This window comes from Hibiscus syriacus, unplaced genomic scaffold, assembly GCF_006381635.1.
Source record: "Hibiscus syriacus cultivar Baekdansim isolate YM2019G1 unplaced genomic scaffold, ASM638163v2 tig00110045_pilon, whole genome shotgun sequence".
Lineage (NCBI taxonomy): Eukaryota > Viridiplantae > Streptophyta > Magnoliopsida > Malvales > Malvaceae > Hibiscus > Hibiscus syriacus.
In genome coordinates, this window is record NW_024062575.1 from 271,578 (window position 1) to 413,794 (window position 142,217).

Below are 142,217 nucleotides of genomic sequence, written 5' to 3' on the forward strand. Positions count from 1 at the left end.
CTAACTTGATCGAAGTATGAACTATAGCTTAAGTAAGGAGAAAAAGATCAAAACTTTGAAGGAATGGGGGAATTCTTTTGCTTGTTTTTTGTTTAACAGATGGCGATGAACAAAGGGAAATCACAGTTTTTTTAATTTAAAGAATTTTCTGGGAATTTGGAATTTGGATCATATTTGGGAGGAGAAGTCCATGCAAAGAAGCAAAGATGAAAACGAGGTGATGGAGAAGATAGGCAGCACACGTGGACTTAACCGAGAATCCTACGCCATCTTCATAAAATATCAATGGCTGTGATTTGTCCAGTTCAGCATCTGTATTTTTTGAAAAAATAAATAAAAATAAACACCCAACTGCCCTTAACTATTCTTTCCTTTGTCCTACTAGTAAGGAATAGCCATTGGCCAGTCCCCACCCTTTTGAGTTAATTGTTTTGGAGTTCCTAAACTATAACTTCTTTTTAATTCAGTTCTTAAACTTTAATATATTTTATATCAATCCCTAAACTATCTTCTTCATTCTAAATTGGTCTCTGAACTTTGAAACATTCTATATTATTCTTCAAACTATCGGTATCATTTCATTTCAAGTATTTCATGAACATATTGTTAACTCTATTGGTTAAAAAAGTAATCTATGTTTGAAGGTCATAATTTTTTTAGAAGGTCACACGTCCAAATCCTAGTACATGCAGAAACAAATTAAAAAATTTTAATCAATAAAATTAATAAAATTTTAACAGAATGATCAAAATAAAATAATATTGATAGTTTGAAGATTGACATAAAACGCTTTAAGGCTTAAGAAACAATTTAGAAGAGATGTTATAGTCCGAAGATTGATATAAAATATGTTAAAGTTTATAAAACAACTAAAGTGAGAGTCATAATTTAAAGACATCTTATATAATTATTTTTCCTTAAAAAAATCATCTCTTATACACATTGAGTTACTTCAGTGATAAAAGAAAATGTTATTTTTCCTAAACGATTTAGGTTCGAACAGTTGCATCTGCAGGGTGTGTATGTTGTCAATTGACTAAGAAAAAATTCAAGTACTCGTCATATTCACACATTTAATATTTTATTAGTATCATGGTCGTGATTAGGGATGGACATTTGACTCTCACCCCACGAGCTTCAACTTAATCATGTAGGGTCTTTTTTTTTATTAAATATTCGGATTCAGATCATGTCCAGTTTTTCGAGTTATACAATAGGATTGGGTTAAGTTTAAGTGAAATATACACAACCCAAGAAAATAATATAATTATCTATTAAATATTTAAGGATAGTACTCTTCTCTCAATATTTTTTTGATTAAATCATTATTTTTCCTAATAAATATATTTGTATCGGATGATTGCATATTGAATGTAAGTTTTCTACTTTAAAAATCAAATCGAATTTTAAATAAAATAATATAATACTCGAATCAAATTTAAATAAATAAAAAACTCGACCACAACCCAATCATATCTCTCTCTTATCATGACTAATATTACTAGTTAGTGGATATAGGTAAGCTTGTAATGCAAGACTAGAAGTGGATAAACAAACAAGTGTTGGGGGCAGCTTATTCAGCAAGAAAATAATTTTGGATTGGGCTGGTAATTTCGTTGAAACATCTCAATCTTCCATCCTCCATTTACTAAACTCTTTCACTATGTTGTTGTCCTGACGTAAAATAATATTTTGGTATGTGTCCCAAATCCATATATTAAGTTTATTATTTTTATTAAACTAAAGTGATTAAAGAGTAGTATCTGTTCTAAATATTTTTCAATAATTTGACAATGAACGTTCAATCATCCTGTTGTAACTGTCGGTGTTCAAACTCGTGACCTCTAAAAGCAACAACGATTTCTTTGACCACTAGGTAAGTTAGTTCATGATTTTTTTATTAAGCTAAAGTGTTTAGAGAGTAGTATATATTCTAAATATTTTCAATAGTTTGACAATGAACGTTCAATCATCATATTGTAATTGTCGATACCCTTGACCTCTAAAAACAATAACGATTTCTTTGACCACTGAAATAAGTTAGTTCGTGCTTATATTATATTTATGTTATGTTTTTGCGTCATATTTTATAAAAGTTTAATCATATCTACAAATCATAATCATGAGTTCAGAGCTTTTGCTAAAGTAATAGATTCTTGAGAAGCCACCTTACGGGGAAAAACAAAGGATTTGGATGTTAGCTTATGTTTTTTTCTTTCACTATTAAAAAATGGTTGTCTTTGTTTTCATATGTAATGGGGTAAGGGGATGTAAGATAATAGGCTGCGTCCAACACTAAATTGAGAATAGTTTCGGAGACCTCCAAATTATGAAATGCCCTCCATAAGACTTGAACTCACGACCTCAAAGTTAAGAACCTTGTGCTCTACCAACCGAGCTGGATGGTCCTGCCGGCCTTGTCTTCAATTTTCCAACAAGACCAAACTGTTAGTGATGGTTCTGCTGGCCTTGTCTTCCCCTATATAACAGAGATTGAGCATTAAACTCAAATTTATTATATGAACTAATTGAGCAAAGTTTTGAGTTACAAAAACTGGTTGTTATTTGCACTAATTGCAATACGAACAGATATGTAGATATTGAAATTTCAACTTTAAATTTGTTGAATATCATATTCTGAATATTTGTAACACCCCAAATTGATACGGGTGATCCGATTCGATCCGAGGTGTCACATAATGACCATCGGAATGACCCAAAACAAAAATACTAGAAAAATTAAAACTTTTCTTAAACCCTTTAAAAATCGTAAAATAATTTATAAATAAAAAAACAATTTCGAAAAATCCATCATATATTAAAATAGAATGCCAATAATGTCATGCACCAAAACAAGTTACAGACTCAATATGGAAATAATTGCGACCTCCATGCCCCCAGTTACACTTGAGTCGTATTATGCACGCAACGTCGAAGGAATTCCCATTAGTGATGTCAACAACTGCACATAATAGTTTCTTTAACCTGAAATTGTAAGTAACAAAGTGAGTTTTGGTAAGTTTAATAATACAATGCTACCAAATGATGCTAAAAGACAAGAAGATAGATGGTGAAGCATGAAAACTTCCTTAGTTCTCTAGGCATATTCAAATTTTAGTGATAACTTGAGGTTTAGTAATTATTTCTTGAGGAAGCAGCCAGGAAACAACCAATTCAGAAGAATATTCAGAGATGCAGATTCAGAAAATAAAGTTGGGAAGGCTAATGTGTTCCATCAAAACCAGAAATAGTAGTTTATCCAGTGAAATAATTTTTTTTTATAAAAAAATAATGATACCCTCCACCCATACTCCATATGCAGTTCCCCATAACTGCATCCATAAGTACTTACCCTAAGCCCATTAGGCGTAGAAACCAACTTAAGGGAATACTTTGAGGCCTGTGGGCCTACCTAAGAATCACCTTAGGTCCTAAGGAATTACCAGTTTAATCAGAGATGAAGATTCGTACTTCAGAATCCTACTCTAATAAATATCAGATTGAGCAATGAATCATAATATCATAATTTTAGTCCAGTAGAATATCATAAAAGTGACGATGAAGTTAATTTAAATCACATGATGGAAATCAAAGGACATGTATCAAGTAAACAAAGTTTGGAAATCAGTAAATCACATATCAGAATTTCCATCATATAATTCTTTCATAAATCAGAACAAATAAAACAAACATGTTTTAGAGTGTATAAAATAGTCATATATCATGCAAGAAACACACTAGAAAATCCAATTATTATTCAAAGGGACTTGATAGTTGTCCAGAAAAGATAACATGGTACTTCGTTGATTTATCAGATTTCAGGTACATGATCCTTATTAGAATGGTTCAAATATTAACAGATCTAATCAAACATTTAGGAACTAATATTTCAGGACTACTCAAAATTTGGGTACATTTGGAAGTCGTTCATGAACCTTCACATCATATTCATTTCAGATTCAGATATAACAAGCATGATTCCATCATTCAGGCTATTAGGGGGATTTCAGATATTTGAATTCATGGAGAATTTTTTAGTAAATTAATTCAATAAGGGTGAAAATTGATTTACATTGTTCAAGATTCATGTTGATTTATCATGATATCGTTTCAACTTAAAATGAACAAATCTCAACTCTACGATACTCGTCAATCATTCGAATCAAGATACTTTACGAATATTTACTTCTTAATAATAACGACACTAATTGAATTGATCCCCTTCAAAGTCATCGTTGAATGAATCTTCATGAACTAAATTAGCATTTTGGTGATATTTATATTATTCTGCATTGCAATAATACCTGAGTGACCAATGCGCTTGGGTCACCTCTATATCTTTTAGGAGTTGTACAACATTTAGGTTTATCAGTTTTTTTATAATTTATTCCAACAACATCCACTTATTTTCATGTCATTAGGTATTTAAGTCAGTTCAATACTCGAGAGCATTTTAATCCTTTTATTTGATTCAATATTTTACTATAATTAAATCATTTCAAATAACTCAAATGAAGAGGGTGTTTTTGGTAATTTAGTCTCCAGGTGATGACTCAGGAACCAGAAATTCTAGGTTTTTTCCCATTTCAAAGATATATTAATTCATTTCATGAAATTCTATCATATGAATTACTTCTAATAAATTAGTCTTCATGAGTTTATGCAAGAATTATAATTTCTCAATCTTTTGCTATCTCAGAGGTTATAGTTGGTTATCTGGGTTTTCCAAGAAAAACAAGCATTTAATACGTGGAACACAGTTTTATCGAGTCAAGTATAACTTTGAGAGTTATTTATCACTTTCAAGAATAATCCTGGTCTTTTATAATACAAGGGTATTTTCATAATTTTATGGTATATGGGTATTTTTGTAATTTCTTATCCAAATATTTTCCGACATCATAATTATAACGATAATATTCAAAATTTAAAAATTATAAGGCTAATTCCTTTGTCGAATAATCACTAACCTTAATTACTTCCATTCAGTCTTTCAGTTTTCTTGTACGGTTCAATCGAGTCTTAACTAGTTTACTATTTTCTACCGCATTCAGTTCTAATCCATCCATAGTCAAATATGCATAATTAATCAATCATACTCATCCATGTATTATCTAATATGAACATGTTTCACTAAACATACAAAAAGATAATAAAATATTACCTCGATTTTCATATCACATCAATCAACTATTTAAACCTCATTCAATCGCTCTTGAACTTGTATTCAACGTCCTATAATATCTTTGATTTATGGCAAAACAATTTACGTCAGAAACTAAACTTAATCGAGAAAAATAAATCAAATCAGAGGATAAAACGTTAAAAAAAATTATTGGGTTCAAATTTAATAAAACATATCGCAAAATCAGATTCAGAATGTCGAAAAATGTCAATATACGTGGTCTAAAAAAGCCAATGCCCGGTCAACAGTCAGCAGAAAGTCAACGACTCATTGCTCGGCTTAGGCGTTGATCGGCTTGACGGATCAAATGGTTTGGCTCACCGGTCTAGCCGATTTAGACCAGTTTCTAGAAACCTCCAGACAAGAGACAACCCCCATGCTCAGGGAGAGGTGCGTGGGGAAATTGCGGCGGCTCTGGTTGCTAGATGGATATGAAGCTTTTCAGATCAATAGATCGACGGCTTAGGAATCTCGTGGTGGTGTTATTTCACGACAGAGCATGGTGGAAAACGATGATAGTCGAATTCTTCAGATGGCCGAGCATCACTACCACCACACCCCTCCACGAAAGCGATGACGACAACACTGTGGGTGCTAGATGAAGCGAAACAACGGGAGGAGAACGATGGTGTTGGCGGTGTCTCTCCTCAGTGATCGGACGACAACACTGTGAGTGCCAGATGAAGTGAAACAGCGGGAGGAGAACGATAGTGCTGGCGGTGTCGCTCCCCAGTGATCGGATGGCAAAGGATCGACGAAAAACCACAGAGAAACTATATTTTTGACAAACCTTTGAATGACGAGTCGCGAAGAACAACGGAGTTTCACGGTACGGGGTTAGAGGGATTTTGGTCGAGACGGAACGACGAGAACGATGGTGGGGGTGGTGCATTGCCACGACTGGCCGGAGAGTGGTGGTCTGTGGTCGACAGTGAATGATGCAAGGTTGGGCTATTTTGTAAGGATTGGAAATTATTGAGATAGGTTTTAGGTGTTTAAAAGTAACTTGGACCGATTAAATAAAATAAAGATTAAAATCTTATCATTAATAATGGCAAGTCTAGGTGGTAGGAGCATGGGACTCTATGCTTGGAAACTATGAAGTTGACCCAAAATTTTTTAAATTTGCAATTTGGCTCCTAAAATATAATTAAATAAGTTTAAATCCAATAAAATAGAACTAGGGGTGTTACAATATTTCCATGAATTAAATGAATCGAGTTTCATATATATATATAGGGTAAACTATGTAGATAGTCTCTTAAGGTCTGACCGATTTTGGTTACTTATTTAAAAATTAAGGTAAAATAATCCCTAACATTATCAATCAATTCGATTTTTAGTCCCTCATCTATGCTAGGGACTTAAACAAAAGGGGTTAACGAAAATTAATGACCAAGAGACTAAAATCGAACAGATCAATGATGTTAGGGATTAAAATCGAATATATCAAAAACATTAGAAACCATTCTCCTTGATTTTTAAATTTACAACCAAAGTCGAAAACTAAAAACATAGACTACCTGCATAGTTTAGTATATATATATATATATATGAATGAGGGAAAAGCCGGCTTTTATTTGCAGAAAAAGCCCTCTTTGCCGGCATTTTTAGTACGATGTTTAGTAAATTGTCTGAAAATTCCTCCGTTGTTTATATCATAGCGGTGGTGTCAGATACAAAGCGATTAGGGTAAAAGATGAAATATTAATAAATGATTTACTGATTTAACAGGAAGATGCAATAGATTCTTAATATAATGTTAAAGATTTATGTTCTGATGTTGTAAATGAAGAAGATTAAACAAACAAACAAAAAAGTGATCATGTAATAAACTTATACATTAATAATCATTAACTCTTAACAAATAAAGTCATAAAAATATTAAGGAATCCTAATTAGGCCAATAAGCTCTATGTCCATACATATCAGCTAGATTAATAATCATATGGCTTAATGCTGTAAGACTCGACCTTACCAGAAGTATGAATGCAGCAGAATTATAGATCAACGCCCTCGTCGAGGCCTTTCGATCTGATCATCACATTCGAGTCAATTTGCTTGTCAAACTTCTTCCTTCGAATTCTTGGAACCCTTCCATCTGAACATGTAGTTTGTTGGTTCGTATACCCCCCCCCCCCAAAAGAAAACTTGAACCATATGAGTAATGGAGAAACTGATCCACTGAAATAGGATTGTCATGCAGCGCGATATTCCAAAGAGCCTAATATTCAGACTCAGTAACATGAATCTACAATAGTTCCTACGTTCATATTGGTAAAAGCTGCATTCACATAAGGAGTTTCATGCTAATGAAGTGTTGGGTATTAGTATACTCAAGATTTTGTAGGTTTATCCAGGTATTTGGAGGATCTTTCGAAGGTCATATCCCTGTACTCATATTCGAAAATTTGTCGGACACGTACTTGCATTCGACATTCCACCAGAATTCGAGTAACCAGCACCAATTATGCAAGGGGCAAGAAAAGAATTACACACACACTACCGAGTGTTGTGCAGCAGGTGAAGTTAGAAATGGTGTGAACAGTGTATTAACTACCTGGGTGACTTTGTTATTGTTTAAGCAAAGTGACTTCAAGTGAACAAAATTGCAAACAGATGCAAATTTACGCAAAGTTATAAAACCCTTAAGTTACAGAAGTATTGTAGAAATACATGAAAGTGTACCACCACAACCATTATAGTCATTAATTACAATTTACAAATCTAAGTGAAAACTGTGAAATACAGAGTGCAGACTTGGCCACGAACCCTTTCATCTCCTATCAACTAAATGACAACCAGAAAACCTCGCACTAGCTATTTATTTTAGCCGGGCTATGCTGTGTGCATCCCAACTCCGGAGGACCAAGGCCGGATCTTATATAGCTCATAAAAATATCTCAACTAAAGTATGAAGCTTTTCCGGATAAACACACCAGATGATTTTCAGAACCAGCCATGATGCCTACTAAACCAAAGACAAAACACCGTCTAACAGGACACCGAACTGATATTCGAAAAACTTAATTAACAGGAGATCTTTTCAGAGCAGACGAGCAGTTTTAGTAGAAAAGTGAGAACCGTTAAATTTACATGCATAAACATACCATTTGCTTGCAGTTCTTCCAAAGAAAAGCAACTCCCAACTGATTTAGGAAGATACTTCAACTTGTTGTTAGACACATTAAGCAATGTCTAATCCCTCTTGGCATTCTTTTTCTTCATTAACATATGACAATATAATTACTCATAAAAATCAAAATATGATCACTTGGTTCATCTCGAGGTTATTAGTATTACTGGTGCTTAAGCCAGGCAAAGATGCAATTATGTGTGAAACCAATTATCAAGAACTGTTCCACAAGGTTAATCATTCAACAAGTAGAGTCACATAGCGCAAACTGCCAATAGTCTCGGGCAAGGACATTAACATATTTCCAGAGATCAATAACTTCTCAAGTCTAACCAGCTGGCCCACTGGACAGAAGAATAGAATTATAAGCCACTGAAACAGTGACATACCCCGTGAAATTTGCAGACACTGCCGTGAAGCAAATCTACAAACGATGGAGGCAAAGAAATGGGTATATATTAGATTTTTCTTACTTATCTAGAAAAGGGTATTACATTCATCTGGCAAGGTAGTAATTCGATTCCCATCAAGTATCATAACTTTCAGAGACTGAAGCTTCCCAAGATTAATTGGTAGCCGCTCAATAAGATTAGAGGCTAAAATCTGTGCGGGGAAGAAGGAAGAGATACTTTAAAAGGTAGCTAAGCTTTCAGCATCTTTATTTTAGGAAAAGAATTAACATCACTTCATCCATCACAAAAAGCCAATATGCTAACAAAGACATACAAATGCTCGATAAAAAATCTTAATCGAATGCATTTTCCAAATATAACAGCACATTTAGTGTCCCAGGAACTTATGAATGTGCAAACAGTGACCAAAATGTGAAAGTGACGCAAAAAGAACGAAGTAAGCCGTTACATCAACATCAAAACAACATTATTCAACGTTTATGAGTCAAAAGAAGCTATAAACATTGCAAACAAAACTTGCATAATTCTTACCAAACGCTGCATGTTGACTAATTTGCTGATATCCATAGGAATTTCAACTGCATGGAATGAAAAGATTGATTAATAACGGTAAAAACTAAGGATTCACTAAGCATTTTAAAAGTGTATTTTTTAACAATTAAAGTCCTTAAGTTGAGGCACGAACCAAGCGACCCCAGTGGAAAGGAATTGTTATTATTCCTTGAGGTCTCGGGTTCGAGCATAGAGAATGTCAGGGGTATGAGCGTTCAATATCAAATGGTTAACAGTTATCTTTGAACATAATACCATGTACTTCACCAGATTAAAAAAAAGGGTTCTTAAGTTCAGAAAGGTCATACCTGATTTATTGTTAACCTGTTGTTTTATCTTGGTTTTTTAAAATCTGAACCAACCCAAACCAAATTCAATCATTTCAGATCGATTTTAAATTATTTCCTAAAAAGTAACTTATATAGTATTCTTAAGGTTTTTCCCACTAATTTAAAGATAAAAATATTTTTTATATCATTCCAAGTTGAATAAAAGTAAAATTCAGTTCAGTTCTATCCGAGTAATTGCAGATTTTTTAACTAGTAACAGTAAATCAGACCAAATCAAATATAATGAACTATTACCACTGAGAAGAAACAGACCAAATTGAAATAAAAAGTAATTGTAATTGATGAAAAAAATGACAAACAGAATACATATTTCGAACTGCTTGACTGAATGCAAAATCGGGTATTCAATTCTCCAAAACTATCAAGCAAACAAGCTCGAACGAGAATCTGTAGATTCAAATACTGAAAATGGTATTTAAAACTAATTGTATAAAGGAAGTGATCTACCGTAAAACTATGAAACAACACTGAATCAAACAAAGTAAGATAAGCCCAGAAATCATCATCACCTAAAGAAACCGAACCCAAAAAAGATAGTTGGCTTGCCTTCAATTTGGCGTCACGTGAGGAAACAATGCCGGTTGATCGCCATCCAGCAATCAATCCTATTGGCTTTGGAATCAGCACCTTTACTTTGACAACATCCCATCTTTCAGTCTTTCCAAAATTTTCCTACTTTTACACTACAATTTAATCAGTACATATATGAAGAAGGGAAAAGGACGAGACTAAACAGATGAGTCAACAAGGTCGCGGGCTTTGAACACATTTGACGTTTTCGGTTTATATATACCAGGATATTTCACTTCCATGACAATTGGGTCCTTAAACTTGAAAATAATTTCAATTGGGTCACTGTACTTGGTTATTTAGATCTTAGTGTCACATACACTCTAACTTCCATGACAATGCTAGCGACTCGGCACAAAATTCAAACAATCAAACAACATCTAAAGACAAAAAAAAACCCAAATTTCACGAGGTAATATGGGAGTGGATTCTCGGATTCAATCCAAAATCACTATTGCAACAATTTTAAGAACTAATCGTAATGTTTGAACTTAATATAGATGATAACTGGATTCAGACTTCAATTTTAAGGATTAGAAAGAACGTATGTTATAATCTGTCGTGATTTAAGAAAAAAATATGATTTGCCAATTGAACTTAATTCATTTGGTACTGTTGTCGGTATAAATATGCAAAAAGACGATATCAAACATGCACGTTCGGCATCCCTCCGGTTCATGGATGAAGAAAAGTTTGAACAATCTAGAACTGTATCACAAAAGTACGGTTTATAGATAATATTAATTTCGGCATGCTCCATTGTCATCCTTACCAAAAGAATACTTCCTTTCATAATAGCCTTCCAGTCTAAGAGATGATGAGAAATGCAGAACCCCTTTACTTATGAATGAAACGCACCCAAAAGGCTTAATAAATACAAACAATATTCGGCTTACCCCTCAAAAATATTTCAGACTGACCTTTATCTTCTTCCCTATTTACCCAAAAATCATGGGCCTTACCCCCTCACTTCCTCTCAGACCAATATTCAATGATAAAACTTATATATATCTCCGCAAATCGACTTCAATGGCCTCTAATGGAAAGATCTAAGGGCCTCCATTGCTTTTGAACTTGGAGCAGAGATGCGTGAGGGAGGAGAAGATAATTGGCCAAAAAAAAGATGGAAAAATCTTCTCAAGTAATTATCAAAGGGAAAGGCATTGTACTCTGTCAGGGAGATTACGGGGCATAGGTAGAGCGATTACATATCTCTGGGTGAAGAATTTGTGATAATTATCGGAGGACGATGAGGTTTCAGTCCCGTCAGCTTGCCCCCGGGCATGGAACCTGGCGAAACGATTGATGACAGAAATCTTCTCTAGATCCTGACATTCCAATCTTAGGTCCAAGATTGAGGCCCTCTTGTCCAGACTGCATAACAAAGCGGAAACACTCAAAGATGAGATAATAGACACGGTCGTAAAAGAGCTTAGGGCAAAATAATTAATGAGGGGCAGCCATGGAAAACCAAAGCTATAATAATTATATGCTAATGGGCTAGAAGCCCTAATTTGGGTCAAAGTACCAAGCAAAATAACCGGAAACATATGCAGCAGCATACTTTCAACAGGCAGAATGCACCTAAATATCCAAAGGATTAATGAGCCTATCCTGGGAAATACTAACAGAAAAGAGAAACCAATACAATCAACAGAACTGACAAGGAAGCCCTTCCGCATAATTTTACTTGTTTAAGACCACACGTCACCAATAAATTAACAGACAGATGACACCTCGGCATTATCCATAACAACAAAATAATCAAATTTAATGGGTGGGCTGTGAGGGAAGTTCTTACCACAAAACACTGAACCTCGTAATTCATAAGCAAGGTGTTCAGCCATTAATAACAATGTTGCAAAAGACTACCAAAAGAAATGTCATGCATAAAAGAAATTGGCGAGAACTAGATGTGAGATACCTCTGTAAATCATTTTCAAGTTTCTTTGCTCTGATGATAAAATCTTCTGCTGCCTTTAAGGTGGACTGGTTTCTCTCCTTAAGCTTTTCCAAGAGGCTAAAAGCAAATTGAAAGGAAAAAAAATTAATCAGATAGTATCAGTTAATAGCAACAATGATCGGCAGATGAGATCCGGTAAAACAGCATCCAAGGATTTCAAACAATATTAAAATGTTCTTACGTGCTTTCACTGTCAGGACGAATAGCAGTATCACTTTCCAGTGTACATGCTATGCTGCATGCATCTCCTAAGACTGATCTGGCAACAAAATAGGTCACAGTCTCATAGTTTTTGCTAGCATCTGCAGAAAGAAATGCTCTTGGAGGAGCATGAAGTAGTTGCTGCATAAGCTGCCTTGTCAAGATGAGCCGTCTTTTTGATCTAACCACTGGTGGCCAATCTTCAATCGTTTCAGGTTCATCTTCAACCTGTGATTAGATCATCTTTAAGCTAAGAACTGTCACAGTTCTAAGAAAGAATAAGACAACATCAAAATAAAACAGTTAAAAACTGAACACACCTTCTCAATCAATCGATTTGCTGCATGTGCCCATTCCACCTCTCCCACACTGTGATAAACAGAAAACGACAATATAATTCCAAAATTAAGAAAAACATATAGTGAAAGAAGAGAGCAACTAATTTTTGTATGGTAACAGTAGTAGAAAATAATTTAGTGTTTTCGGTCATTGACATCTATACTGCTAAAAGTAATTGCAGAAAATGAGTTATTTATTCCAATCACCTGATGTTCTGAGATCTTTGAGAAACTTGTGTCACTTCTCTGTACCATGGTAGAAGCTCAAATCCCATACTTTTACGCTTTCTTGCTTTCACAACCACCAAATCCTGATTTGTGATATCAGGAGGCAACGACTGAGAGGAGGTATGCTCAGTCAATATTGGCTCTGAGTTTTTACAGGCACTATCAAGCTGACCAGGATCAGCAGCGGCAATAACCTGCTCACTTGAATGAAGAGGATGCGAACTGTCAGAAGGCATACCAACAATAAATGCTTTTTCTGCAGCCTTCACCATGGCAATTTTCCGAGCATCATATAGAGAGGACATTTGCTCATTTTTAAATGTGCCATACCGATCATACCAGGATGGAGCCATCTGGGGACTTATTTGAGAGTGTCCACCCTTGAGATGAGCAGCTGAATTATTAGCACAAGAGAAATGTTGGGAACCATTCTGAGCAAATGCCACAATATCATTAGGAGCTGACAGATGATTGGCAAGGGCATCTTTCATCATAGTATCAGATCCATAAGATAACTGCTCTGCCCCTTCAGAACTTACCTGCTGAGTATCCAAAGCGGAGTCCAGACTTGGGCCTTTAAATCTTTTGACGCTCCTATCACTTGGTTCAATCTCTATATCTTTCATGGACGGCACCTGATGCAACAAGGAATGGTCCTGATGTGCTGTATTATTTGGTCTCAAAGAGTTTCCAAGAGCATCAATGTCTCGGAGCATAGCTGCATGATTTGGGCTGGCACCATTATCTGCCAATAACTGCTGATCTTTTGCTGGTTGCTCCTCTCCAACAAAGCTCTGTGGTTTAGCAGAGCCAGCAGGCAACTCAGATTGACCACAACCTCCTGCCTCGGCAATTTGATTGTCCAGCTTCTTTGTTCCAGGAGGAGTTGTTTCAGAGTTAATATTTGATTGATGATGGAACTTAAACAAATTTTGGGAGTCCCAAGACGACTTTCCTCCTAGTAAATGTTGTGGGGCTGAAACACTGGTCCACACATCAGGCATTTTGGTAAAAGCACCTGGCTTTGGAGATTCAGATGTACCAGATGGTTGTGAAGCTGGCAGAGCCTCCAAAACTGGAAACTGCTGGCCTGGATCCCTTGCATGGATTTGGTTGCTAGTGGGCCGAGAAGTCTCTGAAGAAGCAAGATTGTTATCCGCAGCAGATTTAGGTATGCGGGGTGCTGGTTTCCTTCGCAATTGACTAGTTTGAGCTCTCTCAGAAGAGTCATCAGTCTGCTTGGCAAGAGATGCCAACCCACCAAAAGGTGCATCCATAGTTTCACTTGGTGTTGCCTGACTACCCACATTAGTAGCATGCTGGCTTTGAAGATGACTTTTTAAATGGTAATCAGAGGTAAAACCGGTAGAAAAGTTTCCCTGGATATTATGCGGTGAAGACTTATTACTGATTTGACCAGAAACACTTGAAACATTATTCCTAATGTCTCCAGAGGATGGTCCATGAGATGGGGACTGAACAGAAGTTTTTGGATCCAACCATGCATGGTCCTTCCTTCCTACCCCAGAAGAGTCGTGAACTGAATTTAGAGAATTAACTACATGGGGAGAACTCTGAGATGAGATTGCACGATAAGGAATGATAAACCTTTGAGATGGAAGACCTAATTGTAAGCCAAAACCTTGGGAACTAGAAGGCCTGTTATGCTGAGTCTGGCCTACAGATCCATCAGAAGTTTCTGTATCAGGCATTTCAGATGATAGATTGCATTTGGACGAGCTTAAGTGTGTTGCAGTATCATGTTCTCTTGGCTGATCAAACTTAGGAAGAAGCTCCAGCATGTTTTGACTGAAAATTTGAAATATAGGGAGCACATTAAAAAGTAAATAAGGAAATCAGTACAATAACAATAAAAATCAAATTGCAAATATAAGGTGATGAATACAATTTTACTATCATAGTTTTAACAGCCAAAGAGTATTATTTGTAGCTAAAAATTTTGAGAAAAGCAAGAAATTCAACTCAAGCCAAAAAACAAGTACAAATGTTCAACTACCTCATTGGAGCTGTCTTGTTTGGCACAGAACCAACAAACGATCTGTCAGAAGTAGATCCCTGGTTTGAGCTTTTTGAAGGTACCTCGTCTAGTTGAATGCTAGGAAAACACCCCTAAGCAGGAGAAAATTAATAAAATATTATTTAGTCCTCCAAAGGCTTATATTATTCTAAAAAAGCAAAGTAAAAATTCAGCAGTTATACAGAGGACAGAAAAATATTTGAAAATTTCAAACCGAAAATTACCTTCTCAGTTTCTAAAGACTCTCTAAAAGCATGACCAGTAAATTTTGACTGCCCAAAGTATCCTTGGTCATGCCCCTTCAATCCTTGTGAAACATGTTGGGATATTGCCTGTGAATGTGCAACACTTTTAGGTCCATATGAAGGTTCAGCCTCCATATCCAGATCCCCCATAGGATGATACTGAAATTTTCGGATTCCAAAAAGCTTATGACTAATGCGAACAGATGACTTCTGTTTTCCTCCACGTGAATCATTTACATCCATCCAGCCATTGTCTCTCATGCCACTGGTAGAAGAATGGTGGAATGTGTTTGGGTGAAAACTGTCATTGCATGTTTCTTTGACACTGTGATCCTCCAACATATTTGCTTCATTCGCTCCCTTGTCCAAGCAATCATTTTCAGATGAATCAAAATCTTGATGGTTTTTATCCTGATTTTGCCGATATTTTTCTTGAACCTTGCTTTGTACAGAGTTTAATTTAGAATCAGTACTTCTCTTGAGATTAAAATTACGATTGTTTGGAAGTTGCTGGCTGCTTTCAGTGACCCTCGTGGTTCTTGAATCTGTTGCTGCAGCAACATTGTCCAAGTCAGAACCTTCCTTATTCGCCTGTGGGCTTCTCAAGCCGGAACTGAAATTTCCCTGCTCAATATTTGCATTAGGAACGGAATGATCAAGAGCAGAACCATGACCTTTGTCCTCATGCAGGGCACCTATATGATCACTATTCTGAGAATGTTGCAATGCACAATCAATATCCCGACTCTTTGATATAGCATTACAACTATGTGGTGAAGAATCAATGAAGTTCCAACCATTTGGCTTATTGTGTGGCTGTACACGCATAGCGTGGACAGCTATGCCTTGTTGGTGACCTGAAATGCTCTTTGCACCCACTTGCAAATTAGGAGAGTGGGCAACATTTCCAAAGAATTGCACACTTTCAGCTACAGGCTTCTGTAGAGTACTGCAATCTAACCACTTGCTTCTTTCTCCTGTCAACTGTTGAATAGATTTCTGAGATGAATCATTATGCATTTTCTCATTCTGTTCATTTGCAATCTGGACTCCTGATTGCTGAATCCCAGGGATGCTGAAAAAGTCAAGATTGATATTGGCATCACTAGACATTGGAAAAGGTTTAGTGTTCGATGTCGAGCCAGTCTGCAATCTGTTATTAGCCCAAGATGATTGATGTTTGCCGTCATCATTGACACTTTGTGATGGCATATTCCCACTTGGAGGTTCACTATTCTGCACACCTAAACCACCCCACTGGTCCTGTACCCCTAAATCATTACTAGATGTTTCTGCCACAGCAGACTGCATAAGTGCACTCCAACTGCCACTTTGCAAAGAAGGCAATGCCCCAAAAGAGTCCGCACCATCCAACAATGAGCCCATGTTGGTGCTCCTTCCAAAGATATCCCACACACTATCATCTGAACCAAACAAAATCTTTTCTTCAGTTTCATCTAGCGTGGCCACACTCTGTGAGGGGGCAGCCTGAATTGTTGACTTGTCCAGGGATATTTCTGATGTACTAGGAAGTTCTTGCCTTCCACAAGACTCCTGCATCGCCATGTTTTTGGGCTGGATAGTCTTTTCCTGTAATTTTTCTGAATGAAATCCAGTATCTGCAGCCCCAAACACTTTTTTACCCTGATCACCCTGTCTAGAAACCAAAGTTCCATCTTGCAAGCCAACTTGATCTGTAAATACGGCATACTGATTACCTGGAAAAGAATTACTGCTGGCTGGTACCTGCTGCATTGAAGGTTTATCCATTTGGACAGAAGAATGGTGATATGGGTTTCCTCTTGCACCACTGGTTGAGATACCATAAAATGATTGATCAACCTGTTGAGGAACCAAACCCATCAAAGACACCTTCCCTTGCTCAGGGGAAAAAGTAAATCCTCCAGAGGATACATGCATGGCAGGAGATGCACCATGCTGCAGCCAATTTGCATTTGGTGTCATGTGCTCAGGCTGCCAAGAATAATTTGAAGCATCATGGAGAGGAAAGCCATTGATTGGAGCTGGTGAAAGGCTACCCAATCCCTGTTTTACAGTAGAGGAAACCTGACTTGTGGAACTCAACTGACTTGCATCTGGTAGCTGAAACTGTTGCTTCAGGAGTTGTTGCCTCTGTAATTCATGCATTTGCTTAAGCATAGCATGTTGTTGTTGCTGTAATAGCTGCATGTCATTCATCCCTGATTGCTGCCTGGAAAAAGGCTGGATCATGCCAGAATGCTGTGCACTAATTTGCTGTTGCCCTCCAAAAAATCATAATTTACAGGGGATTCAGTAGATTCCAATCTTGGGGAATTTTTCTTATGAAGATCAGGACCATTTCCCATCTGTGAATCAAGAGGTGATAAGCATCTAGATGTTGCATCCACTCCCAAAAAGTTTGTTTCATTCTGCCTTGCCTGAAGAGCCTGATGCCCTAGAAAATAGTCATTTCCATTTGGTGATTGGTTTTGTAATTGACTTCTAGCTATCTCAGGGCTCAAACCTGAGTGAGTGAAGTTCATGTCCTGCTGCTGACTAGAAGACTGACCACTATGTCCTCTGTCAGACTCAGCTAATGCCAAAAGAATAAAATGAAGACAATTAAGCAGTGTTAGGAAGCATGCTACAACCATGTGCTAAAATCAAAATTATAGTAACAGAAGAGAGCTGAAACTTGACAATCAAGATGTCTTCATATTACCCAATTGATGTCTACTAAAATTCTTCAAACTGGAAACAAGAGGTCCACCAACTTGTCTCTGGCCTCCAACCCATAGATTGTTACATAACCCAGGCCAGGCAGAGTCAAGGAACGGCGAATGATGCTGGCCTTGGGACAAACCCTCTTGTCCAAGGAAATTATGGATCCTGTCTCCAACTTCGTTGCCAGGCATAGAGATAATCCAAGCCAAAAATACTCAGCAGCTAAAGGTTTGAGAGAAAAATTAGAGCCTAAAGAAGAATTAAGTTAAGTCTTAACATGCTTTCAGTTCCATTATATGCCACACAACCATAAGAATCCTTCTTTAAATCCAAGTATAATTAGAAACAAACCTCTTCTGTACATTTAAACATTCACCCTGGTTGTACTGTTTCCTGCATGGATAAAATCCAATATATCATCTCTTCATGGAAACAGAAGTTAAAGCAAGTTAAGGCAACTATCTGTTCATGAAAATTGTTCCACCTTTCTTTTCTTCATTTGGTATAGCTAACTAATCTAATGCCAAAGTTCATCTTTGTTTTCTAGTCAACTTATGTACTACACTCTTTGTTTTCTAGTCAACTTATGTACTACACTCGATAATCACCATGAAACACAAGCCTCATATTGATGAAAATTAATGAAAGGTAGATTCATTAAATCAATAAATTCAGACGTACATATGAGAAGTTAGCAGTCTGGTACACCAAGTACATAAAGATACCCACAACAGAAAGGTAGTAATAAAACCAAGAACGTATCAGTCAAAGGAAAAAGATACCTCCCAATTAACAAAAAACCAATCATCAAAGGCTACCATATCAATGTCAATGAACTCTAAGTAACACACAAAAAAGGAGACACTCAAGAAGCAACAAAGCAGAATACTACAAGTTCAGTACGAACATAAATTCACTACAAACGAAAAAAACTTGAAACTAATTATTTATGAAAACCATAACATTAACCTTTCATCGAGCAGGAAGAAAAGAACTACTGCAACCTCAGCTCAATTTAAAATTCGCAATTCCCCTCGATGAAGATCCCTGACGCCCCTCCCTTTTCTCGGAAAACAAACCGACACTAAACTCAAAAATTCCGTAAAATCGCACATTTCTAACCTAGCCTATAAATGAATATGGAAACGGCAGCAAGCAATCCCCGCCACTAAAACGAAATAAAAACAAAGCAGCTGCCCAGCCATGTAAGATCAAATCCTCAGCATCGATTCAGCTTCTCATATGAAAAAAATACTTGAAGAGTGGAAAAATTAAATTAGGGTACCTAGAGAGAGAGAGAGACGGAGGAGAAATGAACTTACAATGGAGTGGCGAAGACATTAAAATGAAGCTCGATAAACGATCATTGAAAGAGTGTCAAATTGTTGGAAAAATTATTAGGGTTTGAAAGATTGGGCGATTTTGTTTTAGCTAGAAGATAGAGATGGAGAGAGAGCGATAAAGTGATCGAACTAGTGTGCGAAATTTTCAACGAACAGAGGAGCAAAATTGAGGTTCGGATCCGAAGGTAAGGTTTGGGAGGTAAAGTAAACGGGTTTGGAGTCGAAGCTGAAAGGAGAAGGTTGAAGGAAGGAAGAATGGGGTGGGGGACAATGTTTGGGTGCAAAAGGAAAAGAAATAATTTTGATGGTCCTGTGGCCATACCTTGACACGTGTACAAATCGTACGGCTGTTTACACGCTTTATAAAAGTTGAGGATCTCACCGTTTGATCTGTCTAAAATGTATTTTCAAAACTTAATCATAAATTTGACTTCTGTGATCACTACTAATTTAAAATATTATGGGATTTTTTAAAAGAGTTTAGGGGTCACGTTAATTTTTTTAATGAAATTTAATAAAAAAACTAAAAATTTAACGATTGTAACACAAATTTTGAAAGTTTGATGACCAAAGTGAAATATCATAAAATTATATTGACCATTAGTACAATTTACCCTAAAAATTAATTGATTATAGTTTTTATTAATCAGGTAAGTACAAAGTAATACATGTTCGAGGATAATTCTCAACCATTTGAGATTGAATGTTACACTCTTGGCATTCAACATCAGAGAATAACAATAATTCTTTAACCATTGTGGTTAGTATCTCAACCATTTGAGATATATAGAAAGTTCACACCCCTGATATATATGGTGCTCGAAATCGAATCCTCAAGAAATAACAACAATCCTTTTATTACAGAGGTTACTTGATTCCTGCAGCCTACGTTATAGAAATTATAGTTTTTTTATAGAAAGAGGCTACTTTTATTAAAAGTAGAAAATATCCAAAATTACGATGAATATTTACATGTATTAATGTAAACGTAAACTAAATTATAATTATGACATTTTCATATAATCATTAATACAAAAAATAGCCACCTAGATCATGCAATGACCAAATAAGGAAAATGTTAAAAAAATCTAACTTAAATACTCAAAAAAATAAAGATACGAGCAAACCTGACTGCATCGAAAAACAAAACACAAAAGGTGATGAAGTTATTAAAATACCACTGATAAATTCCAAATCAGAGTCAAAACGACTTGAGAAAACTATCAACGAACACAAAGCGTATCCAAATTAATTCGATGGTCCAAATGAGGGAAGATCAACATGATAACAAATAAGTGTCATCTTGATCAATCGTAACAATGTCAAATCTAAACCTGAAAAAAAATAAACGAAAACAACGCCAAAAAACCGAAAAGTGCCAAAAGATGAAGATAAACTGTCATAAAGGTAGAGATAAACATGTCATTAAAACGTAATTATTCTTAAAAAAAATAAAGAAAAAGACAACCGACGATTGACAATCAGTATCAAAACTGATAATGTCGTCGATTAAATAAGATTAAAGAATAAGAAAATTGATTTGATCTATAAAAAAAGACATAAATTTTAAAGAAAAAAAGAAAGGAGGGAGGGAAAAGAGAGAGCGACTAGAGTTTTTTTTTTTTTTTTGAAAATTACGTTATAAATTATAGTAAAACTATGGATATAATAGAATTTGTTTTACGTGGATTTTTGCACGTTTGTGTTTATATTATTCATTTGGATTGCATGAGATCTTTCACGATTTGTAAAAGTGATTTGCTATGTAATAACTTTTGTGTTCGTGTTGAGTCATATTGTACATAATTCTTCGTAGTGCAATTTTCAAGAGTCAGAATTAAATTGTTAATTTTTAAGTTAAACACGATTATTACATTAAAAAAATTACAAAAATACGATTAATCGATAGCAAATGCTGACTTGGCATAATGGAATTGAAAGTAGTTTTTAAACGACGTCGTTCGGGAGATGATAGGTGAAGACAAGCCTTGACTATTGACAAACAAGAGCTGCTAAAGGTCAAACCCACGACTTCAAAATTTTCCAGCCAACTGAGAGAGAGAGAGAATTCAACTCCTTCGAAAATGGAAAATAGCATTAAATAAAGTCCAATAATCATATTTTAAAAGTAGAAAATTAAGAAGGAATGAAAGAAAATCCGACTTCTGCATTTTCCCACTAAATTTTCCTCTTTATCTATCTGGGCTCTTTCAAAGCCCTCCATTTGATGTTCGCTTGCCTTTATTCTTTTTCTGGGTTGATGCTGCTGGATTTCAATGATTTCAAGGAAAACAAGTTCTAAGGTTCGATTGGTTTCTTTTCCTTTTCTTCTGAATTTTTTAAACTATTATTTGTGATGTGATCCTTAAGATTAAATTTCATTTTATAAATGGCTAAGTACAAGCTTCCCTTTGTCACTTCAGCTCAATCTTTGTTCAACTAATGTTCTAAGTGGATCATTATTTATCTGGGGTGGGGAGTTATCAAGTTGTAAACTGCTTGATTGATTTCTTTGAATTCGAAAAGCATCCATTTGTGTAGATCTGCTCCCGATTGCATGTGTGGTTCATTCAATTCAAATCAGCATCCTTTTGATTAATCAAGCTGTAAACCGTTTGATTGATTTCTTTGAATTCGAAAGCATCGGATCGTGGTGTTCTGCTCTTGATTGTTTATGGGGTTTGTTAAATCCGAATCATGACACTTTTGATTTGGCTGGAGCGTGAAGTTGTCAAGTTGTAAACTGTTTGATTGAATTCTTCGAATTCTAAAGCATCCGGTTGTGTTGATCTGCTCTTGATCATATCCGGGATTTATTGAATCCGAATCATGGTTTTGGCTAGTATATGGTTTAGGTTCTATATCATCGGTCAGTTGAAAGGCTTGGCTTGATTGCCTAGGAAGTTACTTGGTGTTGAGTCGATTACTCGATTGGTTTGTTTCGGTTTCTTTTGTGTATTCTTTGTTTTGATATGGACGGATATCAATCTACCATCCCGACATACAAAGGAGATCTTCATGTGTTTCTGCAGCTCATCATATTGTCAAGGCATTAGGAGCAACTAAGAATCTTAGCGATGATTTGCAGAAAATCCTTATCAATCTTGATGCTCATTTGTCAATGATAACTTCGAATAATAGCAAGGGAGGAAGGGGGTTTGTGGATGTTGAGGGGCGACTCAAACAAGCAGAGAGAAAGATTATGAGTTGGGAATCAGATCCAATGATGATATGGGATTCTGGACCTAGAGAAGCTTCCAAGTATATCAAAGCTGTTGATGAAATTCAGACACTGGTTGATGGTTTACGAGGGTTATCTGTGCATGAAAATAGGAAGCAGAAGGAACTTCTTAATCGTGCAACGAGTGCTTTGCAGATTGCAATGTATAGGCTTGAGGAAGAGCTTATTCATATACTTGTTCAGCATCGGCTACAGTTTGAGCCCAAACATGTCTTCTCGTTCTACTCGAAGGGACATTGTTTACGATGAGTCATTTGTTTCAGTTGAAGATGAACCAGCCGAGGAAACATATAGCCAAAACTGCTCTAGTGATGGAATTGGTGAGTACATTGTAGATTTGGTGCATGCAGATGTAATTCCTGATATCAAGTCCATTGCAAAGGTTATGTTTACTTCAAATTATGGTCCGGAATTTTTTGAAGCTTTCATTGGTGTACGGAAAGAAGAACTGGAGCAGTACTTTGCCATTCTTGAAAGAGAAACTCAGCGTCGAAGATGTCCTGACAATGGAATGGACTAGCATGAGTAGCAAGATGAATAAATGGACCTGGTCCACGAAGATAATTGTCCGAGTCTATCTTGCTAGTGAAAAATGGTTATGTGATCTGGTCTTAGGGACTTTGGATCTGTTAATTCGTTTTGTTTTCTTGAGATCTCAAAGGCAACAATTCTTTGCCTCTTGAACTTAGGAGAAGCCGTAGCAATGGGGCCTCATCAACCTGAAAAGCTGCTTCGTTTTCTTGACATGTACGAGACTTTGGAAGATCTTCTCTGAGACATAGATACATTGTTATCGGGTGAGGCTAGTTCTTTTGTTCGGCTCCAGTTCCATGAGCTTCTGGAAAGATTGGCCGACTCTTCAATAGCAGCATTTCAGGCATTTCAAGCTGCTATTTCTTCTAATGGATCCTTATACCCCTTCCCTGGTGGAGGTATTCACCATCTCAATAAATATGTAATGAACTATATCAGGATGTTCCCTGAATATTGCACCACCCTCAATTTACTTCTTAAGGATCAACATGCTGGTGTTTCGGATCAAGTTACTGAGCCAGATGATGGGCCAAACGTGTCACTTTCAACTTCTTGTCCCATGGCTTGTCGACTTCGATCAATCACAAGTTCTTTGGAATCCAATCTTTACAGGAAGCCACAACTATATAAGGATGAGGCTTTACAGTATATTTTCTTGATGAACAACATCCATTATTTGGTTCAAAAGGTTAAGGGCTCGGAACTCAGACTCTTCTTCGGAGATGAATGGATTCGTAAGCATAATGGAAAGTTTCAGCAGCATGCAATGAACCACGAGAGAGCCACTTAGAGTTCGGTCATTTGTTTCCTCAAGGATGATAACCCAGGCTCAAGTTCCTTGTCGAAATTGACCTTCAAATAACAATGCAAAGGCTTTAGCATTGCTTCTGAGGAGGTATACAAAACCCAGACAAGATGGTGTATCCCAGATCCTCAGCTTCGCGAAGATTTGTGAATTTCAACTTCACTCAAAGTAGTCCTTGCATATCGAACTTTCCTCGGGAGAAACCCAGTTCATATAGAAGACAAATGCGTTAAGCATACAGTAGAACATGTGGAAAAATTGCTATTGGATCTTTTCAAAGGATCGCCTAGATCATTGTGCAATTCACGCAGATGGTGAACACTTAATGTCATAAGTTTCGACCATTCTTTCTTTTTTTGTCTCTCATTTTCCGTTTTCGGAATTTTCTCTTTCCGATAAAACTCTTTCTTGTCACGAGATGTAAATGTGATTATAATTAACAAGTTATAGTACCCGCAGCTTGTTCTCTGATTGCGTACAAATGGCTGAGCCTGTGTTTCTTTTGGTTTGAAAACCAACATGCTTAGCTATCCTGCAAGTGTTAACCAACGCTTTTATGATAAATTCAGCCCTAGGCATATGATCCATCTCATTCTCTAGGCTCATTCTTGAGTTAGGATTGTTCAAGTGGGACGCCATTGATGCCACCACTTAGCTGCCCTAGGTTTAATGAAAGAGTAAAGGCTCCATATTATGCCGATGAGGCATTTTATATTATATTAAAGCATAGTCATGGACATATTTAATTTTCATCAATGAGAAAAGGACCTTCACATTGAAGGTGTTAACGTGCATGTGCAAAATGCAAGTTATTGGTCAGTTAGGTACATCTAAGGATTTAAATAACAGCTTGACCAACATATAGGCCTCAAATTTTGCCTAAGCTCATTCGTATTTGTAAATATTAGAGAACTCATCTCAGAGTAAGCTTGCTACTTAAGACATGCATGCATGTATGCATATGTATTTCTTTCTCCTTTAAAATTTATCCCAACACCAAACATGGATCCCACCCCCACGCATGTATGCATGCATATGTATTTACTCCTTTAAGAACTCCATTGGTGATCTACTTCCATTTCGAATTTAAAGGCATGCATGCATCAGAGATCTAAAAGAACTCAAAACAATTTCAGCAAACAGCTAAATGTGTGCATTTCAATCAATTCCAAACATTTTCATATTAAATGGTTTAAAACCAATTGAGTATATCAGAGAGGCGATTGTCAAGTTTCCTAAATTTCCAACCTCAAAAGCAACAAACAAATGCATTTCGAAACTGTTTTGGCAAGGAGAAAAACTACATCGCCTTAGTAACTGAATATGAGATTACCAGGAAGGTCTTAGTCCCTCCTCAATTCCTTATATAGCCATAAGGTCACCGTAATTGCGCATTAGAAGAATCGTTCCGGCGAATAACCCAGCAGCTCGCAAAAGTTTCTGCAGAAGAGATGAAAGAAACATCATTTCTCAGGATGAAACTGAAGAAAATTGAGACATGATCATACTGAGAAGCAAACCCGATGAGATGGTATCGGAACCTTTTAAACCAAGTTCAAACTTTATGACTGCTGGAAGTGCACTGTTTTCCCTAAAGAATATGGTGAACAAAAGGCTAAAGTGGAAGGAAATTACAAGAGGCAACACAAAATTCACATTTTGGACCTATTATAACCGATGTTGCTCATAGAACCCTAAACAATCAAATTCTTGGCTTTAGAGAACAATTAAAAAGGGAAGTGATCAATCGAAACAAGAATTGTATTTCTTATAATCACCTCCAAAAATAATAAAATGGAAAGAGATGAACTTAAACATGAATTCGACATTAGAAGTCTATTAATTCTTTGCCAATAACTGAATTCATTTGTTTGTAACCACTACATATTTGATTCATCTGTGATCTATTTTCTCCCCTATGATTTTATATGCTACGATCAAAATATGCCACATCAATTCGTACGTGTGTCTACACACATCCACACACAGATATATCCATAATAGTAAGTTTAATTCTTCAGAACCAAAATATTCATTTTCTTCTTCGCTGTACTTTTCCCCCCATTTCCTCAGAACAATGGAAAACAAATTCCCAGAAACCAAAAATCATGGAAACAAAATCACATTAAAACGCAACCAAATCGAAAGGCATACCAAAGAAAAGGAAAAAGGGAAAAAATGAGATACCATGTTTTGCGCCCAATTTTCCTCATCGTGGACTCGAGAGTACAAGAAGCCTTTCACCTTATCGAGAGAGATCATAGCGTCCGCCATTGCTTCGCTGAAAATTAATACTTCGTTGCCTTACTAGTCAGAGCGTTTATTATTTGGGACTTACGGTTAGAGATTAGGGTTTTATTGTTGACAGTTGAGATTCACAACAATACTCTTCCTTTTTGGTCAAATTTTGACATTAATCCTTGTACTATGTATAGATTATAGAATTAATTTTGTGAAATAATTTTAATCTTTTTATTTTTATATTTTAAATTTTCAATCATAATTGAATGTATCAAACGCTTTTTAGTGATTTAAGGAAGTATTATTCTCCTTAAAAGTTATATATTCGAGTAATTATGTATGCATAATGTGCAGTATCAATGACTAAAAAATTCGGTGTTTTTTCCGAAAAATCATCGGTGATCGGTATATTTATCGATCTAACACCGGTCATATTATATTTTCCGATCTAACACCCGTAGCAGTAAAGTGCCCCCTGTCCCGCGCTATATACTGATTTGACGCCACGTAGAGTATAGCGCGCCCTCTGTACCGCGCTATACACTGACATGGGTTACACGTGTGTATAGCGCGCCCCCTATCCGCGCTATACGCCACGTAGGGCTATAGCGCGACCGCGCTATACCGGAATTATATTTAACGCGGTCTCTGGTCCGCGCTATATCTTTTATGAATAATTACATATAGCGTGGTGCATGTATCGCGCTTTATATAGTTATAAATACACTCCTCCGCCGGTTAAGTTTCTCACATCTCCTCGCATCTCTCCTCTCAACTTATAAATTAATACAACAATTCCGTCAACGAGTAATAATTCAGGCAATCTTCTCATATTTGATTTAGAAGTTCGTGCGATTTTTCGTTATAAGGTAATTTTGTTATAATTTTTTAATTATACTTATTGTTTATTATCATTATTTGAAAAAATATTATACTAATTATTTTCAATTAATTTTTATGTTTGTAAAATTGAAAAGCGGGAGCATACGTCGAAATAGTTTTGCGGTGCAGGTAATAATATAACATTATATTATTTAAATTATTTACGTTGATGTGTAAAAAATTTATTGTGTTATATTTTCGTTCATATATAATTTATTTAATCAGGTCTGTTTCAGTTATTTTTTTTGCAGATATAATATTGCCGCACTTTTAAACTCAAAGAATGGCGCGACTTTCAGCTATTGTTTATTATGATGGTGAAATTCGAGAAGATGAAACCGGCGTTGTTTTCGTATCAAATAAGCGTGTTAAAATATCATTCAAGAAAAACATAACTCTTGAGGAGCTGATAACGAAGATTTCGAGGAAGATTCATGTTGGAAGTAGTAGAAGAATGTCGTCGTTGCATTACAGATTTCTAACATCATTGTTGCCATTAACTTATACAGCGTTCGAACATTCAAACAATGATGATGTTCAAATGATGGTTGAAGCTCAAAGTAATTATTCAGACGCCGCTATTGAGATGTATGCATATTTTGTTTAAGTGCGTGCTGTTCGGGGTCAATCATTAAGCTCCCACTATGAGCTGGTTGAACAAGTTGATCAAGTTGACAACCCGACTACAGTAATGTGTAATGATTTTAATGCCATAATAGGGAGACATTCATCCGTAACTCCTTACATTATGTACCGAGGTGGGTCCACGAACAATCTGTATGGCAACACCGCGTCCAGTTCAAGGGGAAGACATTCATCTGCAAATTTCTTTGACCTTAATATGGAGATGTCATCGACGCAACAACCTATGCAGTTTCCATTTGACACGATGGCTTCAAGCTCCAGGGGAAGGCATTCGACTGCGAGCTTTTTCGATCTCAATGTCGATATGCCTTCTAGTTCAAGGGGAAGACATACAAATAGTAGGTTCTTCGACCTAAATGTGGAGCGCATGGAGGAACCATCATCTCCACCAGAAGAACCGCTTCGTAAGCCTGGTGCGGATGGTGATGAGACTAGACTATTCATTCACCCAGAATCACCGTAATTCAACTCCGATGATGATGTATATGAAGTTCCAGGAAATGTGACACAAACTGACCCTCCTGCACACATGTATGAAGCTGATTATGGTGCAATGTGCGAGCCAGAATTTGCAGATATGCCTCATCTCGGTGACTATGGATATTACTCATCAATAAATAATGGTGAGTTATATTTAGGCATGGAGTTTTCAAGCAAAGAAGAAGCGATGATGGCTATCAAAAATTACAATATCCGTAATTCTGTTCAGTCCAGAGTCAACCGATCGACAACCAAAAATATGTATGCTATTGTGCCCGACACGAAAACATATGCAATTGGATGGTTAGCGTATCGAAAATGAAGAGGAAAAACAACATATGGGAGCTAACAGTATACAACGGTCCTCACACATGTTGTGCTGAAGGGGTCAACCAAGATCATCCCAACTTGGACTCTGAAATGATATGCCAAGCCATCATGCCCATGGTAAAAGCAAGCTCTCATATAGTTGTTGCAGTGTTGATTTCAGCTATACAATCGCAGTATGGGTACACTGTCTCCTATAAAAAAGCTTGGTTGGCAAAACAAAATGACATTGTCAAACTTCATGGCGAATGTGATGCATCTTACAACGAACTTCCAGGTTGGTTTAGGCTGGTACAGACGTTGAATCCTGGGGCAATTGTAGACTTCGAAACCTCCTATGCATACCATAATGATCGAGTTATTCGCGATCGAAGCCAATTCTATCGGGTTTTTTGGAGTTACCTACAGTGCGTTAATGCTGCCAAATACTGCAAGCATGTGGTCCAGATCAACGATAATTTCTTGTATGGAAAATACAAGCAAGTTTTATTATTGGTAGTTGTCCAAGATGGCAATTGCAACATTCTTCTAGTTTCTTTTGCTCTTGTCGAAGGAGAAGATACAGATTCTTGGCCTTTTTTACTCCGAAATTTACGTGCACATGTTATCACGAGGGAAAACATCTGTGTCATTTCATATCGCGGAGCTGGGATCAAAGCAACAATGGAGTCTTTGGGTCCAATGTGGCAACCACCCTTTGTCTAACATAGGTATTATCTCCGACACATTGCTGTGAACTATCATGGAAGGTACAAGAAGAATGACGAGCGTCAATTAATTATGCGCATGGGTAAGTGAAAGCAAGTTAGTAAGTTATACATTTTTTGATCATTTTAATTTTGCAAAGAAAGCAAGTTAGTAAGTTATACATTTTTTGATCAGGTTACGAACTACTTCCTCAAACGTTTGAATCAATGCTTCAAGATTTGCGGGCGAAGAACGAGGAAGGATACGATTACATCAACCTCATCGATAAAGAAATGTGGATGAACGCATATGATAGTGGATATCGATACGGACACATGACGACCAACTTGGCTGAGGTAATCAATTCAACCTTAAAGCGTGCACGTCACTTACCTGTAGCGGTTTTGGTAAAAAATACATATTTTCGTTTGGGGCGCTTTTTGCAAAGCTCGGGGGACAAGCTCAAACCTGGATGCAAGGCGGTCATGTCTATCACCCTAGATTAGTTGCAGATCTATAGAAAAAAATTGTTGTATCAAATGGAATGTCTGTACAAGCTTCTCTAGAAGGCTGAATGTTTCGTGTCACAGAGTTGTCGCGACCTCTTCAAGGGATTGAAGCTGTGTCGTTAAGAGTAAATCTAAGGGACAGAACGTGCGACTACGAGTTTTTTCAAGCTCTGAAGTATCCATGCTCTCATGTGATAGCAGCTTGCTCGCATACACGTCAATACTATAACCATTTTGTGGATCCCGTATACCTACTATCTGAAGTTTTTAAGGTATATGAATTTGAGTTTCCTCCTATAAGTAATGAAAAAACCCCTAATGAGGTTCAAGATTGGCTTCCGATTGTACCAAATCCGAGTTTATTGAGGGAGCGTGGTCATCCAAAATCCAATCGAATTCATTGTGATATGGATATTCGAGAAAGATCTAGACAAGACAGAAGATGTGGCCATTGTAGAAACCCAGGACACACGAGAAAAACATGTCCACTTCTGTTGTCATCAAGTAACAATTGATGAGTAAATGATGTATTTGTTTATCAAATAATAATTCTTATACTTTAATTTGCATTTACTTCAAGTTAATGATAACCAAATTGGAATTTTAATATAATTTTAAATACAACAAACTTACAATAAGTATTAAATGATAACCAAATTACAATAACTGATATTAAATGGTAATAAACAAAATTAATTGAAATACATTAAAAAAAGTCCAACAAATTTAACAAACTAAAGTAAATATTAAATGAGAAATAATAAAAAATTACAATTTAACAAAATAAAGTAAATACAAATATAATAAAAAAAATCTATCGATGTCTGCGACACGAATGTGTTCCGCAGGGCGGTGGCTGTTGGTCTCGAGGAGGATTTCTTCGTATAACTGGTTCTGACTCCTCGTTGTCATCATTATCACCGTCGTCGTCGTCGTCGTCCTGAGTAGATACATTAGGTTGATGAGGAGATGATGACGATGAAGCACCTCCATAGAATAAGGACCCTGAAGGTGTATGCCTGACTATCCAGCCGGCCTGCGAAAACTGTGAAAACCCAGACATCGCTGAGTGTGAAAACTGTACAGGAAGTGTCTGTGCTGCGGCCATGGGTGATGAGACTGAACCCGTCAAATATCTAGCATATGAACCCTAAGTCAGATTTGCAAATATAGACCCATAATAGCCTCCAAGAGGGGTCATCTGTAACGGTGGTGGCGGCGGGGTCATAAAACCTGATGAAGGCGGCGGCGACATCTAGTAATGAAAAGGTAATGACGGCATCATATATGGTTGCAGCATCATAAATGGCTGCGGTGGCTGTTGTGAAGGTCCTGCTGGTGCAGCTGAGGATGAACCAGAAGCATCTGCTCTCCATCCACGAGTCGGGGGACGATGGTGCTGTGTCGGTGGACGTCTCTGTCGACGTCGTGGAAAGGTCCGCCCTCGTGCATCCTCGGGAAGTTGAAATGGTTTCCCGTTACTGTTTAACCACTCATAATAACCCTCAACAACCATCAAGAAGTCAGTAAAAATGGGCTCTCTACGGGGAAGGCGCTGATGTCGATCCTCCCACAACACGACCCACTCATGATGCCTCACCAGTCAATCTGTATCTGTCTTGCCACGTCTATCTAAGCTATGCAACTCGTCCATATTGCGAGATGCTTCCGGAATTTGTTGAAAACAACCAAACTGCCGGAGCACACGATCAGTGGAGTGCCACTCGACGGTCGCATAACGGATCATAGGGATCATCGCCATCTAAACATCTTATGGACCCCTCAACTCAGGTGGGATCACCGCCCTCACATCATCAGTAGAATATGGCACCCATTCAAACTAAAACAAATAATATATAATTTTTATCAAAATAATAATCTAATTATATAACTATAATCTAAAATCGATTTTTAAACATTAAAATTCATACCTGTGTGCCAGCCTTCTGATCGATTAGCACCCTAATTTTTTCTAAATCATCAGGTAGCTCCTGATGATTTTTCCTATCAGTAGACCATCTATTCAAGGAAAAAAATTTATTATATGCTGTATAAAATTATTAATATACAAAATCAATTTTATAATTTCCTCAAAAGTAGTGGAAATACGAATGGGTTCTTCACAACGGGACATAAAAATGGCAATCGATACCATGCCCAAGACTGTAGCAGTAGGAGACATCCGCCGATAGCATTATGCATGTGGTCAATGGCTCCACACATCTCCCTGTACATCAAAGCCAAAACTGCCGAGCCCCAACTGAATGATCCGACGAGACGAAAGTCACAACCACATGCAGTGAACTAGGTTACGCGATTTGTTCGACATCAATAACCCTCCTATCAACTGATATATGTATGCTCGTGCATACATCTTAACCTCATCCTCAGAGGCGTCTGCGCTCACTCCCGAAAATTGGCATCTAACCAATTTAACGGTATCCTACCTCCGATAAAACTTTCTGGGACACATCCTAGATTATCCCGGCACAAAGTAGTCCAATAACCGGAAGCTATCCCTGATATCACATCTCCATCCACCGGAAGCCCCAGGTGCATAGAAGCATTCTCAAGCGTGATCGTGTACTCTCCGCACGGAAGATAGAATGTGTGGGTCTCCGGCCTCCACCGCTCTACTAAGGCAGAAATAAGGTCTAGTTCTATCTTACAGTGACCCTGATATCTACCTATGTAACCAAATCCAGCCTCTACTAAATACGACAAGACACAGCTAGGTATCACTAACTTAAGATTCCTAATAAAAGGATCTAATGCACGGTCATTCTCCTAAAAATAAATAATGACAAAAATTAATTCTTAATCTAATAATCATGCATTAAATAAATCAACTAATTATTACTAATAATTTAAATTAAATTAAAACGTTAAAATGTTACCGTATTAATAAAGTGTCGAGATATATGATTTTCATCCAATCGAAGTAGACTGTCTTCATTATATATCTGCAAAAAAATTATATTAGTAAAATATTAAATAAAGTAAAATACTTAAATAAATTAAATACATAATATTAAAAATATTATAAAATATACCTTAAACAAATAGAGTATTTGAGAGAAATTAATAAAATTTGAGAGAATTTGGTGTGATGAAAGTGATTGAGGATTGTGGTATTTATAGAGAGGATTGGGGTGTGAACGGGTGGGTAATTAAAGGTATAGCGCGCCCCCTGTACCGCGCTATACCCCACGTGTCAGATAACCAGGTATAACGTGGCCCCTGATCTGCGCTATACCCCTACGTGACGTATAGCGCGAATCAGGGAGCGCGCTATACACACGTGTAACCCATGTCAGCATATAGCGCGGTACAAGGGGTGCGCTATACCCCACGTGACACCAAATCAGCATATAGCGCGGGGCAGGGGGCGCGTTTTACTGCTACGGGTGTTAGATCGAGAAATATAATCTAACTGGTGTTAGATCGATAAATATACCGATCATCGGTGATTTTTCGGGAAAAACGCCAAAAAATTCATGAACAAATAATACCTTATAATTATCCTAAACTATTAAAAAATTAGACTTAATTGATTCTTACATATTTTTTAAATATATAAATGTTTTAGTAGTATATATTTTTAGTATTTTATTATTTTTTTAAAATATTATATTAAAAATAAATATTACCTTTTTATCAATTTTATGTAAATGTTTATATTAATATCGTAAATTATTTCTTAATATAGAACTATAATATATTCGTTTATTAGATAAAAATCATCATCAGCGTCTTATTACATTCATACAAGATAAATATATTCACGTCTATCATGAACAAAATATATCTGTAATCAACCATTGATAGCTTGATAAGTAAGAGCATGAAAAATTGAGCCAATGACATATAGAGATGAATCATTCCGACTTCCTAAAACATTAGATATAGTGAAGGAAAACCTAAAGAATATCAGAAGTAAACGAATGAAAAATGAATCATCCTTTAATCGCAGTCTCGTCCGACACATATGTCCGAGAACCATGAAATCCCGAAAAATCATAGACCAATGAAAGATACAATTATTGAGAGTTCAAAATCATCACTAGTTATGATACCCTTTATTAGAAAAAATTGTTGAGATAAAATATTATTTTAAATACATTAAAATATAACTGAAAATTAACGAAATTAAACAATAATAAAATAAAAATAACAGGAAATTCGCTAGAAGAGACCATCACCGCTATCCTTGATGAACTTGTGGTTGCAACAAAGGCTTTGTTAGATGAGCTCATAAATTATTAGACCAATATAATGAATTAGTACATCAGTATAATTAATAATTATGTTATTATACTAACAATTAACATCAAACATAAAATTAAATTAATATAATTTATGAGTTTGAGAGTTAATTAAATAATATTTTACGAAATGATTAAATTAATTAATTATTTAGTATGAGAGTTAATTATTTATTATTTTGGCAAGCCAATTAGGGTCACCACTTCGAGTCATCTTCACAAAAAAACTCCGTGGAGAGACAATCTATCAATGGCATCCAAAGTAAGCAGCTCCTCCATCTTCCAAAGCCTGAAACGGTACATCAAGAAGCCATGGGAGATAACCGGACCTTGCGCCGACCCAGAGTACAGGAGCGCTTTGCCCAAAGCCACGGAGTACCGTGTTCGCTGCCCGGCCACCACTTTGCTGAAGCCCATCGTCCCCACATCTGACCCCGAAACCGTCTTCGACATCAAATATTACACCCGCGATCAACGCCGCAACTAATTTTAAAACATAAATAAATAACTAACAATAAACTTAAATCTCATGATGAACACTTTTCCAATACCTACACGATTAATTATTTTTTTGATAAATTTAAAGTAAATACAAAATAATACAAATTTAAAAACTTTAAATCTTTTGATAATGAAAGTTTATATTCCGTAAAGGATCTGTAAGCTTAACCCGATGACGTACCACTTTTCTATTAATAGAAAAGTAATTTTTCATAACACTAAAAAACAATTTAAAATTACAGTTAAAGAAATTATTTTTAACTTAACTTTATAAATTCAAATATCTAACTTTTACAATAAAAAAATAATTTTAGATAAAATCATATTTTTATCCACGCATTTTTAATAGATATTATATTTTCAATTTACAATATAATATCTAAAATAGATATTTATCTTTTCAAAATCATTTTTAATAATAATCTTAAACAACTAAATTTTAAATACATTTTTGAAAATTACTATTTACAATATTCTTAAAATCATTTTTCAAAAGTAATACTAAATTGATTAGATTTCCATAATATACCAAATAATAACTTTATATACAATTTACTTATTTGTAATTATACGAACCAAGTGATTTTATAGTAAAAGAATTATTGTTGTTCCTAAGTATTAAGAGTGTAAGGATTTAATGTCAAATGATTGAGAATTATTTTTGACCAGTTATCAGGGTTTTAAATAGCGGTCGAATAGCAGTATCACGGTCGCGGCGGTGTCCAAAACCGCTATTACGGAAAATAACGGTGTGAAGCGGGATCACACCAATAACGGCGGATCGTGGCCTCAATTTAACGAACCACTATTCCGCTATTATTCTGTTATTTTAATTTTTTTTAAAAAAACTGGTCTTTTATTAAAAAAATCAGCTCATTCGAAAAAAAATTCACGATCGCGATATCCGCAATGACCGCAATAACATCCGTTATATCGATAACCGTGATAAATACGATGCGACCAAAAGTTAGGGTTTCTTACTTCAAACCTCAATGGATAGTAAGCTAGAGCCAGATATCTGCGGTTCCGTTCTTGAATTCCTTGTTGTCGCAACCGTCTTTCGGTTGGGCCCAAACTTGGGCTTCGACTTGGATTAAATGAATTGGAGTCGCCACCGACCACTTTAAAACAAATTTAGGTGGGTCGGACACCATCTTACCTGATCTGCGTTGTACCAGAAACGTGTCGGGTTCGGTAGTCGATTACGGTTAAGAAGGATTAGCACCCTTAAACCGCCCTTTCGGTACCAATTAATTTGTCGGTTGTCTTTATTAGCGAAAATTAAAAATTTAAATTGAAATTTAAAAATTCGGTTCACATTACTTACATTTGATTAGTTGTAAAGTATCCCTAAAGTCAAAAATATTGTTAGATTGTAAAGTAAAATAATATGAAAAAAGAAAAAAATATTAATATAATAAATAACAAAGAAAAACATAAGTTAGTAAAAAAGAAAAATAATAAATAAGTAATAAAATAAATAAATAAATAAAAAGACCAAAACGAATGTGTTTAAAGATGGGGACCAAAAGAAGGATTTAGCCACAAAATCTGAATAGCTATGGAGTAATTTACCCAATAACTGAAGGACCATGTCTAGAATTTACCCCAGTCCACTTCACGTGGGTTTATTCAAATAAACAAATCATGCCAATGAAACATGGGTCCCAATTTCCACCACTGCTCCCTCCACTAGGCACCACTGCTCCTCCACTAGGCAGATCTTCTCTACATGCATCATCGCACAATATTCCATGGCCAACACTTGGAGAACATGCGGTTTGGTTCTCAGGATATGAATTTCCTCCATTTTCATGGCTATGGCCGAGCCGAAAGTAGAATGAGAAACTGAGGCACCAAGGAGAGATGATGATAGACGAGGAGAGTTCATAGATGCTTTTGTGTTCATAAATATGTTCTTGATAGCGTCTCTGTTCGTTGTGATGGCCTCGTTCCTGCCATTATTATATTCGTTTCGACATGTCACGTACACAATCGAATGCCCATTTCTTGGTTTCTTCATGTCTCATCCGAGATACCAAACCGTAGAGAATTAATGGGAGAAAAATGGGATCCTTTTCTTTTTCCATCGAGAGAAAGAAATGAAGGGAAAACTATGACTTTTTTCCCCGGAATTTGGAGTGGAGAGCGTGGATAGAACCCGAATACGGGTTTTGTTTGGGAATAGAAATAGAGAGATTCTGAGCCCCCTCCCCCCTCCTTTGAAGTGGAACTTCCTTCTCCTTTTTATTGGCACGGTCTGGAGCAAGTGTATTACCTAGTTAGTGGAGTTGTGGTTATGGACGTTGTGGGAGTAGTGGATGGAAGGGGAAAGCAATAGAGGTTCCCTCATTTTTTGGTAGTGGGTAGTTTGTTGGAAATGAGGGTTGAACATGTGGCCTACAAAATTAAAAAATAAAAATATTATTAACAATAATAATAATAACAATAATAAATAAATATATGATAAAATGTTTTTGTAGACCCGGACAAAAACGGGTGTCTACAGCTGCCCCTCTTTGCACATTTTTGTGTTAACAAGAATTGGGCAAAGACAAAAAAAGACAATCAGTTTTTGTCTGGTGTTCTCAAATGTGATTGAGCTTCCTGGAATTGGGCCTTTGTTTTCTTCTCGGTTTAAAGATTTCGGCTTGAAAATTCTTCCAGAAAGTAGTTCATCATTGTCATCGAGCTGAATGAAATCGAACTCGTCAGGTCTTTAGTTGACAGATAACCCTTCTAGCCTTGAGTTATGTTGTAAATGATGTGCCTTGGAGCTGAGCGTAGTCGAACTCGAAGGTCTTTGTTGGCAGATAGCCCTTCTCGACTTAAGCTATGCTGCAAATGATGTGCCTTTGAGCTGAGCGTGGTCGAACTCGAAGGTTTTTGTTGGCAGATAACCCTTCTAGCCTTGAGTTATGCAATGAATGATGTGCCTTGGAGCTGAGCGTAGTCGAACTCGAAGGTCTTTGTGTTTCAAGAGAAATATTTTCAAAGGTTTTTTTCAAGAGAAACGATTTCAAAGGTTTTTTGTTTCAGAAACGACTTCAAAGGATTTTTGTGTTTCAAGAGAAACTGTCTCCAGAGAGGCAAAATTTTGTTTCAAGAGAAAAATATTTAAAGATTGGTGTTTCAAGAGAAACTGTCTCAAGGGAGACAATGGTGAGCACGATTCCCTTCGTCATGAAGTTGAAACCGTGGATGGCCCCTTCGTTGTGAAGTTGAGCCTTGGAATTGGATATCCTTCGTCGTGAAGTTGAAATCCAGTATGTTGTTTCGAGGCCAATATCCTTCGCTGTGAAGTTGAAATTACCTTCGAAACTGGAAAGTTTGTTGACATATGCTCATTCTTTGAGTTGGATATCCTTCGTCGTGAAGTTGAAATCCAATCTAAAGATGGATGTTGCTCGTGTGCACGATCCCCTTCGCCGTGAAGTTGAGACCGCAGGTGGCCCCTTCGTCGTGAAGTTGAGCCTGAGAATTGGATATCCTTCGTCGTGAAGTTGAAATCCAAGTATTGTTCCGAGTCCAATATCCTCCGTCGTGAAGTTGAAATTGGTTCTGAAATTGAGAAGTTGTTTGTTGACAACCAGCGGTCCCTTCGTCGTGAAGTTGAACTTGCATTGTCTGGAGTCCAATATCCTTCGCTTTGAAGTTGAAATTGACTATGAAATTGGGAATTTGTTTATTGACAACCAGCAGTCCCTTCGTCGTGAAGTTGAACTTGCGTTGTCTGGAGTCCAATATCCTTCGTTGTGAAGTTGAAATTGGCTTTGAAATTGAGAAGTTGTTTGTTGACAACCAGCGGTCCCTTGAACTTGCGTTGTCTGGAGTCCAATATCCTTTGTTGTGAAGTTGAAATTGGCTCTGAAATTGGAAAGTTATTTATTGACAACCAGCGGTCCCTTCGTCGTGAAATTGAACTTGCGTTGTCTGGAGTCCAATATCCTTCGTTGTGAAGTTGAAATTGACTCTGAAATTGGGAAATTGTTTGTTGACAACCAGCGGTCCCTTCGTCGTGAAGTTGAACTTGCATTGTCTGGAGTCCAATATCCTTCGCTTTGAAGTTGAAATTGGCTCTGAAATTGGGAAGTTGTTTATTGACAACCAGCGGTCCCTTCGTCGTGAAGTTGAACTTGCATTGTCTTGAGTCCAATATCCTTCGCTGTGAAGTTGAAATTGACTCTTAAATTGGGAAATTGTTTATTGACAACCAGCGGTCCCTTCGTCGTGAAGTTGAACTTGCGTTGTCTGGAGTCCAATATCCTTCGTTGTGAAGTTGAAATTGGCTCTGAAATTGAGAAATGTTTGTTGACAACCAGCGGTCCCTTCGTCGTGAAGTTGAACTTGCGTTGTCTGGAGTCCAATATCCTTCGCTGTGAAGTTGAAATTGACTCTTAAATTGGGAAATTGTTTATTGACAACCAGCGGTCCCTTCGTCGTGAAGTTGAACTTGCGTTGTCTGGAGTCCAATATCATTCGTTGTGAAGTTGAAATTGGCTCTGAATTGGAGAAATGTTTGGTGACAACCAGCGGTCCCTTCGTCGTGAAGTTGAACTTGCGTTGTCTGGAGTCCAATATCCTTCGTTGTGAAGTTGAAATTGGCTCTGAATTGAGAAATGTTTGTTGACAACCAGCGGTCCCTTCGTCGTGAAGTTGAACTTGCGTTGTCTGGAGTCCAATATCTTTCGTTTTGAAATTGGCTCTGAATTGGAGAAATGTTTGGTGACAACCAGCGGTCCCTTCGTCGTGAAGTTGAACTTGCGTTGTCTGGAGTCCAATATCCTTCGTTGTGAAGTTGAAATTGGCTCTCGAGCAAAATGTGTTGTTTCGAGATAAACTTTCAATCTGTCGAAGTTGGTCGAAGTGTAGCTTCTTACTGCAGAGTTAATCAATAACCATCCTTCTTTGAAGGCGCTTGAGAATCGAGTATCCTTCATCCTGAATTCAAAACTTGACTCTAAAAGCTGCAAAAACGTGTATGCTAAAATGATGAATGTGATGCACCTAAGTATGTTTAAGATGCATGCAATATGAATGAATTATGTGTTATCTTCTGGATGGAGTATCGTGCTTTGTCTGTCAATCAGGTCCTTGGAATGGATCGTGCCCCATTTGTTTCCCGAGCTTTGGCTTTACAGACCTTTCATATCTGAGACTGTTCTGCTTGAAAATGTTTTTCTCCTTTTTCTTGTTTTAGGAGAGAGACATGATAAAAATGTTGTAAAATATTGTTCGCAATTGAATCAAATTATAAATATGAGTTCAAAAAATATCAAAGGAATCAAGAGCTCTTTTAATGCTTTCAGAGTTACAAATCTTTGACAAATGTTCAAATCGATGAGTTGGCTTTAGGTTAGCATCCTTTCTAAGGTTTTGGTAACCCAAAATGTCATTTTTTTTTAAATATCGAAATATGCTTTGGCATTTCATTTGAGTGCGGACATAATGATGCAATTAGAATGACCAATTACTAGACATTTTATTTCGGTCCTCTGAAATCTTCCATTTGTTCAAGCTTTGTAGGCTCCTCCAACAAAGGCAGTGCGAAAAAAATATCGGTCTAAAAATAAAATTCTTGAGTGCCCGTGTGTAGTCGACTATAACAGGTGTTCCTTAACTCCCTTAGTTCAACATTACCGAAAATTTCTTGCTCAGATAAATTTGATTTAATTTGTCGCTATCTGGCAAGCTGGATCCATAAAGCCGGGGCGTTTAACCAATTGCTTTAGAGGGACCACTTATCATTATAATCACAGTTATCAATTTAATTGAAGGGTTCATCTCATCACAGAGTCTTCAGCCTGACAAGATCAGTGGAGCAAACACCGAATTGCCAAGTGTCCGAGCAATGTCATGGTTTGAACGTAATCTACTCATAAGGCCAGGGCTTTCAAGTTTCCACTATAACCAATTGCCTTAGCGGAATAGCTCAGTTTTTACGGATTTAATTTCCTAAGATTGTCAAGAAGAACCTGTTATAGCATAGGTGTTTTTTGAAAGTCAATGAATCTCATCTTTAGAGTTCAATTTTCAAGCAACTGACCTAAACTGGATTAACCTACTCGACTCTTTCATTTGTAAAGATCATCATCATCATTGAACGTCTTAAATAAAAAACATAGTAATTGTCATATGCAAATGATGCCCCATGTTGTCCGCACCTTATGAAAGGAAAGGGTTACATTGGTTAATTGCAAGAGCACGGTACGGTGTTTGAGTGTATATTCTGGGTAAGGTTAAAGTCCTTGTTTCAGATTATGTTACTTGTCAAAGATCTGTAACTTTGAACCATTTACAGAGTTTCTTAATTCAGATGATATTCAAAGAATTGCAAGTTTGCAAATGTGATCCATTGCTTAACATCTTTAAAGTAACATAAATTTATTTAAAAGTCCTTATAAAAACTTGAGAAAAAAAATGAAAAAACAAATTCAAACAAAATGTCTCAAATGATGAAATGGTCTTCCTCACTTGGATGCCCCCAAGTTGTTGAAGTCGATCCGATTCTTGTTACGTATTTTCTGTATGATTCTCTTGATTGTGGAGTAATTCTCGATAGTGCGCCCTGGGACTCCGCTGCAGTGAGCGTTCTCATCATACTACCTGGGGTATGGGGCTTCATGGATTTCTCTGGATATGGTGACACCACATGTGCATCGAACAACTGTTGGTAAAGCTCCTTATATGTCATAGGGTCGAAGTGTTCTCATTTTTTGATGAATCATGTGAAGATAGTTAATGTGAATGTAAAGAAATGAACAAAATGCAAAATGTTTAAATGCATGAAGCATGAAATGTCCGAGGCATTGATCCGAAAAATGTGTCTATCATTCTGAATAATCCTTATTAGGGACAAAAATGTTACATCTGAAGAGACAAAAAACTTTTTGATGGTATAGATCCCGCACAGCCTCTGGCAAGTTGATTCGTCTTCCGCTTCTTCACCGGTTGAATATCCTGTCGAACCGTTCCAGCTCCTTTGGCTAAACTTGTGCGGGTGACGAGTTGCTTGCCGAGCTCGTTCCAAACGAAAGTGCCATTGGAGCCCTCCATCCGGAGTTTGTCGACTTATTTTTGGAATTCAACAATAATGGTCTCCAGCTTAGCTAGGGTTTCACCATCTTGTTCTCGTAATTTTCGAAAGGACTCTCCGGGTCATTAACTATTTCCTCGTCTTGCCCCTGAAGCCTTTTCCTCTAAGTATTCTTTGATACCGGTTGGACTTCTGAGCTTTTTATCTCTTTGTATTATAACCCCTTTGTCCATTAATGTAGACTATTTACGTTTAACAAACACATTTTTGGTGGATCAACACCTCGTTTTAATGATGCGAATGATAAAAAAAATGCAGAAGAACAGAAAATGAAAGGAGAAAAAAAAGTTAGTGAGATAAGGATAATAAAAAAATGAAAATGAAAATGAAAAGTCCTACCCCACATGATATCTACCCCACATGCTTATTATTCCTACCCGGACATGATCTCTATCCCGCATGTTGATTTTGAACAAGTCCTAACCGCATAAATTTCTAGTTCACATGCTTTGAACAGAAAGTAAAGCAGGAAATAATTCCAGCATTCTAGGGTTTGAAATGAGATTTTGGGGTAGGCTCTAACTCCTTCAAAGTCTCCCAGTTTAGGTTCTAAAACACGGTACCCGAGTTCTCCTTGCTGGTGCCCCCTTGGGCTTACCAGACCCTTAGTCCTAAACCCATCACAGGCTTGTGTAGACTAAGTTAAACTCGAGAGGAAACATTCCCTTATGCCCGCACGGTGAATAAATTCACACGAAGACATAAGGTATATGAATCCCGAAGGCTACTTGCTAGGCATATGCGGTGAATAAATTCACACGAATGCGTCGCTTTCACCCCCACTTAAAAGGGTTTGGAGCTCGGGTATAGAGCCAAAGATGAAAATTTTAAAAAATCTGAAATCATTGAACAAACGTTAGTACAACTATTTACTTGAAGGATAATCAAAGATAAATAAATGGAATCGAATAAATAAGTTAAATTTACTATTTTCGCATAAAAAGACAACTGAAAATTAATTCTGGCCTGACTCACTTACCTGTCCCCAGCGGAGTCGCCAAGCTGTCGCAACCGTCTTTCGGTTGGACCCGGAAATTGGGCTTCGACTTGGATTAAATGAATTGGAGTCGCCACCAACCACTTTAAAACAAATTTAGGTGGGTCGGACACCATCTTACCTGATCTGCGTTGTACCAGAAACGTGTCGGGTTCGGTAGTCGATTACGGTTAAGGAAGGATTAGCACCCTTAAACCGCCCTTTCGGTACCAATTAATTTGTCGGTTGTCTTTATTAGCGAAAATTAAAAAATTTAAATTGAAATTTAAAAATTCGATTCACATTACTTACATTTGATTAGTTGTAAAGTATCCCTAAAGTCAAAAATATTGTTAGATTGTAAAGTAAAAATAAATATGAAAAAAGAAAAAAAATATTAATATATAATAAATAACAAAGAAAAACATAAGTTAGTAAAAAAGAAAAATAATAAATAAAGTAATAAAATAAATAAATAAATAAAAAAGACCAAAACGAATGTTGTTCAAAGATGGGGACCAAAAAGAAGGATTTAGCCACAAAATCTGAATAGCTATGGAGTAATTTACCCAAATAACTGAAGGACCATGTCTAGAATTTACCCCAGTCCACTTCACGTGGGTTTATTCAAAATAAACAAATCATGCCAATGAAACATGGGTCCCAATTTCCACCACTGCTCCCTCCACTAGGCACCACTGCTCCCTCCACTAGGCAGATCTTCTCTACATGCATCATCGCACAATATTCCATGGCCAACACTTGGAGAACATGCGGTTTGGTTCTCAGGATATGAATTTCCTCCATTTTCATGGCTATGGCCGAGCCGAAAGTAGAATGAGAAACTGAGGCACCAAGGAGAGATGATGATAGACGAGGAGAGTTCATAGATGCTTTTTGTGTTCATAAATATGTTCTTGATAGCGTCTCTGTTCGTTGTGATGGCCTCGTTCCTGCCATTATTATATTCGTTTCGACATGTCACGTACACAATCGAATGCTCATTTCTTGGTTTCTTCATGTCTCATCCGAGATACCAAACCGTAGAGAATTAATGGGAGAAAAATGGGATCCTTTTCTTTTTCCATCGAGAGAAAGAAATGAAGGGAAAACTATGACTTTTTTCCCCGGAATTTGGAGTGGAGAGCGTGGATAGAACCCGAATACGGGTTTTGTTTGGGAATAGAAATAGAGAGATTCTGAGCCCCCTCCCCCCTCCTTTGAAGTGGAACTTCCTTCTCCTTTTTTATTGGCACGGTCTGGAGCAAGTGTATTACCTAGTTAGTGGAGTTGTGGTTATGGACGTTGTGGGAGTAGTGGATGGAAGGGGAAAGCAATAGAGGTTCCCTCATTTTTGGGTAGTGGGTAGTTTGTTGGAAATGAGGGTTGAACATGTGGCCTACAAAATTAAAAAATAAAAATATTATTAACAATAATAATAATAACAATAATAAATGAATATATGATAAAATGTTTTTGTAGACCCGGACAAAAACGGGTGTCTACACTTGTCTTGAATCCCGCCAACGATTTGTTGGTGAAGAAACTTATCGACGCTTTCCCACCATTTACCCCCAACCCTCGCTTGGTGAAAGCCATCAATCTCCGTTCCATCCAAACTGAAATCCAAGCCGGCCAGATTACCGAGAAAATACTCGACTATTTGGAGACGGTTGCCCGCATCCACCGCAAACAAAGGCTCCAGATCCCCGACTCCATGAAGGAAGCTTACAGGGCCGTCGCAATGGATTGCACCGCCAAGTACTTGGCACTCAAAGAAGAAGTAACAGAGGTAAATTGCATAGAAAGAATGCACAAGTTGGCAAAAGAAACAAATATACTAATTCATATGCTAAATTTGGCACTATCTTGTTTATTTCCTAACAAGAATTCGAGCTATTTCACATACAAACAATTCCCTCCGCTTGACAATTGATAATATATTACAGAACCACGAGAAAATTGCCTATCATGTACATACAAATCCAAAACAACAACAATAATTATAACAGCAACTCAAATTACCACAAAAATTCAAGTGGGGGAAAAGTGTATTGATCAATTTGGTATGATGGGAATGGGGGTATTAGTTAGTAAGTTAAAGTACCTTAGAAATCAAGAAGTAATTGAGGGAGAGCTCTTTCTAAATTACGAAATGTGGGTCGAATCTTCTTTGACGTCCCCGCTCCAACCTATCGTTGAAATTAGGGGGAGGGATGAAAATCAGTGAATGAAATACAGAAATATGAAATAACCAAATCACAGATGAAGGTACCTCAGAGTCTATGGCATCGGTGTTTTGAAATCCGGCACCTTCACGCTCTGGAATTAAAACACCAGATCCCTTTGTTTTGTGAGCTATGGAATGAGGATAAAATGGTGAGATCGATTAAGTTTGAGAAACCTTGAGCTTTTCTGGTCCAAATCTGCTTGAAAATGTCTCTAGTCAAATCCTTGAGGGAAAAAACAAATATACATTAATGTCAAACAAATTGACTCAAATGAGAAAATATAAATCATTAAGGAAATACAAATAAGGAAGGTTACTTACGGGTTCAAGAAGTGGAGTTTCGTTGCCATCCATGGCGGGATTGATTTGATTTTGTTCCTCGATTTTGACTTTTCGTCGCCTCCTGTCCATTTGAATCGGCTAAGGTCATTATTCCCGATGATTTTCCAAGACACATGTGAAAGGAAGCTGGGAACGAGAATCCATCGTAGCTCACAGCTCAGCGGTAGAGCGCGACTCTTGTGAATTAAACCCCAAACAATAACAACTATACCGTAAATAAGATGATATAGATCGTGGCTATTCGAGATCGATTCGATCAAGATTCTATAAATATTCGAATCGAATGGACTTGACTCGAGCACGAGCTCGACTCGAATTCTTCGAAACGAACTACTTGATACTCAATTCGAAAAACTTGTGAGCAGCTCAAAAATATAATATATTAAGATTTTATTTTTTTTAAAAATAAATTATTAATAATATTAATATTTATGTGTTGATTGTTTTAAAAAAATACAGTAAGACTTTCATGTATTTTATGTTCATGTTCGAGTTTGATGCTTCAATCTAGTTAAGTTTAATAATTTTTTTTATTTCGAGCCTTTTCGAGCTGCTCACAAACTTCAATTCAGGATTTCGAGTTCGAGTCGAGCTTAAAAATTTTAAGCTTACGAGTTTTCGAGTCGAGCTGCATTTCATAGTTTTCGAGTCGAACTCAGCTATACTCGAGCTCAACTCGGCTCGTGTACACCCCTAATAATAACAATTCATTTATCATAAAAATCATTTACACCTTAAAAAAAATTATTATAGCTAAAGAATTTAGGTTCCAACATCAACAATTGTAATAAATAAATTATAGAGCCACGTGTAATAAAAACGGGACAACCTGGACCTCAACGGTGAAACCAATTTTCCAATTCTGAAAAGGTTGGTTTTGCACCTTACGTCCTTCTATTTTCCCATCATTGCACAAACGGACTTAATGAACTTCGTATAATTAGCTTTAACACCCTATCATTTTCAATATTTACGAAATTAGCCACTTAAGTCCCACAAAAATTAAGATTGGTTTTAGAATTTTAATTAAAGAGTAACTCGACATTTAATTCTATAAACAAAATCAGTATTCAAAATTTTCTATGCCTTTATCAATGTCACATTTTTAAAAGATATCTAACACCTCAAAATAAATAATTAAAAATAATATAAAATACTTGTTAAAAAATTCCTTAGCTAACAATTTTTAAGGGCTTAGTTTCAAGATTTAATGGTTTTAACTCACGTGTAGATTATATTTATCTTTGTTACGGTTTATTGGATTTATTTTAATTTAGATGTGGATATATTTTCTATTAAAATATATGTATATATTTTGTTATTATTTTGATTGTATTTTATGGTTGCTAATTGTTTTAATACTTTGTTATTTTGTAACTATAAGTATAATTACACTCACAATTTTTTTTAAAAAATATTAAAGTTGAAGTTTTATAGACAATATGTTCAAACAAATTGTTTAAATTAAAAAAAATAACATATATACAAATTATTTAAATTTTGTAAATCAACATGAAATATTAAATATATAAACATTCTCTTAAAAGGATTAAATATGAATTAACAAGCACGAACTAAGAGACCTCAGTGATAGAAGAATTGTTGTTATTCCTTGAGGTCTTGGGTTCAAGTACTAGGAATGTCAGGGCATGAGTGTTTAATATTAAATGATTAAGAGACATATTTGAACATATACTACTTTATACTTACCCAAGAGTGTTCATGTTGTCCCATCTTGTATGAGTTTGAATGAGTCATCCCCATAATAAATCTATTGAATAACCAATTCAAAATAATTACTCAATAAATTAAATATTCTTAATTAAATTTAGGTTTAACGGTCATTTTTTTCCTTGTAGTAAAACCAATTTATTAATTTCGCCCATATCGTTTTTTTCCATTGAAATTTGTTGATCATTTTGACTAACTTAATTGTGAGTCTTCTACGTTTGTGGATTAAGAGATTAAATTAAAATATTTATTAAGCACAATGATTATAACAATTCCCCAAAAATTTATTATTTATTTCAATGAGATTAAGGGATTTGGTTAATTTTTTAAAATATTTTAAATATTTTTTTAATACATGTCACGTCATCATCAGGCACATCGCAATATTAATTGATCTGAAAATTATTGGTGTAGATAAACGCAGTAATATTAATTGATCTGGAAATTACTTGTGTAGATAAACGCATAAGACTAATGGTTATGTTAGTCAAAACAAACTTCAAGGGTTATGATAAACGCCATAAACAACTTCGATGACTAAATTGATGTAAATAAATAATAAGAGGGAAATTGATAAATTAGGTTTATTATAGGGGCAAAAATGACCCTCAAGCCTATAAATTCATAACATCGAATTAAAATGAACTAAATAATGAATCAAATATAAGTGATTATGGTAAATTATATATTTAATATTTAAATTATTATTTTTGTTATGTTTTAGTATATAGATTTTATTTTTTTCAAAATTATACCTAACGTTTGGTTTATGTTTCAATTTGGTACATTATCATTAAATAATTAATAGAACTGCTAACTTAACATTATCTTATGGTGACACATCAATATCATCGTGAAGTTTTTAAAAGGTGGATACCAAAATTGAATATAAACTAAATATTAGGTATAGCTTAAAAAAATAAAAATTAGATATCAAAACGGAATAAAAGTAAAAGTTTAAGTACTATACGTGTACTTTACCCTATAATAAAATATGAAAATAAAACCAATAATAATATGAGAAAACCGATCTAAAAAAACCCCGCCACATAAATTTAAGGACAAACACAGTTCACACACGCTAAAGCGATTCGCAGGGGCCAGGTACATCTACATTTTCTAGGTGACAGTCGTGATGATTTTATCACTGCCCGTCTCTCTCTCTCTCTCTCTCTCTCTCTCTCTCCTTTAGTCTTTACTAAGGAGACGCCAAAAGAAACATCCTCTGAAAAGGAAAGAACAAAGAAAATAACAAAAAATAGAAAAATTTGTTGAAATATGTTCATCATCTTCTTCCTCTCAATCTTCTTTTGATTCCTAGCTTCAATCCAAACCCTCAAATTCTTTTTTTTTGCGAAGTTCGGGAGAAACCGAGGAAGAAAACATGGGTGGGGTGACATCATCAATGGCTGCCAAGTTTGCCTTCTTTCCACCCAATCCACCTTCGTACAAGCTAATTAAGGATGAAGCAACTGATATTTTGCTGCTGGACCCTTTCCCTCACCGCGAAAACGTCGACGTTTTGCGGCTCCCAACTCGCCGCGGCAATGAAATCGTTGCTGTTTATGTTAGGTACCCCATGGCGACGTCGACTCTGCTTTATTCTCATGGGAACGCTGCTGATATTGGCCAAATGTATGAGCTTTTCATCGAGCTCAGTATCCACTTAAGGGTCAATCTCATGGGGTATGGATTTACTTCGTTTTCTGCAAAGTTGAGCTATTTTTTCGTTATTATTTCATCAATTTGTTTGAGCTTGTGATATTGATGTAGAAATGAGTATTTCCTTTTTTATATGATAAACTTTTCTTGATGCGTAAGGCTAGGATGTTGATATTTGATGAGGGTTTTTTATGTAAGTTTCTAATTTTTGTGGTCTACTTTTTGTCTTATGATCTGATTGAGGGTCCTTGTTGGGAAAATTACTTGTTTATTGAGCTTTAAGAATGCCAGTTTAGGTTGTTCATAATCATGGTTCAACTGAATTCAGAGCTTGAAATCTTGTGGTGGGTTATTTCTTAATTCGGATCTGTTTTCTCAAGTATCCGTGGATTATTCACTTATTCTGTTATCGTGTGTGATTCTTGTGATCGACTCGAAACCACAAAATATCGTCATGAGATGGTGGTTTCTGATGAATTTTACTCACTGTCTACCTTGCTTCATCAATTAGATCAATGGTAGAAAGGCATAGATCGGAACTGTTCTTGTTAGGATACTCCCAATCTATGTTACTCAAATCCGGATACGAGTGTTGGACATGTAGATGTGTTCAATTATTTCAAGATTTCAATGTGATTGGAGCATCTTTAGAGGATCATATTCCTATATATCCATATCCGGATATGCATCGGACACAAATACTTCAAGAAAAAAAATGAAGAGTTGGGTAATATAGCTCTCAACTAAGGACAATACTCGATACCTTTTAGTCCTTCATGGTTTTCTGTATTGTCGGTCTTAGATCTAAGGTTTAATGGAAACTGGTGGTGATAATTTGGTTATGGAGCATTCGGTACTTGTAATTGTCATGTACGAGCACGCAATATTTTTCTCAGAGAAAGGAAAAGTTTCTATGAAAATGCAAATTGAGGCTTATAGCCTACTCATGTTCATGTATTTTTCTTGGAATACCCAAAATCGACATCCAAGCGAGACAACTTAGAAAAGAAATTTAGCATTTTCGTTTACAACACTTGCATCTGAGTTTGAGTAGCATAGATTTGCAAGTAGAAGTATAGAGATCTTTCTTTTTGTGTTACATTGCTGCTTCTGTTTGAGCCTTCATGGAATGCCTAACCGTGGGTGATATCTGCTATTGCGCACACAGTTCCTAAGATTAATGTGTGAAACTGGTTTTATCCCCTCATTAGCACGGCATCTTGAATATTTCAAATAACGTATAAAAATCTTTGCAGGTATGACTACTCTGGCTATGGACAATCGTCGGGAAAGGTAATTGTAGCATGAATCCTCTACTCACGCAATGTGTCTGAATTACTTGCATCCAGAAAGCTCTTTCTCATGTTCATATGTATGCTTTTGTTCAGCCGAGCGAGCAGAATACGTATGCGGATATTGAAGCTGCATATAAGTGTCTTGAAGAGAATTATTGTGCCAAGCAAGAAAATATCATCCTATATGGTCAGTCTGTTGGAAGTGGTCCTACTGTGGATCTTGCTGCTCGTTTACCTCGCCTAAGAGCTGTTGTTCTGCATAGTCCTATATTATCTGGGTTAAGAGTCATGTATCCTGTTAAGCGCTCTTACTGGTTTGACATCTACAAGGTTCTATTCCACTCTCTCATCGTTTCAGTTCTATAAATTCTGATGTTTGAAGCATCCATATGTTAGTTTCTTCGTGTATCTCAACTCGATTTACATGGATTTGCAGAATATCGACAAAATCTCATTGGTAAAGTGTCCTGTGCTGATAATTCACGTAAGTTTCCGAAACTCAATATTTTTCATTTGTTAATTGCATGAAACAATAATAGGAATGCTACTTATTTCTAATAAATTGTGGCATGCTATTTTGCCTATAGTTTTTTTATCAGCAAAGATATTAGCACAAGAATTCTGCAATTGTGGGATAAAAAGGTATTAATTATGTTATTCACTAAAAACTTGAACATATTCATGTCGGGTACATAACCCATACCCGGCACTCGCACCCAATTCCTAATAACATCGGGTACTGGTATAGGGAAGTTAAGATGAAACTTTTTTGAAAAAAAAGTAGGCTTTATATCATATGCGATTAAGAGAAATGTTTGATATTTGACAAGTTTAAGGAAGTACCTTAAAGAGGAGTTGGGTGATGGAGTTTATTCTTAACCCGACGATTCAGGTTTATATATCCGAACATGGACTAGATGGAATAAATGGTGAAATAAGGTTCCTAATTGACCTTAAACATTTGGGTAAGGATGTATTTGCGATAAGTTGCTGCTAACCGTGTGTTTGGATTGATAATTCAGCTTATGTTTGTGAATGTATGCTCGAATGTTTTTATTAAATTGCAAAGAATATCTGCAATGAGCGCTTGGCATTAACTTTGGTGATTTCGTGCTGGTAACGGAACTTAGGGAACTAATGATGATGTTGTTGATTGCTCTCATGGGAAGCAACTTTGGGAACTGTGCCAAGAGAAATATGAACCATTATGGGTGAAAGGAGGAAACCACTGTGATTTGGAACTCTACCCCGATTATATTCGGCATCTCAAGAAATTCATCTCAACTGTTGAGAAGTCACCTTTCCGAAGAAATGCTTACCGGAAAAGTACTGATGGTATTGAACAATCTAGGAAAAGTACCGAATATTTTGAGGCTCCAAGAAGAAGCATCGACCGCAGGGACAAACCTAGGAAAACCACTGACACCCGGGACAAGCCTCGGAAAAGTACTGATACCCGAGACAAGCCAAGGAAAAGCGTTGATAGGCCTGAAAAGTTTAAACTTCATGAGTATAACAAGCTTAATAACATGGAGAAGCTTGAAAAGCTTAAAACATCGTTAGACCAGATGGAAAGGATGGAGAGATCACGACGAAGTGTGGAATACTTCGATAAATCCCGGACAAGCATCGACGTCCAGCTAGAGAAAGGAAGGAAGAGCGTTGATTGGATAGACAGAATCCCAGCTGTTTAGAACTGGTTCGGCTGTTCTTTCATCGATCGGGGGAAGGAATTATATAGAAAACTGAAACAGATAAAAAAAATGGTTGAATTGGTTTGGGACTAATAACTTAATTGCTTTAGAACTCGTAATTTGAATCTTCGAAAGCGGCGGTGTTTACGGATTGTAGGTGTCGCAATGGCCGGACAAAATACGGTTACGAAAGGTAGGGTTTGGTATATGTTTTAGATTTGCTCTTCTTTGATTTTGAATGAAAAGAAGAAGAGAATCTAACCTGCATGTTCATGTTGTGGAAAACTGGAAAGCTTGTAATTAACAACTATTTTTTCACTATAGTTTTCAGAGTTTGGATGTTTATGCTATGTTGTGGATTTATCACATGTGATTTAGGGATGCTAATGGGCCGGATGATGACTTTCCTTTTCTTTTTTTATATTTAATTAAATAATTTGATTTTTTTTTAATTTTTCAATAACTATCATATCATATTATTTAAGTTTAAACGGAAGCTCGAATAAATATATTCAATATGCTTTATATTATATTAATATTTCATAAACCTACATCAAATCAAATATATGATATTGTAGTTTATTATACGGCAGTTTTAATATACGATTAAAAAATGTTTTTACCAGAAATGTTATTGTTTTTTTAATATTTTCGATAAAATGTTACTTAAAATATTAATTTTATCGAAAATGTTATTTTTGCTAATTAATTTTCGGTAGAATCCAATATTAACATTTTCAGTAAAAAAAATAATGTTTTAGATAGCGTTTTATCAGAAATGTTAAAAAAATAATAATATTTCTGGTAACGTATTTTCTTAACCGTATATTAAAACTGTCGTACCTAATATATTTCCATTCACTTCATAGATGGTTTCTTAAGAAATCATTTTATTTTATTCAAAATTTATTTATTTTTTTGAAACAAAATATATATTTTACTAAATCAATCGATTAGAATGAAGTTATGAAATGCATTATTATATAATAGATAATTTAAATCAAACATAAAATAATATTTTAAATAAACGAATAGATAATTTTATTGTTAAATTTTATCTAACAATATATAGGAAAAAAGTAATGATATTCCAGAATTGTCCTTGGGTTACTTCATAATTTCATTCCGATTAAAACTCATTGAAGAACTCTGCCTTCCTCATCGTTTTTCTCTCAATCCCTCGATTACTTATCCGAATGCAAATCCAAATCCAAATCAAAATACCTAATTCCATTTCCAATTCGGTTCTTCCGCTGTAAATTCTAATCTCCATCCAATCTTATCATGTTAGTGATCAGAATTCATTGTTTTTCTTATACTAGAAAATGTTGTAAATGGATTCTATCCTTTTTAATTTGAAGGAAATTCTACTAAGAAACAAACGATGTCCTATCTTTTCAGGTCGCCAGAGGAGTTAGCTAGGGAAGCTATAAAACATGCTTTGAAGGCGCTGAAGAAACGGCATTTACTCGAAGAAGGAGCTCATGCTCCTGCTCTTTCCAGGCCCATCATCTCCCAGGTTTTGTTTGTTTGCTCTCTGGGTTATTTTGATCATTACAATGTACTGCATTGCTATTTTTGAAGAATACAAGTTAATGTGTGAACAAGTGGGTTTGAATAAAAGAAATGATAAATCATTGGCTTTCCATTAGAATAGAAAGCCATTATGCAATGTTCTAATTTTTTTAAGTTTTCCATGGATTTTTGGATCATATATTCTTAACTATGTTCAAATGTACATTGAGATGGATACTTCAAGAAAAATGATCAGTTAGAATAACTTTGGTAATTGGTGAATTTATTTGTAGGGTTCGGAATGGAAAGAGAAAGCTGTAAACTTGGAAGTGGAACTCCAACAATGTTACAAAGCACAGTCTCGATTGTCTGAGCAACTAGTGGTTGAAGTAGCCGAGTGTCGAGCTTTAAAAGCTTGTCTACAAGAGAAAGAAACAACTATTGCTGAATTGGAGAAGGAATTGACCCAAACCAGGTTCGGTTGTGTTCTTTTTAGGGTTTGGCGTGCCAGAGTGTTAGTTTTTTGGATTTGAAGTCACTGTGAACTTAATAACAGATGCAATATTTAAGCTGGCAGGAATGAGTGCTCTCAATTAAAAACAGATTTAGAAGGAAAGATTGGAGCTTTGGAATTGGTGATGATTGAGCATCAGGAACTCAAAGCTCAATTAGAACAAATGACTATTAAAGCCAAAAATGCAGAGGCCGAAAATAAAATGTTAGTTGATCGTTGAATGCTTCAAAAAAAGCAGGATGCTGAACGGCTTAACGAGGTATGGTATATTTTGGTTTTACACAACAAGGTATATTTCGATTGGTTGACTTGGAGAATGATAATTGGCTAGGTCCAAATGTGCTTGAAATTTAAGCATGTTCGGTTTATGATCCATTATGAGGTTATTCATGCATACACTGTAGCTAATTCTGAACATTATCAAACTGTCTCTGTTGACATTATTTGTGACTTTCAAATTTCAAAATTTGATTGGAAGCAAAAAATCTTACTATGATAATCAACTCCCAGTTGCATGCACTGTGCATTGCACAAGGAGTAGAAAGAATTAAAAAATAAAAAGAAATGATGGTTCAGGGCATGTAATGATTAATCTTTAGGAGTTTCTTAAACAACTAATTTCAGTGGTAACTTTTTTTATTTTTATCAACTTCTAGGTTTGTTTTTCTTATATTCCTTTAACTTTGTCACAATCGAGAGGAGCTTAAATGAACAAAAGTGTCATTTAGAGTTATAGAACACTCCAGTGCGAGTTTTAAACCTAAATGACAAATATTAATGTAATGAAAAACTTTGAATCCTACTCCTTAATTGTGAAAGATTTATGATTTGCTTTTCAATATGCCCGTTTGATTTGAAATATTAGTGCTTAACTTTAATTTTCCTTTAATTAATTTAGGCAAATGCACTTTATGAAGATATGATCGAGCAGCTCAGGGCCTGTGGTTTAGAAAAACTTGCTCGAGAGCAAGTAGATGGTATTGTCCGTAGAAGTGAACAAGGCGCTGAGTTCGTCGCAGAATTAACTGTTCCTTCTGTTTGCAAGCACAGGATCAATGCCCACGAAGGTGGTTGTGCTTCAATACTGTTCGAGTACAATTCCGGAAAATTGATCAGTGGGGGACAGAATCGGTCGATCAAAATGTGGGATACTAGCACCGGATCTTTAATCCAAAATCTTTCTGGCTGCCTCGGTTCTGTCCTTGATCTTTCAATTACCCATGACAATAGATTCATAATAGCAGCAAGCAGTTCAAACAACTTGTTTGTATGGGATGTCAACTTGGGACGAGTCCAGCATACTCTCACAGGTCATAAAGATAAAGTTTGTGCTGTAGATGTAAGCAAAGTTTCGAGTCGTCATGTTGTTAGTGCAGCTTATGATCGGACGATAAAAGTGTGGGACTTGCAGAAAGGTTATTGCACCTACACTATAGTTTTTCACAGCAACTGCAATGCCCTTTGCTTCAGCACAGATGGACTGACCGTATGCTCGGACCATGTTGATGGAAATCTCCGTTTGTGGGATATACGGACCGCAAAATTACTAAGCGAAGTTGCAGCACATTCGCTTCCCATTACATCCATCTCTCTGTCCCGAAATGGAAATGTTGTATTGACAAGTGGGAGAGATAATTTGCATAATTTATTCGATATACGATCTTTGGAAGTTTGTGGTACATTCAGAGCAACCGGAAACAGGATGACATCTAATTGGAGTCGCTCGTGTATTAGCCCTGATGACAACTATACCGCTGCCGGTTCCACGGATGGATCCGTCTACATTTGGTCAATATCAAAAGCTGACATTGTAAGCACTCTGAAGGAACACACTGCTCCTGTTCTGTGTTGTACTTGGAGTGGACTTGGAAAACCGTTAGCCTCTGCAGATAATAATGGGATTGTGGTGCCTGGACATGATCCCGCCGGTTGGTTGTACATATGCACGTTTAAATCGATGATTTGTGTATTGAAATTAATGAGCTGCTATTTGGTTTTGGTGTTGTTTCTTGAATTCGGTTTGATTTCAATTGGACAATAATTAACATATTCGATTCAGTTTTCCGTTCAAAGGTTAAAAATCACAACAGTTTGAACCTAACCACTATCACGCTTATTCAAATCTTAACATTTGCCATCCTTTCCGATACATGAGATGTACAGCCACCTTTTTATAAGAAAGCTCCATATTCATCTGTTTCAAGCTTGAATCCTTTGCATTATATTGAAAACCAAGAAGTACGAGTTGAATCTATAATTTTCAGTTTTACAGTGATAATTTCTCTCCAAACATGACAGACTAGGAATAAATTGTATAGACAACAAAATTAAACCATAGAAACAAAATAATACTATGAGGCTTAACCAACGTACTGTTTCTCAAGAAGGCTTGCACAGAATGCTAGATCAAACCTCTCTTCCGGTGGATCTCCAATGCAATCGAACACTGCATCTGCATTTAAGAAGTCTTCATCGGCCGTATAACTGCAACCAAAGGACCACTCAATGTTAAATATGAATTGCTAATGCATGACTGTCATTATAGGGAAATCTTGTTATCGGGTTTTAAGAAGCTTTCCGGTTCTCGGTTTACGATGCCGGAAGGTTTGTTAGTTCCAGTTAAATGCATTTAGTTAAATGAACATGTTGCAATGAATCTTTTGTGCAATCAAAAAGTTGGAGACCAAAAAAACCAATGATCTTCTAATGCAGCCTACAATTTACGAGCAGAGATGTCTCGTTTAGTAAAGAGATTTACCCGCTCTTTGTCACTATGCAAGTCATTCCAGCAGCTTTGGCAGCAGCAAGTCCTATGGCACTGTCTTCTACAACAACACAGCTAAGGAACAAAACGGGAAGAAAAAAAAGTTAAATCAAGTGAAATTGTTGAGTGTTGATCAAGCGCATTTAACATGTTTATGTTGTTCGTTGTTCCCACTCTTTATTTTTCTTGGAGTACCAGAGTCTGACATCAGTATTAAACAAATATCTAGACATGATGGACTCTCACAACTGAATCCCAGTAATTTCAGATGCCATTAATAGTTAATCATTTCAGCTTTCCTTCAAAAAAAAAAAGAATCCGACTACCATCAGTGAAGGCTATGTTACGATGCAATACCTTGACGGTTCAACACCGAGTGTGTTTGCTGCTAATGTATAGATGGCCTGCCAGAAAAAAAAACACGTAATCTTTACGATAATCCATCTTCAAGTAGACAAACATATGAACTTGAACTAAGTCTTACTATAATGAGTCACTTGTGAACCACATCGATTGGAAAAAAAGTGTCCAGTTAAAGGGTTTCTTCGGTAGTTAAACGTCCCCATTTTTTTAATAATATGTCCCAACTTCCAACTAGATATAAATGTATGGCAGTTTAATATAGATTAAGAGGGATGAAATACTCACTGGATCAGGTTTCTTACGAGGAACCACATCTCCGGCAAATATCTGTATTTTTTCTGCACGTTCTGGTCCCAGTAGACAAGAAACTACTGCAGAGACCTATACAAATAGTAATGATTTGTTTATGAGGAATAGAATTGAGAATTCAAAAAGAGCAAATCCAGACACACTCAGTGTGAAGATATGATTTTCTAATGATCCTCTAAATACATGGAAAAACTACCAAAGTGTTGAACACATACTCATATCCGAAACACACTCGAGTCCGAGTAACATAACTGAAAATCGTCCTTAAACTTGGCAATATGTGCACATGCATAGTGATCTATATTTTCTGTATCAGCGGTGTAAACAATGAAATATAAACACAACTCCATGAAGTCCTAACAGCTAACCCTGTATAGAGTATCGTGTCGATCATATTACTTCCATGTCTAGTAAATGGTCTGTGTCCATATCAGGTCCACAATTACCGGATTTAGTCATACAGTTAATCATAGCTATATAAAACCTGATTAGCATACCGCCTTCTCATTGGATGTACTGCACACTGCAACTTTTACTCCTTTCTCCAAAGCTTGATCAATCAACCTGTTTAATATGATCAAAAGTAACCCAAAAGGCTAGAATATGGAATTCTAAAACATCTCAAAATAACACATTTAAGTAATTAAATGCAATTTTATCGGATTCGAGTGTGTCAGGTATGAGTATGAGTAGTACATATACTTTTTCTTTCTTTATAAACATGCCAAAGAATCAAATTATGATTAACTTGAATCCTCTTAATAATGAAGTGAATGTCATGCTAAGCACAAACGCTTGAGTAATAAAATCCAATGTTACCTGGATTCGAGTGAGTGTCAGATATGGATATATGTCCATATAATCAACTTTTCCACGTTATTCAAGGTGATGCTAAACAGAAAAAATTGAGTAATAAAGTACAACGTTACTCGGGAATCTAGCGAGTCGTCGGATATGGCATAAGGGTATATCTCCCACAATAGGCGAACTTTCGGAAGATCATACTCATATTGATGTCCAAATAAGAGTGTACACAAATGTTGAACATGAACTTTTATATGGAACATTATAAAGACTGCATAGATTAAAAGAAGAGGACTAACTTGGCTACACCGGGACGAAGAGGTAGCAGTCTATTCTCAATAAGGGCCATGAACAACTCAGTTTTTCGTTTGTGAAGTGAAGCAATGAATTGCTTTCTTTCTTCTTCGCTCTTTGGAGCTTTATCTGGCCACCCTGTCTTGTTAAAGTAAGCTGTCATTCTTAAAAAAACAAACATACAAATAAATTAGTTGTGTTTCGGAGCCCGGATTTCGAAGATAGAGTAGTGAATTGTATGATAAAATGAGCACATTCTTCAAATTCTTGAATTTGTTGGATGTCCAATTTCAAATTCATGCTTGTGTCTTTCAATAATCCAATTTCATGACTATTTTATACATCATATATTCATTGCATTCTCACCATTTACATGACAAATGATATCTAAACCCGGAATTGCATATTCTTGCTTCCAAACTTGTTTTAACAGCATTTGAAAACTTGAATTTCAAATTTTGATTTCGAAGATGATATTAATCGAGTGATGGCACACGTATAGATGTAGAATCCATGATCAGTTATTTAGTAGTGAATTTGTATGTATGAATCCCACAAGTTCATGTTTCTTATACTCTCCGAGTATATATTATGTTCATACATTTCACTCAAACGTAAAAAGAAAGCTTCAAACGAGATAAAGATGTAAAAGCGATTACCTTTCTTTCCCCCCACCAATTTTGAGCAACTCTCCATACAAATCCACATCCCACGTAACACCCAATTCTTTCTGCAAGTAGCGCCATAAAACATCCCTAGAAAATCACAAATAGGCAAAGAAGAAGAAGAAGAAATAAAAAGATGAAATTTACTTCATCGAAAGTATCATTGAACGAAACCCGGTGACCATCCTTCTCAGTATCAACGAGAACACCATCACAGTCAAAAAGAAGAGCAGAAGGAAGGGTATCCGAAGAAGAAGAAGCCGACGAGCATTTGATCGTGAAAGAAGTACAAACTCGCTCTGTTCTTCTTGTTGTCGATGCTGAAGTAAAGAGTGAAGAAGGAGAAAGCGAATGCTTTGCAATGAATAAATGGCGGTTGCTGAGAATGGAAGCTTTGGGTTTAACGGTTAAAGAAGAAGACGAAGGGAATGGTGATAATGAAAGAGAGATGGCAGTGGAAGCCATTTTCATGCTGTGATTTTAGCTTCAGCTTTGATAGATTCCGTTGGCTATAATTGGATGGTGTTCCTTTAAATGTCTCCTTTTCTCTCTCTCTCCACTTATCCGCCACAATTTCCCACACAAATACTATCGCCATCCTATTCCAGTGTGAAACCGGGTCGGTCTAAATTGTGATATAAATCGGGTCAAGAATTTTTCATTATTGGGTTAAACTCTGTAAGATCTTATTATTATTAATAGTAATTTACATTCCACCACCAATGGGTTTTGATTGAGCCAACCATGGCACATATAAACAACTCGATATGGTTGGGAAAGGAAAAAGAAAGAAGAAACCCAGGATCTTAACTCTCCATTACACTGGTAATCCAGGCTGCAGCCAAATTGTGATCATCCCAGTGTAGCCTTAAACTCCAACACAGCAAAACCATTTACTCTGAAAGGAATATATATATGATTAAAGGGTCGAAATAACAAGGATTCATCTCTCTCTGTGTATGTGTAAATAATACCTTTGGAGAAGGAGAAGGAGGAGATGGGGAAGGTCAGTTTTTTTGGAGGAAGCAGCATTAACCCCTTTGCCTCTGGTTTTCTTCTTATCTCTGGCGTTGTTGAATATTGCTGTGAACCCTTCACCTGTGGCTGGATTGTTTTCGTCCCACTCTCCAAATTTTGGCAATGGTTTCACCCTTTGCTGCTGCTTAATAAAACACCAATCAAATATTTTAATTCGACATTAGAAAAATGGAGATTTGGAGAGGGGGAGGGGGGGGGACAGAGAATTTGTGAGGATGAGATGAAACAAAAACATAATGAAAAGTGGGGTTAAATCAAAGAGATTAAAGAGGAATGTTTGTTAATTTTGTCTATTCATAAATCAACTTTAACAACAAATTTGTTAATAGTTGCCAAGGACCAGTAAAATGTTGGTTTAACGACCAAATCCCATTTTAATTTGATATTTTCATTTCAATCTACTTATTTAATTTATTTATGAACAAATATTACCTTTTTTTAAAAAGAAGTGTTAATTCATGGTTTATCGAGTTCATACACATCACAAGAGAAGCTAACGAAGCGGTAGACTACATGGATAAATATCCTATCTATGAGGAATGCTCACATCCATGACATCTATGGTGATAGATACTCGAGCAAAGTCCTCAAACAATAATAATAATATTTTTATCACGAAGATTACTTGGTTCGTGCTAATTTTAAACTTAAATACTATTTAATCCGAGTCAGAAAGAGTGAGACTGAAATAACCAATTGAATCAAACAAATTAAGTTTAGCTCGATTACTTTGCATATATTTAGACCAATCTACAAATTCAAATCTCGAACATGTTGGACGTTATTTAAAGATAGCCGCATGAACCAACCTAGCAAAATTTAGTTTGGGAACCCTTCTCCAAACGAACTTTTCTAACGTAAAAGCATCATTTTTCAGGCTCTTAGTTTGAGTCAATAAACACGTTTGAAATGTAGATTTTAACTGAAAAATGAAGTGTACCTAATTTACTGCATATTTCCGATATGATTCTTGGTTAAAATGTATAGGTTCCCCAGAACCATACACTCACATGCACACCAGTAAGGACTTACTCTGAGCACACAACAAAGGAGCCTGAAATCCAACAAATCTGAAACTTTGATCGCTTCACCTCCCTCACGCGCCGCCGCCGCCGAAAACAAGGAGGACACCGACGAACTTGAAACGACACAAGGAACACGATGGTGTGGGAGGTGTTGAAAACGAAGCAACGATCGGAGATGAATTGAAGATTTTCTAGTCGTTGGTGCTTAAAAAAGTCGAAACTTTGAATCGAAATTCACGGCGTTTGACAGTGTGTCACTTCAATTGATTTAAGGGGTTTGTTCATCGCTCTATGACGAACACGATGGTGATTTCAAATTGACGATTAGAGGTTGGACGGCGTCGGAATCGGATTTGGAAGTTAGACGCTGGAGGAGGAAATTTGAGTTTCATTTCTGATTTCATAAACGAAAGAAACACATATAATGAGTTTTTGTCGATACTATTTGTGTAAATTCAGGGCTTGGTCCCTAAATTTTCTTCACTTCTAAAATAGCCTACAAGTTTTGAAAAATTTTAATTTAATCCCTAATTTGCCAAATTGCTTAATTATAATTTTTTCCATTTTTCCGGGTTGTTGCAATTCTCCCACTCTACAAGAAATTTCGTCCTCGAAATTTACCTTATGAAAATAGATGAGGAAATTCAGCCTTCATTGACTCTAATGTCTCCCAAGTAGCTTCTGATGGGCCACGGTTACTCTATTGAACTTTAACCATTGGAATACGCCTATTTCGAAGAACTCACTCATCCCTTTCTAAAATCTGAACGGGGCTCCTCCTCGTATGACAAATCAGGTCTCAGCTCTACCTCATCAACCTAAATGATGTGATCTGGATCTGGACGGTATCGCCTCAACATAGACACATGAAAAACATCATGAATACGACTGAGCTGAGGAGGCAACTCAAGCTGATAAGCAACATGTCTGACTTTCTTCAGAATACGATACGTCCCAATAAATCTCTAACTCAACTTACCCTTACGTCCAAATCTCAATACTTTCTTCCATGGTGATACCTTGAGAAAAACCTGATCCCCAACCCCAAACTCGATATCCTTACATTGCTTATCTGCATATGATTTATGCCTATCAAATGTCTCTTTTAAGCGATCACGGATCAGTCTGACAATATCTTCAGTCTCTCGAACCAAGTCTGGACCCAAAGTTTTTCTATCATGCAACTCTTTCCAACATATAGGAGTACGACATTTACGTCCATACAGAGCCTCGTATGGTGCCATGTGAATACTTGCCCGGTAACTATTATTGTAAGCAAACTCAGCTAATAGCAAGAAATCTTCCCAACTACCACATAAATCAATCACACAACCCCATAACATATCCTCCAACACCTGAATAACTCTCAAACTGTCTATCAGTATGTGGATGAAAAGTTATACTAAAATTCAAACGAGTACCCAGAGCCTCGTGCAAAGCCTTTCAGAACCTGGAAGTGAACCTCAAATCTCGGTCAGATATGATAGACAACGGAACACCATGAAGTCTAACGATCTCAGAAATATGCAACCTAGCAAGTTTGTACAGAGAATAATTAATCCGAATAGGGATAAAGTGCGCTGACTTGGTGAGTCGATCAACAATCACCCAAATAGAATCATTTTTAGAAGTAGTCAGAGGAAGACCAGTAATGAAATCCATTGTAATGTGCTCCCATTTCCACTCATGAATCTTAATTGACTGTAACAATCCAGATGGATGTTGGTTCTCTGTCTTAACCTGTTGACAAGTCAAACACCTCGCCACAAAATCTGAAATATTCTTTTTCATATCAGTCCAAAAGTAGCCCTCTTTGAGATTATTGTACATTTTATACCCGCCAAGATGCATAGCATAAGGACTACTATAAGTCTCCTAAAGAATAACCGTCTCAACTCATCATCTTTAGGGACGCAATAACGACCATGAAAGCACAAAATATCATCCTGGTCCACAGTGTACTCTGAATTTGATCCTTGGTTAACTTGTTCAATAATGGGAAGCAATGAGCTATCAAGAATCTGTTTGGCCTTAATCTCATCGGCCAAAGTAGGTTTAACTTGCAACTCTGCTAACAGACTATTGTCATCAAATAAACTCAAGTTGGCGAATAAGGCTCTGAAATCTGATATCGCCTTACGGCTCAAGGCGTCAGTCACTACATTAGTCTTCCCTATATGATATTCTATCTCAAAATCATAGTCCTTTATAAGCTCCAACCAGCGACGCTGTCTCAAATTCAATTCTTTATGAGTAAGCAGATACTTTAGACTCTTATGATCAATATAGATATAACACTTTTCTCCGTAGAGGTAGTGTCTTCAGATCTTTAAAGAAAAAACCACGACAGCTAACTCCAGATCGTGAGTAGGATAGTTACGCTCATGCGGTTTTAATTGACGTGAAGCATGAGCGACAACCTTCTCATCTTGCATCAAAACACATCCTAATCCAGAGTGAGAAGCATCATTGTAGACAGAAAAATCTTTTCCAGATTCAGGCTGAATCAGCATTGGGGCTTGAGTTAGAACAATCTTTAGTTTCTTAAAGCTAGCTTGTTGATTCTTAGACCAGATAAATGGAACATCTTTCCTCAATAGTTTCGTCAGATGAGCTGCAATAAGGGAGAACCCCTCAACAAAACGACGGTAGTAACCAACTAAGCCCAAGAAACTACGAATCTCTGAGACATTTATGGGTTGCTTCCAGTTTATGATAGCCTCAACTTTGCTCGGATCCACCCGAATACCATGAGCAAAAACGATATGTCAAAGAAAAGTCACTTCGCTGAGCTAGAATTCACACTTGCTCAACTTAGCGAATAACTTATTTTCCCTTAGAGTCTATAGAACAATCCTTAAATGCTCATCATGTTCTACTTCAGTTCGAGAATACACCAGTATGTCATCGATGAATACAACTACAAACTGGTCCAAATAAGGTCAGAACACCCGATGCATCAGATCCACAAAAGCAGTAGGGGCATTAGTTAACCCGAATGACATTACTAGAAACTAGTAATGGCCATACCGAGTATGAAAAACAATCTTCAAAATATCAGAATCTTTCACTTTAAGTTGGTAATAACCAGATCTCAAGTCTATCTTTCAAAAGATAGAAGTCCCTCGAAATTGGTCAAATAGATCATCGATCCTGGGCAGAGGATATTTGTTTTTAACCGTGAGCTTGTTCAGTTTCCTATAATCAATACAGAGTCTCAGTGTCCCATCTTTCTTCTTGACAAAAAGAACTGGGGCTCCCCACGGTGATACACTGGGTCGAATAAATCCCCTATCCAACCACTCCTGAAGTTAGACTTTCAGTTCCTTAAGCTCCTTTGGGGCTATACGATAAGGAGCCATTGAAACCGGGTGAAACTAGAACAAACTTCAATCTCAAACTCAACTTCCCTATCCGGCGGTAATCCAGGCAACTCTTCAGGAAAAACATCGAAAAATTCCTTGACAATTCGGATGCCTTCAATATCAGATTGAGAACTTCTAGTGTCCAAAATATAAGCAAGAAACACCTCGGACTTCCTGGTCATCTTCTCAGCTACCAAAGCAGACACAATATTCGTCAGAATTCCACGACGTTCCCCGATCATTACAATATTTCGGTTATCTAGGGTCTTTAAAACAACTCTCCTGGTCTTACAATCGAGAATGAATTGATGTTTGTCCAACTAATCTATGTCGAGAATCAAATCAAACTCTTCTAAAGGTAACTCTATCAGGTCGGCCAAAAAAATCTCCCATTGATCTTTATAGGACACTATCTAAAAATACGATCCAACACTATGAACTTGCCTAAGGAACTTTGAACAATCACCAAATTCTCATTATTCTCAATAGGAATATTCAGACCCTCAGAAATGGAATGTGATACATACGAATTGGTAGAAATACTATCAAACAATACAAAGTAGGGAACTGAATGAATAGTAATAGTACCTGCAATCACATTAGGCCCATCGCGATCCTGTCGAAGTCTAGTAGTGTAAACCAATGCAGGCTGTATGACCTCAGATCTAACTAGACCTCTACTCTGAGATGCTCGACCTCTACTAGTCGATCCTAATGCTCTGCCCTGACTACGACTCTCTGTTGGAGTCTGAATAATACCATGAGTACTAGTGAAAGTACTAACTTGTGTCTGAACTGTAGTAGCTGGCCCTGGACAATCCCTCATGAAATGGTCACCAGAACCACATCTAAAATATGTACCCAATTTCTTCCAGCATTCCCCAGGATGACGTTTCCCACAATAATCACATGGTAACAAAGGTTGCGACCCAGAAGAACTACCATGTTTAGAAGGTATAACAGCTGAAGAACTCGATGCCACAAGCCTGACACTCGCACCGCCTCTCTGAAATGACTCACCCCTACCTCTCTTGCTGGGGTGTGCAGAAGAATCAACAGAACCAGAAGGCCTCTTGAATCAGTCTTGAGTCAATCTCTATCTTTCATGCGCTCCATACCCAATCGCTCTATCTCCTCAGCAGTCTTAGCTATCTCAACCAATGCATCAAAATTCCTCTCTCGATGGATAGCAACTCGACTCCTGATTTCATACCTGAGTCCATTCTTGAACCTCAAGCATCAATCTGTCTCAGTGTCAACAAGTCCATGAGCATAGAGGCTCAATCGGATGAACTCAACCTCATAGTCCATAACAGACATATTACCCTGCTCCAGATTCTGAAATTCCTGGCGTCGCTCCTGCAGATATCTTTCTCCGATGTAGCGACTCTAGAAACGTGTCTTAAAAAGATCCCATGTTAACTGATTCTTCAGAATACTACAAGAAATCGATTGCCACCATCTGAAGCTCTCTTTCTTCAATATAGTTAGGGTTCCCTTTAATTTCTACTCAGGTCTCAGATCAATCTTATCTATAACTCTCTCTGTATCCTCCAGCCAATACTCAACATCAGTCGGAGGTCCACCAATAATACCCTTGAATGAAACTACACCAGCAACGACCAAAGAATTTGAAATCTCAATTGCATTCATATTACTAAGGATTCTGGCAGCTATCTGAGACATACGAAAGACAACTCTATTAATGACATCTTCATTCATGTCAGTATCCTCATCTTCAGTGATGGGAGGGTCTCTCACAGGAGTAATCAGATCATCATGAGAAATGGTCGGATCTACTTGCGGAACAGGAGGATCACGTGGTGACATCGGATCGTCTATCGTAACAGAAGGTCGAACGACTCACCCTCGACCACGGCCACGTCCTGTCCTACGACTACTAACAACACTTATCGTTGGATCTATAAGGCTCTACAGAAAGAATTTAAAATATATGTCAGACTAGCATCAGGGATCTCGAATAAAAATAATTCATAAAATAAGGTGACACGTTTTTGAAAATATCAAAATTCTTAAAAATCCAGAGTTTAGGACTCATCCACAATCCGAGTGTTTAAAACCGAAAGCTCTGATACCACCAAATGTAACCCCCTAGACCCGACCTGAACGTTAGACCCAAACCTAAGCAGTCACATGTCTTATTCAGAGATTCTTTTTATATTTAAAACAACTTATAAAACATTAAAGGTAATACAGAACAAAATAATGATAATACGATTATATCCAAAACGATAGCAAAATACATGTCACCAAATACAATTGAAAAATATATAGGGATATACGTTCGTACAAGTAAAAGTAGTTGATCTCTTCTAATGCCAAATTTGCTAGTTTACGGTCTGCTGCTATCTGAAAAGGGTAAAATTTACAAAATGAGTTAAAAAGCCCAGTGTGCTCCATATAGTGTAAAAAATAAACATACATATAGAATATTTCAAAAAAATTGATTTATCAAACATGTTCTAAAAACATGAACACTATTCACATATAATCACTCCGATCAATAGAATGTGTAGGTTCTCCAGAACCATACACCCACCTGCACACCAATAAGGACTTACCCTGAGCATAAAGCCGAGGAGTCTGCGGTAATATCTGCCCCATCTTATCACTCTGATCAGCAAAATGTATAGGTTCCCCAGAACCATACACCCACCTGCACACCAGTAAGGTCTTACCCTGAGCACACATCAAAGGAGCCTAAAATAATTCCTTCAATAATACCCCCAATGACAGTAATAAACATGTATGTATTGGAGTGAAACGATAATTAACCCATATTCAGAAATCAGGTACAAAACATCTTAACCAAGAATTATATCGGAAATATACAGTAAATCAAATATCAAATAAACAGTATTCCGGACATCATATATTATCTCACAAAAATATTTAGTAACCTCAGAAATGTAAAACAATTCAGATGGATAATTTAAAACAGTAAGGTAACACCGTCAGGAAGCACACCTGTAGCAGTCTGAAAAATCAGATAGGAAAACCTACTACTGGGTCTGTCGCTCATGCTCTGTAGCAGCGCTAGATTATACGAATCGGAAAAATCCATATTGGAATCCTAATATAAATAATCTTAATCTTTATTTAAATAATTTACGGAAACCTACAGGTAATTCTCGTAATACGCGGCTCGGGCTGAGCTGACGAACGGACAACTCCGGACCTAATTGATCCTCGCTCAGGTGAAACACGAGTATCTTCATAAAATACCTTATTGAATTTATTCCATAACCATATCTCAAATAAATAATCAAAAATGCTAAAAAAAAACTAAGCAATATTGGGTTAACAAGCTCGATTCGGGGATTTCAAGTTAGAATTTGGCAAAATGGACTTCAGAATCAGATTCAGGATGTCGAAAAACATAAAATGTGACATTTCAAAAATTTGAATTTTTGGTCAAAGTCAACGGATTTGACTGACGATAACGGACCCCAAAAAAGGATTCAAAACGTTAAAAAATGTCAAGATAGATATACCCGAAAAAATTCAACGGTCGTTTAATGACCGGTCAACGTCGGTCAAAGTTCTGCTCAAAGATGGTCAACGATCAACGATTTTACACAAATATCACCCTAATAGAAATTAATTACATATTAAACACCATTTTAAAAATATTTACAAAACTAACACCCAAGGTTTTTATACATTTCACAAGTCGGGTCAACGGGTCGGGTCGGACCGGTCAAACCGATCAAAACTGCACTAAACAAATTTTCCAAGCTCCCCCACGCACAGTGGGGGCGCGTGCGCCGGTCTCTGGGGTCCTAAAAATCACGGAAACTTTTTTAAAAATTATTTTAAGTGATTTTAAGGAACTTACTAAGCTCGGTTCAAAATTTTGAACGGTGGAGAGCTCGATTCCAACAAATCCGAAACTTTGATCGCTTCACCTCCCTCACGCGCCGTTGCCGCTGAAAACAAGGAGGACACCGACGAATTCGAAATGACACAAGGAACACGATGGTGCGGGAGGTGTCAAAAACAGAGCAACGATCGAAGATGAATTGAAGATTTTCTCGTCGTTGGTGCTTAAAAAAATGTCAAAACTTTGAATCGAAATTCACGGCGTTTGACAATGTTTCACTTCAATTGATTTAAGGGGGTTTTTCATCGCTCGATGACGAATACGATATTGGTTTCAAATTGACGATCAGAGGCCGGACGGTGTCGGAATCGGATTTGGAAGTTGGACGTTGGAGGAGAAAATTTGAGTTTCATTTATGATTTCGGAAACGAAAGAAACGCATATAATGAGTTTCTGTCGACACTATTTGGGTAAATTCAGGGATTGGTCCCTAAATTTTTTTCACTTCTAAAATAGCCTACAAGTTTTGAAATTTTTTAATTTAATCCCCAATTTGCCAAATTGCTTAATTATAATTTTTTCCCATTTTTCCGGGTTGTTACAGTTTGGGATTATCTTTACGTTTCAAACGGATTTTTAGACTAAAAATACCTCCATAAACATTCTCAAACGGGGCTACGGTACTCTTCAGCAATTATTATAGTCTTCCTTGCCATGCTAATGTTGGAATGCTTAGCCGGATTTTGGGGTTGGCCGAGAATTATCAGAAAGCTTCATATTTGCAACCTATTTTTATGTTCTGGAGAGTAATACCATCAAATGCAACAAACATCGAATCATTCGATTATAGAATGCCGTCCGGTTCAAGAGCCGAATATAAGCTATTCCTCATCCGATATCATCTTCATATTGTGCTCATCTTCAGCTATACAACTCATCTGTACATCGAAAAGTCTTCAACGAGCCCCATTGCAATTGCATGAGAGAACGTCACAACATCTGAAGCCAAGTCTCTGGTGTCTGTATCAGTATTCCCGGTTTAATCAACCATGCCATTCTCCAAGCATTGTACAAAAGTGTGCTTACATTTGTTTTTCCATATGTAAAATTGTGTTTACACTCGGATCCGTCTTGGCAGTAACTGCTGATCTCGTAATGGTTACGACCGACATCCGAAAGCATTATTGTGTAAAAATCGGCATCTCGTTTTGCTGATCTCACTTGGTCGCTTCATTGATCAATTTTAATTGAAATTTAATTGCAAAAAAAAAATGGCGTGACCAAAGTACAGAACAATAATAGTTGAGTGAGTAATGTCGTAGTTTATCCAGTTTTCCATGATGCAGATAGTATTATAGCTCCCGAGTCCCGACGTCTCCCTTGTTCTGTTTTTCCTCCTCTCCCAAGCAAACTCGAATAAGAGAACCATAACTCGTTTCATTCCAACTCAGTAGCTCACTCGATCGACTCACCAATGGACGCGCAAGAAGGAAATCAGCAGTCACAGCAACTCATTCTCGGTCACAACGTCTTCCTCCTCAAGCACCCAGATGTAGCTGACATCGAGAAGGTCCGCCTCAAGGACGAAGTCCTCAACGTGGTCAAATCAAATGGTAACTCACCCGATTGATCTCATCTCCTATTTCCGAGTCAATTATTTAGGTTCAACTCTAACACCGATGTTTCGCGTGTTTTCTTCATGGTTGTGGCGGTTGTAGAAATGACTCCATATTATGAAACCCTAGTTGCTGATAAAGTGGTGGAGCTGGATCAGAGCGTTTTGGGCTCGATGCTTGCCAAAAATGAAGACGAGATTAAGAAGCTCGACGAGAAGTGAGATTTTATTTAGCTTTCTTCAAATTTTATTATTCTGTTTGCTTACTGATTACTTAAGATTGATCGGAAATTTATCATAGTTTTTAGGTTTTCTGGTTTAATTGTTAATCGGAAGTATTTCATTTGGGTTTTTGGCTCACACTGTTAATTAGGAATTTTCCATTTGTCTGATAACGAGAATATATTGTAGTGTTTTAGCCTAAAGAAATTTAGGAGAAAGGTACTAATTCTTAGTGCATTAATGTTTACGAGAATTGAGAGTTAATCATAGTGTTGTGGGGGGATTGGCTGTCATTTAATTTCCTTGCCTTTGATTGAACATTTTTGTTTAAGAACTGTTAGACAGCCAAAAATACATAATCAACTAAATCTAAGCAGTTTTTCAACACTTTGATCCCCTCTTTAAAAAGGAAAGAAACACTTTTCGATGACAGATGAATTGTTGTTGTAGGCTTTTAATCATGTTTAACCGAAGTCTGTCTTTTCGCATTGTAGGATTGCTGATGCTGAAGAAAACTTGGGTGAAAGTGAAGTTCGAGAAGCTCATTTAGCTAAATCCTTGTATTACATTCGGATAGGTGAAAAGGTAATAATTAATTGTAGTTTATTGCTCTTAAAGAAGGTGATGTCTGGTCGTATAATTACACCTGAATGCTATATTTTTCATCTTGACTTATACCTGTCTCAACTCTCGAGTCTAGGAGAAAGCGTTGGAGCAATTGAAGGTGACGGAAACCAAGACGGTTGCCGTTGGGCAAAAGATGGACTTGGTGTTCTATACATTGCAGATTGGTTTTTTCTACATGGATTTTGATCTTATTTCCAAAAGCATTGATAAAGCGAAAAAGTATGTAATCATATTGATTAATAATATCAATTAATTCTAACATTTTGCTGAGCTTGAGATGTATGCCTTTTAACTTGTTGCTCCTATTTTGATGCCAGTTTATTTGAAGAAGGCGGTGACTGGGAGAGGAAGAACCGTTTGAAGGTGTACGAAGGCTTATATTGCATGGCCACTCGGAATTTTAAGAAGGCAACGAATCTATTTTTGGATTCCATTTCAACCTTCACTACTTATGAGCTTTTCCCTTACGAGACATTCATATTTTACACTGTGCTTACAAGCATCATATCCTTGGATAGAGTTTCCCTTAAACAAAAGGTATTTTCTTCCAAGTTTTTCTTCAATATTGTTGTCCTATTACTTGTATTACTTGCTATTTGGGCCAAGGCAAAGTTACTGATGGCTAACTGTTATAGGTCGTTGATGCTCCTGAGATTTTGACTGTCATCGGAAAAATACCGTGCCTTTCCGAATTTTTAAATTCTCTTTATGATTGTCGGTACAAATCATTCTTCTTAGCATTCGGTATGTATTGCTATGGAACAATATCCATGCTAGTCCCACTGCTTTCTTAACATTCGATAAAGCTATAATTCCTTTCACTGATCAATTTGTTTCGAATTGAATTATAACAGCTGGCCTGACAGAGCAGATAAAATTGGACCGTTATTTGCATCCGCATTTTCGATTTTACATGAGGGAGGTCAGAACTGTTGTTTACTCTCAGTTTCTCGAATCCTACAAGAGTGTTACCATTGAAGCCATGGCAAAGGCTTTTGGAGTGTCGGTTGAATTCATTGATCTGTAAGTGATCACGTCCAATGATGGTTTTATACACTTTTTTCTCCATTTCATATAATTTGTGTTCAAATCTATATTAATTTGAATATTCAATTTTCTTTAAATTCTCGTATGCAACCCCAGTCCCATGCTCGAGTATTACATTGCCTGCCCTGGGATTGATTGTTTTAAATCGCTTCATGATTCCAGGGAGCTATCGCGTTTTATTGCAGCAGGAAAGCTTCACTGCAAGATCGACAAGGTTGCCGGTGTTCTTGAAACTAACCGCCCCGATGCGAAGAATGCACTCTACCAGGCAACCATTAAGCAAGGAGACTTCTTGTTGAATCGTATCCAGAAGTTGTCTCGTGTTATCGATCTATGATTCAGTTAAGCATTTCTTATGAATTAGGAATGGACAACCATCATTTTGAAGTTTCAAACAAATCCGGGAACATCCGATTCTTGCCTCTTTCTCTTGGTTCCTTTTAAGGCCAATGAATGCTATGATACTGAAGTTACCAAAGTTTCAAATTAGGCGTGTTTTCTGTTGTGTTCGTATGATCTGCATCTCTGATGATTCAGGCTGTGGACGAGTTTGATTCTAGATTAAAAATCGAGCCGAGTTCACTCAATCAGGTTATTAGTAAAAATATAAGCTTGATTTTGAATTCAATTATTTGAGCTGGACTTCGAGATTTTACAGTATTAATAAGAGAATTTTCAATTAGGCTCACATTTATTTGGCAGTAAAATTCAATTTTTCAGTTAAGCGAATAGGTAAAAATAAAATAATCAAGTAATTTGATAATTTTAGTTTTCTTATTCCTTTTGTTCTTCTTTTATTTTAATTTCATCTTTTTCGAAAATAGATTTTTATTTCTAATTTAACATCTAGTTTTCTAATTTCTTTTTTATTTTAAGTTTTTTTATTGATTTTAAATCGAATGTTCCTCTATTATTATAAAATATCTATGTAATTATAACTTTTATTTTAACATCTCTCAACTTTATATTTTATTTAATATAATATTTTAGTTATAATGTTTATAAATTATTTTTTTACAATCAATATTTTAGTTCTTTTATACTCCTATCAATATTTTTATTTTCAAAATACCTTGAAACAACATTTGAAATCAAGATCTTTAACATTGGATTAAACTAGTCCATAATTAGGGAAGCAAGATCGAATCGATTTGGTGGGTAAAATTACATCATTAGAGAAAATGGAGGATTGTTTACTGAAAAAAAGAGAGGAAAAATCCAAAGACAAGCCCCGAAGCCACTAGGCAGATGAAAGGTAGAAATCCACAAAGCTAAAGCTAGCGGTCGTTGTTTCTTCACCATTTGCATTACATATTCTTCACTTACACTCCGTTACTTTCGATACCCAAATCTTACTCTCCGACACAATATATCTTCATCATTCTTATCTTTATACAAATGGTTTCTCTTTTTCTCTGAAACTCTTTCACACTCTACTACTCTCTCCCTCTGTTCCACCCTTTCTAAATGGTCCAACGTTGAGAAACTAAACACGCTGCTGAATTCTTCTTCTTCTTTTACATTTATACAATTATTAAGGCCAAAAAGTGGGTAAGAAAATGAATGGCATGGCTTCTCGTTTTGACTTCAAAGAGATTCAGGACAAGGTTTCTCTTCATTTGAGGCCATGGCATCGCTCATTTCAATTCTGGGTTCGAGCTGCTGATATTTATACAGGCTACAAGGTCCCTCTTTTACTCTCATCCCTCTCGCTCTACACTTACTCATATGTCCTTTGTTGGGTTTTCTTTATTCCTTAATCTGGCTGAAATTTGGTTGATGGGTAATTATTTGAAAGGCGTTTCAAGTTCGAGTGAGTTTTGTGAAGGATGTTCAAAAACAACATGCAATGTGGGAAAGACAGCATGAGCTTGCTGCTGACAAGATTTATGCTATGTGTTCTGACCTCGGTGGGTTCTTCCTTAAGGTACTTAAATTCAGCCTTCAGTTTCCATTTCCTTTTAATATCAATTGGTGTTTCCCCCCCTTGTCACTTACCTTGAATCAGTGTTACTCAGAGTGGATTTTGGAAACGGGTAATTATGTTCGGATTTTGCTTAAGTTCTTTCATGTAATTAGATATTCCTTGGACAGTCACATCTCCATGCTCATGTCTGAAACTATGTTGGCAAATTGAAGAGTGATGACTTGAGTTTTGTTGTGAAAAATTGTTCAATTCAATGTTTTGTCTTTTTTACTTTTTAGTTTCTTTTCTGTTTGGTTATCTTATTGATTGCTTCTTTTGTTGATTTTGTCTATTCTTAGCTCTTGGAAAACTATAAAGTCTTTTCTTGTGTTCTTTCAGTTCATTCAAGGGATGTTCTGCACCTATTTGATTATGTTCCCTTTTGCGTCTTGAAACCCTGTTTTACTTTCACACTTTTGTTTTCACTTGTTCCCCAATCATAGAGTGATTTAGAGTATCTCCATATTTTATTGAAAATCCGTTAATTGCTTGTTGGATGCTTTGCTCCTAGGTTGCTCAAATTATTGGGAAACCAGACCTAGCCCCAGCTGCGTGGGTGAGAAAGCTTGTTACTCTGTGTGATCAAGCCCCTGCAACACCATTTGATGCTGTTCAACTTGTTTTAGAGAAGGAGTTGGGTCGAAGAATAGGCGAGGTTTTTGAAAAGTTTGACGTAAATCCTCTTGGTTCGGCTTCAATTGCGCAGGTACTACTTTCCATTTCTTTACATAGCTCGAAATTCTGAATGAGTTGGCTGGGAAGGGTATGTTTTCAACTTTGCAGCTTTTTGATGATTAGAACGGATAAAGAACAGATATTTTCATTAATTAAGCTTAACACTTGCCAAAATATGACAGGCTATTACACAATTTAGCTTTAATGACACCGTTTTGATAATTTTGTTTATTATTATTTTTAAGTATTTGACTTAATTCGTACTGGTAGGATATTGCTTATGAGAATCCTATGGAATATACCTAATATGTTTTCATCTCTGAATTAGGTTCATCGAGCAAGACTCAAAGGTGATGTGGAAGATGTTGTTGTGAAGGTAAGTCCTGTTTACGATGATATTATAGCCTGAAGTCGAAGGTAAGTCCGTGAGATTATAACTTTAAAGTTTATGGCAGGTGCAACATCCTGGAGTCCAAGATCTGATGATGACTGACATCCGTAACTTGCAAGCATTTGCATTGTACATGCAAAAGACAGATATCAAATTTGATCTGTATTCTGTTACCAAGGAAATGGAAAAACAGGTGTCAGTATTTACATTAATATTCCTTTCAAAGCACATCTATCCTTGTTTTCCAATTTCTTCTGTTGCTGGGTCTTCTTCACTTTTTTTACTTTCTTTCCAGTGTTAAGTAATTAATAACAATGGCTAGGAGAAAGTTTGATGAATGATGGGTCTGGTTTTCAGTAATAAATAAGGGACCATCATACTAGAGGGGAAAAAATAACAGTTATCACCCTGAAGGGCTTTTAGAGTTGATTCATCTCATTATTCAATTTGTAATTAATCATTTTTAATCACCAGAATGTAATTCTATTCGCATTGCTTAGCTTATTGACTTAAGTCATTTCAAAATTTGGTGTGATGTCAAGTTAGTACATCTGGTCTACTTGTATATTCCAAATAATACTTGATTTAGTGAATATCATTGGTTTTATTCATTCTTGCATGATTGTTTTGTTCAGAATCTACTATCTGATGAAAAATGCAACTTATTCATGGTAAAACTTTTAATGAAATTTATAATCATTTTAGACAGTTGTTCTCGAGCCTTTAAGTTGGTATAATCTATTTGTTGGTTTGACTTGTGCTTTATTTACTTCTTAGATTACGTAAATTAAGAGTACATGATTTGCGTTTCATTGTTCTTTTTGGATGTTGTTATTTATTGATCCTTTGTGCTATTCAAGATTGGGTATGAATTTGACTTTCTAAGAGAAGCCAATGCTATGGATAGAATTCACCGTTTCTTATACGAGAACAACAGAAAATCTCCAGTTCAGGTTCCGAGAGTGCTCAAGGATTTGGTTACAAGGCAAGTTCTTGTTGTTATCTTCTTATAATGACAGATTTGAATGATAGATCAGTAACTCTGCATCTTGCTTGTAGAGGTTTGTCCTAGCTGTGTTTTGAGTATGCATATGCCATTGCATTTGGGTCTACATTGCTTTGTGTTAGGACTTTGCGTTGAGGTTTACATATATAGCATTTGGGTCCGATCCACGTGATGCCTCTTATTTGTAATGATATCACCTCAGCATTTAGCATTTACTGTTAGCAGTTGCTCCTATTTCTTATGCATATGTTTATCATTTCACCATGATTGTACCATATCTTACCGATGGTAAGACAGAGATTCAACCATCATATCTCTTTAACCATATATTCGTCCTCTTTGCTAAAAATGGCTGTCCCTTTTTCCCATATGTATGGGGTAAGGGGGAGGTAAGATAGTAGGCTACCCCCAACACCAGGTTTAACATATTGTCTTTTTCTAGATGGCGGATGCTTTTTATGCTGTTTATCATCATGAACATATTTTACTGCTTTATTACTGATCCTGGCATTTTCGTAATGTGAAATTTATCTGTTTAAATAGGAGGGTCATAGTGATGGAATATATTGATGGAATACCGATCTTGAATCTCGGGGATGAAATGGCTAAAAGAGGGATAAATCCTGGTGGTAAGATGGCAGCAGCAGCAAAGAAGTAAGCATCTAGACTTCCCAAAAGACTGTAGCGTTGTCCTATTCCTTACCTCAAGGGATATTACTTTCCTGCTATTTATTCTTCTTTTCCGTTTAAGGTTGAAATGAAGTAATAAGTTTCCACTTAACCAATATTGTATTTCCTCCAAAATCTTATATCAGACCAATCCCTTTTTCTTTCCTTTATCATCCCTATGGTTATTGCTTAATACTTTTCTTCTCCTTAGTGTTCTGTTATGTTCTCTATTAATACTTTGACTCTTTATCACTTTGGGTTTCCTATGCTATGTTTACTCGAACTTAGGTATGAGTTTTGGACATGGATATTGTGTCCAACATGGGTATTTTCCCTTTTTTCCCAAGATTTTCATATATTGGGATGCTACTTAGAGAATCATAGTGTTGTACCTTTCTCCATATATGTGCCAACACAAACTTGTTTCTCCGTTTCACTTCAGCTTTGGTTTTTTTCTCTCCGGAATTTTTAATAAAGGGATTAAAAGAACGATTGTCATGAATGCAGGAACATACTTAAGAGTTTAACTCTAGCATATGGACAGATGATACTAAAGAGTGGTTTCTTCCACGCAGATCCCCATCCCGGGAATATATTGATATGTAAAGGTTCAGAGGCAAGTAGACTGTCACAGTTTTTCTTTTTTAATTCTATTATAGCCATTTTTGCCATTATGTATTCGTATATATTCTGCCATATAGCTTACTTGTTTAACCTGTTTACCTTTTGTCCACATGCTAGGTTGCCTTACTGGACTACGGGCAAGTGAAGGATCTGCCGAACCAGTTGCGGCTTGGATATGCTAATTTGGTTCTTGCCGTCGCTGATAATGATCCTGTAAAAGCAAAGGAAAGCTATAGGTAAACTTGTGAGTTTCTATTTGTGCTTCTAGTAACCTTTCAATTCAAAATTCAGTTGGTTGGCATGTCGCTTCGACTTTTTATTTTTCTTGAAGTAACCATATTCAGCACATGAAAAAATTTAGAAAAAACTGAACATATCCATTTTAGACACATCCCTAGACTAACATCTGAATTCATGTAACATAGGTACTCTTGTTTTGAATAGAATAAGAATAATAGGCAATTTTTAGAAGCTATGTTGCTCGGACTTTTTGTTGTTCTGGAATTACTAGTGTTTGGCACTGGTTTCTGACACATGGATATGGGGATGTGACCTTCAAGGATCCCCAAATACATGGTAAAATTTCAAGTCCGAATAACATAGTTTAGAAGTACTTCCGACATTTGTGTCTAATGCATATCCAGATATGAGTGGCAATATGATCATCCATGAAAAACTTAGAACCTAATCATGAAGGACACTTCACTCAAGTCCTAGTAACATGGTTAATACTTAATAATTGCATTGGTTTGAAATAACTATTCTAACAATTCGCAATTACCAAGCGGGATCTATAATGACATCTTGTCTTTTCTTAGGGAACTCGGCATAGGTACTGTAAGCAATTGTGAGGACGAGCAACAGGAACTGTTTCGCCTGGCTCAAACAATGTTTGATACAAAACTACCTCCAGGAGTGAAAATGCTCCAACCATTCTCCGAAGATTCTTCAATAAAAAAAATCGGTGTACAGGTAAGGGGTTACAGAGAACAGTTTAATCACACCAATTTCCCAACTGTCCCCAAAAGCACGATTTTCAGTTTGATCTTATTGTCGAAACTCCGAATAAACCTACATTCAAGTTGTTTTTCTGGGCTATGGCAGTCTTTCCCCGAGGAACTTTTTTCAGTTCTTCGTACCATACATCTTCTGAGAGGACTCAGTGTTGGTCTTGGAATAAACTACTCGTGTGCAGAACAGTGGAGGCCTATTGCAGAAGAGGCATTGTATAATGCTGGAAAGTTGGAAGGTATCTTTTCGAACCCTAAGCTAAAGATTAATGCAGCATTTTGCACAAAGGAACGCCTCTCGGGGTCTAAATCTTTTCATTAAACCCGTCATTTGCAGTATTGAACTGTGTTCCAATATAATGTTAGTTTTATCTGTTCGTGCTTTAGGGGTGCGAAAGCCTGGTTATTGGAGAAGATTTTTTCGGAGAAATTGATTGGCACTTGAAAGAAAGGTAGGCTTAAATCAGTCTATTGTACATCAAGCTTGTTTGTGAAGTGATCATCTGTAAGAAATCCGGCTTCTTTCAGAGTCAAAGAAGGTAGGCCTAAACCCGTCTGGTTTGCTGTGTATTATGTATATGCATAGAGAGATTCCAAGCTAGTTTATGGACTGTTTCTTCTTCGAAATTCCATTCACTTGTAGAACATGCATTCATTCTTGTTTATGGTCACAGAATATACATTCATTTGTGATTTTTATGCAGCTTTTGTACTCCCTGGCTGTGAGTTTTAGGCTGCTGGTATGGATATGTTGTACGCTTCCTTCTTCGTATATTTAGATTATAAAATATTCTCAATGCATGAGGGTACCAAGATTTAGATTAATAAGATATTTTTAATACGATTATAATGTCATGAAGTTCATAAACATAATACAAATTATTAACGAATTGATATGTCTATGACATCATGTGAGTCTAACATTAATGATTAAAATATTATTTTTTAAAATTTGATGATCCAAATAAGAATAAATTATCTAAAATAAAATTAGGTGAATTATGCAATTAGTACCTAAACTATTAATTTTGATCTGTTTTAGTGTCTAAATTTTTAAGTTTTTTCAAAACTGTATATAACGTTTAGTTTTTGTTTCATGTTAGTATCCGTCATTAAAAGCTTAACGCGTTTAGTATCTAAATTGTCAATTTTGGTCTAGTTTAGTACTTAACTTTTGAATTTTTTTTATAAAGTTAAATGTTAAATTTTGAACGAGTATTAAAATGAAACAAAAATTAAAATTTAGGTATATTTTGAAAAAAAGAGTGAAAGTTTAGATATTAAAATAGATTAAAAATAATAATTTAGGTACTAAACATGTAATTTACCCAGTAAAATATAAGAAAAGAAAAGGCTAACTTAACGGGAGTGGGTGGGTCAGCCATGGAGAAAAGCTTGAACCGGAAGCCCAAAAGAAGTGGAAAGAGTACGAGATACGCTTCCCGCTTTTTCAATTTATGGCGCCAGACAATCCAAAGCTCCCTTTCTTCGTCCGTTTCCGCCATCCTCAAATACCTTAAGATCCTTGTTTCGAAACAAAGCTATTTTTGGGCGAAAATAGTATCTCTAACACAGAGATGTTTGGAAGAGTAAGAGCATCGCCGTCACTTGACAGCTCCGCGAGTCCCCCTTCCAAGATCATCAAACACGATTCTCTTTCCATCTACGGTATTTCTCAATTTTCTTCTTCAAAATTTCACGAATCCATTCAGATCAAACATTAACTTTGCTTTCCTTTTATTTTTCATTTGTAACCTACAGAGACTACACTCATGAAGCTTAAACTGGGTTGTCAGTTCCACCCAATTTCGCCGGTGGATTTAACCGATTGCCATTCCGGAACTATTCCCGTGGCTTGTGAAGAAATGCATTCCGGTGATGAATCTATGGTAATCGATACAGATTGTTCAAGCGATTGCCAATCCACAGGCGATTCTAAATTGATTTCTCTGCAGCGGAGCAATTGTACGTCAAATATTCACTTGTTTTCCAGATTTAACTCCCGTCAACGCACTCCAACAATCAGTGATGAAACTCTAATGATGGACATCAATGCTTCAGCGAGTTCGTTTCAATCTTTGAGCAGAGCAAAAGAAGGGAACCATGAATCTACCACACACAATGGGAGTACTATCACATGATTCAATGGGTTCTTGCATTGGTATTTAAGCATGCAAATTTGTTACTCCAAATGCTTCCAATTAGATTTACTATTTTCTTACTCATGCCATTACATATATAATTTTAAAATTTAATATTGATAAAAATATTTTCTTATAAAATTTTATATTAACTAGGATGACAAATGGGTGAGTCAGGGTGGATACCCCCTCCCATATCCCTATACTCACACAATATTTTCAAATTTACCACTCGTCCACCACCTATAATGGACAAAATTTTTTAAATCTACATATGCCTACACAAATACATTCTCAAATTTATCCTCACACCCACGTTTATTAAAGAAAACATAATAATATTTGGTTAAATTATAACTTATATCTTATACAATATTAAGATTTATAAATTAGTTTTTAAAATTATACTTAAATTCATAATTATCTAAAATTTAATAGGTATTTAGTGGGTGGGCAGATACCGGGCGTGCGGGGTGGGTAAGATCTCAAACTCATCACCCGTCCACTACCAGCGACGGGTATCACTTTTTAAATCCACACCCGTCCACTATTTATTAAAATTATACCTATTTTTGTCTCAATTGAAACGGATACGGTGCGAAATCTACGAAATTGTACCCGTTTGCCATTCCTAACATTAACTATATACTAAATACCAAATTATATTAAATTTACATTCAATTTGTGTCGAAACATAAAAAGCACAGAATTATCAAACTAATTGACCCAATCGGTTGAATTGAAAATGGAAAATTCATTTGAAACAACCTTTGCTTCAATCTTTTAACAACGAAATTCACATCTTTTGAGTCCGACATGAAATTGTTTTGTTATTCGTACACAAATTGCAGCTCTAGTATTGCAATTACATCTTAAATGGATACTTTGGCATTGAAAATATGATATCAGACGGTAACTTACTGAGTGCTTTGCCTCCGTCAACAGTATGCTTAAAGATCACTCCATTAACCATGGTGCTTGAGCAGGTGTCCACTCACATAACTCGCCTTCTTTGAACCAAAGAGCTATACATGGAAACAGATAAAAAGTAACGTCTAAATAAACGGATACAAAATTGAACTACTTGGACCTTCCATTCTTGATACAAATGGTTGGTTTAATACTGTTATAGTGTTAAGAGGAACCCACCGGTTTCACGCTTGCCATTCTCAGGGCTGTCACTACCATGGATGACATTCCTGCACACATGTTAGTTATCAGAATATTTACAGCAAATTGAAGTCGAGGAATTAGTTAGAGAAACAGAAAACAGGGCAGATAGAGGCTAACCTTCCTGTTTGAACTGCAAGATCTCCTCTTATGGTGCCAGGCTCAGCCTGGAGAGGATTGGTAGATCCAATCAACTTGCGTGCGGAAGCGACAACACCGACACCCTCCCATACCTTGAAAACATCAAATAGTTATCAGATTTCTCAATCAAACTGGGAACTTACGATATGGGAAGAAATTCGATGAAATCATACCATACACACAACTGGTCCTGAAGTAATGTAGTCAATCAGTGTAGGGTAGAATGACTTGGCCTTGAGATCCTTGTAATGTTCCTATGACCATCATAACACCAATAATGTATATTATTAATAAGCTCCAAAGCATAGAACAAAGCACTTCTAGTGGCTAAATCATTGTCGAGCCAAGCTCAATTAATCGATAGATGACGACATTAGATTTCTTAGTGTAAACCAAAACAGCAAACATGAAATATCAACCCAACAGCAAACATGAAATATCAACCCAACAGCAAACTTACAAACCTCAGCCAATTCTTTGGGGCATTGAAAGAGCTTCAAGCCGGTCAATTTAAACCCTTTCCTTTCAAACCTCGAAATAACTTCTCCAACCTAAATAAGAAAAATAAAACTCAGCACCAAAATTACCAAAATTCCAATATAAACAATTCCCTTTTTTGGGTACTAAAATTAAATTCGACAAGAATCACAAGATTAGACACGACACGATCACCTAGCACACATTTTTATTAACTAAATCATGATACAAAATATAATCGTACAAGCAAAACAGCACGATTATAAGGATGGCTCAAAATTTATATAATACAAATTAGCATATCAAAACTTAATTGAAATATGGTAAACTACCCAGGGACAACACCAATGCATAATTTATCAAGTCTACTGCAAATACTTCCACATGAACTAATATATATAGCAAATAAGTGTAACATGGTACAATACACACAACAGGAAGACACGTTTACTGAAAATGCCTGCACATACAGTCATAAACCAGTATAAAACAAACGGTTTAAGACTAAAAATGGGTAACTTAAGCAACTCAAAAACCAGAAATACTTATGGAGTACAAGATTTAAACAAAAATAAAATTGGAAGCAAATCTTACAAGGCCACGTTGCACGCCATCAGGTTTAACCATGATGTAACTTTGTTCAACTTGTTCCTGAAGCCAAAACCAAAGAATTAAACAAAAAAACAACAATATAAACTTCAAAATTTCAAAAAATTAAAAGAAATAGGCAGTCCAGTTAAAGCAAGATAAATTAGAATCGAACCAATGAAGCGACCAAGTGAGGAAGGAAGATTCTATGAGTGGATTTACTAGCACGGAATTTGGTGTAAGCGAAAGGGGATTTTGTGAAAATATTGATTTGGTTGTGGAATGCTGCTAAGTGGCTCGCCCTAAGGTTGTTGCGAGAGGCGTAGGATAAGCAGGTGGCGCTGCTTTGCTTCGCCGCCGCTGATGTGGTAAGGGAAGGGGATAATGTTACTGCTTCCATCTTTTTCTTTCCTTTCCCTCGGTTTCCCCACACGAGCCTAAATTATAGTACCTTTTACAAAGCCCAAGTTACCGAATTTGGATATTTAATTATTGTTAAAAAATACCAATAAAGTCCTTAATTTTAATATACTGCCCTTTAAAATAAACAGAACAATATAACTTTAAAATTAAATAACTGAAAATAATAGATGCTGTCGTTTATTTTCTTTTTACCTATTTATTCTTATTATTTTTTAAATCAAAATCAAATAAAAGAAGGGTAAACTATGGGTGGTTTTTTTTATGTTTTTGGTTTATTTGATTTTAGTTAGAGGTGAATAAAACTAGACTCGAAAAAGCAATTTTTTACTTAACTCGATTTGAAAAAACTCGACTCGAGTTGAGTTCAGATTGTAATTTTATAAACTCGACTCGACTCGAAAAAATTTCAAATTCAAATCGAGTTGTAAAATACAACTCGAATAACTCAAAATATTTAGTAATTAGGAGATTAGTTATCAAGTTTAAGTCGAAGTTTGAATTGAGTCCCTCGACTTTATATAATATATGTAAATCACATAAATATGAAAAAATAAAAAAAATGTATATATATATATATATATGTTATATATGATTATAAAATATCATTTAAATTAGAATTAAATAATTTTATAATTTTATAAATATTTATAATTAAATTTAATTAGAAACTAAAAATTTCAACTTAACTCGACTCGAAAAAATTTCAAATCAAATCCGAGTTATAAAGTCAACTCGAATAACTTAAAATTTTTTGACTGAACTCGATCGAACGCTCACCCCTAATTTTGGTCATCTGTTTAAAGAGAAAAAGTGATTTTAGTCTCTTATGTTATGAATCTATTTAATTTTAGTCCCTCAGTCTTTTACTCATTAATGAAATTCTAAATTAGAAATTGAAAAATAAAACAAAAACAACCTAAGTGACCTAGGTATAGCACACGTGGGTGAGAGTTGTCTACGAACACCATCTCCAAACTTTTCCATTATTGTGGACCAAGTATTTGTTTGTATAAGGACAATGGTTTGTTTCCCTTTTGTTGCTTTTGTTTTACATGCATGGACAAAGCCATATATATATATATATATATATATATATTTCTGAAAAAAGACTGCTTTATATTACTAGCCATGAATGACATCAGTTATAAGAACATTTGAAAGACAAGGAGGATAATCATAAACATAATAACTAGGACTGCAAAGAGTTAAAGCAAACTGTGGTAAGGAGTGGGCAGCATTATTAGCGGATCGCCGAATCGGATGAAGAGTAACATGTCGATGAATCGGTAACAATTGCCTAGCTTCAGCAAGATGGAGTGCAGTAACAGATGGATCACCTTGGGAGGAGAGTAGCTGTTGAACCACCGTCGATGCATCACTTTCAATTCGGGTGGCTGAATGTGAAAATTCTAATGCAAGATGGATACCTTGTGTGATAGCCTGGCATTCCACTGTAGCCGCATCGCAAGGGCAGTTAAGAGGAATAGCATGAGCAGCAAGCACCATCCCATGATGATCTCGGGCAATAAGACCAACAGCTGGAGTTCCAAAGTTAATCGGGAAAAAACGGTCTACATTAATAGTGATCTCTTGTACACGTGGCTTATGCCACCGCTCAGAATGAGTTAACTGCGGCATGAACGACGCATCTGTAATCCCCTTTGATGCCAAAAAAGCAGAACACAATGACCGACTGGACATGACCACTCTCCAAGCTGAAATCATTCGCCCTTCGTGGAGGAAAGTGTTTCGACGATACCAGACTGACCATAGCAGAACCAACAAAAGTGAGAAGCGATGGAGAGGCATCTGCTGATAACAAGAGAATAACAAGTTTCCATTGGACGGTGCATGAAACTGAACTGATGAGAACCCACCCCATGGCAAGGATACCAGCCACAGTATCACAGTGACACAAAGCATGTAGGGCAGATTCAAGCTCGTCGTGACAAAAGCAGCACCCACCTTCATCTAGTCCCGCCTGAGCTAGGCGAGAGCCCGTGGGAGGCGCATCTCGAACCACACGCCATCCAAAAAATTTGACTTTTGGAGGAACTGGTAATCTGGCCAAGATGAGCCATATTTGAATAAGCAGTTGTTATGTATTAATGTAGAATAGCATATAAGTGTCTTTAGATGAAGTTGAAGCTAAAACCAAATAGAGTAAAAGAAACAATCAGATTGAAGATTTAACTAAGCCTGCAAACGAGAGGGGTTCAAAATCGAGTAGCTAAGACTTTTGGTTGAAAGAAGCTCATTATTCTTCTAGCATGATCAACTTGCATGCATGAGAGTTCCATGTCCACGAGGAGACAGAGACAGATGATGACAATCGATTTAAAAAATAAGTACAACTGAGCATAACTTGAGACCAAAATCGCATATGCAGTGGTGAAGCTTGTGCTGGAAGAGTAAGAGCAGTTTTCAAAATATGCACGTGTTGACGCTCAACTACACCATTTTATCGAGGATGTTGAATATCGAGAAGAGCAAGCGTACTATCTAAAGCATGAAATTCAACCCAACATCTCTTTGTACAGCTTGAAACAGTAACTTCAAATTTAAACATCCATCTTAACTACCTGAAGCAAAAAATCATATATCGTGAGTCAATGGAGTTGTTCGTCAAGGAGATCTCTGCCATGAAATCATTTAAAGGACACCCAAATGGGGTCACACTTTACGTGCATACAATCTTGGATATGGGAAGAAGCCCTTCTTGTCATGGATTATTGCTAGAAATCTCTCGTTAGTGTCTTATAGGCCAAAGGACCCGCCTATTTTGAGGAGAAACTATTTTCTTACCGTTTTCTTGGATATATGCAATGTTGTCTTAGCAATGCTTTGCCAGTCTCCATTGGTTGCTCACAGGTAATTTGGTCCCACAGCTCTTTTAAGTTTTAATTGAGGATGACCCATCCTATAAAAAGTACAAACCCTTAGGCGGTGTTTGGATCAGGTTATGAGAGGTTATCGGAGGAATGAAATATAATTTTCTCGTTTGGATGATAAAGATTTCTAACCCCGGTAATAAGTTGTTTCCAACAGTGGTATTTTGGGGGTTTATTACTGGGAATATGATTCTTCTTTCCCTTAGGTATTGTTACATTTCCGGTGTTTTAGACTAAAATGCCCTTAAAAAAATTTCTTTAAAAAATATACTTATTCTGTCGTTAAATAAAAAAAATTCTCCGAAGGTTAAATTGCAAATTTATCCTTAAACTATTTTAGATTTACAAAAAAAATCCATAATTAGAATTTTATATGAAGTTCATGGATTAAAAATAAAATTTTACCCTTTCATTACCTATTTATCTTTTTAATTTTGTAAAAAAAATTATATAAATTTTATGAATTTAAATTTTTTAAAGAAAATATATAAATTAATAATAGTAAAATTATAGTATAATTCAACTTGTTAAAAATATATATATATATAATAAGGACAATTTGGTAAAATATATATTCCAATAATCTTTTATTCCTTTAACCAAACATTGTAATCTTACATTTATGCTAAATGAACCAAACACAACAATGCAACATTCCTAGTAATGTGTTAGGTAATGTTACATTCCGATAATCCTATTCTCTCTTGTAATCTTACATTTCGTGAATCAAACGAACCCTTAATTAGAGGTGTTCATTCGGTTAAAACGGTGGCCGACCGAACCGAAATACCCTTAACCGAATTAACCAAACTTTTTTTTCTTTAACCGTTAACCGAACCGAACTTTTTTTTGAAAGTATTAACCGAACCGAATAAATTTCGATTAATTTTCGAATTAACAGAAATTCTTTAGAATTTTAGAATTTAATATTTTTAATTAAAAAAACAATTTACAATTAATTTAAATAATATCTAATTATAAATAATATCTAATTAATTTGATTCAAACAATTTGCATTTAATTTTGAGATTATTTTAATTAATTAATATTGATTTGGGTTTTAAATGGGTTTTAAATGGATTGGGTCGGCTCAGGATCTTAATGTAATTATATTTAAATGTTAATTCGGTTAATTAACAAATTTCGAACCGAATTAACCGTTAACCGAATTTCAAAAAAAACTCTTAACCGTTCCCCGACAGAACTAATTCGGTGGCCGACCGAATTAACCAAATTAATTCGATTCGATCGATTAATTCGGTTAAAACCGAATTTTGAACACTCCTACCCTTAATATAATCTTAACAAATTAAAGCTTTTATCATATCTTTTGAGTCATTTTTTCACGAATTCATTTAATTGAAGCAAAATTTTTTTAACTAGCTTAAAAATAAACTAAATCTTAAAATATTTTAAACAAAATGACTATTGAATTATGCTCGATAAAAACAACAATCAATTGGGTTAGTGGAATGATGAATTAAATCTCCTAAGAAATGTCAAAAGTTTAAATTTTAAAGTCGTAAATGAAGTAAATTGAATTGAGAGAATTATTCTCAAAATAGATTTATACAACAGGTTTTCGAACTAACCGATCAACGGAAAACATTAGATTAAACGTTGTTTAATGAAAAAGTTTAAATTAAATTTTAATTTAAAAGAAAAAACTTAGATTATAATAAATGATTTCTACTAAAACGTCCATTAATGAACAGAAAGAAATGGACAAAATACCTTGAAAACTAAAAATTCCTCCCATTCCCTTGTCCTTGGACCTCGTTGTTGACATAGAAAAATCATTGTTTACATCGAAAATTCAAACTCAACTATTTTTATTTATTGAACTTAAGTAATCAAACTTTGTGATTTGCCGGCTTTTTTTATAACCAATAATCCATTCGCAATCGCTAGGGTTCGAACATCCAACCTTTTCTTAAAGGATCTAGTGTCTCATCCCACTAGACCAGTTAATTTTTTGTTTTTATAATAGACACGAATAAAAATGGCATTGCACATAACTAATAAAATCATCGAATAATAATGAAAAGTGATATTTTACAGATAAAATTTAGCAGCGTTTGATCTACAAACGCTGCTACAAACCCATTTTGTTGTAGTGAGACCCAAAATTTGAATAAACTAAAGCCAGTTTAATCACTGAAAAGAAAGGGTTGAATGTTGATTTAGATACAGGTGAGTCCAATCTGATTGCACATACGAAGATCACACAATTTCTTTTATTTTAATTTTTGTTCACACATCATCAGAACTTGTTCAATGGCGGAAAGCTGTGTTATTGATGTTGATCACAAGTTTCTTAAAACATAAAATCACAAAGTGGTTTACAAGAACCATTCCAATCCCGCTAACGGAAACATTGTCTTATTGAAATTTAAACAAACAAGTTGCATGTTGTCGTTTCTCAGCATTTCCAGCAAGAGACCGCGATAATGGGCTTAGAGTTCCAGCCAAGAACCAAACACCCTTTATCTTCAACAACGGTGTAACCATGGATAATCTTATTGTTCCCGAGCCATTGTTTGGCTTGACTCAACAACCTCAACGGTGCAGCCTGGAACCCTGCTCGGCTCATCCGTCGCCGCCATTGGTCCACCCTCTCGTGCCGTTCGACCCTATCGGGTCCCTCGCAGCTCACGATGTTCTTAATCTCTTCAGCGAAGTAAAACTGCTCCATCTTGGCTCGCTTGGTGTCGTATTTGGGTAGCATGGCGTCCAGCGAATCGAAGATTGCTGAATAATAGTGGAGTGCTTCCATGAATCTACCCAGAAAAAAGGGCCCATTGTGGCTTGAATCTTGCTCCACCAGCACCAAAAGTTTCGGGGACAGCTCGTGGATCATTTGAAGAACTGAGTTTAAAGCTCCCCTGCTTTCTTTAACAACGCAATGAAGTTGAAGAACGCTGTTCACGACAAGAACCTCGTTATCGTATACTCTGATGTCTTCGGGTTTTAGGTTCTCTAAGTTGCTTTCGACTATGACGAATTCCAAGTTGATTCCCATGGATTTTGCATATGCTTTAAGTTCTATTCCGATGGTATCGAACCGGTCAACGCAGAGGCCGACTGCGGTTATTCGGAGGCGTGTGCACCGTTTTTTGCCGTTGCCGCCACCGAGGGTGGTAACGGCGAGGCTTTGGATAAGGTGACGCCATTGATGACCTTCGGGTAAACCAAGGGTCATCCCTAAGTCCACAACGTGGACAAAACTCTCTCCCTCAAAGGCTTCCAATATAGCTAGATTAGCTACGAAGTGACCAAATTTAATATGCGGGCAATTCTCATAAACGAGGCGGAACGCTTCTTGTTTCTTGTCCGAATCCGACACGTTGATGTCCATTATGTTCATGACCGGCGGCAGCTGGACACGGCCTACCGCCGTCCCTAAGGGTTGAACTGAATTGAGACGGTCCGCCAATCCTTGCACGAAACATGAAGCCACCCGCTGAAACGACGTGCCAAAGACTAACGCATTAGCATAAAGCTCCGATAACAACGCCGATGCATGCGCCTTGTCGCGACAAGCCACCGCCTCGGCGCAAGCGATGAGAAGCTGAACCAGTCTCATACCGTAAGCCGTTTTGTCTTCCTCGACTCCGTTTTCTTCATAACCAGTAGCCATTCTCACTGCTTCCGCCGCCGCCTCTTCTACTGCCTCGGCAGCAAGGTATCTTTTGCTATAAGTCAATATATGATCTCTGAAGCCAAGTTTCGATAAGCAACCCAAACTACCATTGCTGCCGCTCCGACTCATCCCTCCGCTACCGTCACTGTTTCCACCATTAGAAACACTTCCGGAGCTTCCGATCGATTCGGGTATACTGATATTTCGTTTCAGCCTCTTATTATCTCTGAAGGTATCTTCTAAATAACGGCGGGTATAATCAACGCCAATATTGTTGTTCGTCAGTAGAGGCAGGAAAGGGTTTGAACAAAAAGCTATGGTCGAACGTTTGAGATCCATTCCAGTCACCTGTTCAACCCTACCTGAGCTTTGAAGCTCGTTTGACAAAACACCTGGGGCCATTTCTTTTTCTTTTTCTTTCTAGAATATATCATCAACAAAGCCCTGAAAGAGCCTAAAGCGGACCTAGGGTTGTTTATATAAGGAACTGAAAACTTGAAAACCATGAGTTTTTTTCTTGTAAAATCGTCATCATCAAGAAATTTTGGAGGAAATTGATTGGCGTTGCGCCCTTGACCTCAGACAGGCAAAACAGGACAAGAAGTATACCTAGGGCAACCACTACCTTATCAATACAAAACCCTTGTACCATTCCCATTCCGCACTAGGTGGTAACTAGCATGTTTTCTTTTTCCTTTACATGGTAAAAGGTCATTTTCTGCAGTCCCACATACTCTGTTTGACTTTTACAGTTTTCAATTTAAAGAAAATACACGAGAATGATTTATAAATTCAGAACAAAGAACCCCTCCAACTGCAGCTGAACCATCAGCGTTGTGTTGTGTTTGATCCAATCCACCAATAACCTGATCTCCATTTACCATTATTGTGAACAAGTTGCACCTGCAGCCATGATTATCGTCACAAGCTTTGAATCTCTGCAACCAATCGGTTTCTACTCTCAATAATTCTTTACATTTCTATAGAGTTTCATTTACGACTATTATTATGCTCAAGTACCAGAGGCGACATGGACATGGACATATTGCAATTAGCAATCAGAAAGGTGTGTCACATGAGAGGCTTCGCCGGCTGAAAATGAGAACATAAAGATGAAAAGGACAAATATAATTATTATTACTGTAATACAATTTAGTCTTAACTTTTCCCATTGCATCGCTGCTCTTTACCTTGTTCGATACAACCGGGGCACCCTATTTTAGTTCCTATCTCCAAACATCGTCTATGAATCAAGTTGCCCTATTATTCCCACTCTTCGTTTTCTTCTAATTATTTGCATTTAATATTTTTATGCGTAGAGTACGTGACAGCTCTCTAAATACATGTATTTAAAAAAACAAGTAATATTCGACACATATTCAAATATAATAATAAATATAAAAATATATAAAACAATAAATTTATTTATATTTAACACATTTTTTTTATGTTACCCTTGCCTGAATTAGATCAATGAAGTCATTAGTTCATCTCATAATTGACAATTAGGCCTGTAAACGAACCGAACGCACACGAACGGATGTATGTTCATGTTCGTTCATTTAATAAATAAACGAACATAAACGAACACGAACATAAACGAACACGAACATAAATGAACACGAACATAAACGTTGGAGACCCTACCTTCCATTGTTCTTTCATGAAAAATAGTCGACAATGCAAATCAACCAAATCTACAGTGATAAATAGCGTAAGAGCTTATTAGCAGTGATGAAATGTTTGAAGATATCAGATATTTCGATCGATCTTTTAAATATATTAAATGATTCACACGACTTTAATTTAACACTATAACATTTATCTTAGTGGTCCATGATTAAATATGAACAATCATTTTCCACTACGTTATTCTAATAAATTCACCGGCTAAAAGTTTTGTGACATCAATGTCAGACTTTAGTGAGATTTGTTAATAATGGTCATTTCCATTGGCAGAGTAGAAAATTTAACAACATGAAGATTTCGAACGGTACAAATTGGACTACAAGGCAATAACATAGATCCGGAATCCATTCAATGCTACATATCTAAATGATATTATTGCTAAACCACCATTCAAAATTTTAACGTACCTAAAGTCTACTCCACAACTAAAGGTCACACAAGAACTATGAAAACAAAAGTTCATTGTCAAAGTGTATTTTCTACGTATTAATGAGTTTTGAGTTCTTCTTGGAAAACCCATTACTTCCACTATTACACTCTTTTTTTTAGAAATTGCATAGAAACATTTGTTTTGTTTTCTGGCAAATTCTTTATATTTTTCTCTTTACTGATGTTCATATACTTCCGATTGTTACCTTTATCTTCCCATCTATTTCTAGAAAGAAGTATGATGTTTTCTTGAGTTTTAGATGTGAAGATACCCACAATAACTTTACATATCAACTATTAAGCCAAATAAAACAGAGAAAGAGATGAAAACAGGCCTGTAAAACTTCATATTGCACTATAATATAACGTGTTTTGAAGCTTTCACCGATCATCTCCACTCTTCAGTGAACACTAGGGTTTGGGAAAAAAGGGGAAAATGAATATAGGTGCGAGGTGCCTCACGTGTTAACATATTGTATTTAATCTCCAAATAAAATTGGGTTAATTATGGAGTTTGTCATCAGAATATCAGATTAATTAATATTTTTAAGATACTTACAAATTGGTCACCAAAATTGATTTAAGAAGATTGTGTTAAACATAAATGAACGAACATAAACGAACTTTCCGCCGCACGGTTCATGAACGGTTCGCTGATCGTTCAGTTCATTTACAGGCCTATTGACAATAAGCTATTGAGTTTTATTTCACTTCTAATTAAATACTCTTTCGCTTAAATAATAATTAATATTTTATAATGATGTTATCGTTCTTCTAATATTTTATATGATTTTAAATAAAATAATTTAAAATTATACATATAAGGATCAAGCTCATATTTAATAATATTTACGTATAGATTATTTTCATTGTGTGGTCGTTTTCAAATAAGTTTTTAAAAGAAATATTTTTATATAAAATTAATATTTTCTTTAACTCGTTTAATTGATATAAATGATTAATAAATATAATAGTAAATAATTATAAATGTAGATAAATGAATATCATGTGAAAATGTGGATGGTGTCCCATGCCTTTGATAAATGGATATCAACTTATTTGAATGAGGCATGTGATAAAAATAATGCATGGAAGAGTAGGTGAGATAAGCCCAAATCTTGAAGCCCTCTGGTCCCGTAAACATAAAGCATTGTTTTACGGGTAGACCTATAAACTCAGCCCCCGTTAACTCTTGAACAGTAGATTTTTCAATTTGAAATAATTCAAATTAAGATAATAAATAATCAATATAAATTTAAAAATTTATAAATATGAGTCGAATTAAAATCGAAAATCGGCATAAATTTAATTAAAAATGGACTTATGAAATACTTTATTAAATAATTTATTTATTCAAATTAAATATATTTTAAAATGTAAAAAATAAAGGTAATAGCCTTTTTAATCTCCAGATTTCAAATCTGGTCAAGATTTCGACCACTCCGCCAATCTTCTTCATTATTTTCAAAATCTTTCTTCGTTGTCTTCCTCGTTGAGCTGTATTTTCCTTACGTTTTAGATTCGGTGGATTCAAAGATTAAATGCCCTCAAATCGTAAGATTTCCTCTCTAAGTCCCTAATAAAACCCCCCTCCCCCCGACCAGTCACTCCGCTCTCTCTCTGGTTTTGTTCTCAATGGCAACTTCATCTTTCAAGTCAACAACTAAGAGAGCCTCCGTCGCCAACACTCCCGGTGACTCTTCTTCCTCCGACCGCTCATCCTCCTCCTCCGTCCACCGCCGCGCCAGGAGTCTCAGCAGATTCTCCCGCCGGCTTCCCGGTGTCGGTGACGATGACGATGAGCCTACTCCGGCTCCGAGGAACAAGTTTAAGTTCGTTACTACCGTAAGGGGGACGGACTTCCCGGAGATTAGTCTCGATGATCTTGCTATCGAGCTCTTTGACTCCTCACTCCGAGGACGTTCGAATTCCCGGATTAATGACGTCACACCACACAATGGTAAAGGAGGAGGAGAGAATGTGACTCAGAGGAGAGGACGGTCGGTGTCTAGGCAAGTATCCAGAGGTAGTGCTGTAAATAGTGGTGCTGGAGGAAGGCTAACTTCGGACACCGCTAGCTCCAGGAGGAGAAGATCGGTTTCGGTTGTTCGGTATCAGATTAGCGATTCTGAGGTAATATTGCAGTCATCATCATTTTCTACATTACTTTTGTTTTTATTCCTATGCATGAGCTCATTGTTTAGACGAATTCTGTAGTCATATCAGATTGATTGGTTGTGTAAATGCTTAGTGGCCTAGTTTAGGCGTATAAATTTGGTTAAACTAACTGGACTTAACTATCTGCTTGCTTGTTTGTGCTTGACGTCTGCTTAATTTGGACTCAAAGATCAAATTTAGGTGGACCAGCCAACTAGAACTTTTATCATTTGTGGCATGCACTTGTTAGGTCTCCTTAATGGCATTGCTTTGATGAAAGTTTAAATAAATTGGCCAAAATGAGAAAAATATGGGAGTATTTGACAGGGACTTCTGATTTCTCTTTTAAAGTATTCAATAACTATCAAGCTCTTTATGGTATTGCAAGTATCATTGCTAAGTTTATGTTCCGAATTTAGAATCGTAAGCTCTTTCAGTGACATTTGTTTTATGGATGCCATGTTGCCTTGACTCTTCATTTTTCTTGTAGTACCAGTGTTTGACTCCCATATCGAACACATTTTCGTACCCATAATGACATATATCCTTATTAGACACACATCCGAGTCTGAATAACATAGTATAATTGTTCTTGATTCAGATGACAAATCTTTTTTCTATAATTGAATGGTACATTTTCTATACTTGAATAGTAGGTAATCTTTTATCAGTTTTGGTACATTTGTGTTGCATTTGATGAAAGTGAATGAGGAACTTTAGAAATTTTGCATGTCAAATATGCTTATTTTCTTGTAGTAATATTAAAGGTGAAGTATCATTGGTGATAGATAGTAATGTGCAGCTGCACTTGGTCAACTTGAATGATGAGGCTGACTTTAATGAATATTATTAGTTTTTCATTCTACTATGAATAATAATAAGAATACTAATTTGTTGATGTGTATGCAATTGTTGTTCCTTAAATTGGTAGAGTGATCTAGATCATTCACATAACTCAAGCAACCGTGCTAGTATGAAGAGTTCTATTGTTGGAAAAAATCAGACATCATCCGCTCATAAGCCAACTGCTTCAAATAATAGACAAGGCCTAAGACGATCTCTCAGCCAAAAAGACTTAAAGTATCACGATGGCTATTCTGTAAGTATTATCTATCTCTTTGAAAAATAGCATTCTAACTTTTACTTTCCCCATTTAGGTTTGTGGAATTTTTATATAAGTATGCTATTTAGTGGTTGTGTTAATCCTCACTGTACCTAGATATCTTTTAGAATATTTCAAAGTTCAAACTCATTTATACCAAATTTATTTTGCTCGCTTAATGAATTTTTTACGTATATTAAATCAGAGCCACTCTTCTGCTATAACTGATGATGAGGGGAGGGATGCTGCTCTTTCCAATAATAATGGGATGGAGAGGACAATAAAAGCGGTTTATGCACAGAAAAAGGTTGCTCCAATGTTTTAAAAAATCACAATTATGCAATAACCACTAGGAGATGTTTTGCTAAATCTTTCACTTTTATGTTTCCTGCCTGCTAGGGGGAGCACCCCATCGGGGATGATGTGAATGGTGGGTTATATGCTGCAATGCGAGAAGAGCTTAGACATGCTGCGGAAGAGATCAAGACACAACTTGTACAAGTTTGTATTTTTTTTTTGGGTGATCATGATTGATGATTTATTTGCTCCTACATGAGCATAATTTGTTTCACAAATTTTGTTTGCTGACCTGGATGGCATCTTGGTTTATGCAGTCAATGGTTAAAACAAAGAAGCCTGGCATAGCAATCAGTGATAGCTTGCGACCTGACAATTCTGATGTAAATCAGGCTGTTTCTGCAACTAGAAGGAAGTGTACAACAAAATTGGAAAAGGTACAAATCAACATTCTGTGGTGCAATACTTTCCCTTTATGTGACGATTATGGTTTATTGGTACTGCATACTTACAGAAGTGTTTGAATGAGCTAATAAATACTAGTGTGTGCATTTGGTTTAAATAATCTATGCAACAAACTTCGTAGTTTTTCCATCGCAGATGTATTGGTTCTGACCTTTGTCACCAGAAATCACTATTTCCCCAACAATTTTTTATAGGTACACACGTTCCTTATTGGGAATTCCACTAACATATAGTTTATGATAACATTATTGAGTAAAGAATTTCACAAACTTTAGAAAATATGTTTATATAAACAAAAAAAATTATATAAGTTCCAAAAATGTTATTGTGTTTCAATAAATCGTATTTAGTTCCTACTAAACAAACCAAAGAAGACTATTCCTATTGAGATAAATGTTATATAGAAGTAAAAAATTGTTCCAGTTTTAGTTCCCTGTGCCTGGACCAATTTATGTTCCAGGTATAATTGGTTCTGACTTAATACTATTGGTTTACGGTAAGCCTGAACCAACACTTGTTTTGGATTTTTGCTTTATACTGGAAACCAAAAGTAAGGTTGCATTTTAGTTCCTTTTGATGAGAAAAGTAACTTTTCTTAGTACTTTTCATTCATATCAGCATGGTTTTTTTGTTTATGGTTTACGCTAGACTAGAAGAAAATTATTAATGTAATATTAAATGTTATATTTTTTAAATCTTTGATGTTATTAATTTCCTTAATTAATCTCTGCACTTCAACTTGAAAACATTAGTGATTGGTTTTTACTTTTTGATTGTGCAGTCTGAGGAGCGTAAACAAGATTTATTAGCTAAGATTCTGTTGGAGGAGCAGCATGGTAGAGAGCTCTCTAAAATTGTCAAAGAATTGCTTCCTGAACCAAAGAACGTGGTTGTTGAGAAACCATTACAAGCGCGAAAAGTACAACTTCTACACTCGATGCGATACTGCATGATTTTGTACTCTATATGGTTATTTTTGAGTCCATGCCATTTTCTTTGTTTAGATCCATTAGATTCTGATGTTCTTTGTAAGAAAGGTGATTGAACATTTCTTTTTATTGTTTTATCAACATCTGAATTGTGTTGCAGAGGAGCAATGACAGATATAGAATGTCCCGGCAATTAACCGAGGAGGCTGAAAAGTATATTGAAGATTTCATTTCGAATGTTGAAGATACAGATATTTCTTCATTGGATGGAGACAGGAGTGATACTACTAGTTCAAGTATGGGGGGAATAACAAAGACACCAATTTTCCAGAATCCGACGGTGTTTAAATCTGTCCCTGTTGAAATGGATGGTGTAATGCTGCCTTGGTTACAGTGGGAGACTTCTAACGATGTTTCTCCTTTTTCTTGCGAGAATAAACACAATCTTTCTCAGGTAATCTTATTCCCTATTTAGCTATGGTAGTTGATAGTAAAAAATTGAATATCCGACACTATTCGATTTGTTTTTGCAGATTCTGATAATTTTGTAATTTGGATATTAGATTTGTTATCCTGAGCGGACCTTTGCTTTCATTCAAATAGTGTCGGATATTTTATTCCAATACGAGTAATGGATTCTTGAATTTGATATCCGAGTTTGGGTGGTATTGCCATGCTTGCTTCCTAACTGAGAAATGCAGAGCTGAGCTGATTTTGTGTGCATATACATATACTGCATTGGCATGATATAGGAAGTGGTGAGTGCACAAGAAATAAGCGATCAATTGACGAGCAGCAGCCGAGGGAGCTGGAGCCCAGAATTTAGCGATTGCCGTCCTTCAAAAACTGCCGCGGGATCTGGAGGTGGAAATAACCAAAGGCAAATCTCTTGTTCGAATAAGAAGACGATGAAGTTGGATTTGGATGGTTATCTAAAACCTAAAACTGAGGAAGCTTTTCTCCTCGAAATGTGGAGCCAACGACATGGAATTAAATCAGGTAGGCTTCTGCTTTGTAACCACATCTTCTTTTAGTTAAAACCCCATATCTTTTCTATAAATAATTTGTAATTTAGACTACAGTAATAGCTTTGTAATTTATTATTTAATAAGGGTTACTGTTGAAGTTATGTTAGTTTTGATGGAAATATTTATTAGATGTAGTGATTTTAAAGAATGTTTGGAAGCGAATTCCAGTTGGGTAATCAGAAATCATTTTTTAGTATTAAAATTTTTGTTAGATGGCATTTTTAATGGGTTAACGGTCAAAATTAACGGTTCGTCACTCTTTGACTCATTTTAAACAACGGAATGAAACGTTTGGTGTCAAACTAGAACGAAATAAATGTTAGTACTAAACTGAAAAAATAGATATAACTTGATACATTTTGTATACTTCCTATTATTAAATAAATTGATTTAATTTCAATAATATATATACATTATTTTTGTTAAATCATAATATGGCTTAATAGTTGGGTGACCGAGGTCTGAGGTGCATTTCATATTTTTTCTTAATTTTTCTTCAATAACATTATGTTATTTTAGGCATAAAAAATAATCAAACCAATCTATTTTTTTTTCAAAATCCACATCGACAATCATCATCTACGTTATCCAGTTAATAATCTGGTGATCTAATTGAAGCTAAAATCAAAATTTAGTACAATAACTGAAGTAATTGAAAATTCAATGATAAAACAATATTAGTCGAATTTGACGTAGTTTACCTTTTTTTTTTTTTAGTCAAGCTGCTTTAAAATAAAGGATGGAAAATTCAAATTTTAATCTTTTACAATTTATCCTTTGCTTTGTTTTTCACAAACCAAATTACCTCAATAATTAAGGGAATTTTGTTATCCCTTGAGATTTCAAGTTTGAGCATCATTAATGCAAGATATACGAGTGTTCACTGTTAAATGATTGAGAGTTTGAATATATAATATATTGTATTAACTCAAAATTATCAAAAAAAAAAGTTTTTATATTTTTTTATTATAATATCTTTTATCAAGTATAACACTTATTATTTAACTAACTGTTTTCATGTCAAAAAACAATGGTAATAATTTGTTTAATATGACAATTTTATTTACATGATAATTGTATAAAGAAAATTGTTTTAATTATACTTACATGATTATAATTTATAAAAGGATAAAAAAATTTAATTTTATTTGATAAAAATATTTAAAGGAATTTTGAATACCTTTTCATTATAAATTGGATGTGCGACAAAATCTACATTAGCTCGATAGCTTTTTTTTGAATTAATTATTAATATCCGATCTATTGATCGACTAATTCAGATCGGATATTGTAGAGGTGAGAACGACCCTCCCAACCCAATTTGCTCTATTCGTAAATGTCAGGATTCGAACCCCTGACCTTACTTAAAGAATCTTGCTCAATAGCTTTTTCATCCGCCACAAATCTCTAATTTTCTTCTTTATCGTTTTGTAACATCTTAATTCCATCCGTTACCATCCGTTACCATCCGTTACCATGGCCGCATAAGGAGGCTTGCTCCCCATGAGAAATAGGCGGGGCGTCTTCCACTTGAACCACATCCATCAGACAATCACCCACAACTTCAAGTACACACATGTGGGGCCAAACCAGTACTTTCATCCGTTTCTCGACAGCATGGCTTTCTACCACCATAAGGGAAACCGGAGGGTCCACAACAGCCGGATGGTGATCGTCGACAACCGGCTGAGTAAAACTAACTGTGCAAAACCAAAATTCTAAGGGAGTGTTTGGTTCAAGGATTGTGAGGTTCTCATGGGATGAAAATCCCACATTCCCATGTTTGGTTGGTAGAGAATCTCATTTTTGGTAATGTTTTATTAACAATAGTAAATTTTTTGAATATATTACCGGAAATGTCATTACCTCCCTTCCCTTAAGTATTGTAACATTACCGGAAATGAAGTTCAAGGGTTAAAAAAAATTTACCCTTTCATTAAACTTTTTTTATATTTTTAATTTTGTAAAAAAATATATAAATATTATGAATTTAATTTTTTAAAGAAAATATATAAATATTTTACAATTTGTAATATTATACAAATATATAATAAGGACAATTTGGTCAAATATACATTCCAATAATCTTTTATTCCTTTAACCAAACACGTTAATCTTACATTCCTACTAAACCAACCAAATATAAAATACAACATTCCCAGTAATCCTATTCCCTGGTAATCTTTTATTCCTACTGGTAATCTTACATTCCGTGAACCAAACGCACCCTAAGACACGTAGGAGATCCTAGAAAAACGGAGCTAAAAATTATATGGTCGGTTGATATTAATGACGAATTTTAGTAAAATTATTTGGGAATCAAAGTATATTTATTAGTTGTAATCCTACAATATAGACACTGCTATTAGTTGGTATATTACACAATGGCACGCTTTTGTTCCAAGGGATATATAAATTTAGCCAGCCTTAGGCGATTAAAGAAATTTGTTTGTTTTGTTAGAGCTAGCAAAATCATACATGCATATCAGGGATCATGCTGACTGTATGGAGATGCCAGACAGATTCTTCATGACAAAAGAAAAGACAGAACAATATAACAAATTAATGCACAAAATACTGCTCTCATTACTGATTTCCTTGGCCAGATGTATTCTCAGCCATTGTGTTAAATAGTCAGAATCAGTGATGGCGCATCAAAGGTAGAACAATCAAGCAAAGAAGTACAACTCAAAACAATTGCGGAATAAAGATTATAGCATAATATTCCTAAACGATAATATTTGCACATAAAATGCATGAATTAGAATCACTATGGTCTAATCACATGCAAAATCTATACCTCATGCTGAAAACGAAGTTATCAGTACAAGCATGGAGTAGTTGTATCTAGGTTCGGTTCAGATCCCTTCATTTCTTCCGCGAGAATACAGGGGCAAGCTTCTTCTCCAATTCTAATAAGCTGAAATGTAAATGCAACAATTACTGAACAAATTGGGATAAATCATTTATTAATTGTAGCATAAATGGTCAATCAAATAAATAACTCACATCTCATATTTGCGTAAAGCTTCGTTCCGTTTTGCTATGTAGAGGTCACTATCTTTAGGTAAATTGTTCAAAGGATTGCCTAAATAACATGAGAAAAAGAGAATTGGACTGAAGTAACAGATAAAAGCAAAGCATGAAAGAACATTAGAACAACTCTTCAATAACATGCTGAATATTATGTTGGCTCATTGTTCATATTCAATTACATGTTACATAAAGCAAACATATTCTAGCTGTTCTCATTTATATGAAATATGATTAGATTGTTTTTACTTTAATATGAAAAACTGAGAAAGCACAGAGAAGGAAGCGAGTGTAAAACAAACAAACAAACAGGTGAAAGAAGCGTTCAAAATAATGCATTTTTCATGAAAACAGACAACGCAAACAAGGCAAATCGAGACCAAGGAAAAGCTTGTAAGTTGGTATCTAGGCATCAACATAGCCATTAAGCCTCATCATCACAAAGAACACAGAATCTGGTAAGAGTCAGAAACAAGAAAAGATAATAACCGAACAACTTGCAGCTGCAAGTTGCTGCCCAAAATAAAGCCACTGAGGAACATCCCATTAAAATTTAGTTAATAGCAATAATGGTATGATCATAAACCATTGACTTAAGCAAAATTGCCATTTACATCTTCATACATGCAGCGGAGGATTTGCAAGTGTGGAGGTGTACAATGATTATGTCTCTCCTCTCAGAAAAGACACTCAGTTGGTATTGAACAACCAAACCTACACTAATCATCATTAAAACAAACAGAAATCGGACATACTTGGTACTGGTGTTGGTTTTTTTGCCACTACATCCTTCCGCACTTTCAAAACGCTTTCTTTATTCAAGGGCTGCGGTACAACCTGTTCAAGTAAAAGTAGTGACACTAATCTGAATTAGTACAAAGCAGTGAAGTATCAGCTGAAATTTGCAAGCTTAAGCTGATTCTTCATGAGTTCACAGAAAGATTATTCTTCATGAGTTCAACGCTACGAAATGAGTATTTAAGGCCATAAATATGATAAATAACACACAAAGCAAAGATTTTTATAAGGGCACATCACACATGTACTAATAAACTAAACATTCACATACACTACAAGACTGAATATCAAAAGTAGAACACATAAAAACATGAAATGTCAATTGCAGCACCAACATTACAAGTGAGAAGAATCATTACCTTCTTTTCCCTCCTTTTTAATATCTTTAAATGGCATTTTTTTATATAGTGCATCAAATGGTACCGAGAATGCCTGGAACACAATTGGTCCTTGACTTGTTGGTTATCATTTAACCAATCCGAAATCTCTTTAGATTTGACCACTTCATCGGTATCCAAAGATTCTAACCATGAATAGACTGGTATCCACTGATCAGTGCGCTGAAACCGAGCAGGCGGAAGTTCATGCTGACTTGGTTCTCTTTCCTACCAAAAGAGAAATACAAAAGGAAGAGATATGCACAAAGAACATAAAACTTCAGCCTCAACGTCAACAGTCCATCAGAAACAAAAGCCCATAAAATTTACTAACAGATTTGGATAAAGCATGTAGAGATTTCTCATTTCAGTGCATACTTATCTAAATCATACTCAGTCTATCTGTAGAGAGATTCCTAAATTAAGAATTAAAGAAAACACGCCTTTTGTCGTAACTTACAATCACCGAACCTTTCCCCATGACTTGACAAAATCACATCGCAAGCATTCGAAACAGTAAGCAAAAAAAAAAACCCGGAATTATTTATTTATTGAATAATTTCTGGAACCGTTTCTTTCCGTTTTTTTTATCAGTGGCTAGGAATATCCAAGAAACTAATACAGTGATCAGGCTATTAAAAACTGAGATTGAGATACCATCTATTATACAAAAAAGAACTCACAGTAATAAATGCTGGGGGGGAAAAAGAGAAAGTGAAATTAAAACCTGGGTCTGGGAGGGAAAAAGAGAAAGTGAAATTAAAACCTGGGTCTGGGAGGGAAATCTGAGGTAACTTTGGATTGAGAGGAGTCTTTCGATGAGCTCGGATCGTGGCATGGATTGGAGATCGGCTGGTAGCGAGCCGAAGTTTGAGTCGATCCAGACTTCGACTTGGCTCACGGTCACAGCTTTTGCTTCTGGAAACGCACTTACCCAGGCTCGAGCTAGGGTCTCCCATTCTTGAGCCTGCTGTTGGTCTTCACGTAGCTGATTTTTAGGGCTCCGGTCGTACGGTCTAAGTTCGTCGTCTAGGGTTTGCTCCGTTGAGTTCGACATCTCGTCTGGTGCCGCCAATTTTTTCCCGAGTGAAGAAACTTTTGTTTTTTACGGGTTTCCTTCGCGGTTTTGGAGCACAAAGAAAACGACAGCGTTTTGTTTATTTACTTTTTTTCCTCCTTTAAACTCTCAATTTTTTTTTAAAACTTCTAATGCAATGTGAACGATTTATTATTAAAAAAATATGTAAAATTAAATTATTTATATATTTAAAATTAAATGATTTGTGAATATATAAAATAAAAAAACAAATTTGAATTTAATTGACATCAAATATCAAATTGTTTATTAAATTTGCTTGGTCTCACTTAGTTAAGTCTAAGTACGGTAAATTTTAATTCAGCCCATATTGAAGATGAAACTACCGTTGGAGTTTGATAACTTGATAAGCCCTTTAAATAAGGTAATTAGGATAGATAATAAAAAAGGGATAATTTTGTTTCAGTCAACTATCTTCCTCACTTTAGTTGCTTAAACTATGGTTGTTCATGGACAGTTAATCATATCATTTAGCCTAAAAGGTCAGTTAACCGTTATAACGATTACGAGATTTTTCTAACCGTAACCTAACTATTAAAAAATGGTTAACTATTCTTAACGATTCAGTTACAGGTTAACAGTAGGTTAACTTATAACAATTTTTTGTCAAATTTTTTCATAGTTCATACTATAAAAAATGTAGCACTTAACACATACTACACCGGTGTAAGTGAATAAAATAAAAAAAGTCTTAACATATACTTACACCGGTGTAAATAAATAAAATAAAAAAGTGTATCACTTAACACATACTTACAACAGTGTAAGTATATACATCTCCCAATATCTTAGTACCTTATATTGGTGTAAGTATGTTTCTATATCTTCAAAAAAAAATAATAAAAAATATTATTAAGTTATTTGTATACAAATTTTATTATATATATATATATATAAAAATTATAAATAACAGAAACTTATATCAAGTTACTTGTGTAAAAATATAATAAATTAGAAATATAATTATAAATTTAATTTATTAACGGTTAACCATTGGTTAAACGTTTATCAAATTTGTAATTGTAACTTTAATCGTTAACCATCATTTTTAACGGTTCGGTTAACCTAAATTGTTAAGTATTAACAGTTCAATTAATTAACCTATTAAATATATCAGTTATACCGGTTAACAGTTACTGGTGACGGTTTCCGTTTTTTTAACACCCCTAGCTTAAACCTCCTTATCTATGGATGAGGAAGATAAAAAAGAAATACAATGGCTCCCCATTTATCTCGCTAGCTCCGATTCTTCATCCCTAAGATATGGATGGGAGTGATGAATATGAAGAACCTTCATCACTTGACTTGCAACAATCAATCAGTCTTAGGCCAATCCAGCAACGTCCATCAAACAGTGTTGAATCCCATTCTTGACTTCGCAAGAGCTAAGCATGTGTGGCAAATAGCAAAGCAACAAGTTGAAAGAGCTGAACAAATAAAGGAAAGAGCGACGTCGCAGATAGATTCTACTCTATGCGCATGCAGATTTCTTGCAGACAAAGGTTCAGACCTTAACTAGGGTTTTGTGCGGCTCTCCTGGTATAGTTATGCGTTTGGCACGGATATAGGCTATCGTATTCATAGCTGAGTTTTATTCCGTAGCATTTTTTACAGTTCATTTGAATGGATAAATGTTTTTGATGAATAAGTAACTTAAATGAGGATGGTGAAAGATCGAATTCCAAACATTTTTTCTTAGGTTGAAAAAGAATATGAGATCATACATGAAGCTTAAGAGCAAGAAATGGCCAAATGAATTTAGATTTAGCTTGCTGTCACGCAAGGCTTGAGAATATCAGTCCATTTTAGCTTCTGGGAGTGCAAAAGTAGAGCAGATAATTATTCGTGTTTGAGATAGTTACACTCTGATCCGAGTTTAAAACTTAGAGACTACCTTTACGACTAACGAACCAAAGCAGTAGAGAAACTTGATATTGATAGAAAGGCAGCGAATGAATGAGAACAAAAAGGTAAGTAATTTCATGAACAAGAAGACAGAAAGCCAGTTGGATTCAACTTGTTTAACTTTTTTTTTGTACATCAGAAACCAAAATCCAACACAAAAGCAGACATTTTTGGATAGGATTGATGAGCTTGCTCTACCATCTGTCAGAGGTGTTAATACTTGTTTTTTCAATTGCAAGGAGGGTCGTGAGAAGTGAAATGAATGTTGGTTTTTTTTTTTTTTGTAAAATCCCACATTGGTTGTTTATAAGGAGGAGGGGAAATTCTTTTGTTATAAATAGAGCACTTATCCTCCTTAGTTTAACATCCCACAAATATAAGTCTTCTTCACTATTAAAGACTATTTATACTCTTTTTCTCTTTTAATATTTCCTCTATTATTGAAATATTATTTTAGTAGTGTTCGAGAAGGTAGGCATAATTTTGGCCTAACCTCGTTAAATTTTGGTGTTCTCTTTATGTCTATTAAATAGCTATTGACGGGTATAGTTGTTGTTAATTATTGTTCTATTAAAATTACTTGTCTTGGTAGTTCTATTTAAGGAAAGTGGATTTTAAGAGGGACCATTGTGACCCCTCCTCTTTCCTGGGAATCTACATTGGGGTGATTTTTAGTACAATCGTAGTCACCTAGATAATACTTTTCAAGGTGAATTTGTTATTATTGGTGGAAATTAACTCGAATTCTACAACAATTGGTATCAGCGCTCTTGGTTTATTTTAGTATGCTCTGTGGTTACGGCTTAGGCTGATCTTCCACATCAGAAAAAATTTTCTTGGGATAATTGACATTCCGCATTAACAGCTATTAAATAGAATTTGTAGCAAAAATGGCAGACGACACAAAAACATCTGCAAGAAATGCTGTGACAAATGTTAGATTTGCAGTGAAGATTTTTGATGGCACCAGTCATTTCGACATGTGGCAAAGTGAGGTTTTAGATGCCCTATTTCAACAGGGTCTAGACATTACTATTGAAGGAGAGAAACCAGATGATGTTGAGGAGAAAGAATGGAAGATGATCAATAGATTGACATGTGGTACTATTCGATCGTGTCTTTCTAGAGAGAAGAAGTATGCATTTTCTAAGGAAACTTCTGCAAGTAAATTGTGGAAGGCACTGAAGGAGAAATTTTTGAAGGAAAGCGGTCAGAACAAGCTCTACATGAAAAAGAGATTGTTCCGCTTCAACTATGTACCAAGTACCACTATGAATGATCACATTACTAGCTTTAATCAGCTAGTGACTGATCTGATGAATATGGACGTGACTTTTGAAGACGAAGATATGGCTCTGATGTTGATGGGATCACTTCATGATGAGTTTGAGTATCTTGAAACTACTCTACTTCATGGGAAGGTTGATGTGTCTCTCAGTGAAGTAACTGCTGCCTTATATAGTTATGAATTGAGAAAGAAAGACAAACAAGAAAATACAAGTGTCGAAGCAGAAGCTCTTGCTGTTAGAGGCCGTTCGAAGAGTCAGAATAAAGGAAGGAGAGGGAGATCGAAGTCAAAGTACAGATTGAGTAAAGATGAATGTGCCTTTTGTCGAGAAAAAGGGCACTGGAAGAAAGAATGTCTCAGGTTAAAGAATAAAGGCAAACCTGAAAGGGGAAAGGCTGTCTCAGAATCAAATGTGGTCAAGTATGATTATATAAATTCAGATTTCGCATTCGCTGCTACACCATCAACCAGCTGTTCCAGTTCATGGTTGTTAGATTCAGCTTGTAGCCACCATATGACCCCCAATAGAGAATGGTTCTTTGATTTTAAAGAACTAAAAGGTGGAATTGTCTACACAACAAATAATTCCCCTCTTGACACACTTGGGATTGGTTCAATTCGCTTGAGGAATCATGATGGATCAATCAGAACCTTAACAGGTGTCCATTATGTACCAGATTTAATGAGAAATCTCATCTATGTGGGAACCTTAGAGTCAAAAGGTTTAAAAGTGAGGGCAAAAGATGGGATTATGAGGATTATCTCTGGTGCACTGGTGATAATGAAGGGAATCCGGAAAAGAAACAATGTGTATTACTTTCTGGGTAGTACAATTGTTGGGATAGCAGCAGTGGCAGCTTCTACTGATGAACAGGAGTCAGAAGCAACCAGGTTATGGCATATGCGCTTGGGGAATGTTGGTGAAAAATCCTTGAAATTGCTGATAGATCAAGGATTATTGAAGGGTGCTCGGGCTTGCAAATTAGCTTTTTGTGAGCATTGCATCAAAGGGAAGAAGACGAGGGTGAAATTTGGAACAACAATCCATGATACTAAAGGTATTTTGGATTATGTTCATTCAGATGTATGGGGGCCTTCCAAGACAACTTCATTGGGAGGAACACACTATTATGTCACCTTTGTTGAAGATTTTTCCCGGAGAGTTTGGGTGTATACAATGAAGACAAAGGATGAGATGCTAGGATTTTTCCTTAAATGGAAAAAGATGGTGGACTCAAACAGGCATAAAAATCAAACGTCTCTATACAGACAATGGTGAAGAGTACAAAAATGATCCATTTCTGAAAGTCTGTAAAGAAGAAGGTATTTTCAGGCATTTCATTGTCAGATCTACACCACAACAGAATGGGGTGGCATAGAGTATGAACCGACATTAGTGGAGAAGGTTCAGTGTATGTTGTATAATGTTGGGTTAGGCAAAGAATTTTGGGCTGAGGCTTTAGTCTATGCTTGTCACCTTGTCAACCACTTACCATCGACTGCTATTGGTGGTAAAATACCATTAGAGAAATGGTTTGGAGAACCTGCTACAAATTATGATTCCTTGCATGTGTTTGGTTTCACTGTATACTACCATGTTAAGGAATCAAAGCTGGATCCAAAAGCAAATAAGGTGATCTTTATGGGGATCACCTCTGGTGTGAAAGGCTATCATCTTTGGTGTTCAGAAACAAAGAAAATAATCTTCAGCAGGGATGTTATCTTTGATGAATCTACCATGTTGAGAAAGGTGACTTCAGAAAAATTGGAGAAGACAGATGGAACTCCCAAACAGGTGGAGTTTGAAGGAAGCAGAATTGACCCAGCCAGTAAAGAAACTGATGTTGACTCTCCTATGGTAGAAGAAGAGTCATATGAAGAAGAGGTTCAAACCCAAGAACCTCCACATCAACATGAATAAATTGCACTCAGAAAGGGAAAGAGGACCATTAGACAACCTGCTCGTTATACTGATATGGTCTCTTTTGCATCATCAATTGCAATTGATGACGTTCCGGCCACTTTTAATGAAGCAGTCCAAAGTTCAGAACATAAAAAGTGGAGGATCGCCATGAATGAAGAAATGCAATCCCTTCAAAAGAATCAGACGTGGAAACTAGCTAGTATTCCGAAGGGAAAGAAGGAAATTGGGTGCAAGTGGATATATGCAAAGAAAGATGGATTTCCTGACAAGAATAACATCTGCTACAAAGCAAGATTGGTGGCTAAAGGCTACGCTCAAACGGAGGGAGTTGATTAAAATGAAGTATTTTCTCCAGTTGTAAAACATTCTTCCATCAGAATTTTGTTGGCTTTGGTAGCACAGTTGGATTTGGAACTAGTTCAGATGGATATAAAAACTGTATTTTTACATGGAGACTTGGATAAGGAAATCTACATGACTCAGCCAGATGGATTCAAAGTTGCTGAAAAAGAAGAGATGGTGTGTAAATTAGAAAAAACGTTGTACGAATTGAAGCAATCTCCAAGGCAGTGGTACAAGCGATTTAACAAGTTTATGATAGGGCAGAAGTACACAAGAAGCAAATATGATCATTGTGTGTATTTACGCAAGCTACAAGATGGATCCTATATATATCTTTTTCTTTATGTTGATGATATGCTGATATCTTCCAGGAGTTAGACAGAAATTGCGAAACTAAAGACTCAATTGAACTGTGAGTTTGAGATGAATGATCTTGGTGAAGCGAAGAAGATTCTAGGCATAGAGATATCAAGGGATAAGAAATTGGGGAGGCTTTGTTTGTCTCAGAAAGAATATCTGAGGAAGGTACTAAAACGTTTTGGCATGAATGAGAAGTCAAAACCAGTTAGTACACCTATTGCTCCTCATTTCAAGCTCGGTGCATCCATGTCACCTAAGGATGATGCAGAACGAGAATATATGTCAAAGGTTCCGTATGCAAGTGTTGTTGGTAGCTTGATGTATGCAATGGTGTGTACAAGACCTGATATTTCACAGGTAATTGGGGTTGTGAGCAGGTATATGCATGATCAGGAAAGGAGTATTGGCAAGCTGTGAAATGGATTCTGCGGTATATTCTGAACACCGTAGATGTTGGTTTGGTCTTTCAGCAGGACAAACAAGATGGTCAGTGTGTAGTTGGGTATTGTGATTCAGACTATGCAGGTGATTTAAACAAGCGAAGATCAACTATTGGTCATGTGTTTACATTTGCAAAGGCACCAGTCAGTTGGAAGTCCACCTTACAGTCAACAATGACTTTGTCTATTATAGAGGCAGAGTATATGGCAGTTACAGAGGCTGTGAAGGAGGCAATTTGGCTTCATGGGTTGCTTGGTGAATTGGGAATGGAATAGAAGCACATCAAAGTGCATTGTGACAGTCAGAGTGCTATTCATTTATCAAAGAACCAGGTTTACCATACAAGGACGAAGCACATCGATGTTCGATATCACTTTGTACGAGAGATTCTAGAAGAAGGTGTAGTCATAATCCAGAAGATTCAGACCACTGAGAATTTTGTTGATATGTTGACAAAAGTGGTAACTGCGATCAAGTTTAAACATTGTTTAGACTTAGTCAATATTGTTACAAATTGAAAGATGAATTTGCAGACACTACTGAAGATTGGATTTTTGAGAGATGTGTGTGGAATTTGCCAATGTGGAGATTTGTTGGTTTTTTGGCAAAATCCAACATTGGTTGTGTATAAGGAGGAGGGGAAATTCTTTTGATATAAATAGAGCCCTCCTCCTCCTTAGTTTAACATCCCACAAATATAAGCCTTCTTCACTATTAAAGGATATTTGTACTCTTTCTCTCTTTGTAATATTTACTCTATTAGTGAAATATTATTTTAGTAGTGTTCGAGGAGGTAGGCATAATTTTGGCATAACCTCGTTAAATTTTGGTGTTCTCTTTATGTCTATTTAATAGCTATTGTCGGGTATAGTTGTTGTTAATTATTGTCCTATTAAAATTACTTGTCTTAGTAGTTCTGTCTAAGGAAAGTGGATTTTAAGAGGGACCATTGTGACCCCTCCTCTTTCCTGGGAATCTACCTTGGGGTGATTTTTAGTATAATCGTTTTCATACTAATTACCTAGATAATAGTTTTCAAGGTGAATTTATTATTATTGACGAAAATTAACCCGAATTTTACAACAATGAACTCCTAACCACTAAACCACAAAGGCGTTAATAGTTAAAATCTTTCGAGATGTAGATGTCGCGTCAATGAAAATTACCTTTGTTAATCATTTACACATCATCTTCAATAATTAACACCACTTTTGATGAGCTCATGATGTTTAAATATCTCTCTCAGTTCATAAAAAAAACATAACTTTGAAAAATTAAATATATTTATATCAGACTACAAATATTGAACATTTACCGGTATTTAATACTCACGTCCAATTATAATGTAAAAATAAAAAAATATATATATGAGACCAGATCATACCGACGGTTGAACAGTTGAAGCATAGATTCCTTGTCTTGTCTTGTCTATTTGGTTACAATCATAGAAATGCAACAGGTATGAATTCTTGCATAAAGTTGAAGATGCAGTGTGCATGTGGCAGATGTAGGGCATGGGTAGCCAAAACAATCCCAAAACCTTAACGTCCGTACACATGTTTTGTTTATGATGTACTGATACTGCTTTGTTTTTGTTAAAAGTCTGGCATTAGATGAATGATGGATCAAGAAAATAAGATAGTAATGTTTCGTATTATGTTTATAATACAACTGCGTTTGAATTTCATGGATTTGTGTGTAAGAAGGGGTTTATCCTACAATAGAATAGAACAAGTGGTTGATACCATTACTCTTAGCCTGACGATAATTTTGTGTTGTGTGATATGAGAGTTTAATTAGTTGAATTATTTTGTAGATTAAATCTAATTAGATTAACTTTATTATAGACATATTCTATAGGAGAGAAAATTACACATCTAATATTATTCAATCTATAAGTGGGGAGAGATGGATTCCAATACAAATATTTATATTAGTATATACATGATAATACAAGTTTCTTTTTTTCAGGTACAAAAAAGTTTAGGTCAGGAGTGACTCTTCCAGTCTAGAGTCAGGGCATACCTAAGACCTAATTAAGATTTATATAAGAATTTACAGATTATTCACTAAGAATGACGGTGATAAGATTCTAACTTGACCTTACAGGCTCAAATTCTTGAATTCCAACAACTTGTGCCGACACTCGTTGGCGATAATACAAGTTTCTAATAAACATCAAATACCAATCAATTCAATATCCATTTTATTAAAACAAATTGTAGTCACCCATAAGCATCTTTATAATTGACCCAATAATAGTGTGCATCTTTATAGCATGAACAGCTTCAGCTTTGAGACGCAAGCTTTGATGCAAAACCAGCTCATCGGCTCGAAAGCTTTGATAAAAATCATATGGTTTCTTCGCACCCATAAGCACCAAATAGTTGACCCAAAAAGCAGATCCTAGTCCGTGAAAATAACTGAAAAGTAATCAGGCCTCGTCAAGTTTAACTCAATCTATGCAAGGAAATCCATATTAAGAAACTCACTAAATGTTTCCTATTTCACAACCGCCTTCCATGTATCACGAGTAACAATGCATTCCCACAATATTTGAGAACAAGTTTCAACCTTCGCCCTGCAAATGGAGGACAAATGAATAAGGAAACAAGTTAATTCAAGGTAAATTAACTAAACAACGATCAAGACATCGACGAAGATTGATTTCTTCAAACCCAAGTATACGATAACCTAAATCCACCAAAGTATTATCAAAGGCAAAATTGATAAAACCCTTGCTAATGCTCGATCTCCCAGGAGCGCTACCCTTTCTCTCGTCCGACTTAAGAAGGGAATTAAAATCCCGCCAAGGATCCAAAAATGATTATGACCGGGATTCAACTCCTCAAGGAATGACCATAAGTGTTTGTTAACAGTAATATTCGAGCATAAACTGTAGTTAGGAAGCATGGCTAAGGGAGATCCATAGAAAGAACCCGAGTATGGATAAACTAATTGAAAATCTTAAAGACTTCAATTTGTATGTCATCCTGCCCGAGTAACCAAATACCACCGCTAAACCCCTAAGCTTCAATCCGAAAGAATTTAGAAACCCAAGTTTTTCGGAAACCATGTAAGTGTGATAACCACTAATTAGAGTCGGATAAAATCACAATCTGAGGACGGTATTTGGAAATGAACTTCAAGAAAAATCTACGAAATAAGGGACTACTAGCCCCTTGACAGTTCCAAAAGAGGCAATTAAACACTGAGAATAAGATAGGAAATTAGGACTGCATTAGTCCTTCAAGTTCTCTATGTTCCTCACCAGCGATCACGCGCTTATTTCCTAGGGATGTATGTAACTGCTCCCGACTCTCCTACTGAAAATCATGAGCACCAGACCCCTTCTCTGTGTCGTCAATCTTTCAAACTGTAGTTTAAGCCCACTCAGTAAGGAGTGGGTGCTCTAGCGATTTAAATCCAAACTATTTTTTATCTTTAATCCCTTTATACTTTGATCTTTCTCCTTACCCGAGTTAGCTTTGGCAATACTGGTACAAGTCAAAATACTCGATCTTTTAGTATGATAATCATCATTAATTTGAACTGCTACATGGTTTCCATTCAGTATTTGCGATATTTGAATAAGAGCTTGAGCCTCCTTGCTATTAGAAAGAGGAACCACGCTGAAAGTGTTTCCTTGAGCACTAAACCTAGGGAGATTAGTTATGTCTGAAAGTGGATTCTCGTTCTTATGAGTCTGGTAGTCTTCTTCGTGTTCCTTATAGGACTTGTCGAAGTACCATTAACTTTCAAGCCCGAATTAGTGAGTATCTTTTCTTTGCCTTTACCCTCAACTTGTGTAACTGAACCAATGGAAATGTTATTTGCAACGGGGGAGGCATTCTCCTTATCAGCATCACCACCCTCCGAGGCCAAAACATTAAACTTGGATTTAGAGATCTGACCTGTCGAACCTTCATCCCCTCACTAGTCTTCTTAGGTCGATGCTTACGAGAAGTTGCCACCATCCATGGACCAATCAAATCATCACCCGAGGGAGCACGTGGAACTTCAATTGGAGAAGAAGAACTCGTGGAAGCACTGACAGTATTATCACCACTTTCACTACCCCACACGAATCTTGAATATGACCATAGGCCCCGCACTTGAAGCAAATATTCGGGAGGCCTTCATATTCAATACGTTGAACAAAGCCATCTATTCCTATGCACGATAAAAATGACTTACTAAGATCAACCACCACCGTTAAATGAGCAAATTTACCTATTTCCCCTATTATCGTATTATAATCAACCTTCACTACTTTCTTAATTTTCGAGGTCAATTATCGAGATAGAGCCTTAGAATAATATTTGTAAGGGAGGCCAGGGAGACGAATCCAGATGATAACCTGAAACGGATAGCCCTTTGCAGTATTGAAAGATCGACTCCATAGCTGAATTGTTAGATAGCTGTCAAAAATCATCCATGAGACGTCAGTAACGATCTTTATAAAATCTTCCTCCTGTTCCAACCTCACAAGATAATAATCGTTATCCAAATAAATCAACTGAAAATGTCACTGGCCGGTTGCCATATGGATTTAATCTTGTTCCATAGGACCTAAGGATGACAACTTACCCGAATCCGACGGGTTTCATCCTAACCCGATAGGGTTGAATTTTAAAAAAAATTGAGTTTAGATCGAATAATAATATAATTTTCTTAAAAATATTATTTTTTATTAAATTCTTATTTTATATATTCTCAATATAAAATATAAAATTTGGGTCAGATTTATATTCTAAAAATTTAGGTCGAAGTCAGAGTCAGTGGGATATATATATTTTTCGGGTCGGGTGGAAGATATAAAACTTTTAAATCAAGTGGAGGATACATATTTTTCGGATCGGATTAAGTTGAAAAAAAACTAGAGCCTAATCCGATCCGTTGCCATCGCTACCTGTAACTGATGACTTTCCTTAGCAGTCGAGCTATCACCGACCTCCTCATGTTATGGTCGATCGAGTCATGAACTCTATCTGAGAATTGAGAGCCACTTGGATCCACTTCCTCATCGCCTTCATGCAAAACGACATCATCCGTGCCAAACTCAAAGTTACTCGCATTCGACAGATTGGAATTCCCAGCCACCATAGCCGCATACGATTTGCCGTTCTTCTTAGTCATGACGGGATCAGCAGGGCCAGATTCCTGCAAAGTCTCAGAAGCAATCATTGGTTGATCCTCCATATTAGAATAGCTAAACAGTTAAGGTTAGTTAAGGGAGTTAGAACTGTTAGTAGTTAGTTAAGTTAGTTGTAAAGCTGCTAGACTTGTGCTAAGCTTCTACGAGCTGCTATAAAAACAATGTAACAGATGCACTGAATACAATGAGAAGTATTCAATGTTTCTTGAGTATCATGCTTCACCCAGTTTCCTAACACTTCTTGACTTTATTTTGGTTAGTCGAAACCCTAATAGAAGCTTCAGCCATAATAGCATGATCAACAAGATGCCCATCCTCGTCCCTCGAAGAAGCCAACTATTCCAAGACAGCCGGGATGGAAGGCCGATATAACATGTTAGTCATTTTTTTATAAGGTAAAATCCCATTGCACTGGTACACTATGCTCCTACAAAATTAACAACATTAAAAATAATATTTAAGAGTTCATTATTAAATGATTAAAATTATTTAGAACATATATTATTTTATAATCACCTTAACTTAATCAAATTTTATCGGAAGGTTCTTTGAATCAGATCAATATTGACAACCACGCAACCCTTATGGATATCGTTTATAAGGTAAAGTTTAAGGCATGTTTGCGCTGGTCACCACTTTGTTAAATTTGTCTGCCCTGCCGACATAACATGTTAGTCATTTTTTAAAAGGTAAAATCCCACTTGTGACAAGGTGACTCAAAATATAAATATAAATATATTAAAATTCAAATTTAAAATATGATGAAATTTCTTATAATATAATTGTAAGAACTAAAAAAGCCTTTGAGTTGAGCACTAACTTTCGAAGGAATAAGTAATTGCTAAATTATTCGTCTTGATTTCATTAAAATACATTATATGTATATGTAATAGCTGTAGTTTCTTACATTCCAAATGTTTATACGTAATAAACCTATAAAACCGGAATTCGAGATGTTTAGTTATTTAACTTGTCATGGGTCATATTTTGAATTCAAACACCAACGCCTGCAGGAGAGTATTTAAGAGTTCATTATTAAATGATTAAGAATATTTGAAATAAATATTATTTTATAATCATCTTAGCTTAATCAAATTTTAAAATTAAAATAATAAATATATTAGGATGACAATTTAACTTATATATCACGATAGTTCTACTAAAAAAATCACGATAGTTATCTATTTTTGTAAATTCATATAATTTTTATATTTATATGTTAAAATACTATTTGGTATAAATTCGGAACCAGTACAAATTAACACCGTTAAACATCAATTATCTAATTTTGCATCATTTATATAGATACAAAGCACATGTCCATGATATTTAAACTATAAAATATAATTAACACAATATAAAATAGTTATAATTATAATAAATATATTTTATATAATTATAATCAAAACAAATTAAAACACAAACAAATATATTGATAATTGAAATTTATTCAAAAAAATAAAAACTTTTAATGAATTGAAGTCATGCATACTTATATTATATATATACTCAAATATTAAAAACTATTTTTAAATTAAGATAATTTACAATACATCAAAATTACACGGACCAAATTATATCAATAATTATAAGAATAGTTATTATTTTTAAAGATTTTGAATTCTAACACAAACAACTATAGTTTAAATGATTACATATTTATTATTAAATAATTAAAATTATTTAAAATAAATATTACTTTATCATCATATTAGTTTAATAAAAAAAACTAAAATTTGACTAAGTCTCCCTAAAATCATATTTCAAAGCTGTATTAATACCCTATCGTTATTACTAACATTCAGTTGGTCTAGTGAGATGATATATTAAGTCCGTTAAGTAAAGTCAGGGGTTCGAATCCTAGCGTTTACGAATGAAGTAAACTAGGTTGGGAGGGTCGTCCTCGTCTTTGCAGTACTCGATCTGGATTAATCGGTCAATAAATCAGATACCAGCGATTAATTAAAAAATACCCTATCATTATTATGGTAAAAAAAATCAAGTATTTATTGTTAGTGACCATATAATGATCTGGCAAACTGCATGGTTGCCACGTAATGAGAAAACAGCCTGATCAAACGGCTCTTATGAGAGGATAAAAACACAGTTTGAAAAATCCTAATTTAAAAGTTAGGATTGGCTAGCCTTTATGGATTTTAAAATATGATTAATTGAAGCATAAACAGCATTTAACAATAAGTTATCCTACAAGGTAAGGTACATGCTAACTACTAGGTTCAGTTCACCTGTTTCTCTATTATAATTAATACTGTTTTTAATAATACCGCTATTTAATAATAATAATTCCATGGTGTACTATAAAAATTTATTTTAATTTTAAGTGTAAAAAAAGATTAATTTAATTAATAATCACTTGAAAATTGTAAAAATGATTTTCCCAAGGCATACCACTCTGCCAGTAAAGCTTGTAGCAAACCAGTCAAGCACCATTTGTTCTGACTTCTGAGTCTCATCCTGCATCCAATGCACGTGCCCTCTAAAAATGCCACGTCATGTCGTCGTGGCCCATGAATGAAACTGATGACGATGAGTAATAAAATCCTCTCCCCCTTCTCCACTATCTTCAGATCTTAGATGCTGTCCTTTGAACAAACTCACGTAGTTTCACCACTCTTTGTTAGTTGGAAGGAAAAAAAGCACACCCAGTTTCACTAATCCAATGGGAGAGGTCATCTCATCATATCTTAAACACTCGGAACTATTTTTTAATATAATTTTCTTTGCACTTTGCTTGATTCTTCAGGCTTCTTTTCTATTTGCAGGAGGAGAAACAGAAACCGGTGGAGGAGAAGGAAATGGAAGAGAAGAAGGCTGATGAAGGAAAGAAAGTGGAGGAGGAAAAGAAAGGTGAAGAATCGCCTGTTGTTCCTCAGGAGATTGTCTTGAAAGTTTACATGCATTGTGAAGGCTGTGCTCGTAAAGTTCGCCGATGTCTGAAGGGATTTCAAGGTTTTTATTTATTTTTTAATAAAGCAAACCCAATTTTGATTTGGTTAGTAAAATGAATGAGATAAATGGTTTTTGATGGGATTTTTGTAGGGGTTGAAGATGTAATGACTGATTGCAAGAGCAACAAAGTAGTGGTGAAAGGAGATAAAGCGGATCCCTTGAAAGTTCTCGAAAGGCTTCAAAGGAAGAGCCACCGTAAAGTTGAGCTTCTCTCGCCGATCCCAAAGCCACCGGCATCGACGGAGGAGTCTAAAGCAGAGGATAAAGAGAAATCCCAGCCGGAAGAAAAGAAAGAAGAGGTTTTTTTTCTTCCAGCTTCTTTAATCAATTAAAAGTTTCGTTTCTTTTAACAGTTTTGTTTTGATCTGATCAAGAGTGATTTATTTAATGATTTTCGCAGCCTCCCGCGGCGGTGGTCACGGTGGTGCTGAAGGTTTACATGCATTGTGAAGCTTGTGCACAGGGAATTAAGAAACGTATACAAAGAATGAAAGGTTCTTTTATTTATTTATTGATTTATTCTTTTAAAATTCATTAAGATTCCGTTGAAATTCTGTCAAATTCTACTGATTGTTTATCAAATCTCACCAACCGCACACCAAAATGTTTTTAGGGGTGGAATCAGCTGAACCGGATCTAAAGAGTTCAGAAGTGACAGTGAAGGGAGTGTTTGAGCCGCCAAAACTGGTGGAGTACGTCTACAAGAGAACCGGGAAAAAGGCGGTGCTAGTGAAACAAGAGGCGGAGACGCCGAAGACCGAAGGAGAAGAAAAGGACAAAGATGACAGCAAAGACGAGAAGAAAAATGAAGAAAGTGATGGCGATAAAGACAGGAAAGAAGCCGCTGGTGGGCAGGAAGAAGACAACAGCAACAAAGACAAGAAACAAGAAGGTGGTGGTGACAGCAAAGAAGCCAAAGACAACGCCGCAGTCACTGACGCAGCACCGGCAGAGGAAGGCGCGACGGAAGAGACTAAAGTGGCGTTGGAAGTGAAGAAGAACGAATATTATCATTATCCGCCGATGTACGCCACTGAGTTATACGCATACCCTCCGCAAATCTTCAGTGATGAGAACCCTAATGCTTGTTCCGTGATGTAAAACCTCTAAGGTTAAGGGGCATTGATGGAATCAAAACGTATTGGATCCTGCTCTCTGCATGTGCGACCCTCGTAGAATTTCGGACGCATAATCTACAGACAAAACTCTAGAAATGAGCAAACCTTTTGTATTATTATTTTTATATATTTATAACATATATCAATAATGAGGTATAGATTTTAAAATATTTCTACATTTTCTTTGCTTAATTATATTGCATGCACTTGCATTGTTCTTTCTATTCTACCTTACAAACAATGTTGTGTTCTTTCGGATAGGGTACGAAAACAACTAAACAATACTAGAAACTGAGGAATTTACGGTTTTTTTTTCAGCTGAAATTTTATTTTTGTCGGAACAAATTAGATGAAAAAACTCTTAACTACCCTTATAATTGTGAAAAAAAAATCTAAAAAGATTAGGATTGTATTAAAAGTATAATTAATTTTAGGGGTAAACAACATTGGGGACCACTTTAACTATTGATGAATTTCATTATGATCATGCATGTTTTGATTTAGTCAATCAGATCACCTAATTACTTAAAATAATTTAATCAATAAAATTGATATAATTATAAATTTGGTCTTTAATATTTACATATTTGATCACTTTAGTCATTATTTCAATTTATTTAAACAAATTTAATATCCAATTAGATGGTGACATGTGTCATTAAATGATTGGAATATATTTTTAATTTTAATTTATTTAATCTAATTTAATTACCTTCCAATAAGGTGGTGACATCTTCTTTGGTTGCCCCTTCTTTAAGTCTATATGGGCAGGTGTACTGCAAGTTTGTTATTTGCGGGGCATGTGATGATGGATTGGAATTAGGAACTTAGGTGGGTTGTTAAACGTGGGTGCGTTTGGTTCACGGAATGTAAGATTATCAGTGAAAATAAAATATTATCAGGGAATAAGATTACTGAGAATGTTACATTACTATGTTTGGTTGGCTTGGCAGGAATGTAAGATTACAGTGTTTGGTTGAAGTAATAAAAGATTACTGTAATATATATTTTACCAAATTATCATTGGTCTATATTTTTTAACAAGTGAAATTCTAAATATTTAAATAAAAATTATTTATATAAAAATTATATATGTTGATAATATATTACTTGAGTATTTAAATATATCATATATTATTTTTATTTTAATCAATATTAAATTTTACATAATTTATGTAAAATATATTAAAATTTTATATCAATATTTAACTAAATGTTTACATTGTGGAAACTAGCTTCGGTTAATATGTGACGCATTTACTGGGAGGTTTTTTGTATTTTTCAATCGACAAGGTTTACATTCTTCTATATACAATAATTTATCATAGATATTCATAATAATAAAAAGATGTAAATTATTTTTGTTATATAAGATATAATATTTATTATATATTCTATATACAATAATTTATTTATTTATCTTTTATATTATACTTAATTCTGCTTACTTTATCATTATTATTTATCTCATAAATTTATATTAAAAAACATAATTCAAATAATTAAGAAAATATAACACTAAAAATATAACAAAAAAATCATATTGTAGCTTTTTCTTCTTTTCTTGTTTGTTCATTACCATGTTTTATCATGTCGTGGTTACAATGTGTTTATTCTTTCAAGTGAATCCAAAACTTACCAGTACCAAAAAGTGATATAAATATCAGCACGATGGAAATTTTGGACAAAAAGGGTCAGGTTTTGGGGATTCATAAGTACTTCGCTTTTACTACCATGAATGATCAGACGACAAACAAAGATAATGAGCATTGGGTTATGCATGAGTTTTCTTTAAAACGCAAGGATTTGAATGATCGGGTTATTTGTGAGATAAAGAATAGAGATGCAAAGAAGAGTAACGATGAAGAGATTAGTTTGGTTCCTGAGATTTCAAATTCGGATGACGACTCCAATAGTCAGATCAGAGACAGAGATGCTATGGATTTGGATCTAAACCTACACCCGAAACCAAACGATGAAGAGAAGCCAAACAACGGTTTAAAAGACGATGTTTGGAAGATACAAAACAACAATGATGCGGATTCATATGATGAAGAGACGGGGCTCATTCCGCAGCTTTCTTTAAATCGTGAAGATTCAAATGACGACGGTGACGTTAGTCACAAGCAAAGAAACAAAGATGTTGCATGTCGGATCCTAAACCAAAGAGTGTTTCTGCCAATCAGAACCCAACCGAAGATAATTGTAATGCACCTAACCCACAAAATCCTAAGCGAAATGAAGATACCAGCAGTCCCCATTTAGAAAGACAAGAATCAAGTATTACTAACGATTCTCCTTGGCAGATTTTAAGCAAGTTTATCGACGAAGCAGACGAAGTATATCATGAAATCTTATTGAAAGGGCTTGACTGGACTTATAAGGATCTGGGTTAAACACCCGAACTTCATAGAACTATTCAATTTAGTTATTTTTAGTTTAATTTTCAAACTCCACTATGTAATCCATTAGGCGTCCAACGATGTTGGCAGACAAGATTATATTCCTGGATCACAAGCAGGATCTAGATGCAAGCAGAATCTAGATGCAAACTTTTTATCTTAGTTCTTTTCACAACATAGAATGCAATGCGATAGAATAAAACTCACATGATCTATGTTTCTCAGACTATAGTCGTGCCCAATATATGTTCGGGCATTAGTATGAAGATACAACTCCAAAAGAAAGTGACAAGCTCGAATCTAAATAAAATAGCACATGACAAACTCATACCAATATTATACCCTCAACAACTCAGCTAATCAAGATAACTGATAAAAGTAATGAAATAGATATAAATCGGAGGATTTTCAGAAATGGATATAAATCGGAGGATTTTCAGAAACGGTAAACTATACCAGATGATATTATATATAAATCTTAGGCCAATCTCCAGCTAGAATTAAATATAACAACCTAGAAATAAATGGAAAGGAAATATATGTCCCATCTAAAAAAATATAATGCCCATAAATACCTGGTCTTATGGGCATATATAACTCATCAATCTTTTGATGTTGTCGAGCTGCCATCAGATGAATCATCTATGCGATTGGGGGATGCCATGGAACCTCTAACTTTCGTGTCCCCCGTCTGATATTGCGGCTGATCATGTTGTTGGTGCAGTTGATGCGGCTGGAATGGATGCAGATGTTTCTGCGATTGAATATGAAGTTGCTGAAATTGTTGTGCATTCATCATTGGTTCACCATTCGGCATAGGTTTACCAGTTATTACTTTGAGGTGCTGGATTTCCTCTTTCAGTGCAACGTTTAATGCTATCAAACATAAACAAAGATAAATCCATCAATATGGGAAACAGTGGAATTAACTCAAACATAATTTCGGTGTTCATAGTATAACATGAAGCATTTATATTCATAACTGATATGCAAAGCCAAAAGTTGAGAAAACCTAGATCGAGAGCCACTCAATAACATAGGAATAATAAATTTCATTTATGTTCTGAACCATGTAATCAATTGCATACAAAAGTTTATAGTCTAGCCAAGAAAGAATGGTGTTGAACTTGACCAGTGTTTTCAAAAAATATTTTGAAGAGGTGCTCACCATCTTGCAAATGAACCTGTTGCTCCATTATTTGTAACCGCAGTTTCAACTCACTATTTTCAGCCGTCATACCATTGGTGTCTCTCTGCTCATAAATTACCAGATAAGAATCAGGTGAATCATTAAATATAAAAAAAATTAAAAAGAACACAATAATACAAGTTGCAGTCAGCAGTGGCTTAAAATAGTTGAAAACTGATCTTATATGTTCCATATTTGTGTGATGAATCAAACAAACAGGAAGTTCAGTTTCTAAAAGGTGTTCAACATGTTGATATGTGATCTAACATGTGTCTTGAATGATTGTCCTACAGACCCCATACATTATTTCTTTCAGGATGGGATAGCTTTATACCTTTCTTCAAATCTTTAAAAGAGGTTTGAGATGACAACTAGCTGAGAATTTGAATTGTTTTGTTACTGGTTATTTAACATATTTGGTTTCATATATATATATAGGAGAACTTGAAGTCAGTAACAAGGACAAGAATTGTTCATTTATTTTACAGAAAGATGCATACTTGATGTCATGGAAAAGAGTTTGGGCAACAGATTTTATAGGAATAACTTACAGGGCAGACAGTTCTAGATGCATAATTGATACTATCCCCTAATGCTGGATGCATAACTGAAACTATCCCCTAATGCATAAAGTTTAGAAGAGGTGAAGCGACTTTATTTGATATGAGGCCTCTCCAATTCTCTTTAACATATTCTGCAGCAGCATCTCTAGAACTAACTGAGTATGATTTACCTGGAGGCCTTAACATTAGGAAGTGTTTTTTATATAAAAAAAAGAAGGTTGAAGGAAGGATATGTTGCATGTCTAACTTAAAGATTCTAAAGCAAGACAATTATTGTGGTAGAATTAAGCATTATTTGATAGGGTCTTTTGTTCAAGATCAAGAAACGATGAAGTCTATTAATGATTGTTACATTACATTACTCGACCAAATCAAATTTAAAACAAAATCAAATACAAAATTGTTTTGAAATTGTGAATTGTTGAGGTAATTTTCATCATTCTTACAACATAAAAAATTCACTTCCGACTGATGTCTTTCTCCTCTCAGTGTATGCCTTCAAAGCCTGAACCTCTGCAAAATAAAAAATTAAGGGAAAACAATAGAAATTTGGGCAAAGAGCCAAGTTAATTAAGTGGGTTTTAATAGAAATGAGAGAATAAAAGGATTAAAAGCATACCCATTTGACAAGATTTCTAATTTATGTTGCTCTTAACAAGACAATCCTGCAAAAAGGAGAAAAAAAAGAAGCTGGGGTATAACTAATGTTTAGAGTATGGTTCAAAGAATAAAAAGAGAAGGGGGGATTTTATTAACTTGCAAGGATAAGTACAGAGCAGAGCATTCATTCAGCTGCTTCACGTTCTCATCGTCATCAGCGGCGGCGTCTTCGTGGAGCACCACAGAAGAAGAAGTCTGTTGGAGAAGTGATGGAATCTCCTCGCAAAAACTCTCGTCAAAGTGAAGAAAATAAGATTTTGTTTTAGTCAGAAGCAAGCGGGGAGAAGGGTAATTTAGGCAGCTGGGACTGGAATAAGCAAATACCTAAGGGAGATGGGGGATTAAGATTCCCGGGAAAACAGAAAAAATAGAACTGTTGGTATTGGTTTTTTACCGACATTTGGGAATGTTACATATCCAAACGTGGGTATCTTAGTCCCGGAAAAAAACATTCCTCCCAGGAATGAAAGATTCTGTGAACCAAACGGGGCCTAAAGGGTAGCGCTCTCTTTACAATCATCATGAAAATCACTTTGAACTCTTTTATCTATTATGTGGGGAGGGAGAGAAATTCTCACATTTTTAGCATAAATTTGTACAGATTGATGATGTTGTTCGATATATTAAGGAGATAATTAGATGTAAATTTGTAGAACTTATATTTTGATATAACAAATAAGGGAAAAATGTTTTTGGATTAAATTGAATTTATTCAAAGTCTTCAAAAATAATTCAAAGTCCAAATAAAAGTTAAAAATATGTTTTTAATTTTTTTTCAAACTTAGTTGAACCTTTTCAAAACATACTCGATCATTTCCCTTCTTTAAAGTCATGTTTCCAAGCTTCTCTGACTCAAAGGATAGATCCCTTAGCAAAAGGATCGATCCCTTTGGCCAAAGGATCGATCCCCTTGAAAAAGGATTGATCCCTTGGATAACAGTGAGTTTGAGATCGATACCTTGACAAAAGGATCGATCCCTCGAGGAAAAGGATCAATCCCTTTGGTATAACGGTTGAAATATTTGAAAAATGATCAATCCCTTTGGTAAAAGGATCGATCCCTTGTGCCTTAAAAGTTGCAGGTAACGACTAATTTGATCCGCAAATGCTAGAAACGGCTAGTAACTCATTCCAACATATAAAAATAAGTTCAAGACACTTGAAGAAGGTTACTAACACTATCCAAGCATTCAAACACAAAAGAAAAGTTTTTCAATCCTAATTTTATACACAAGAGAAAAGTTTTTCAATCCTAATTTTCTTTCTCTTGTAAATATTTGTGTTTTGAGCTCAATTGTATATCATGAGGTTTTGTTTTTGTGAGCTAAATCTTTGTAAACACCAACCTAGAGAGGTCTTCTTGTTTAAAGATTTCTTATCCTTTGTAAAGAGATTTTGGTTCTAGTTTAGCCAAGTGAAAAACTAGGGAGTTGTAAAGGTTACTCTTGATCCTTGAAAAAGAAAGAACAAATTAGTGGATTTGTTGGAAAATCCTAGCTTCTCTTTTTGGCATTTTTCTGGGATTCAAATGATTAAATTTTATTTGTAAATTGTAAAGAAGGATGATTTTTATTTTATGGATACTAACATTTGTTAGTACGTAGAATGATGAAAGAAGTTGATAATTGAGAGTTTATTGGATGATTTTCTTATGGAATTTGGATTGGATAACAAGTTGAATGAATTCTTGCTTGCAGGGGCAGACCTTATAATTGCCCTGGGTATCCCAAGCAAACCCTCAAAATTATCTACTTAGTGTTAATTTTTTTAATTTTTTTAATTAATACAAGTGTCACCCTTAATATTGTATGTAACTGTTGCTCTTTATTATAGGAAAAAATTAATATCCTATTTAAAATTTAAAAAAGAGATCAAGCTCAAAAAACAAACCTTAGGCCCATAAATTTTATAAGAGTTTTTTTGTACAACCCCTGAATTTTTGTCATGGGTCCGTCTCTGTTTGCTTGGATGGAGGTGATTGTATAACATGAGATGGACTATTGCTGCCATGTAATGTGATCTAAAGGTGAATTTGTATTATTCTTTGAGGTATCAATCTCGAGTAATAGAAATATTAAAGATGTGTGTATTCAATGTGATGAACAATATTATCGTGTATTTATTTTAAATTAATAAAAATAAAAAAAGGAACAAATTTAAGTCTTATGTCATAATTATGCGGATAAATATAAATGTAACCGATTGAGTACCATCATTGCGACTACCTACTAGAAATAAATGTAAATCAAAGCCTGCATACATATTGTAATAAAAAAAAAAGTGGGTGCGTAAGAGCTACGTGTTGAATTGTTTACATGCAAGACTGATACGTTGCAGTCTAGTAGCTATGGCTTTCACACTATATAGTGTGTTGAGTTGAATCCCCAAATCCAGTAGAAAGGCATGAATAAGTTTGTGAATGGCGTGGTTTCCATCACATCCCTTTTGACCATCTTGGTCTTTTTCCTTCCCTATCGCCTTCTCATGTCCCTTGTGTCCTCTGCAAAGGCCCTTTTAGAAGAAAATGTGAGAGGCAGAGTCATACTCATCACCGGTGCATCTTCCGGCGTTGGCGAGGTTTCATTTCAGTCCAAACCAAACGTGGCTTTAACTATATATGATTCTTTTTATGAAGTTGTTTTGTTTTGGTGTATTGGAAGCATGTGGCGTACGAGTATGCTAGGAGAGGAGCTCGTTTGGCACTGGTGGCGAGGAGACAGGGTCAGCTCCAACAAGTGGGTGACGTTTGTGAGATGAGTGGGTCGCCTGAAGCTGTTTGCATCGTTGGAGACGTGGCCAATATTCAAGACTGTAAACGCTTTGTTGATGCCACTGTTACCCACTTTGGACAATGTAAGCTACGTACCGACAACAACAATATGGTATATACATACTCGTGTTTTTATTTATGATATTTCATCATACGCTGACAGTGGATCACTTGGTCACCAACGCCGGGGTTACCCCGCTCTGCTTGTTTGAAGATTATGATGACATCACTAAAGCTTCGCCGGCAATGGTAATCACTCACCAAACAAATGAATTAACATCTTTTCTTAAGTAAATGGATGGTTATTTATTAAAACATATATGTTCTTCTCTCATCTCATATAAGAAAAAGAAAACCATATCCTGCGAGTACTGATAGAAATATTTTACTATTCTACCTATTATCAGTCATCAAATAATTTTTTTCTGACATAATCTTGCTATTTAGCTTGGCTTAGAATATTGTTACTATTGAATATTATCATTCATCAAATAATTTTTTTTCTGATAGAAATAGTTTTCTTGTGAACAATCTGCACTGGTATTAACTTAGTCAGACTTCCCGAGCTCAACAATCTCCAGAAAACCACTCAAATCCAAAAGAGAATTACCGATCCACACAACCAACTCTATGGGATCCACATCATGGGTAATAACAACCAACTGAGCCTTGTTCTGCAGAAGCAGGTTACAGTATTCATTAGCTTTTGTGTATTGTGCAATAAAATGTATGCACGCTATAACACAATATGAAGAGATGAGAGGGAACCTGGTCAATCAGGTAGGTAACATGGTTAAGACCGTATTCCCCAACAATTGGTTTCTTCGACTTGGAGATTTTCCTTCAGCGTCAGCCTGACCCTTTTTCAAGTGACCGTTCCTTCTTGGCTGCCTTATCCTCTGGCTTGAGAAGCAACTTGAACGAACAAAATCCAAATCCAGATCGAAGTATTACACAGAAAAGGAGGGAAGAAGGGATAAAAACAAGGATGGTAATGGTATGGGCTACAAAAATAATTAAGAATGAAGGATACCACAAGATACGAGAACATGAAAAGAAGAATATGCAAACCATTTGGATTTATACTACTACATTCAAAATCCAATTCTAAATCATGGGTTCCTATTACAATCTTCCAAAAAAAACAATGTTCAGCAAGTCACCTTCCTTTGAAAACGAACAATACTCTTTCATTGAAGTTGTCACCAATAGTTAGCTTAGCACTACCTTAACAAAAGCTCTTACATTGCAAACAAAAACCTCTATTGACTTGATTCTCCTATTTTTCCAATAATTTGTGTGACGCTATTTTCTACATGGAATACAGTCATTATTTTCTTATCAAAGGAAAGATACATGAATAATTAACAGAAGCCTATAACAATCAAACTCTATTAAGGCCTAAAACAAACAACATACGAAAATAGATCAAGAATTCAATGAGAAAAGCCAAAAAAAAATAAAAAAATAAAAGTAGTCATCCTTCAACGCATGCATTAGAGAGTTTACAAATCCTATGGACTTGAATCAGATATGATATCTTACTAATAGAACATTTCAGCATGATCTATGCCCTTCATGAGGACATTATTTCGTGTGACCCTCTCCCTTACAAGTTGAATCAAAATTTGAAAAACAGATGAAACTTGATTTTCGAAAGTTAACTTGAGAACGATTTTGGCTGATCACATTATGTAGGTCCTTGAGCTGAATAATTGCATATATCTCCTCATCACACTTGGATAGAGCAAGGAACTGGAGAAAATTGGTATGTTTTTATCACTTGTCCATAAATTTAGCTGATATAGTACCCATGGCAACAATTCCCCGAACCCAAAGCTTTGGCACCTTTAACTCAAGGAAACACTTGATGTTGAAACCAACTTTGTCGAATAAGCTCGTTCAAACTTGCCACCATCATCAATACCTCTCAAGAAAAAAAGGTTTACCAATATTTTCATTGTACAATTAATTAATTGAAATATATCTTTACGTATCATTATCATACCTACATCCTCTTGTTCTCCATGCGGAAATAAAGCCTTGTAATTCCCTAAGAAATGGGTGGTTGTTGCACTTGGATCCTCTGCAAATTGAGTTTGCAGTTTGGCATTCACGCTCCCCCTACCATCACGAATGCTTTCAACATCAATCACTTCATCCAGTCGCACAAGTATTTCATCGTCAACTATAGGGTATGTGTCATCGTCATTTGGTGTTGACAAATCGCCGAACACTTGATGGTGCTTTGTGCTTTGAACACTTGAAATTTAAGGCCCCCCCCCCCCCAATACACATGATTTTGCTTCTTACAAGAAAACTAAATACAAGAAAACTAGACCATTTTTCCCGTGAAAATAGAGGCCCAACTCCAAGAAACCTCCCCCAGTAACTCAATCACGAATGACTCATCGAAAATCAATGGCAACTTTGTGATTTAGTAAGTGATCAATACTTAAAAGATGGTCCAAATTAAAGTTAATTCTGAAACCAACAATAACATATGGTCCAAATATTGTAAAACCTGATCAACAAGTCTAGTTTCAAGATAGCACCCCCTACACGGCTACACCATAGGCATACTTGCCCAAGATACCACCTTAGAGGCACTCATACTAAATATAATCTATAGCATTTTCTTACCCCCAAAGGTAAATATTTTCCTTAAAAATGTCAATAGCTGCGCAACGATTCTCAAACCTTACACAATCTAGCATTGCCTGCTCTTGCGTTCATCATAATCCCTCTCTACAACCCCCATTGCGGACACGAGATTTGAGACAAGAATGTGTCTTTGAAGAAGCAAAAAGCCAGCTGTCTTTGGTAGCCATTTGATCTATCGCTAGAATGCTAGATCACCTGACTTGAATAACCAGGAATCAAATCCGGCAACCTAAAGTATCCAGAAATGAAAGCCAGCAGGTAATCAGACCGGAAAAGATTATGTTGACCTGATCAGTCTTCAATCCAAAACGATAAGGAAAATATATTCATCTTTGTTGTCTCTCAAGAAGCATGATTGCTCGACATTGATACAACATGCCTATAGAAAAGAAACATGATGGCAATTGATAAAGAGACAAACTCAGGAGTGCAAACAATAACAGAAAAAATATTTTGATATGTACAATGCTTTACATAATTCAACTGCACGGCTTAATATGTCTGCTTCGCATGTAGGTTAAAAACTGTGTCGGTATTTCTGCTAAAAGCGCTTGAACAACAGATATTTCACCGCCTGCAATGAAAAAAGAATGTCATATCCCAACTACAAACCATTTCCAAAGCATTTTAGTCCATGTTTACATGGTTACAATTGGAACAAGTAGATGACTTACCTTGTACATCCCTAAATGGAACAAACTGAACAATATCCCGTGAAGCAACTTGTCCGGTTGAGCTTTCAAGTCTTTCTCCCTTGTCAGCATCTAAAATCTGTAAAAGATATTAACTTGATAAATCAATCAATTCTTCGACTCAAGTACCCATCAACAAAAAGGATAAAAAGCAATCCTTCTCCCTTCAATGGATATAAAAGGCTGTAAGTTGTAACTAAGTACCTCCATTTCTTTGAAGTCTGCTCCTCCAACTCCGACGATGAGGATTGACAGTGGGAGATCTGATGCTTGTACCAGCGCATCTTTGGTTTCTTGGAGATCAGTTACCACCCCATCCTATATCAACATTAACAAGTATAAAATACAGTGCAAAAATTAGTAACCCTTTTCTAGTAAAGAACAGAACACCAATAAATTGTATGATATATATATGAACACGTATCCTCAAAAGCCAAATTATCCCTTTCTTCTGTATATCTGACCGTCATTATCAACAAAACAAAGTATTTTCGAGCTTCATTGGCAAGGGATTGGCTGGCAATTAACGCAGCATTGTTTATCACATGTCCAAATAGTGTTGGCCCTGCAAGAGAAACGTTGAAAAGGGCGCTGGTATAGGTCATCATAATTCCTCGAATTCCTTCAACCTGAGAGATAATGATAATTGGTTAATATTGGGGCACAGAGAATAAAGATAAGAGCATACAACGCACTGAAAATAGATTTGTGCCAGCAGTAACTACTCACCATACAGTTGTTCCTGCTTCCATTCAAGTTGAAACAATGAGAAACAGGACCATCAATGGGCCGTGCTCCAAATCCCCATGCAGGAAAACACTTGTCTGTATCATAGAACTGCAATACCTCTCCAACCTCATAGATTGCCTGGTTGAAAAGATGCATTCACATATTCTTAGGCACCCAAAAAATGAAAAAAAAAACAATAGAAAACATCCAATTCTTACTTTCTGATATGCATTCTGTCGTCCAGATGGATCAATGTAATGCAAGGAATCAGGGAGGCGGGGATTTCCATTTGAAGCTGATTGACCAGAACCAAAGGTTAAAATGTGTATAACCTATGCCACTTATGTGAAGCGGCACATGCAGCATGATGCCTTCTACATGTAGCAATATGACTATCGGTTTCAAATTTATAAAACCAACTCCTAATGTCGATAAGCTGCTGTATAATTCAAACCTTAAGACTTACGTAAGTACAGCATGTTTTAGGTATTCATCCAAAGAAAAACGGATTAAACTAGGGGAAAAAGGAAACAGAGAGAAACAAGAAAGGATAATTGCAGTAATGTTCTTCGTACTCTTAAAATTGTTTATTTAATTAAGTTTTTAAATCAAAAAGTTCACTGTAGTCCATATTTGGGTACTGGACTACTTGCGTTCCTTACATATCTATTTGCTATATTGCATATCTTCCTTAAGTTCTCAAACTTTCATAACCTGTTCTTATTTTGGCTAAAATTTTGAGGAAATTAATTCACCTTCCCAGTTAATTTCAGCACCTCTTCGAGCTAAAAGACATAAATGACAGCAGTTGGCCTAATTTTAATGGGGCGTCTTCGTGATAACAATTATTTGGGTTTAAAAAAAAGCATTGATGATTGAATAGGGTCTCACTGTAATTTTTCCAGTAGGACTGGGAAATATCAAATATTAGCCACATATCAAGTATAGGTTTTAGCTTGAACAGAAAAGGACAATATTATCAGAGGAGTTTAACTGTGAGACCAATGCTAAATTTGAATATAAAATTTGGTGTTAAGGGACTATTCAAGTTATATATGATGTATAGGGACTCAAGGACGAAGCCACCTTATGGATGGGAGGGGCAGCTGCCCCTAACATTGACGGGCTAATTACATTTTAGGTCATTGGATATTTTGAAACTATTACAATTAAGCCCTGGCCCCCACCCCCCCACCCCAAAAAAAAAATTCTTGGTATAATTACTTTTGGGATACTATCAGTTTTAAAATTAATAGAATTAAGTCTTGACCCAAAATTTATATGATCTAATTATTTTTTAAGACATTTAAATTTTAAAATTAGTATAACTATACCATCAATCGCTTAATTTTTTTATGATTTAATTACTTTTTAAGATCTTAGTTATTTTAAAATTAAACAACTTACCCTAGAGATTTAAATTATAGTTACGGTAGTGTTTTCGATTACGTTGCGTTTATCGCGATTATGACAATAGCGGATGCTATTGCGGATATTGTGATACGCGATAACGATTTCAAATGACATCTTTACCTCTATATAATGGCCACTATTCCGATAGCAAACAAATATTTAAATTCTTGTTTGCCCCCTCATTGTTTAATCCTGGCTTCGTCCCTATAAGGATTGTTGACCAGGGGTGTAAAATCATTGTAAATGAACAGAGCATTCGGTGAATTGTTCGTGAGTTGTTCGTATAACGTTCATTTATGTTTGTTTGTTAAGATAAATAACGAGTATGAACAAAATTTTTATGTTCATTAGTAAACGAACAAACACAAACAGAGGTGTGTTCGGTTTGTTTATGTTCACGAACAAGCTCGCTTATTGACTCGTTCGTTTAAGTTCATGAACAAGCTTGTTCAGAAGCTCATTTACTTTTTATTTTTTTACATTTTAAATATTGGTGAATATAGAGACTAAATTGAACACAAGATGAAATTTAGAGTTTAAACTATGATGTTTAAGGAGTTTAAGCACTAGTGGCTTAATTTTACCATTTTTAGCTTGCAAATGAACATGTTCACAAACATATAGACGAACACTAAACGACCATATTCAAGAACACTAAACGAACACCTTCAAAAATAAATAAATGAACATGATATTAAAAATTTAAACGAACACGAACCGAACTTGAACACCTTTAAAAATAAACAAATGAACACGAAAACAACCCTATTCGTTCAAGCTCGATTCATTTACACCCCTACTATTGACTTGACCATGATAATAGTAATGATGAAAAGGAGCACCAGTGATGTGATTAATAAGAAAAATGCAGCAGCAGTCAATAGAACTAGGGCTGAACAAGCTATTAGGAAAGAAGATGGAAATTTAGAGAACATAGTGCTTTAAGAAAACAACTAGTTTATCTATTATTTCAAAGAAAATAATAAGAAATAATTCTCTTTGGCTGTAAAGCCTACAACTTATTTATATAGGTTTGCTTTCTTGCAAGCAAAGTTTCAATCCTGACCCTAGATTTAAATCTCAAGATACCTAATAATCCTAAAAGTACTTAATAGCCCTACCCTTAGCCGTCTATCATAAATCTAATAATTAGTAAATATTATAAAATAAAACTGAAAGAATAAAATGAAATATTATAAAATTAAGCTCCTGCATCAACTAGTGCCACTATCCCCATTGATAATGATAGATGATGAGACAAGAATTTGAGTGAGCATTTTTAAAACAACAGCATGCGTGACAATTTTCCAACAGAGCATTAATAAAAAAAACTTGCAAAGAATACACAAAACACAATGCAAAAGCCAGGAATAAGAATTTTTGAAATTCTGAAATGACAAGGGGGTTTCCAAGTGCATGGCATGACAGATTATTAAAACTTTTGATGTGCCCAAGATGATTACAAGGGGAAAGAATGATTATGTCTTTGTGCCTCCGGGCAGACTCGAGCTTCTAGCATTAAAGATTGACATTACAAAGAGATGCATATAACACAAACGCAAATAAGAAGCAAAGACCAAGACAGACAAAAAGAATGCAATGAATGGCATAACTGACCACCTGACTTGATGCTTTGACCTCCTAAAAGTTAATTGAAAGAAACTATCCATGTCCATGAGAAAATTTCTGTCTATACTCTATTGTACAAGTAAACAGGAAAGTACCTGTAAAATCAATAGCCACCATAAAGTTAAGCTCAAATCCCCCAGCCAGGTAATCCAGGAAGGTGTGCTGGATAGTCTCAGAGAATTTGTCCACAAAAAGCTTGCTTTTTAATATCTGCAACAAAGTTGGAAAATTACTTAAATAAAGCTAAGTAAAGGAAGATTTCTTTATTCAATTAATTCCATTTCATATAATTAAACCTTGTTTTCGTAATCACGCCCAACCAGAGTTGGCAAAAATAAATTTTCTCCTTCCTTTCCAGAATGAAGCTTTTCCAAATCTGCTAGTGACTTCTGGACTTTCCTGATTAAACCCAATAAAGGAAAATAAATCATCAAGTTTCCAAAGGAAGGGGTAAAAGGAAAATAAGATCTACAATTACCCAATCAGATCATGCTTCCCATTGCTGTTGAAATTAAAGCACTCTATCACTAATGGACTATCCTGCAAGTTTATTAGAAAATAAAATTCATAAAACAAAGAAACAAAAATGGAAAAGGCCAACATATTAATAAATGTTCAATGTCAATGATGAAAACATCTGCTCACGTAAAGCAGACACATTCATGTTTATATAGCCCATCAAATTCATAGACAACCCGGTAATAATTACCAAATTGATTAAAGCACTATGGTTGTTTTCCCATAATGCCTGATGACCAAAACTTGCACTGCCATGTAACAAAATACAGATACATAGTTCTTGTCAAAAAGTAGCAACAACAACTTTCTATACCTTGCTTCCAACTTGCTGAATATTCAAAAACATTGGCTTCCATGTTGGGTTATGATCATTCTTTAAGACTTCAGTTTTACATACAGGAATGGAAATTCCACTCTCCGCGAGTTTTGATATCACCAAAAAAGGGATCCTGCAAGATATGTCCAGAAGTGCACCAAAAAGATAACTAATGTTCCTGATAATATAGCAAAAAGAAACCTCAAAATCAGAAGTGCATACACTTTTTTGAGAAGAGATCCTTCGATTCCAAATCTAAACAACTTAATGTCATCTCTGCTGTAGTCTTTGAGCTAAAGCATTCCTCGGCATGCACAGTAAGCTTTCCATGGTGTTGGGAATGGGTGGATGAGGCAGATTCCACTTTACGTACAAGATCCAAGGTTAATGACTTGTTTGGCTTGGTTACAACCTGCAGGTATAAAGACAATTTTTTGTTTTGTAAATAAATGGTAATTAATGAAATGATGTGAAGAAAAAAAGCATGTGAAAACCCATGGATTTTGTTTTAAGACCACGTGTTTTGCAATCAAACAAGCATTCCAGCTTAATTACATTAAAATACGTTTTTTTCCTTTGAAATAGTTAAAAAAAAGACGGGAACTAAAAAAGGAATGACATAATTAAGAAAATACTTAAGCTATACCTCTGATAATGCACAACTTGCTTCCCCAAGAAATTGCTGCTCCTCCAGCTTAAGCATCTGCACAGAATTGAATACATATAAACAGTTTCATGCTCGTGTGTTATATTATGGGAATGATTTGAGGAGGAATTGTTGTAGATATTGTTCATTGATGAAGACAAATCATATTTCCAATAACAGAAGCAGAAATAAGCATGGTCATATATTATGACTGCTGAGTAAACAAATATATCACAAACATAGTCATATCTCCTCCAAGTTTTTCAGGGTGTAAACTTAACTATTTAAAGTGGGAAGTAGATTAGGGGAGAGGAACAAGAGAAGGAAGCATTACTCAAATATACCTTTACTTCGACATTTTGAAATTGAGTGTCAACATCAAAGACATGAAACCTGTGATCAAGTGTCATCCAACAAATTAAACTACAACGAACAAATCAAATCATCATTTTGCAGACCAAAAAAAAGATAGGAACTATAGAGCTTACAGTAAGGATTGAACAGCCTCAAAATGGTAAGTAATAGTATACTTAGTGATCCATGAAGGATTGAACGAATTGAGAACTACTTCAGTGCGAAATACTTCTGTAACTGATCCATCTCTTTCTTTAATGTAAACCACCAGCATTGGATCACTCTAAAGAAAAAAAATCCATGTATCAGGCTAAGTTTTCTGAAACAAAGTACGACTATTGTGACTAAAAGAATAAAGCATGGCAGCAAAAGTATATGAACATTATTAATTGGTACAACTGCATATGAATAAATCATAGAGCTAGAGACATGATTCTTGTATTCATTAAGTTCATATTCCTTTGGATGTGGGATTGGGAAAGAAGTTCTTTTAAGTATTTCGCATCATGTGATTGCCCCAAATACTTCTACCTTGAAACGACATTAACAATAACTTTGGTCATACTTCTAATCACACAATAACATCCCATACTTTAAACAAGATGAGTTAACCTCTCTTTATTGGTTGCACTAAATTCAAAATTCCATTTATCTATATGTCATCTGATGTCCAAAATAAAGAAAAATGCTTATAAAGGCTTTCTTCATACAGAGTGACTTCTGAATTGGTTACAACAATTTAAATGGCAAAGTAAAAATATGGTACTGCAACAACACAACATTGACTTTGAAGACTGAATGGTTGCTTGTAGAACGAATAAGCTAGGGTCTGTCTTTGCAGCATATCATATATAAGCATACCTTAGATAACTCATCCCGGTCTTGCAAATCTGTAGCACAGAATGATAACTGCAAAAGATTGTTTCACATTTAAGAGCCGATACAGCAAATAGTTTGCATCAAAAGAATATAATAATAAACGAATTCCATAAGATTTATATAAAACGAAATCAAAACCAGCTTATCCCGTCAACACTGTCAAATCAGAGACTCCAAATCTAAATAGCAATTTAAACCAAGAACTTTCTATTTTCTAAATTAAAAAAAATTATCAAAATTAAGCCGAAAAAAGAAGCGTTAACAAAGTACACTTAAAAAGAACCTCAATCTGACAGAAGATGCCGTGGACGCCACGAGATTTTAAGTACATGTCGACAGCGTTGTTTTGGTCGTCAGTGGCGGCAGTACCACCAACGGCCGCCATCCTGCCGCCGGCATCGGAGCAGCAATTTCCCATCTATAATTGAATTGAAAGACTGCTTTTCAACTTCGATAAATCATAAACAATATGTATGCATGAGCTCAAAAAATAAGGAAAATGACAATTAATAAAAAAAAATAGAGGAGAGAGAGATAGAGAACGGAGTATTTGTGATATTTATAAAATGGAAATTGTGGAGACTAGAACGGAGCTTTCAACTTTGAGGTCCTTTACCTTTTTTATTTATTTTGTGTGCGCGTAGCTGAAGGCGCGTCGTGGTTCGTTCTATGTCAGACATCCCTTACTGAGTGTTTTCCCGGTAGACTTGATTTACTTGGGCTAAAACTCCAAGACGGCCCGATAAGGATTACTATTTGATTATTAAGAATATTTAAATTGGATTATAAAAAATTAGATTAGAGATAATTACAATAATGGATTTTATTATTATTTCGGGTCGGGTCGGGTCGGGTTTCTAAGTCATATATTCGGGTCGGGTCGGGTCACTGTTTTCAATAATGTCCCTCCATATATAATTTTTTTCCAATTAAGTCACTGTTTTCATTGAATAAATTTTTTTTTATTTCGGGTCGGGTCGGGTTTCTAAGTCATATATTCGGGTCGGGTCGGGTCGGGTGAAACCTTAATTTCGTCGGGTCGGGTCACGGGTGAAAAACCCTTTCTTCTCGGGTCGGGTCGGGTGGCCCAAAAACCCGACCCGACCCGACCCATTCATCCCTAGATATTAGTAGAAAAACATTTTTTATTATTATAAATTAATTACAAGATTTTATTTTCCATAATTTTTTAAATTAATTAGCAATGAATATTCAACCTGTAGACACAACTACTCGAATCAAAATCTCTAGAAAAATAACATTTCCTTATTATAATTGAGACCATTTAATGATTTTAATGTAAAAATAACTTTCTTTTGAAAGGATGAAGAAACATATTTTTACTATATATAAACATATATTTTGAGCACGACCTTGGTGATTAAGAAATTGTTATTATTCTTTAAGGTCCTAGGTTCAAACACCATGAATGTCAAGAGTGTGAACGTTCAAAGTCAAATGACTGAGAGTTATATTAGATGACGATTAGACATACAAAACCACTTTGTATGTATCGACATTGTCCGTTGTAGAAGGGCAAAATCCAAAGAGATTGTGAGGAGAGTATCTATACCTCATCAAGGAGTCTCGATACTACTCAGGTAGTATCGATTCTCAGGGCCTAGTATTGATACTGTTAGATTAGTATCGATACTAGAGGTTTCAATCAAATTCTAGTATGTTATTTTGATATTAGTACTCATGGGAGTATCGGTACCCTGGGTAGAGTATTAATACTCCCATATAGGAGTATAGGTACCGAGATATTTTTTCAAACATCAAATCAAAATTTGGTACTGCTACACAGGGAGGTATAGATACCACGTGAGGGAGTATCGATACCCTTCTAGAGTTGTAGGCTACAAGCCTAGCTTGGATTAAAAGGACGAAACCAAGGGTTTGGTAAGGGAAGCCTTCTAATATGATTTCAAGTGAAACCCTTAATAATTGTGTGATAACGTAAGATCTTTATGAGGTAAGATTTCATAACATTTATGCCTTGATTGACGCTTGGGAAAAAGTTGAGGACACCCGAGTTACTTGTGTACGACGTTGAACTAATTAAGTAAGAAATTGTCCGGATATATCCAATTCAATGCTTGGCACTATAAATGCTAGTTGGATGAGGTGCCGATGCTAAGTGACCCGACCATATCCCGAGTACTCTATGGGAGTAAACTAGCAGAGCGAGTTTCCATGCTATGTGACCAGACTCAACTCGAGTTTCAGGGAGACGTTGATGCTATGTGACCCATGTCTCACCTAAGGTTCTTTAGTAAGCAAAGAGGGGTGTGACTTACGTGATGCTATATGACCCTGAGCTACATCATGATGCTTACTCTCGTTGTTGTGATAACGTATGCAATGTTCATAACCATACTTGCTACATGCTTGTTGGATGCGTGTAGTATTGTAGAGTTGTTTGCGTGACACTGAGCTTGTGAGCTCAACATAGGGAATGTTTTTATTTGCGCAGGTCCTTAGGTGTCAATTCGAGGAGCACGTAGTCGGATTCAGGATTTCCAGACTTGCTCATCTTACAGAGTACGTCTCGAGAATTACAGTGGGCATGTACTATTATAGACTCTTGTTTATTAGTTGAGTCGTAAACTATATTTTGTACTTATGTATTTTAGAGATTATTTCTAAGAGCTCCTCATATTTTAAATACTTATATTTTGTAAACATATTATATTTTGGTATTTATATTATGTTTGGATATTAATTTGGTCAAAGGTTTAAAAAAAATAGTTAGCCACTTAGGTATTTCCGTGTGACTTTCTAATCATCCGGACTTCGGGTCGGATTGAATGAGGGTGTTACAATAAAGACATTAAAGATATACTAATCGAGGTTTTACATTTAAGGTTTGAGTCTGAATTATTTTTAAATTATTAATTGAATGAATAAAGTTCGATATTTGATCAATTTTTGAATTAATTATTATTTTATAATTTTTTGAGTTAAATTAATTTTAGTTTAACATAGATTTTTTTGGGTTAAAATTTGATTATATATTTAAAGTTTAAAAAGTATAATGTAATTAAAAAAATAGTTGTGTCTTAATTCTTAACGAGTTTGAGTTTAAAATATACATATAATATATATAATATATTTAATATTTAATAATTTTAGCTAATTCAATAGTTAATCGATTTTAAACCGAATTAATTGATAATCGAATTTTGATTTGATCGATTAATTCAATTAAATCGAACAATGAAAACCTTTATCCGAATAAGAAACGGAGACATTGTTCTGCTGTCTGGCTTTACTATTATTGCCAACAAATTAGGGTGTTCAAACAAATCAAACCAAAAGTTAAGGAGTTTCATTGAAGGAGAAGAAGACAGGCAGAGAGAGGGACAATATAATTCATGGCGGGCAATTAGTGACCTGTGTGTCGGCGGCTTTGTTGTCGCTGCTAATCTCCTAAAAGCAAAGCATAACTAGTAGAGCATATCCCAATATCCATGCATGCATTTGACTTTGACAATCGCCTCTGTTCACCTTTACTTTTTATATATAGTGTTCAAAAGGTGGGCATATCAACCAAGCAAATAAGATTTGTTTTAGAATAACCCCACCAACATTTTAGAAAAACGGTGGGATGAGAACATTTCTGGATCTATCAGATCCAAAGATGCCTTGGATATTGTGAAAGAGAAGACAAGGAAAGAGACCTATCATGGTGCACAACAACGACATCCAAGAGCAATTTTGTAAGGCAATACTAATGGAAAGCAAGCACTTGAACATTCATTTACGCCAACAGACATGACATGGTAACCATTTCCAAACAGGATGTTGATGTCTGATTTTCCCATAACAGAAATGTCATCAAGTCAATAAAGCACAAAGGTCAATATGCCAACCATTAGACGTAGGGATGGGAGATGGTGGGTGGGGTAGTGGATATGTGGATTCAAACACGCAAATATATAAAAATAATTCTCGATATTCATATTGTGCCTATCATCTGCTTGCTATCCTTCAACTAAGAAACCTAATTTCTTGAATCAAAAATAGAACGGGAAAGAGAGTGAGGGCAAAATATTCCATACTTTTGACGAGGAAATCTATGTCAAGTGGGTGGGTCTTAGTTGACATCCATGACAAACAAATACATACCTTCCATAGTCACTGATATTTTCATATGCTAATATCACACAGATTCGAAGCGAATGTTGTTAATACTCAAATTATAACTTATTTCTAAATGTCTTTTAAATAGAATTGAATTATGCTTTGAAAATAACTATTTTTACACTTAATATTTAACCTATAAAGAGTGAGCAATTTCACTCTTATGAGAGATTATTCCTAAGCAAATGTTTGCTTTAGAAACACTCTATTTGAGTTTTATAAACCTGTTCGGAGTGTTGTTTTGAGTCAAGGGAAGAGCAATACCATCAAAGTCCACTTTATCTTTTGGGTGTACGAAATTCGGAAAGCTGTGCTAATATCGGAGGGTCATTCGTCCATTGTAGTGATTACACACATCGGGTCAAATTCGTTTCTAAGGAAATGATTAATACCACAACATGATTGGTTAATTTTTTTCTTATATATTTCATTTTATATTTTTCCGGTTAATGCTAATGTCTCATTTTGCAGTAGTTTATTTTTCAACAATTTAGAAGCGAATCAATTACTGATGCTGAAAGAATTTGTACATACTATTATTGATTTTATGCTCACGAAAACTCGAAGTGATCTTTGTTCCAAGGAAGTTTGTTTTTGAAAAAACAAAACAAGGTACCACTATTATTTTTGAAACGCCCTTAATACTGAGTTAGTAGTTTTGTGTTGACCCAAGAATTTATTTCACAATTTTATTATAGATTAAACCAATATTGAATAAATTTCACTTTAAGTAACTTTTAAACAGTTATATTAGTTACACTGTGTAGTTATGAACTATTAGGTTGTTACTTGAAAATGGACTTAGTTTGAATGTAGAACAATTAGAAACATGTTTTATACAATATGGTTTATTGTTCAACAATAATTGTTTTAAAGAAACACGTTTTTTTATTAATTTTCAATAAAGAAAGTTTTGTAAGTTTCATGTGACATTTTTGACTTATGTTCGGTGATAAATATGAGAAGGGGTGTTACAATATTTAAGTTGAAGAAATCTATATATGGGTTGAAACAAGTCTCCCGACAGTGGTAATTAAAATTTCATAAAGTTATCTCTTCATTTAATTTTATTGAGAACATCATTAATAAGTGTATAAACCAGAAAGTCAGTGAGAGTAAAATTTATTTTCTTTATGTGGATGACACTTTACTTGCAACAAATGATAACGATATACTACATGAGGTGAAACATTTTCTTTCTAAAAATTTTGATTTGAAAGATATAGGTGATGCATCTTATGTCATTGACATTAAAGTTCATCGTGATAGACGTCGAGGTATCTTAGGTGTATCTCAAGAAACTTATATCAATAAAGTTTTAAAAAGATTTCAGATGAAAGATTTTTCATCTAGTGTTGCTCCTATCCTGAAGGGTGATAAGTTCCATTTGAACTAATGGCCGAATAATGATTTTGAAAGAGAGAAAATAAAAAATATTCTATATGTTTCTATTGTTGGCAACCTAATGTATGCTCAAGTATATATAAGACCTGATATTGGATTTTTAGTTGAGATGTTAGGAAGACGTCAGAGTAGTCCATGTATTGACCACTGGAAAGTTGCAAAGAAATTTTTGAGATACCTAAAAGAAACAAAAGACTACATGCTTACGTACAGATAGTTTGGAGGTGATTCACTACTCCAATTCAGACTTTGCTAACTGTGCTAATTCACGAAAATCAAAATCATGTTACATATTTACGTTTTTCAGTGGAGCTATTTCTTGGAGGAATGCCAAACAAACCTTAACTGCTAAATGGAGGTTGTTCGTTTCTTGTTTTGAGGCTACCTCACATGGAGTATGGTTGAAGAGTTTCATTTCTGAGCTTAGATTTGTGGACTTGATTTCTAGACTATTAATGATATTGTGACAATACTGCTAATGTCTTTATGGCTAATAAAACAACAGTGAAAGTCGAAGTAAACACATCGATATTAAGTATCTAGCCATAAGAGAACAAGTTAAAGAAAAGAAAGTGGTCATTGAGCACATTAACACTGAGTATATATTAACTGATCTTTTAACTAAAAGTATGTCACCACATAAATTTAAGGATCACGTTGTCGCTATGAGACTTGTTTCCACTTTGTAATTTTTTTTGTTGTAAGAACGATTTTGATGAAACTCTATTAAGTTTGATGTTTCTTATTTTATTGTGTGCACATTAATTTAGTTATTTCGAAAAATATCACTAAAGTTTGGATTTAGAATAAACGTTGGTTTATTCACTACGAAATTTGGCTACAATGTCTAAATATGGTACATTGTGATAAGGAAGACACTACTCAAATTCTGAGAGAAAATATTATCTTGAATCATGGATCATGTTTCAAGTATAATTATTATTACGAACCAAGTGGGAGAATGTTGGTTGACAGTTTCCTAAACTGCAGTTTCATGTATAGTGGTCTGTGACATTAAATTGGTGCTTCGTGAGATTAACAATCTTCCACATTCTATGGCTGGGGTAGCTTTTTTTAATGGTAAACTACACTATAAATA

The 142,217-nt window shown here is 35.6% G+C and overlaps 14 protein-coding genes, 1 long non-coding RNA gene and 3 pseudogenes across 19 annotated transcripts in view; 10 read left to right on the forward strand and 8 right to left on the reverse strand.

The window, feature by feature from the left end:
• The window catches only part of LOC120213940 (zinc finger protein ZAT1-like), a 1,181-nt gene extending 1,141 nt beyond the window's left edge, over window positions 1–40 (reverse strand). The window contains exon 1 of the mRNA XM_039211971.1: window positions 1–40. This exon is cut by the window's left edge and continues 1,141 nt beyond it. The gene's annotated coding sequence lies outside the window, so the exon portion shown is untranslated.
• An 11,151-nt stretch (window positions 41–11,191) lies between these two features.
• Window positions 11,192–19,064, reverse strand: LOC120213957. Its single transcript, XM_039211985.1, is given in 13 exon segments — window positions 11,192–11,580; window positions 12,131–12,226; window positions 12,351–12,598; window positions 12,691–12,739; window positions 12,916–13,367; window positions 13,476–14,745; window positions 14,954–15,066; window positions 15,199–16,182; window positions 16,342–17,495; window positions 17,498–17,794; window positions 17,924–18,174; window positions 18,277–18,318; window positions 18,895–19,064. Coding segments are annotated over 11 exon segments (5,082 nt in total). The 5' UTR covers window positions 18,117–18,174; window positions 18,277–18,318; window positions 18,895–19,064; the 3' UTR covers window positions 11,192–11,354.
• Window positions 19,065–22,152: 3,088 nt separating this feature from the next.
• Window positions 22,153–24,166, forward strand: LOC120213981 (annotated as a pseudogene).
• A 9,909-nt stretch (window positions 24,167–34,075) lies between these two features.
• On the forward strand, window positions 34,076–34,371 carry LOC120213927. Its single transcript, XM_039211965.1, has one exon. It carries the CDS (start codon window positions 34,135–34,137, stop codon window positions 34,369–34,371), a length of 237 nt encoding a protein of 78 aa, XP_039067896.1. The 5' UTR covers window positions 34,076–34,134.
• A 13,620-nt stretch (window positions 34,372–47,991) lies between these two features.
• On the forward strand, window positions 47,992–59,264 carry LOC120213958 (alpha/beta hydrolase domain-containing protein 17B-like). Of its 3 annotated transcripts, XM_039211986.1 has the most exons (6): window positions 48,145–48,446; window positions 49,679–49,715; window positions 49,811–50,047; window positions 50,154–50,201; window positions 50,848–51,416; window positions 59,248–59,264. In XM_039211986.1, exons 1-5 carry the CDS (start codon window positions 48,145–48,147, stop codon window positions 51,409–51,411), a joined length of 1,188 nt encoding a protein of 395 aa, XP_039067917.1. In that variant the 3' UTR covers window positions 51,412–51,416; window positions 59,248–59,264. The 3 variants fall into 3 exon arrangements, with proteins under 3 accessions (XP_039067919.1, XP_039067918.1, XP_039067917.1); XM_039211988.1 differs by lacking the exon at window positions 59,248–59,264 and having other exon boundaries at window positions 47,992–48,446; window positions 50,858–50,932; XM_039211987.1 differs by lacking the exon at window positions 59,248–59,264 and having other exon boundaries at window positions 48,004–48,446; window positions 50,848–51,746.
• On the forward strand, window positions 52,589–55,481 carry LOC120213929 (annotated as a pseudogene).
• On the reverse strand, window positions 55,686–59,151 carry LOC120213960 (CBBY-like protein). The gene is made up of 8 exons (XM_039211989.1): window positions 58,787–59,151; window positions 58,634–58,704; window positions 57,980–58,138; window positions 57,374–57,440; window positions 56,853–56,948; window positions 56,562–56,608; window positions 56,199–56,279; window positions 55,686–55,924 (listed from the first exon to the last, which is right to left on the reverse strand). Exons 1-8 carry the CDS (start codon window positions 59,108–59,110, stop codon window positions 55,801–55,803), a joined length of 969 nt encoding a protein of 322 aa, XP_039067920.1. The 5' UTR covers window positions 59,111–59,151; the 3' UTR covers window positions 55,686–55,800.
• Window positions 59,265–69,280: 10,016 nt separating the features above from the next.
• On the forward strand, window positions 69,281–71,815 carry LOC120213962 (26S proteasome non-ATPase regulatory subunit 6 homolog). Its single transcript, XM_039211992.1, has 8 exons — window positions 69,281–69,524; window positions 69,630–69,744; window positions 70,243–70,333; window positions 70,449–70,594; window positions 70,693–70,912; window positions 71,011–71,119; window positions 71,230–71,398; window positions 71,585–71,815. The coding sequence occupies exons 1-8, from the start codon at window positions 69,386–69,388 to the stop codon at window positions 71,757–71,759; spliced, it is 1,164 nt and encodes a 387-aa protein (XP_039067923.1). The 5' UTR covers window positions 69,281–69,385; the 3' UTR covers window positions 71,760–71,815.
• A 987-nt stretch (window positions 71,816–72,802) lies between these two features.
• LOC120213961 (aarF domain-containing protein kinase 1-like) lies at window positions 72,803–78,223 on the forward strand. The gene is made up of 12 exons (XM_039211991.1): window positions 72,803–73,107; window positions 73,221–73,349; window positions 73,900–74,094; window positions 74,392–74,439; window positions 74,519–74,647; window positions 75,315–75,439; window positions 76,004–76,114; window positions 76,637–76,745; window positions 76,871–76,989; window positions 77,572–77,725; window positions 77,858–78,004; window positions 78,152–78,223. Exons 1-12 carry the CDS (start codon window positions 72,982–72,984, stop codon window positions 78,206–78,208), a joined length of 1,449 nt encoding a protein of 482 aa, XP_039067922.1. The 5' UTR covers window positions 72,803–72,981; the 3' UTR covers window positions 78,209–78,223.
• Window positions 78,224–79,171: 948 nt separating this feature from the next.
• LOC120213964 lies at window positions 79,172–79,983 on the forward strand. The gene is made up of 2 exons (XM_039211994.1): window positions 79,172–79,431; window positions 79,525–79,983. Exons 1-2 carry the CDS (start codon window positions 79,341–79,343, stop codon window positions 79,902–79,904), a joined length of 471 nt encoding a protein of 156 aa, XP_039067925.1. The 5' UTR covers window positions 79,172–79,340; the 3' UTR covers window positions 79,905–79,983.
• Window positions 79,984–80,678: 695 nt separating this feature from the next.
• Window positions 80,679–82,719, reverse strand: LOC120213963 (nucleoside diphosphate kinase 2, chloroplastic-like). Its single transcript, XM_039211993.1, has 7 exons — window positions 82,456–82,719; window positions 82,287–82,343; window positions 81,680–81,766; window positions 81,389–81,469; window positions 81,195–81,307; window positions 81,054–81,103; window positions 80,679–80,929 (listed from the first exon to the last, which is right to left on the reverse strand). The coding sequence occupies exons 1-7, from the start codon at window positions 82,678–82,680 to the stop codon at window positions 80,862–80,864; spliced, it is 681 nt and encodes a 226-aa protein (XP_039067924.1). The 5' UTR covers window positions 82,681–82,719; the 3' UTR covers window positions 80,679–80,861.
• Window positions 82,720–87,932: 5,213 nt separating this feature from the next.
• Window positions 87,933–89,639, reverse strand: LOC120213966 (GRAS family protein RAD1-like). Its single transcript, XM_039211998.1, has one exon. The coding sequence runs from the start codon at window positions 89,637–89,639 to the stop codon at window positions 88,017–88,019; it is 1,623 nt and encodes a 540-aa protein (XP_039067929.1). The 3' UTR covers window positions 87,933–88,016.
• Window positions 89,640–92,804: 3,165 nt separating this feature from the next.
• LOC120213965 lies at window positions 92,805–97,416 on the forward strand. 3 transcript variants are annotated; one of them, XM_039211996.1, is made up of 8 exons: window positions 92,805–93,488; window positions 94,444–94,611; window positions 94,820–94,921; window positions 95,014–95,115; window positions 95,229–95,348; window positions 96,158–96,295; window positions 96,466–96,759; window positions 97,058–97,411. In XM_039211996.1, the coding sequence occupies exons 1-8, from the start codon at window positions 92,991–92,993 to the stop codon at window positions 97,337–97,339; spliced, it is 1,704 nt and encodes a 567-aa protein (XP_039067927.1). In that variant the 5' UTR covers window positions 92,805–92,990; the 3' UTR covers window positions 97,340–97,411. The 3 variants fall into 3 exon arrangements, with proteins under 3 accessions (XP_039067927.1, XP_039067926.1, XP_039067928.1); XM_039211995.1 differs by having other exon boundaries at window positions 96,149–96,295; window positions 97,058–97,409; XM_039211997.1 differs by lacking the exon at window positions 94,444–94,611 and having other exon boundaries at window positions 96,149–96,295; window positions 97,058–97,416.
• Window positions 97,417–99,991: 2,575 nt separating this feature from the next.
• Window positions 99,992–102,694, reverse strand: LOC120213968. The gene is made up of 5 exons (XM_039211999.1): window positions 102,308–102,694; window positions 101,524–101,769; window positions 101,122–101,203; window positions 100,343–100,421; window positions 99,992–100,253 (listed from the first exon to the last, which is right to left on the reverse strand). Exons 1-5 carry the CDS (start codon window positions 102,596–102,598, stop codon window positions 100,202–100,204), a joined length of 750 nt encoding a protein of 249 aa, XP_039067930.1. The 5' UTR covers window positions 102,599–102,694; the 3' UTR covers window positions 99,992–100,201.
• Window positions 102,695–116,720: 14,026 nt separating this feature from the next.
• LOC120213970 (heavy metal-associated isoprenylated plant protein 7-like) lies at window positions 116,721–118,263 on the forward strand. Its single transcript, XM_039212000.1, has 5 exons — window positions 116,721–116,744; window positions 116,839–117,025; window positions 117,116–117,324; window positions 117,426–117,519; window positions 117,639–118,263. Exons 1-5 carry the CDS (start codon window positions 116,736–116,738, stop codon window positions 118,124–118,126), a joined length of 987 nt encoding a protein of 328 aa, XP_039067931.1. The 5' UTR covers window positions 116,721–116,735; the 3' UTR covers window positions 118,127–118,263.
• A 4,509-nt stretch (window positions 118,264–122,772) lies between these two features.
• On the reverse strand, window positions 122,773–123,140 carry LOC120213971. The gene is made up of 3 exons (XR_005524818.1): window positions 123,054–123,140; window positions 122,917–122,962; window positions 122,773–122,810 (listed from the first exon to the last, which is right to left on the reverse strand). It is a non-coding gene; the product is annotated as an uncharacterized LOC120213971 (long non-coding RNA).
• A 2,220-nt stretch (window positions 123,141–125,360) lies between these two features.
• Window positions 125,361–126,093, forward strand: LOC120213930 (11-beta-hydroxysteroid dehydrogenase-like 6). Its single transcript, XM_039211966.1, has 3 exons — window positions 125,361–125,534; window positions 125,618–125,810; window positions 125,891–126,093. The coding sequence occupies exons 1-3, from the start codon at window positions 125,361–125,363 to the stop codon at window positions 126,019–126,021; spliced, it is 498 nt and encodes a 165-aa protein (XP_039067897.1). The 3' UTR covers window positions 126,022–126,093.
• Window positions 126,094–128,231: 2,138 nt separating this feature from the next.
• LOC120213969 lies at window positions 128,232–136,154 on the reverse strand (annotated as a pseudogene).
• Between the last annotated feature and the right edge of the window lie 6,063 nt (window positions 136,155–142,217).

Bases quoted from the DNA above. Each gene is read 5' to 3' on its own strand.
- LOC120213962 (XM_039211992.1), top strand. From the start codon at position 69,386: ATGGACGCGCAAGAAGGAAATCAGCAGTCACAGCAACTCATTCTCGGT. The intron at 69,525-69,629 runs GTAACTCACCCG...TGGCGGTTGTAG, and splicing joins CAACGTGGTCAAATCAAATG to AAATGACTCCATATTATGAA. The intron at 71,399-71,584 runs GTAAGTGATCAC...TCATGATTCCAG, and splicing joins TCGGTTGAATTCATTGATCT to GGAGCTATCGCGTTTTATTG.
- LOC120213958 (XM_039211987.1), top strand. From the start codon at position 48,145: ATGGGTGGGGTGACATCATCAATGGCTGCCAAGTTTGCCTTCTTTCCA. The intron at 50,048-50,153 runs GTTCTATTCCAC...ATGGATTTGCAG, and splicing joins ACTGGTTTGACATCTACAAG to AATATCGACAAAATCTCATT. The intron at 50,202-50,847 runs GTAAGTTTCCGA...AACGGAACTTAG, and splicing joins GTCCTGTGCTGATAATTCAC to GGAACTAATGATGATGTTGT.
- LOC120213966 (XM_039211998.1), bottom strand. From the start codon at position 89,639: ATGGCCCCAGGTGTTTTGTCAAACGAGCTTCAAAGCTCAGGTAGGGTT.
- LOC120213964 (XM_039211994.1), top strand. From the start codon at position 79,341: ATGTTTGGAAGAGTAAGAGCATCGCCGTCACTTGACAGCTCCGCGAGT. The intron at 79,432-79,524 runs GTATTTCTCAAT...TGTAACCTACAG, and splicing joins CGATTCTCTTTCCATCTACG to AGACTACACTCATGAAGCTT.
- LOC120213960 (XM_039211989.1), bottom strand. From the start codon at position 59,110: ATGAAAATGGCTTCCACTGCCATCTCTCTTTCATTATCACCATTCCCT. The intron at 58,139-58,633 runs GTAATCGCTTTT...TGTTTTTTTAAG, and splicing joins ATTGGTGGGGGGAAAGAAAG to AATGACAGCTTACTTTAACA. The intron at 55,925-56,198 runs GTAAATCTCTTT...CTTTGGTTGCAG, and splicing joins TGCATAGTGACAAAGAGCGG to TTATACGGCCGATGAAGACT.
- LOC120213961 (XM_039211991.1), top strand. From the start codon at position 72,982: ATGAATGGCATGGCTTCTCGTTTTGACTTCAAAGAGATTCAGGACAAG. The intron at 76,115-76,636 runs GTAAGCATCTAG...TCATGAATGCAG, and splicing joins ATGGCAGCAGCAGCAAAGAA to GAACATACTTAAGAGTTTAA. The intron at 76,746-76,870 runs GCAAGTAGACTG...TCCACATGCTAG, and splicing joins TGATATGTAAAGGTTCAGAG to GTTGCCTTACTGGACTACGG.
- LOC120213927 (XM_039211965.1), top strand. From the start codon at position 34,135: ATGGCATCCAAAGTAAGCAGCTCCTCCATCTTCCAAAGCCTGAAACGG.
- LOC120213930 (XM_039211966.1), top strand. From the start codon at position 125,361: ATGAATAAGTTTGTGAATGGCGTGGTTTCCATCACATCCCTTTTGACC. The intron at 125,535-125,617 runs GTTTCATTTCAG...GTGTATTGGAAG, and splicing joins CATCTTCCGGCGTTGGCGAG to CATGTGGCGTACGAGTATGC. The intron at 125,811-125,890 runs GTAAGCTACGTA...ATACGCTGACAG, and splicing joins TGTTACCCACTTTGGACAAT to TGGATCACTTGGTCACCAAC.
- LOC120213965 (XM_039211995.1), top strand. From the start codon at position 92,991: ATGGCAACTTCATCTTTCAAGTCAACAACTAAGAGAGCCTCCGTCGCC. The intron at 95,349-96,148 runs GTACAAATCAAC...TTTTACTTTTTG, and splicing joins GTACAACAAAATTGGAAAAG to ATTGTGCAGTCTGAGGAGCG. The intron at 96,296-96,465 runs GTACAACTTCTA...ATTGTGTTGCAG, and splicing joins AACCATTACAAGCGCGAAAA to AGGAGCAATGACAGATATAG.
- LOC120213963 (XM_039211993.1), bottom strand. From the start codon at position 82,680: ATGGAAGCAGTAACATTATCCCCTTCCCTTACCACATCAGCGGCGGCG. The intron at 81,308-81,388 runs GTATGATTTCAT...GATGTTTTCAAG, and splicing joins CAGGACCAGTTGTGTGTATG to GTATGGGAGGGTGTCGGTGT. The intron at 81,104-81,194 runs GTTAGCCTCTAT...ACATGTGTGCAG, and splicing joins CTTGCAGTTCAAACAGGAAG to GAATGTCATCCATGGTAGTG.
- LOC120213970 (XM_039212000.1), top strand. The intron at 117,026-117,115 runs GTTTTTATTTAT...GGATTTTTGTAG, and splicing joins ATGTCTGAAGGGATTTCAAG to GGGTTGAAGATGTAATGACT. The intron at 117,325-117,425 runs GTTTTTTTTCTT...TGATTTTCGCAG, and splicing joins CGGAAGAAAAGAAAGAAGAG to CCTCCCGCGGCGGTGGTCAC.
- LOC120213968 (XM_039211999.1), bottom strand. From the start codon at position 102,598: ATGTCGAACTCAACGGAGCAAACCCTAGACGACGAACTTAGACCGTAC. The intron at 101,770-102,307 runs GTTTTAATTTCA...CTCTTTTGGTAG, and splicing joins GATTTCCCTCCCAGACCCAG to GAAAGAGAACCAAGTCAGCA. The intron at 100,254-100,342 runs GTGAGTTATTTA...TTTACATTTCAG, and splicing joins GCTTTACGCAAATATGAGAT to CTTATTAGAATTGGAGAAGA.